The sequence below is a fragment of the Lonchura striata genome, chromosome 5 (genome assembly GCF_046129695.1).
Source record: "Lonchura striata isolate bLonStr1 chromosome 5, bLonStr1.mat, whole genome shotgun sequence".
In the NCBI taxonomy this organism is placed as follows: domain Eukaryota; kingdom Metazoa; phylum Chordata; class Aves; order Passeriformes; family Estrildidae; genus Lonchura; species Lonchura striata.
This window is the reverse complement of record NC_134607.1, coordinates 48,559,469-48,703,647: the sequence shown is the minus strand read 5'-3', so window position 1 is coordinate 48,703,647 and position 144,179 is coordinate 48,559,469. Positions and strand designations below refer to the sequence as shown.

At 37.1% G+C, this 144,179-nt stretch overlaps 1 protein-coding gene across 5 annotated transcripts; it reads left to right on the top strand.

The window, feature by feature from the left end:
• Positions 1–29,153: 29,153 nt before the first annotated feature.
• Positions 29,154–143,600, top strand: PPP1R12A (protein phosphatase 1 regulatory subunit 12A). 5 transcript variants are annotated; one of them, XM_021528061.3, is made up of 25 exons: positions 29,155–29,503; positions 74,899–75,029; positions 92,615–92,733; positions 98,770–98,929; positions 100,706–100,847; positions 102,961–103,035; positions 103,514–103,602; positions 103,730–103,887; positions 107,854–107,975; positions 110,452–110,667; positions 111,468–111,562; positions 112,547–112,669; positions 114,008–114,169; positions 114,612–114,788; positions 118,400–118,490; positions 119,939–120,136; positions 120,313–120,481; positions 122,634–122,752; positions 123,429–123,494; positions 126,683–126,699; positions 127,700–127,841; positions 128,504–128,608; positions 129,465–129,512; positions 134,004–134,054; positions 141,181–143,600. In XM_021528061.3, exons 1-25 carry the CDS (start codon positions 29,267–29,269, stop codon positions 141,265–141,267), a joined length of 3,099 nt encoding a protein of 1,032 aa, XP_021383736.2. In that variant the 5' UTR covers positions 29,155–29,266; the 3' UTR covers positions 141,268–143,600. The 5 variants fall into 5 exon arrangements, with proteins under 5 accessions (XP_021383738.2, XP_021383736.2, XP_021383735.2 ...); XM_021528060.3 differs by having other exon boundaries at positions 100,706–100,850; XM_031507838.2 differs by lacking the exon at positions 141,181–143,600 and adding an exon at positions 135,648–137,993 and having other exon boundaries at positions 100,706–100,850.
• The last annotated feature ends 579 nt before the right edge of the window (positions 143,601–144,179 follow it).

Sequence of the window (144,179 nt, the reverse complement as noted above, 5' to 3'; positions counted from 1 at the left end):
GTTTATGCCTTCTGAACATATGTTCATGAGGGGTTTATATTTCTAACCAGACAAGCATCTTAAACTTAGGTAGATTTGTGTAGATTTTATGGTCCAGGCAAACTACCCTGGTGGCATACAAATCAAGGTGATTCTGTTCGCCTTCACAGGCCTTGCTCTGCAGACACAAAGCAGTCACTATCACAATACTAAGGAAGCATGTCCATAGTCTGTCTAAAGGATATGGATCTCTAAAATGCATTCAATTTAGATATCTACCTGTATTCACAAGTATGCTTTTTACTTCTTTGCCAGTACTTTTGTCTTGTGATCATGCTGACAAACCAAACCCTTTTAGATTATTGCACGTTATCAAAAAAATAAAATAGGTAATATTTTTCTCATTTAAACATATCACAATTCTCATGCAATTCTCAAGCATCTAGGCATTAAGCAACATACATAATAACCTACACTTCTTACTGTGTTACGATGACATCAGAAAAGTAACCCAATTTTTTCCACAGCCTCTGTATTACTTAGCAAAACTATTTACTCCTACCTATTTCACATTTATAGAGTGAAAGAGGCAAAAAAAATAAGAACTCTATTGTTGTAAGAGAGATCTTCAGTGACTATCATCAGAGGCACATTACACTTGTAATTAGTTTAAGGAGATATGAAGCTGCTATAAGATATAATTTAACTGAGATAATTGTAGACTGGATTGTATTCCAGTTATTTGTTGTGTTTGGCAAAGATGACTATGTATTCTTAATTTCTATATTTTGTATACATCTGTTTGATTTTAATGTTGTCTGTAATTGACTACATACGTTGCTCTTTATTTAGTGCTTTTGTTGTATGGCTATAAGCCAAACTACATAAATAAGTAAACAAATGAGCCCAGAGGGTTGTGTGAATATATGTTATCTGACAGTCCTCAGGGACAGTCCTCCATGCTCCAAAAGGGATGTGGGGTTTTTTATTTTGTTTTGTTTTGTCTTGGTGAATAGTGTTACCAGGTTTCTTGATTTTGAACAGACCCACCCTCTTTGAAGAAAATTATATGCATAATTTGGGTTATTTTTTAATGTTTATCCAATGTTTCAACTTTGAGAAAGTTAATGGGGAATGATAAGGAGCTAGTTTTAAGTGTATTACTTCCTTAAAGTGGTACCAAATAGTTTTTAGAGAAGGTTTTAGATAAGGTTTGCTCCTATCTCTTTCTGTGCTAAACTTCACCCAGAATCTATGGTCTATTTCTGATTTTTGTGTGTGACACTTTCAGCCAAGTGATCAGAAAAACCTTACTGCTAGGGAACTAAAGAGATTAAGGACTAATTCTCATCTGCATTTCCTTCCATCCATGATTAGGTCTCCATCACCATGTGGCCTTTTCCTTTAAATAAACTGTTCAATGCCAAAAACTTGAAACATGTCAAAGTTCTAGCAAGACTCTTTCTACATTACAATATTAAAATTTTCTATTCTGATTAAACTTTGTGTGTACTTATGTATCTTGATTTTTTAATATGGGCTAAAACCAGCTATTCCATAACTCTCTGGGTTTGGTTTGTACTCAGGAAAACTGGAAAAAACAAATGGAGCTGGTGCATGCTGTGAGGGACACTCTCACACGTGCAGCGCAATGCAATGCTCCAGGAGTGCCAGACACTGGATCCAGTGAGAGACCTGTCTGTGAGGAATGGTCAGCACCCAGACAATATAAAGCAATAACAATCAAAAAATCATTTGTGCACATTTGTGAATGCTGTTTTGCTCATATACATTAGGTACATGTCCCTTTACAGCAAAGGAAAGCTACTGTTTAAAATTATTCCTGTGTACCATGGAAGACAGAACCAAATCAGACAATGAGGAAAATCCTTTTCCAGAGAGCATGGCCACAGGACCCTTGACAAGGATCCTCCTTGTTGCAAGAGCACTAGTCCAGGGTATATATTACATCACAGAAGAAATTCTCTAACTTCAACTCAGCCAGTTCAAACAGAAATAAGTCAGGGTACTGTGCAGCAATAATTGCTAGCCGAGGCACTAATTGGAACAAATTGCCCTTATGGGGGGAAATAAAAAACAAAGGAATAAGCTTCCCATGATCTTTGCACTGCTGTATCCATTTACAGCAGCAAAACAGTGGGCAGGAGCAGCAGTGGGCTCAGAATCAGCTATGAAATCTAAAGGGTCACAGCAGGAGCCATGAGGCCACTCTAGGAGGGAGAGAATGAAACTGGCTTAAAGGCTTGTGTTGTTCTAGGATTAAATGCCTGAAGAAAAAATATTAAACCTTTAAGTTTCTCATTCAATATAGAGATGATAAACAACCTGCAGTAATAAAAGGACCTTTCCTGTGAAAGGAACATACTCTAGTAAAGCAAGAAACATTGTTTGGTTTCTTATGTTCCCTGGAGCAACTTGTAAAAAAAATTTTGGCATCTTCTACTCATATAATTTCCCACTTCCAAAATTATTAACTGAGCCCAAGAAATTGCATCTTCTTCTGACACAGTCCTAAAACTCAGAAGTATGCACGGTATGACTTGTGGGGCTAAAATGTACTCTGGGAACTTTAGGCACAGTCTGCCTGCTACATTTCCATTTTGCTAATTTTCAAAATCTATTTAAATAATGTCACTGGATGATTCTAGTCCACTGGATTGCCCATGGACAATACATTCTATTTTTCTGGGAATAAGATTCTTTTTTTTCTTATTTTCTGGGTTCTGTCTTGAATACATGCAAGTTTGTAATGACACTACATAGATAACTTAGCCTATGCTGAGTTCCTGTATGTATGCAGTGATAGTTCCCATCTTTGTTTATTTACCCTGAACAACAAAGAGTCAGCTACTAAAGTCAGTGTGATAATGTCTGAAAGACAGAGTTGACTTTTGATTTTTTTTTTTTCCATTCTGAAGTCTGTTATCCCAGAGGTGCTATCACTGCTGCTCTTGGGGTCAGCCTTGGCCAGCAGTGGTTCTGCTGTATATTATATATGTATATTATGTATATTATATACATATTATATATGTATATTATATATATATATATATATATATATATATATATATATATATATATATATATATATATATATGTCTATATATATATGTCTTGGAGCTGTCTGGAATTGGCTCTGTGAGACATGGGAGAAGCTTCTGGCAGCTTCTGACAGAATCCATCCAGTAGCCTCCCTGCTACCAAAATCTTGCCATGCAAACCTAATCCAAGGCTATACTGAGGACATATCTCTATGCATTTGCCCTGGTTTTACAGCCTTACATAAACAACTATTATGGCCATGACAGAGACAGGATACTGGACTGATTGGACTCTTTGGTCTGACCCAAACTCATTATTCCTCTTCTCCTACATTCTTCTGATGACTTGATTTTCTGTTTCATTGACTCAATCTCCAGTCTGCAAGGCCCATTACATTCTTATAAAGGAAATTAGATAGACAAATTATTCTTGACAACTCCTCAAGGGCTGCTGCTCCTTACTCCTTGCTTTGTTATTCTCTCAGAATGCATAGAGACCTCTTATTTGCATTTGCTTTTGATGGATACTCATTTTTTCCTATGAAAAAAGCCAGTAGACTTTTCTATGCAATAATTCTTATTTAGCTTATTAGATAAAAAGTGCTAAATTATTGCTTGAATAATTGCTAAATTCTGTAAAGATAGATCTGAGGCCTCGGCATTTAGTGACCTGTTCAGGTTGTTTATCTGAAAATGATGGTGTATGAGTTACACTGGAACACCTAAATTTTACAGCGGACATGTGAACAGTGTCTTTGATCATGATGTATCAGAGAAGACTGTAATGTTTGCTTCAGAAGAGAAAGTTACTAAGGTTGCTACCGTCTTCCAACCCATCCTTGGACCTCCATTTCACAGTTAGTTGCAGCATTCTAAAAAATACTGCATTCATCCACTTTCCTAATTGTTGCAGAAGAGGCAAATCAAGAATCATAAGACATACACAGTACAGCAATCATGGATTTAGTTTTGATTGAAGGGTCAGAACATTTAGTTCTGACTGTATGGAGATGCCAAATCCCACACTGCAAGTGCCAGTGATACAACAAATTACTCCATTCATTGGTTACTGCTGACATGGCCTTCTTGCAACTCAGTCATGTTCCTAGCTCAAATATATTTCTCATTCAAAGACAATATTAGGTCTTCAAATTCCCCCTATTGACTGTTGTTTAGAGAACTACAAGATTTTTAGACATTTCTTGCCGCTGTTTTAAATAAGCCATCAGTAACATTTTTTTATTGTCTGTGTATAACCTAACCTGCTAGTTTTATTTCTCTTAATATAGTAATTATACAGCTTCTAAGAACACCTTGAGAGAAAAGGAATTTCAAAGAAGTCATGATCAATGGGGGTTTATTTTAAATTTTTAAATAGGTTTTAATTCTCTGAAACTTTAGCTAGATCTGTGCAGCTTTCTTACATATTTTTACCAGGTCTGTATGTGGATAAGTATATGGCTCGACAAAATACAGATGAAATTAATGAAATCATGGTGAAAACATGGTTTTATTCAACATCATTAAATTCTTTAAGTGTACTGTATTCCTAAGACTAGGCCCACGAGAAAAATCTTAAGGTGCTTCTTCCAAGAATCACAAATTGAGGTGATTAACATCCCTTGCCATTTTTTTCTTTCATTATCATTTTTTTCCTATTCTTATCTTGCAGAGTTAAATGGAGAGCATGTTTATATAAATGTTGTTACTAATAGCTTGATGGTGCCATGTAGTGTATTATCATGACATAACTTAGAAATTGCAATACAAGTAGTAAGAAAATTATGTAATTCATCAGAATATCCCATATTCTGAACTGATCATGTTTCATTGTGTAGCTTTCATGAGATTGAAAAGTTTAAATCTTTTCATTCAAAAGCAAAAATTGGCTGAAGGGGAAAATAATACATTTTTGTTCTGTAAGTTAATGATTTAATTCAAAAGATTGAATTATAAAGTTATATATCCTTAGAATAACTTAATGAATATCAGATACTTTTTAAATTAAAAAACAAAATAAAACCAAAAACACAAACCAACTTCTGGACTGACTCAGAGTCCCGGTATCAATTAATTGTTGGGAGTTTGATTAGCCAGTTCATTTAAACTTATTTGTTGTTTTAGTTTTATTCAGTTTACCTGAAAGTAAAAGTATATAATACAAAAAGCAGAACTGTCACTCTGTTTCTCTTTTGTTTGCATCTGTTTTCTTTGTTGCTAGACAACATGTTATTTTTTTAGTTGATTTCTCATAATTAAAAAATACCACTATAGCAGATAATATGAGAGAAAGTAAAACAACATACTGTCTCTTTTGTCCTAATAATGGGAAGGTATTTGTCTGGATAAGGTCACTGTTGCTTCTTAGTATAAATTACTTAATTGTTTTCAGTAGGGCTGTTGTGTGAGCCCCAGGACTAGGCAGTCTAATCTGAAGCAGAACTCTCAGTCTTCGAAAAAATGTTTCTGGGGATGATCTTTGCAGGACAGACTAATAGGTCTGCACCAAGGACTGGGCATATTTTGTTTTATTAGTACTTTTTGTTTTGTCTTAGAAGAAAATGCAGATTATAAACATCATTTTACAGACATTGTTTTCTATGTTTCTCTATACTTTTGATTATTTGTATTTTTAAGCAGAGAAAAGGCCACTGCCAAAAAAAAGATAGTCTTCATAATAGCTGAATACAGTAGTTGTATCAGAGTTAGTGAGATTTTTAATTATAGCCTAGTTTTTTTAGTGACAAAAAAGATTTTATATTATCAATGTAATCCATGCAGTGGTAAATGCCAGTAAGTTTTTTTTATGGGTACATTTCAGTGGTGCCTTTTCAATGGAAAAGGGGGAGAGTGTCCCCCATTAGTACCATCTGATGCAGCTGGAGCCATGTTGTTTTGTTCTCACAGGGCAGTTCCATCCTCCTGGATAAAAATAAATTTCATTCCATCTAAGTTTGTATATGGATAGACAAGCCTGTGTGCATGGTTTTGCAAAGAGCTCTCCCTCTGCATAAACATTCTCTCAAAGCCAAAGTTGGAGGCCAGTTCAGTCAAGATATATACTGGTTTAACAACAAATTGTACTTAAGCTGTTGTTTTAATTGACGTATCTGTGAAGAGTGAAACCCCTACTTTAATATGGATTGTATCAACCAATAAACTCACAACTTTTGTGGGAAAACAAACCCTGGCCCTACCCAAATCTTGTTCCTCTGCACAGAGTTTATAGAAAACTATGCAGCAGGCTGCATTAGTTACAGTGCAATCAAGGATTCGCTGGGAGGGGAGAAAAGGACTTGTCCTTGTGTGAACTCTGCATAAGATGCCTGTAATTCCTTGTGGGGGATTTCAAGGTAACATAAGCTGAGGTTATTTGGAGATGAAGGTAGAATTATAACGTAAATTTATGTAAGTTTAAGGAGTACCTTTTAAATTCTTAATTAATTATTTTTTAAATATCGCTATTAGCCAAATGCTTGCAACAGTCCAAAGATGAGCAAATGCCAGTACAGCAAGAGTAAATTTAGCATCCACCACAATGCTAAAAAAAGTTATCCAAAACATAAAGCCCAAGGAAGGATGATTTCAGGGTTGTTTTGTTGTTATGGGTATTTTTTTCAGATTTTCCTCTGGAAAGATAGAATGATCCTCTTGGGAAAAAAAGAAGGCTCACTTAGAAGCTTTTTCCAGGGCAAGCCATACACATATACAAATCTACACATCCAAACACAGAGAGATATACACCCTATGCTGCTCAGAGCCATGACATCTGGCTCCAGCAGAAGAAGGCCTGTCAAAAGAGTCTTTCACTGGACACGAAGGGAAAGAAGGAGCAGAAAAAAATATTTGAATAAATGTTCAAAGCCACACTTCCTAGCACTGATTTTGAAGTAGCTTACTTCCAAATGCTTATCGCATGTTTGCATTACGAAGTTGTACTTTCTTTTCTCATCTCTGTCTTGAATCATATTCTGTCTTTTCCCCTTTGCCTCCACTTTTTTGGTTCTTATACCCCTCCAGCTTTTCTTGTAAACACCATAGTAAATCTTAATGTGGGAGCACCTATGACTTCACTTTATTAAGCTTTTGGTGCTCAGCAATACTAACATAAACATTTCTGGTTTTACATTTTTCTCTCAATTGTTTAATCTGCTGTCTGTTTAAACTAGACATCAGCAGGGTTGCAGTCCTTAGCAGGCAATCCCATTCCTCCACTGAGGATGCCTATTTTGTATGAAGCATGTGATGTTAGAAAGGTTTGTTAGTGTATACCACAATGAGACAGCTAGGATGCCATCTATGGTTTTTCTTGGAGCCTATTATCTTACACAGTAGCTACAACCTGATAAGTGTCATTTAAATGCCTCAAAATTCTTCTTTAGTGTCGTGCAAGATATTTTTATATGTGCAACTCCTGTTATTATCAGTAAGATGCACATCTACTCTGTGCCCAACTCCTGGCATGACACATTAACAAGAAATTTATAGCTGCACTCTAAAAGAGCAAGAATTTCTGTATTAGTACTGCTGAATATATACTAATATATCTTGATTTTACCATGTACCAGGGAAGAAAAGTTTGGCAAGTTTGCATGCCTTGATGTACAGCTTCAAGTGCAACAAAACAAAATAATGTATAGCTGAAATGTCTCACCATAAGTGAAAGGCTCTGAAAAGCTGCAGCAGCACATAAATTAAGAGCCACCCACCACTCTGTGCCAACTACGACTTAGTTGGGAAACTATGCAATGATTAAACAATGAAATTAAGCACATAAGACCTGGTATATTTAAATATTTAAATGCCACTTTTCATAACAAATCATATTAATGCATAACAGTGAGTCTGACCTTGCTTTAGGATGGCCTATGAGATTGCAAGCAAGACAAATAACTTCGTGCATTCCTCTGCATCTTGTTATGATCTGTGTTCTCCCATAAAGGTAGGGCTACCTACATGAGATATTCACTATGAAATTTCTTTGGTTTTATAAATTTATCTAGGATATGACAGTAGTTTTTAAGTGAAAAGTATCTGCTTTCATACAAGCATAAATTTCAAGTGAATCCATTGACCCCAGAATGCTACAGGAAAACACAAGTTTGGCTCCTTGAAGGCTGCTACTTAAAAGTTTCTTCTTAATATTTTAACTACTACTCACATTATTTTATTGGACAACTCCATGGCTTTTTTCAGTGGAATTATTTCCCCACTTTATTTGCAATTCAGGTAAACATAGCAGTAGAAAGTTCACTCAAATGTCCTTAGGAAAGAGAGATTATAGGCAGGAGAAAACCTCCCGCAGAAGGAAACCTTTGAGCCAGCTGTGTAAAAAAGAAAAATACTGCTATGCATTTCCAACAGAAGTCTATACTTCAAAATGGGAAATTCAGTAGGAGTCTATTCAGAGGCATACAGAATGGGAGTTCTCAATCTTTTAGTGATTTTTTGTGTCAGCAAAGAGCTGGTTATAAGATGTTGGCCCCACCTTGTATCCATGTCAAAACTGTATTAAAATATGCATGTAAATACATTAAGTGCTTTTGTAAAATTAATTTCCCTTGAAAGCCATTGCACTACTGCAGCAGCATTGTGCAGTCATAGAGTAACTTGCTACCATCTGTTTACGACATATCTACAGGGGAATTGGTAACAGCTAAGCTCACTTAACTAAGAGGTTAAAACAGCAAAAAAAATGAGGTAACTTGGGGTCTAACTCTGGATAATAGCGCGAGTCCAGATCAGCATTTTCCACAAATCTCAACTCCAGGTGCCAAGCAGAGCTAAACCAGACTTGTGCTGTCACTGTCTTAGCCAAGGTTTTGTGTAGCAGGAGGGGGTGGGAAAAAGCTCAGGCTGGGACTATGCTGCTCTAAAGGTCACTCTCTCTTGCAGAGGGAGCCTGCAGCAATGTGAATTCCTGAGTCAAGATTGTCAGGAAATGTTTCTTAGCTGAAACTACCTTTGAAATCATGTTAAAGAAAAAGAAAAAAAAAAAAACAGTGAAAATGGATCATTCTCACAGAAGTCCTTTATCACGGGGCATTTTCTCTTGGAGGAAATTAATCTTGATGCAAGTTTCTTTAATCAGATTTAATCCTAAAAACATAGAATTCGTGAAACATGCAATAGCCCTTGGGGACTATTATTGTAGCCCCACCCTGACACCTGCACACCTTCTGTTTATTCAGATATTGCCCCAGGGAAAACATTTGCCCCAGCATGCATGCCTAAGAGTTTATGAGGATTTTCTATCACGCCTGATGTGTCTCACGAGTCCAACTTTTCTTTAAAATCTGTGTAAGTGTATATTAAGTGTGTGGTAAGTCTACTGACACATCCAACATCATCTTCATCCTTCATTATTTTTCAGTTATTCTTGTGGGGTGTTTTTATGTATGTGCATATGTGTATGTGAATCCATCCATCCATCCGTTTGTCCCTCCCTCCCTCCCTCCCACTGGGACTGTTGGGCAGCAAGGGTAGTGGGGACATGTGTCAGTGTGGCTCAGACTGTGGCCCTCTCACTCTGAGGCTGAGAGGTCATGTTCAAATCTCATTTCCTGATGCTGTGGACAGAAGTCTAAACAGTTAGTGGCTTCATCTCTCAAACAAGATATTGACCTGGGGCTTTTGGATGGCAAAGATTTCAGGGAATATTTTAGAAAGAAAGGGGAATAACCCCAATGCCTTGCCAACATCCCAGTTTTCAGCAGAACTAGCATCAAAACAGAGTGTGATTATTGTTAAGTACATAATGGCTGCCACATTAGCCTTTGCAAGAAGGTCTCTTGCGAATAAGATTTTTATTCTTTCTTTCTGATTCCAGGTAAAAATCAAAAATTTCCTTTAACTACAGGACAAGCATTGTAAAATATGTTGGTGCTCTAGTGTTTTACAAAGATTATCCTGACTTATGAATATGTTTTCACTGCCAATTTTAAATTCATATAATTTAAATGATTTCAGACTTCCATTCCTCTTAAATAGCACCACACGCTGTGGCCTGAACTTTCTTCAAACGCAACACCACTGCTCTGATAATCTCTGTAAAGACAGAATGGTACTTACTGTTCAAAGATGGCATTTTGAGTGTAATAATAGGCTTTTCTCATTCCTATTGCTCTTGAAATTTGATGTAGCTAATGCTGGAGAAACTAAAGTGACCAAGTTTAGTTTTATTTTCAGAATTATACTCTCTCCCAAACTATGTGTTTAGAAAATCACTATGTTTTTGCTAGCAAGCACATAGGAACTCAAACTGAGGTTCAGACAGTTCCCACACTGATCACATGCACTTCATAATTAGTACAGAGAGAAACTCCATTAGAAGCAAATGTTACCATAAAAATGTATCTTAAGCCACACAAAAAATTAATTTTTACAGGTGGTGACATTAGACTGTGGGAGCCATTTGGGGCAGTCAGCAGCAGCTGACAGCTCCTGGATGGGGAAAGGAACGCTTTCTGAGATCATAGAATATCCTACATTGGAAGGGAGCCAAAAGGATCATCAAGTCAAACTCCTGGCCATGAATAGGACCACCCCAAGGGGTTCACACCATGTCCCTGAGAGACTTGTCCAAATGCTTCTTGGATTTTGACAGGCTTAAGATCAGTGCCTGCCCCTCTGCTTGCCCTCATAACAAAGCTGTAGACTTCTAGGAAGTTTCCTCTCAATCTCCTCTTCTCCAAGCTGAAAAATACCCACTAGCTTTGTCCTTGCAGGAATTGAGTTTCTAAAGAGTGGGAAATGAATAAATTAAATGGCAGAAACTTGCTCTCCAAAACTGTAGGAAGTACAGAGGGGAAATATATCCACTTCTGAGATGTAGCCTTAGCTCTGCCCTGATGCCAGCTTGGCCAGCTCTACATGCAAGACCAAGCTGCATTTCCATCTTGGAGAGAAACCATATGACCATTGCAGTAAAATACTTGCTGTAACACCTTCTCTTTGTTATGGCAGAGCTCAGCTCCTCAGACACAGTGAGCAGGATACACTTATAGCTGGCTGATCTTCAAGTACTCAGGGTGCAGCATGAGGTCATTTTCCCCTGCAATTACTTCTCTCATTGCAGCTTGGCTAGACCAGGTGAACAGGCAGTGCTTCCCCAGGATGAGAGGCCCCAGAGTTCTGCACTACAATGCCTGTGTAGCACTGCACCAGGGGCTGTCAGTCCAAAATACCTTTTGTGTGGTTTGTGGTGGGACTCATGGGGAAAATTCTTACATATCTACTTACACTTCCTATTATCTTCTCTTATATTTTGCATTTTCTCTGTAAAGTCCGTAATGCTTTTTATGCCACATTTCATTCTCTTCATTAATTTTTATAGAAATACAGGTGATATACAGGTCAACAGCTGTTTTGGTGTCAGTGGCATATAACATCCAGGGGTTGTGTTGTATTGGGTTTTCTTATTATTTGCATCATTTCAACAGGAAAATTGTTGAATTTTCCTCCGCATGACCAGGAGTTGGACTTGATGATGATGATGGGTTCCTTCCAACTCATCATATTCTGTGATTCTATGAAAGCACAGAGAATAACTGCAGTGGACAACAAATTTGTTTCTGAATGTTACTAGCATTTAACTAACACCTACACTTGGTAAGGCAAAGCTACAGGGATGGTGAGACAAGTTGTGAGAAGTGAGGCTGAACATTCACATAAGTCTTGACAGTCACCAGAGAAAAGGGGTTATGAGAGACAACTCTTGTGGAGTTCAGCACCAGCTTCCAACTTCACATCCACTGAATGATGAGTGCTTTGATCAAGATGAAAGAGATGACACTGATGAAGGCTGTTATTACCTGGCTTTTCAGTAACTATGTGGAAGCTGGAAGACCGAAGGCATTTCTTCTAAGACTGCAAAGCTACAAAGTCTGCATGTTGTGACCATGGGGCAATACAGGGTAAGTAACAGAGGAGCACAATGAAATTGCTTCCTTTTCCCTCCCTGTGATTTAGAAGAAAATAATATCACAACTTTTCCAGCCAGAGCCCCCTCCCTACCCTACCAATGGTAGAGAAAGAGCTAATTTTCCAGGGTTCAGAAAGTCTTAGAAGGAGCACTTTCCTAGAATGGCACATACACATTGGTGTTGTTGCCAGACTAACAGCTATTTGAGGTACCACCTATTTTTCCTGTTCTTTCTGGAGCCACTGGGATGCAAAGGCAGATGTGAGCACAGCTTGAAGGTTTTGCACTGCCTTGCAAAGTGACTGTTTAATGTGTATTTGTAGACTGACGCTGAAAACACTTCATAATTAGTGTGTCTAAGCCAAAATATTTTTGTTGTGATATTTGAATGTTTCATTTTACAGACGATTTGTAAAACAAAAAGGAAAATGTTACCAGGAAAGAGGGTAAGGACAAAAATATCTCTGCTGATTTTGAACTGCCAGACATAAAGGCAATTACCAGAGCAGACTGTGGAGATGTGCACCCAAAAGAGGCCTTAAGGGCATGCTTTGATACTATTTCAGAATCAGAGGAATGTCTGCTTTGTGCTAATTTGTGTCAGCGTAGTTGGCTTGCATATAGACTTTAAATAAACTGCTGATTTTAAATAAACATGCCAGTTTTGAAAGCTTGAGTAAATCGTCATCTACATAAGAAGTCGTAACAAACACAGATATTTCTATGAAGATTTTATCCACAAAGAAAATTCAATGTGTTGGCCATTCTTACATAAATCACAGATTGGACTATGATTACCTTTAGTGTACAATGTGGTCAGTATGCTGTGAGTACAAAGTGTACACACAAGCGAGAATATCTAGTTTGGCCATAAGATGTTATCATGTGGCATAAGATGGCTGTAACCTAGATACATAAAAGCATCCATACAGTACAGTAGAGCCTGGCCAAGTAAGTTTTAGGTCCTTCTATGTCCTTACACTTAATAATACAGTCTTTTGGTATTTGAAGGCTGTAAATATCTTGTATGCTTCCTGAATCCGCTTCTAGTCCTTCTGCCCTCTTTTGAAAAGTTACTGCCTTCACTTTTTAGCTCTGCACACTCTTGACCAAGTTCGAGGTTGTCCTCCTTATTTCCTTTCTCTTTCATCCAGTTAAGTTTCTATACTTGCTTTTCAAGCATAGCACAGGAAGGCCACTGAGAAATATCTGATGAGCAAGAAGAAAATTGTAAATGAGAAAACTCTTTAAAGTTTTTCTATAAGGATATAATTAGAAGTATTTAATTTACTTTAGATGGCTCATTCAGGACAGTTCAGCAAATCCCAGTATTATGAACGCATGAAGGACATGACCAAAGGACTGACGGATGTCAACAGTGATGAGATAACTGCCTATACTTGTGATTCTGACTGATATTTGGCTTGTCAGGGTGCCAAAGGATAAGTGGAATAAATTGAAATGGATCAAGGACCTGTGGAATTGGATATTTCAGAGTGGTAATACTGCCAGGGTTTCATCATTATTCCTGGGGTTGTTTTGCAGCCAAGCTTATTGCTGATTCTTCACCACATGGACTGAAAAAGTTCTCGGCTTCTTTACTGAGAAAGTCAAGGAGCAAGTCTTCAAACGGGTTTTGGGAACAAAGCATTTTTAAAACACTGGGAATTTTAATGAAAGAAAAGTAGGGCTTTGAGATGTAATTGCTGTGACTTTGGGCCATAGAGTTCAAGTCAATAACATGAACAGTCCTAGTTATAGGAACATAGGCATAGTGTGTGAAGGATGAATCACTGATAATTAATGTAACATCGCAACATGCACCAAAGGAAAAGGATTAAAAGGTAATTCATCAGCTATTTTTATTAAATCAGAAAAAAGTTGAGATTTTACCACCCAGATTTCAGATTGCAACATGGAAGCAAATGCCAAACCAGGGGTAGTTATACTGCCAAAATAAGTGTGGTTAGACCTTATCAACCTCTACGTAACAGCAGCCAAATTAGGTTTCCTAAATGTTAGCAGTCTTCATTGTTACTTTGACAATACCTTTCAAAATACGCCCATCTTTACTACTCACCACCATACCATAGAAACTATAGTTATGCGTGCAAACAGCCAGCTGACAGTCAAATTGACAAGAAATCTCTCTGCTTCTACTGTTTGTGCCCTACAATCCACAGACTCTGATACATTAATTCCCTTATCAAAAAACCTGTCTTCATATCTCAGTTTATATAGATGCTGCTCACACTCAGGCTACAGCTCTCCTTCAACAGTGCTAATCAGAGAGAATTTTTTTCCTGACTTTCTCTAGGACTGAACACCTGGGTGCCAAAGAGGTGGCTGGATGAAGCTATTTTAAATGAGATGAAAAAAAAATTCTTTCATAGTCAGACTGAAAAGTTTCACCTTGGGACAGCAGCGAATTATTCTGAAACACTATGAATATAAGAATATTAAGGGTGATTTATTAGAAGCATATTTAATGAAATACAAGGTTTTCAGATTATTATGATCCAGTCTTCACGGTAACTTCTTATTTGCTTCAAAAAAAATTAAAGCAAGCATCTACTTCAGTTCTTTAAAAGTGAATTCTTCCTGAATGTAAGACCTAGGATATCTGTATATATTATACACACTGCAGACAAATTAATGTCACATAGCAAAGTAAAGGGAAATACTGAAATTCTCCAACTGCTTTTCATCATTCTAAATGCCAGCATTAGCAGAGCTGAGATAGTTATTTAGCTCATGGCAGATGAGCAGTAGATGAGCAGTAGATGTAGATATGCAGTAATATTACATGCATTTTAAATAAAGGCAGTTGTCCTCATCCTGCTGAAGATTTGGTCACTGATGTACCGTGGAGCAGGAACAGTCTCAGCAGGCAATCTTTGGTATCTAGGAGCCGCATCTCCAGCTGGGTTTTTATTCAGAAAATACTGAAGCTTTGAAGTCCTTGCTCTGATCATCCTCACTCACTCTGCATTGGCTTGGTTTGCAGAGTGGGTTTGGTGTATACATAGGCTATTCTTTCTGAGAGAAATGGAACTTTAACTTTCACTCCAAAAGTATACCAGGTGCACTACCACCATAATTAGAGCAGAAGGATTCTGAACCACATGTATGGTAGGCACCACCCACAATATAAATCTAGAAATAGTTCAACCATCACAGTAAATCTGATCTAAGGTAACATGCACATATGTATATATCCCAGGGAAGTGATTGAGTCACTGTAGAAGTGGCACTTCGGGACATGGTTTAGTGATAGCATTGGCTATGCTGGGTTATAGTAAATGATCTTAGAAGTCTTTTGCAACCTAAATTATTCTATGGTTCTATGGTTCTTTAAATGGAGGAATCAGTACCAGCCATTTCCAGCTGATGATCTGCTCCTATTGCATTGAACAGTTGATGCAGATGTGCCCAACATACAGTAGCATGCAGCTGACTACGGAATATCGAACTGGGAGTCAGATGCTCTAACAACACATCTTTCCAAAACAGATCTATAAAGCATGTGACTAGCAGTGAAAGCTGTGGAAATACAAGGGCTGTAGCTAAAGCTGTGAATAATAATAATTTATTTCAGGTGCTTCTTTGCAAGGTGAGTCTCTAGATTCTGCTTCCTTTACTCATAACAGTTGCAGGCTGAACATGTAATTGAAAGAGTTTGATTCACTGTCCAGCCATGTACAGGCATGCATAGAAAATGTAATGGGAATGTTTAAAATAATCCCACCAGAAGCCAAGACCCTTCATTCCACTTTGCACTTGCATTTTGTTGATTTAAATGAGTGTGAAGTAGGGGATATAAATGCTGCCTGACTTCAGGCACCCATCCTAGGGGAAGCAGTCTCCTTGGACTCTATGGTCACTGGAAAAGAAAGACCTTTCTGGAATGCTTCTGAACATCTGCCTTTGCTGACTGAACTCACACTGTGTAAACACTTTCCAACACAGAGCAACTGAGAATAAAGCCTAATGTCAGTAGAATTAGGATATCTAGGATGTAAAGGCTCATTAAAAGAGAGAATTAATTCATTAGTTTAATGAATTTAATGCATTAAAATGATGGAAAATCAATTATTTTTGTGCAGCATGAGATAGAAAATAAATATGGCTATTTCATGAGAAACCATGTGATTCTTAAATCTGATGTGATAATCCTAAAGCTTCATGATTATTTTCTTTTTAATCTACTTGATAAAAAGCAAGCAGGAGAGTCCATGCTTTAAAAAGAAAAGACCTGGCAAAGCTTCCAGCTAGAGCAAGGATAAGACATGATTACAATCTGTTTACTGGAACATAATAAAGTCATCTGAAAAAACAAAAAGCACTGGAAACCTCACATTTGCTTTGGATACATATCCTAAACACGCTGTAAGATATGACATTACCTTTTTCATTTCCCTATTTAATGGGAAACAAATACGAAAATGATTTTAAATTATTGTGTTTACTTTTTTGTTTTTTCTTGGGATAAACAAAAATCACTGTCAATAAAGTCAGAACATGTTACTGTGAGTGCATTTTACCAACTTATATATGTTGATGAAAGAAAAACAAATTGTTTGAAGAAGGTATCTGACGGAAACAAGCAAATAGCGATAATTTAGCAGGCAGGCTAATTCCCTTTATTTAGACTTTCCTATGTATATTTATAATTATATAAGAACATCCCATCCTGAAAAACCCATCTCACTACCGAAAATAACTAGCCTTACTAATAGTTTGTAAGTCTAAAGGAAAGCTGGGGATGAACTTGTCACTGCCTAAATGACAAAGGCTTTGGTTTTGAAAAGCCAAAAGCTGGCAGAGGATCAAATGGCACTTTGGCAGAAGTCCAGCTTCTGTCATACATACACACACACACAAACACACACACACACGTGTGTATGTGTGTATATATATATATATATATATATATACACACATTTTCAGCCAGAAGCAGATATGTCAAGGGAAAAAGACTTGCACTTCACTAGAGCAAAGAGCAATGGGTGCTACAGACAGAATTGTAGTTATATACACTTGATTGCATTAATAAAAATATAATAATTAATCTCCCAGAAGTCATTTCACAGGCAGTGTGCAAATATGTACAAAACTGCAGGAAAAGATTTTATTCTAATGACTGATATGCATGCCAGAGAGCTAACCCATCTTCTTGCACCACCTTCAGCCCTACAGGTACTATATGCTCAATTCCAGTTTATTACATCTTTTCATCCCCCTAAAAATTAAGGTTCCTGCTTACATTGAAGTAGAGGCCTTCATAAGTATACACTTATTTAATGAGTGTACATGTAGTCATATGCATACCTACTAGCTCTTAGAGGTTTCAATGGGAGCATTATATGATTGTACCTCATTATACTGATTAATATTGTGTGAAAACAAATGTCCCACAGATTTCTTTACAGTCCTCCTCTAACTTCACTAAAGTTAATTAATGCATTTTCTTCTAGGTATGGCTATGCAGTGACTAGCCAAGGAAGATTACTTTTGCCTTACACAGCCAGCCATTGGGTACTGTGCCCTTGGGAAGTGGACCCAGCTCCCAAAACACATTACAGCCAGCAGACAGAGATCACTAGTTATTGGCAGATACAGTGTATACAAAAGATGTCCTAGGAACAAGCATAGTGGCTTGAACTCTGTTCTCTGCCTTGCCTTGGGGTCTCTGTTATTGTCTTTGGCTTCACTGTTCAGGACCTGGCTGGCATTCACCACCCGTTCATTTGTAGTTTTGTCCCAAGCCATCTCTCCTTGCTATTGCTCTGTCTGCTCCTTCTCCTGGACTCACCCCATGAGTTACACTCCCTGGTTTTCTGGCTCCATCTGAAGTTCAGCTATGCTCTTATCAAAGTGAATGAATGCTTCCTGGTGCTAAATCCTACCTCCAACCATAGGCCTACCTTACTCTCTGAGGCTAATGACCATTATATGTCTCTGGTCCTTGATTGCAGACTGCCTTAATTATATCACCTGGCTCCTGCCTCCGCCCAGACTCAAACCCCAGGGCTTCACTGTAAGTCTTGTAACTCCCATGTCCTGTCATAACAGTCTTCACAGACAGGTGCAGACAGACAGCAGCTTGTTTTGCTGGTGCTCCAAGCTGGGCAGAAATGAGCCATCTTTGGTCTTGAAGCTGTACTCCTACATTACCTGAAAGGGAGAGCTCTTTTATAACCAGACAAGATATGCAGCAGTTTGGATCACAGACAAGCTGTATCCACCTCTGTCTATACTTGCTCACTTAGACATACTCTGCAAACCTGTACTAACTTTCAGGGTACAGATTAAATTTAGATACCAAGTAGACACACACTGTTCACATGTCTCAAATGTTTGCCCAGATGTTGAGCAGTATCCTCTGTGCCACATAGGTAGACAAAAATTTACTGTGCAGGTTGGAGAGGACCAAGGCAGAGAGATTTCTACTAAACTTTCTTAAAACTGGTTGTAGTTTATCTGTTAATGCTGTGTTGACCATGCCATTCAGATGAAGCATAGCAATTGCATTTCATTAATTTGGGTATCAAGCAAATTCTAGTCTGAAGCATACTTTTTGATTGTGGTGGGTTGACCTTGGCTGGATACCAAGCTTGTTTATCACTCTCCCTTCTCAGCTGGACAGGGGAGAGAAAATAAGATGAAAAATTACTCATAGGTAAGAGATAGGTTGAGATAAGGCAGTTTACTAAAGTAAAAGAGAAACTTTGTGTGTGTGCGAGCAGGAGGGGAAAACATAATGCTATTCTCCACTTCCCACTGCCAAGTGATGTACTGGGAAGCAGAGCTTCAGCATGCATAGTGGCTGCTCCAAAAGGTAAATGTTGTAAATAATGAATGCTCTCCTCATCCTCCTTCTTATTTCCTTAACTTGTGTATCTGAGCTGACATCATGTGGTATGGAAGATCCCTTTGGACAATTTAGGTCAGCTGGCCTAGTTGTGTCCCCTCACAGCCTCTTGTGCACTCCAGCCTACTTAGGGAGGGCAGTGTTAGAGAAAGCAGCCCTGATGCTGTGCCAGCCCTGCTCAGCAGTAGCCAAAACAGTGGGGTGTTATCAAGGCCTTTCTGGCTGCCAATGCAAAGCTCAGCACTGTGAGGGGTGCTATGGGAAAATGAACTCCGCCTCAGGCAGACCCAATACAGTGAATTAGGTGTGTCTTTGTCTCAGTAGTTAGCCTAAACTTCCTCAAATCTGTGTAAGTGGAAGACAAATCTCATTTCCACAGTACTAGAATTTGAAGTTTAAGCCTTTATCCAGGGTAGTTACAGTAATTTTACACCAGCTGATGATTTCATGCCATGTAATTTCCACACCAGCAGATGAAACATCAGTAGATACAGAAGGTGCCAGAAAGATGTGCTTAGGCAACCTTAAAGCTAACTAGTTTGGCTACTGGTAGTAATATAAGCAGAGTTCAAGTGTAAACTAAGTTAGGCTAGATTTAATTTAGATGACTGAAATTTTCTAACTTAAGCTGAGCTCTGTGCTTGCATAACTTGTATCCAACCCAGGCAACACAAACCTAACAAAGCCACTGTACACTGGAATCATTAAAGCAAATATTGAATATAAAGACTGCCTATTTTATGGCAGCTTTAAAAGCAAATCAAGTATTCTTTAACTTCTAAATTGTTCTTAATACCTGAGTACCTGAATGGGTCTGCTCATAAATACTGTATGATGTGAGCAGGTGCACAGTGGCAGGATCTGGCCATAAATGCTTTCAGGCATGTGACAGACAGAGATTTTTGTGCTTTTGTTTCTAGGTAACTGCCTGGTTTTGTTTAATTATGTTTTGATTATGGCATGGACTTCATTAAACACTGTATGGGCAAATAGCATGCTTTATATTATATTTAGCTTTATCTCTCTACTCATGAGGACTGCGTGGGGTAATTGCTTGTTTGAGGGCTGATTCTCATCTCTTTATTAAAGCTAAAGTGTGAATCTGTGGGAACATTATATAACAGGGGAATGACATTCAAGCTCTTCTATAATATGTTTAACCTGAATAAATAGTCAGGCTGGAAATTGTGTGTTGTGTTGTATAACCCCTTCATAAGTTAATGCATAATTAAATTACAGATTTGGGAACTTATATTGGAAATCATTTACTTGCATAAGAAACTTCAGTGGGATTCCACGGGATGTTATTGGGAGCTGATACAAAGTCACTAAAACAAGAGTCTTGACTGCTTTAAGTGAAAACAAATTAATACATCTACACATTCTCTAGACAGAGCAAAAGTCTAATGTGACCTGTATGTATTACCTACACAATTGCTATACTTCTAGAGGAAATACTCATAAAAACCACTGCACACATTTGGGGTATAAAACAACACAATATATATTTTCCTTTGTGCTTACTGCTGTTGCAGAGAAGCGTGAGTGTTATACAATGGTGATTGTACACAGGATACAGTTGCAGGATATTTCTATTTTTTGTGGGGAACTGCATGGCATCTTTTTGAAAGTAAGAATCTTTGGAAATATGCAATGTAGAAAAGCAGTGACATAAATTTTGAAATTTAATTATGGATTAGCTTTTTTACAAAAAGAAGACAATTGTTCTTTAAGCCATTATTTTTTACACTGTTTGCTTTTCTGTAGTAGTTAGACTTTCTTTACAATCTTACCTAAATACAAGTCATGAGGGAGTAGGACCAGATCCTTCTCCTTTTGAAGTAATTATTTGCCGTTTATTTTACTGGGAGTAACACGGTGATTTTATAAAGAGTATAAGATTTAGTATCTTACAGATATTAAGATACAAATTTAAAAATTGGTACAAATTCAAAATTATGCAAACTCTGCCTTTTTTAAATATGGGATCTCACAGCATTGTAGCACAGACATTTAGCAGAGAAATTACTTTTGAGTTAGTGCAGGAATGTTAGGGTTTTTTTCTAGATCAATCAAAATTCCCACTGCAAAAGAAGATGCAGCATTGGGTGCTGTATCCCTAGTAGACTATTATATCTTTATTAAGGCTTTAATTTAAATATTTCAGATATTAAATTGTGAACAGTGGGAGTGGGCAGATTCTAATTAATGTGATCAAAATTCTTTATTCAGCTTCTGAGGTTAAAATAGAAATTTAAGTCAGAAATGTAAAATTAAGAATTTTAAGGTATTTATCCCATGTAAAATCAAGATTCAGTTGCACAGCCAGGAATGCTACAAATTCCTATTATTTATTCTGCTTATCAGCCCAGAGTCCTAAATTAGCAATCAAAATGTAAATAACAAAAATAATTAAAGCAGTTACATTTTAAAATTTTATCTTAGAACCATAATTGTATACACATGTAGTTAATTTTACTGTTATTAATCTAGTTGAAATAAGGTAATTTTTATCTATCTGTCTATCTATCCACCCATCTGCCTTAAAATGAGTATAATGTAGAACTTTTCTAGGGCCAGCCTTTACTTTCTTGAGCCAGAGGGAGAAAGCAACTAAATGCACATAACTAAAAATCAAAGAATTGTTAATAAAACCAAGCCAAATGTCTGATCTCAGCAAAATGTGGTTTAGATCTCAGTGCTTGAAGTAAAAGTATACCATAGCTGTTTCAGTCACTAAGAAGTATAATAGTACATACACTATACCTGTGTAATATATACACTGTACCAGTGCTGTAACAGGGAAGTGTTCACAACCCAAACACACCTGGGAGGAAGAGGCAGGGGGGCATGGGGGATGAAGAACAGCATTGCCTGGCTGTGCTGGGGAGTGAGTTTCTGCTGGGTTCCTGGCTCACTTTGTGCCACTGTTGCTGTACATTCAGGACTGAGTGTATGCTACCTGTGTCCCCTCAAGACTGTCAGTTTTTAAAATTAAGACTGCCAACAATGAGAAAATTGCTCTTATGACTTAACATGAAAATGATCTAGCCCTCCACTCACTGCCATGTTTGCACAGAATCCCATTTTCTGGCTGGCAGGTGGAAGCAAAGAGAAAGTCATGTGAAACATCTGTTACATACATACATTACCTCCGCAGAGAAGACAAAGACAGTGCTCGCTTGCCTTACTCAAATTTGCAGATTTATTTTCCACATGCCAGAATCCAGGTCCAAAGGACACCAAACCATTAATAAAAAAATAATGGTTTACTGGTCACAGCTAGAACTACAGGTGAGATTTATTGTGATGGTTCAGCCTACATAACGTATTCCTGCTTCTGAAGTAATTCTGTCTTCCTCAGGCCTGATCACATTCTCCCAACTCTTTCAGAAGCCTCCAGTCACCTTTTGATACATTTGTTCTGTTTGCTAGACCAGCAGAAAACTAGCTGAGCCAAGGAGTAAATTGTCTGCTAGTGTAGCCAGCTCATTCAGGTGTCAAATGAACACCAAAGGGAAATGATTGGTAAGGGCATGTGTGCATCCAAAGGTAGGGAATGGGATGTATAAAAAAAAAAAAAAGAGGACTGGACTATTTTGTGTAAGTAACCTGCCTGAATGTCTTCATTATGTAGTGAAACTTTAGTCTAGGTCTCCAAGAAAATGCTGGAAGACATGTCTTTCTCTCAGGCAAAGAGAAGGCTGAGTCATATATCCAAATTATTTAGGGAAATCTTAAAAATTGGCTAAAATCTAGAGGTTACAGCCTTTTCCTCATCTTACACTAAGTGGCTAAATAATGTTTTGGTGGAAAGAAGATAGTTTTGAGTTACATAAGCATCTACTAAAAGGAAACTTAATTTTTCACGTCCCTTTTAAGATGTTTTGAGTTACTGGGATGAATGGGAGAGTTGCAGGCCACCACACCAACACTGAAATGGTTAGGAAATGTAATTTCATCAGATAGGGGTTGAAAGTCACAAACCTATCAAGACAGAAGTAATTTAAGAATATTTTAAAGCATACATCTCTGCATTTAGAATATAGATGTTGAAGCTTCTGGAGTACCTTAGTGTTACATTAGTGGCTGCTGTAATTTTGCCTCAGATTCTTGTCTCAGTTAAGTAACACTTCTTTTGAACTTACAAGATGAAGCAATTCAATTTCTTTATGGCCTTGTGATAGGGAAAAATAGGAGGTCACCAAAGAAGTCACTTGATGGTTTGGGATGAAGTCTGATCAGTTGAGCTGTAGAGTGAGAAGTTACCTACAAAAATAGCTTTCCACAGCAAACAAAGGGCTTGTAACAAATACAGGGGAGAGAAAAACAGTAGAAGTGTTTATTAGGTCAATGAATTGCTAGAAGTGATTTCTGACCAAGAAAACTGCTTTCAGTTGCTTGTTTCTATTGTATTCAGAGACACAAGTCATTCTGAATATTCTTATAAATAAGCATTGCTGTATGCTAACAGTCAGTCCCCTGTCCTAAAAAACTCATTTAAGTAGCTGTCTGAATAGACTAAAGGATGATATTATTTTTGCAGTGATATAGGCGTGTCACTTCTGTTACTACATGGCTAAGACTAATCATGGTGTGAGTGTGCAGTTATGTCACATGCTCACATAAATAGAACCTGTAGGCACCATGAGCAGCAAGGCATACTCCTAGATGCCCAAAATCCAACCCAAGCCAATTGTTCAGCTACATATAGATCTTAGTATTTTTAATTTAGAGAAATGACATTCATATACCAAAACAAATATTTAAAAGGAAATTCATATACCTTCTAGGACCAGAAAGGCAGAAAAGTGTCATGGATGTCAATAACCCTTGAGTGTTTGTACATTTGCATTGTGAGTGAGAAGCTAGAATAGGATGTTTTTAATTTCTATTTGTCCAAAACATTCTCTTGCAGCTCTGAAGTATGTTTCCCAGCTGTGATATGTTCAGAATGCAGTTCACAGGGAACAACTTGAAAGCATTTCAGAGGGACAGGTCATTCCACTCCCTCTCAGTATTTGAATTGTATGTTTCAGCAGTATGCTCCTTGAATCAAACTACACACATGAGTGGGAAAGAAACACTTCACCTTCAGAAAGTTGAATGGAGGTTCATAACACCTACTATAAGATTATGTGGCCTTTAAGACAGCAAAATAAATCAAATATAGTTGTTCTCAATATCAAGAGGATAAGAAGGACTACTGTCACAGCAGTGCCTAACACTATGTCTGCATCCATACATACGCGGTATTCCTAGGACTGCAAAGATTGGATGGAAACAGAGCATCTATATTTCTATTACACAGCATATGACTCAGTTCTTTTTTTTCATTACATGACTAGACAAAAATTTAATTGAAAGTAAGAATGCTTTTATAAAGTCAAATTTGTAAATAAGTATATTTTCCTATTTCTAAAGGACATAGTGTTACCTTTTACTAGCCAAGACAACTATTTTTAGCTTAATCCATGCACTGTTGAAATTGTCTGTAGAACAAACGCTAGTTTAACAGATGGGTACACATAAAAATATGGGAAGGCATCTCTATGTGAATGTTAGCTTGCATTGCCATTCGGGAATACAGAGACACCAGTCTGTGTAAAGCTCATGGAAGATGCTGGGAAAATACACCATTGCAAATCCAATTCAGAACTGCATAGTTTATAAATCTGTGCTCTGGTTGCTATGGTAGTATTAGTTTTGTTTGGGGTGACTCAGGATTATGCAGCATCAAAAAGTAACCCACCTTGAAATATGGGGTTTCAGTATAAAGACTGCTTCTTATGTAGTTTACCTGAAAATTTTAATAACAATTTGTGCATAGTCCTCTTATCTCTTTTTTTCTGGATAAGGACTGTACACTGTTACATATGTGGGTGTGTCACACAACCAGGGTAGAGAATACACCAGATTTAAAGATAGAAATGACTATGACTATCAAGTAAAGCAATGAAAGAAATGCCTTTTTTCTTATGATAAGTATCTCTGTCATGGTGTTTTCATGTGAAAAGATACTTTTATATTTTGTTATCCTTTCTCTCATTTTACCATCCAAGATTCTTTATAACAATCTATTTAATTTATTAGAAAGTTTTTTGTCAATATATATATTCAATATTTGTCACTATCCTTCAAATTACCCTTTTTTTTTCCCAGAGCTGGAATTGATGACATTAACTTTGATCTATTAGTTTTCCTTCAATCAGGGGAGAAAATCTTAAGGCAAAATTTTTAGAAGCCACACTGTGTGTAATGCTGTACAAAATGAGAGACACGGCAGCAATTATCCACTTGGAGGTCAGAACAAAATTCTACATCCCAAAAGATGATGATCTTGGGTAGTCAAAAGCTTAATCTGTGAACATTTGTTGTCTAGAAGCCTGTGCGAAATAGCTTTGAACAATGGTTGTAGTGCTTTTAAGAAAGGATGGAAAACCAGAAAACACACTGATAGCAATCTCATTGCTAAATCATTGTATTGATCACTTGAAGCCTGTCATTAAATTTACTGGAAACATGTATACACATAGATGCTATCTCTGTGAAATGTTTACATCATCACCTCTACAGAAAAACAGCTGTACTGAATTCAGTGCTAGTATTTGTATGTGGAAAATTACATACTTAATCACCTTTGGGATTGTGTATATACATGCAAACAAAGGATTTAACAGCACACCTAGTGTGTTGGGTAGTCTGGTAGCAATACACCGAAAAAGCCTGATAAAACTAGATCTAACGTAGGACACATCCTTAAGTTGCACTCATAATGTAGCTCAAATGGTTAAGTGCCTCTTATTAGCAACTATGATTATTGTAAACATGCATACTTATGCAGTTATCTAATTCACTCTTGTGATACTCTCTTGCAGTAGTGACTCTTTTAGAACTAATTTGATACTCACTTTTAACATGGTCTTCAAAAACAGCTTTAATATATGTTTGCTCTAACCCTTTACACAAATGAATTTAACACTCCAGGCTTAGGCAAATAATGGGAAAATAATTTCATATTTGTACCAAAATTATTATTGGTATTTATATATGTTTAGCTCAATTTGTATGGAATTAGAAGCTCTAGACCGTCTCATCTCTCAGCTACACTGATTTTCCAATGACATGGGATGACATTAGACATGGGGTAGAATGGCACTGTGATGGGGTAAAGAATATGACCCAATATGCCTTTGCTATTTAAATTGCAAACATTTATTAGAGATATGAGGTAGGAAAAAATTAGAAATTAAAAATATTATTATTAGTATTATTATTCCCTTCTTGAAGTGTGAACACTTGCAGAGATTAACTAGTTTACAGAAATTACAACTCTACTTTTTGCTTAAGGAAGACCATATGCTTTGCTAGATTTAAGAACTACATATAATTTCCAGCAGAGCACATAGCTATCTCCAAAGGACATTCATACTCAATATATATGGAATATCTGAGTTTCAGCTGACTGTACAAATGAATTATATCTTGCCTGTAGTGTCTGCAAAACCCCTCAAACATAACTCCCTACCATGATGTGCAATCCAAAAAAATTAAAAAGTCAAGGAAAATAATGTCAAGAATTTGGAGCATACAAATAGCTGCAGTGAATGGAAAAATATTTGCTGAAGTTCTCTGAAAAGCTGGAGCTGAATCAGTGAAAAAACTTTCCTGGAAAGAAGAATAAAAGGAAAATATGAAATCTGGGTTTTAAGAATAAAAAAATATTTTATTTAAGAATAAAATTGAGCTGTAGAACTTCTGCATTTCACTAACGAGACAAGAAGAGCAAGTTGGAGTTAAAAGAGGATCCCTGACCAGAAAGAAAAAGCTGAACTGGAAAATTGAAATCAAGCAGAGGGGACTGGAACTCTAATGAAAACTTAGAAACTTGCTCCGTGACATTGAAATTCCTGAGAAAGTGCATGTTGAACATATGCCTATCTATTTGCCTAGAATTACTTTCTTGCTAATAAAGCACTATATTTAAATATTGTTTGCTGAAATCAAACATTCTTCAGATATGAGGTTTCTTGAAGAGTCAAATTTTCAGACAGCCAACTGAGAGAGAAGCATGATGGGGAGGTGACTTGTAAAATATCTGAGACATCTGGGGCAGGGGAAAGAAGCTTTTGTCTTGCATTGCCTTTTTCCAGGGTATAGTTTTCAAGTCCTTAGGAAATGGCACTGTGTTGAGTCTGCCCTGGGAGAGTTTGCCCACAAGGACAAGACTACAGCAGGAGGCTGGAACCTGCACAAATTCCCTCCTTAGACATGAGTCAGGTGCTGCAGCCAAGCTCCCAGCTGGTAACTGTCCATGCCATGCTGGGTGGTACCAGTGCTATGCCAAAGCACAGCCAAATCACTCGTGTGAGTAATAAACACTGCAAAGACTGGTCTTGAATTGTGCTTTGCAGTCAGCCATATTTTCAAATCCAGGAACCTAAAATGTACCCCTGGATAGACACAGGCTGCCAAAGGGAAGGTATAAATTAGGTGCCAGGTAATCTTTCATCCACCTACTTAGACTGCAAATCTTTTTCTGGCAAATCTTTCTTCTTGACTACCAGATGTTGTCTTTTGTTCTCAATCACATTACGCCTGCAAACTGTCAGTGCATGTAGCTCATGCACTGCTGTATAAGTAAGTCTGATGGATATTATGCAAATATCTCCAGATGAAAATCTCTTCTGAAAGACATTAAGAACAGCACATTGCTGCAGGTATCTTGCAACTACTACTTCTTGTGAAATGTCACGGACATCTTTATCAATATAAATGGAAATAAGAGTCCTAGTCAGCTGCACAATTGCCCACCGTAAGAAGGAGACATTGTAATTAGAAAAGCACAAATTATGCAAAATTTGAAGTGTATGAGGTTTGGTGACTCTCTCAAACTATACTTGGTTTCCTGTAATTAGTTGAAAATAAAACTTATTTTCCAGTAAGTTCAAAACCACATTTTATCCCAGAGATTATTCCATTTAAAGCCAAATACATATTGCTTAGCTAAAGAAAGCATGCTGTGCATAGAAAAAAAAACTTTATTATCTGTTATAGCTTGGTTCCTAGAAGTTGCAAATCTGAAGAAAAACATTTTAGTCTTTGTATCTTCAAATCCTGTGTGGTTTGTTAACTACTTGTTTTCTCCCAAGAGAAAGGATGACTGTGCTACTCCCCAGTTTTGACATCATGGAAGTGAACTGTAAGTGAAAAGGACAACAATCACAGGGCTTTGTCCACTGCCATGCAGAATGATAGAATCACAGAATGTGATGGGGTTGAAATGGATTTTGAAAATCAACTAATCCAAATCCCCTGCCATGGGCAGCAGCACCTCCCTCTACACCAGGCTGGTCAAGGCCTTATCCAAAGTGGCTTTAATCACTGCCAGGCTGGGGCATCCACAACCTCTCTGGGCAACCTGTTCCAGTGTCTCACCGCACTCACAATGAAGAATTTTTTACAAAAACATCTAGCGTAATTTGTGCCCATTACTCCTGGTTCTATCATTACAGTTCCTGAAAAGGAGTCTCTCCTCAGCTTCCCTAGAGGCCCCCTGAAGTGTAGAGGCAAAGGGGGTGCTTTTGTAGATCAAACTGTGCTGAGGTAGTCCTATCTAACCTCCCAAAACAAATGACCCTCAACCATGTTGCTCCATTTATTTTCTCTTTTCCAGTCAAGTGGTTCCATATGCCTCGTTTGCCAACGCAGGCAGAAACACCCACCTGTTGCCGCAGGTGACAGAAGTCACCGTCGGGAATGGGCAGCACCTTTAGAAAGGGCCCGACGGAGGCGGGGCTGGACTTACTCCCCACTGCTCTCTGCCCACTCCACGCCCCTCTGCCCACTGCCCTCTGCCCACTCCCACTCCCCTCTGCCCTCTGCTCACTCCCCACTGCTCTCTGCCCACTCCCCACTGCTCTCTGCCCACTCCCCACTGCTCTCTGCCCACTCCCCACTGCCCTCTGCCCACTCCCCACTGCTCCCTGCCCACTCCCCACTGCTCTCTGCCCACTCCCCACTGCCCTCTGCTCACTCCCCACTGCTCTCTGCCCACTCCCCACTGCCCTCTGCCCTCTGCCCACTGCTCTCTGCCCTCTGCCCACTCCCCACTGCCCTCTGCCCACTCCCCTCTGCCCACTCCCCACTGCCCTCTGCCCACGCCCACTCCCACTCCCCTCTGCCCTCTGCCCACTCGGCCCGCGCGGCCCCGCCCCGCTCGCGCGCGGCCTCCCGCCGCACTGCCCCCCCGCGATCTCGCGGGATTATGCTAACGAGGCCGCCGCCGCCCCGCCTCTCCGCTCCCCGCCCGCCCCGCGCCCTCCCTGGGCGGGTGAGCGCGCGCGGCCGCGGTGCGCTGTGGGATAGTGGCGGTATAAAGTGTACGCTCGGCGCGGCCGTGGCTGAGGGGGCCGGCGCGAGCGGGGCATGAAGATGGCGGACGCCAAGCAGAAGCGGAACGAGCAGCTGAAGCGCTGGATCGGCTCCGAGACCGACCTGGAGCCGCCCGTGGTCAAGCGCAAGAAGACCAAGGTGAAGTTTGACGACGGCGCCGTCTTCTTGGCCGCCTGCTCCAGCGGAGACACCGAGGAGGTGCTGCGACTGCTGGAGCGGGGCGCCGACATCAACTACGCCAATGTGGACGGGCTCACCGCTCTCCACCAGGTCGGTGCTGGGCCGAGGAGGGACCCCAGCCGGACTGGGGCGGAGGGGGCGAGGCCGGCCGGCTGCCCCCCCTCCCCCCCCCCTTCCTCCGCTCCGGAGGAGGAGGTGGAGGAGGAAGGGGCCGGAGGCGGCTGCGCTCCCTCCGCTGGGGGGTGTCGGGGCGGGGAGGTGGCGGCAGGGTCAGCCTGGGACCGGCCGGGGCCGCGGGCCGAGCCCCGGGCCGGCGGGGCCGCAGGGGCGGGAGGCTGCACCCCCTCCCCGCGAGCTGGGCGTCGGAATGGGCGGATGGGCCTCTCCTCCGGCGGGAAGGAGGTGCCGCTCACCTTCTTTCGTTTTCCCCTTTTGGCAGCGCTTCCCTTGGAGGGCTGGGGGTGCGGGCCCGGCCCAGCATGGGCTGAGGGGGCCGGAGGTAGATGCCCCCCGGCGAGGGAGGGTGGCTGCAGGTGAGAAGAAGCGGGCCGCCCTCGGGGGGCGCTTCTGCCGCTGCCCCTTGCCTGGAATCCGGGTAGTAGCTCCCTGCTTCCCTCGTCTCCCCGGTTCCGCAGTAGTTGAGCCGATTAAAGCCCGCTCGTGTGTGCGGGCGGCCCTGTTGAGAGACAGATCATCTATTTTTCTCCGGTTTCTAGGGGAAGCCAGTGTTTTGTTCATTATATAGAAACGCGTATCAGTAAGGGGTTGTTTTCGTTACGATGGCTCCCGCCGCAGTGTGAAAGCTGAACTTCAAGCGGAACAGGGATCTTAAATTTTTTTTTCGTGCGTTGGAGAGCATTAAAAAACCCTATCCATATCGCTTTGTTCTGGTGTGGGTATGTGGGAGGGGTGTTGGTACCAAGGGAGGTAACTTTCACTTGGGTCAGGGGGGGAATGCACGGGAAACTGGCTGTGAAGTTTCCTCAAAATGGATGCTTTGTGCATGTTGAACTTCATAGCAGTCTGATTGGAATCTCAAAACGTTAGCCAAATAAGGAAAGGCTGTGGCAATCCGGAGATAATGCGGGTTTGCCTGAATAGTTTTTTTCTCTAGAAGGCCAAAAGTTTCCACGCAATATTAGATTCACTGAATATCTATAAAGCAATAAAATACCTTTGACAGGCTAGCTTCTTGTTCTTAAGTTTGTAAGTTGTTCAGTAGTTTCAAAAAATATCTTAATGTTTATGTGTTGTAGGTTGATCAAGTAGAAATTTTCCCAAAATGGTTAGGTGAGGTGGTTTCTTACATTAAAAAAAAATGAGATGGTGAATTTGTTTTCTCCATCCTATATAGGTTTTTCAAGGCTATGAGGCTCTAGAAATACATAAACTGCCTTGCAGAACTGGATAGAATCCCCTCTTGAATATGGGTTATAAAATTCTATGACTATTTGCTCTGTTTGCTGTGGCTGAGTTGTCACTTGCTGTTGTCACCCTGTAAAGAGTGTTGGTTTAATTTCAGTTGTGAACTGAACTGGAAGAATGAGTGTGTGTTGCGGTTAAGCCTGTCAGCGTGTTACTGCAGCGCAGTTACCTGAGTGCAGGCTAGCCTGTCACTTCATTGGAAGGTTTTCTGTATTTATCCTCCACTAATCAAGTTTTGGTAGCTTCATGCTTCCAGGGAGCTCTCTATGAGAAGCCATACCTTAATTGGCAGATCCTTGGATCTGCAAGTTGCTGTACTCCAGTCATTGGTAGGGAAGGATGATGTTTAGTTTAACTCTATTGTTAGAATAAGAGATGGTGTTCTTTCTTTCTGATGTCCAGAAGGCATTTTCAAAATGTCTTTGATACAGTATACAAAAAAGCTTTCCTCAGGGTAATTCTGAGCATATTCTCCCCCCTTTTTTGTATGTTGTAGTCAGCTTGCAATTTGAAAGGGCAAAGTCTAAGGGAACAGAGGTGAAGATTTACATCACTGCTAAAATCCTTGCTCATGCTCCTCCTGTCCCCTCCCCTCCTTTAGTGATACCAAAAGACCTTTTCTGATTCTATGATACTGGAAGCAAATAAGATCAGTTGTGAAGTTATAATCCTCTTGAGGCAGTACAGTAAGTTACCTGTTGCTGTGAAAAAAACATACAATGAATCCCTGCCTGTGACAACTCTGAATGGTTTCACTTCATTATTAACACAAAATCTTATTTTCTTCCAATATGCCATATAAAAGGTGCAAATCACACATGTAGTCTGTAGCATGAATTAATTTAATCCAATTTGGCTGCAGTGTGAAAAATTCTGTATCTGTTTTCAAAAGAAGCTCTTCAAAAACTTGTCATTCTTCCTGACACTTTTGACTGACTAATGGTAATTGTGTTCAAGTCGATGTTGTTATGTTTAAGATTGTCATGGAGTGCTGTTGCATTGTGGTTCTTTGGTTGGGTTCTTTTCTGTTTTGTGTCATCTGTTAGATCCCGTGTAGAAGACATTGCTCTTCAGAGAAGTAAATTTATCTCAGCAAAGGTAAAATTACTGTACTTTTTTTGGGTGTGTCTTTTGTCTTCTATCAGTTTATTTTTTCTAGTTATTGAGAACAAATACATATGCCTGGAATAGCAATAGAATTAAATGTTTAATGTAATATTTAGCCTTTGATTTTCCTGCTACATATGGCAGTTATAGGAAGAGCCTTCAGCTTTGTTTTATTTTTCACAGCTCAGGCAGTTGGAAGTGCTAAGGGGAATGTACCATTAATCCTGAAATTCTGGTGAACTTTAGGTCTGGTCTTTAATGGAGCATCAAGCTTTGTTGTTGAAGCCGTTAGCTAAGCTTTTCCTCTGATTGGGGTAGAGTGCCATCACCATCAGAGAGCTGCATGTAGAATTGTTTCTCTTCATGCATACTGGAAAGAAAACAATTACTTGACTTGGTAGCTGATAGGAGGAAAGCAGAGAGGATATATATAGGTACTTACTTCAGCTCTTGACAGTGCCAGTGAGCAGATTTTGTTTTATATCTGCATGTGCACAAATGAGTGGACTTGAGTGCGTCACATCTGAGGACAGATCAATTCAATTCTTTGGTATCGTGCAGAAGAGGAAAAATTGTCATTAGGTTATTATTGGTTATTATTCTTCTATGGAATTTTGAGTTCAGATCTCACTTTAAGAACGTGTTCTGCACAAGTCCTTAGAGTAGGCCTTCAGCACAAAGGACGATACTGTTATGTACTGTTTTCCTGTCTATGAGATATATATGCAATATAGGATATTGCAGCAGGATAGTGTGTATTGTGCTGCGTGATCTGCATTGTATACATACTGTGTACAGTGTACGTGTCTGTAAGACCAGAAGACTTTTAAATGAGAACTTAAATTTAAAATCAGATGTCAGTGGCATTACTCCAGTGGAGGTGGAAGTTTTGAGTGTTGCACTGTCAGATAGCTGTTATGCAGGATGAGATCTAACTTGAAGTGCAGCTTTTCTAATCTGCCTTAACAATGGAATGTAAGGAGAATTTGAGAAAAGAAAGAAGCTCAAAGGTGAACTGTGACCTTGCAGATTATTGGGGGGGGGCGGGGGGGGTAGAAGCGGCATATTCTGAAATAATATTAAAAAGCTATATAATATTTTCAGTAAAACCTGATCTTTTCTTAGACATATTTCTTCAGAGTGGGATTCAGGTCTCTTGTCCTGAAAGCTTAGCGCCTATCATTCCCCAGAGTTTGGACTCTCTTGTGCTTTCCTTGGCTTTCATTAAATAGAATTTAGTTCACTAGCTCTGACTGGAATTTATTGCTTAAATGGCTGCAAGTAGTTTGTCTAGAAGTTACACAGAGCTTTGTACAGGAAAGTGGAGCCCACCGTTTTTGGACAGCACCATGGAAAGACTGCATGTAGTGGGGAGGGACCATGATGTGGCCAGTTTCCTGGAAAGCTGGGTTCCCTGTACACATTGCTCTCCTGGGAATATTGAATATGCAGTGTGGAGTACCTGCACACACCTCAGCACTGGCTGAGATTAGGCTGTGGTTGGGTATCACAATTTATGCAACCTGCTTTTTGACTGCCCTTTTTCTTTGAGGCTGCTCAGGACTAGGGGATGGTAACCTTGTTTTTGGCCTCATTCTCGCTGGGTGAGGAGGGCGAGTGCTGCAGCCTGATTCCACCACACAGCATGGAAAGAGCATGTCCTGCTGTGCTGATCTTACCTGCTCTGGGGAGGGCACTGCTTTTGAGGTAGGATAAGGGAAATTGTCTTGGCTGGCTGTGCGTGGGGATCATTACACACCCACAGGGGATATTGTTGGTTAAGCCCCTGCTCCTTGTTGAAGAATTGGTGTCATCTTTTTTGTCTGTGAGAACTACAGTTTAATTAAGCAAAATTCCTCGATGGCTATCTCTCTGTATCAGTGTTTTTCTGCAACTCTTTAGGTGGTCAATTGAATGTGAATGTGAGACTATTTTAGCAATGTTATAGTTACATCCTAGTTTGCATATAGTACAGTATACAGTGGTAAATAGAAATTTCAATTTGCTGCCACTGTTGTAGGACTCTGATGTGTTTATCCCTGAATACTAATCAAGATTGTGTGTTTCAGAGAATGTTTGCTTGCTCTTTCTGAGTAAGGACAGTTACTTCTGTTATTTCCTTTGGGTTCTATGACATTTATGTCTTAGATAAGTACCTTCCTTTGCAGGAGTTTGTGCAACCGTTTATGTGAAAAGTTCTGCCAGGGCTCCTGGTGGCATATTCTTAGTACCTGATATGGTAACGAGTATGGATACCTTTGGCACCAACTGTGTTCTTGTTGCAACACCCTTTCAAACTGCAGCCAGTGATGCAAAAGGAATATAAAATCTACCAGCACTGGATCCCTTTGCCGCAGAATTTGATAGAGGGCATTATGGCTGCACTGTCTGTATTCCTTCTGATGAATGGTAACGTAAGTCATGTATTTGAGCTGGGGCTGCAGCCCATCAAGCTCTAAAAGCAAAGGTCAGGTTGCCAGAGTCTTAAATCTCTAGAGTGTTTGCATCATAGCAGCCACACTCACCAGCCAACAGTAAGGAAGGTATGGAAGTAGCTCAAAGCTGTCCTAGTAACCTCCTGGCTATGACTTCTACCATTACTCTTTCAGAGAATGAAAATACTGGTGCGTGTGGTAAACTTGTTAACTTTTCAAAACTGTCAAGTAGGAGGACCTCATTTCATACCAAAATGTTTGTATGCAGTTACAAAACTGATGTTGAAGTCTCACTGTTTGGAGGGGAACAACCTACTAATCACCAAACCTAATGCTGTCATTGTGGATGTCTACCACTGAGAATTTTGGAGTAATTTGTTCAGCTTGTCTTATTATTCTTTTATCGTGGCTTCTTTTTTTTTTTTTTCCTATTTATCTATGCTACAAGATAGACAGAGGAAATTAGTCCAGAAATAAATGTAATGTTGACTTCATTCAATGATCAGACTACAGAGGCATATTTGTTTAAATTCTCTTTTGTAACTGGTTCTTGTGTGGGCCACAGATCCTTCTCTCTGTAGTTACAGTAGCTAGGTTCAGATGGTACAGTAAGTACTTGTTAACTTCCTACTGATGTTGTCATCTAAGATTTTTAATTTTTTTTTCACTCTTTGAATTGGAGGCAAGAAGAGGGGGAAAAAAAGGTGTGATTTTCCCATAAGATACTCTGAGTATAATAGTGGAAATTTAAATACTGTATTAAAAAAATTGTGTTCTCCTTGGTGTTTTATGAAAAAAATGAGTTACAATCTCTTCACCTTCTTAGGTTTATTTCTGTCAAGTCTGAACCTGGGATTTCTATGTGTTTTCAGTGCTGTGGATATTTCTTGTGCACAAACAGAATAACCCAAGTGAATTCTAGCATATAGAAATTACTTAGAGTATTTAAAACCAGTTTTCATGTTAGTGTAACTGACAGGTTTGTTAAACTTGCTAGTCATGGAGGAGGAGTTCTGCATTTTAGTGTAAGGATGAATTCAGCTGGTAGGGCTTTAGTATTTACTGAAGCCAATGTTCAGGGACAATTTCTGTTGGTCTCTAGATAGGAATTTCACTGTAGCATTAATGCTGCTTTTATAGTACAGCTTTGTGGTTTTCTATGTGTTCTAGTATATTTTTGGTATTATAACAATTTCTCATGATAAGTCATCAAAAAAAGTACCTTGTAAGAGTAGATGAGTTGTATGTATGTACAACTTTTGTATATATGAATAAAATTGATATGAACACACTTGATTTAAAGCCTTTATGATTTTGACATTGTAGTAGCAAGAATGCTGTTTTATCAAATTATAGAATTTCAATTGTTAGGTATATCTGAGGCTAGGAGACAGAAGCAGTCAGTATAAATCACTAGTACATTTACCACTCTGGAGAGATCTGTATTCCTGGCTTAACAATATATGCTACACTTTAGTTGGAACAGATGGTTTCACAGGCTCTTGTGCAGTTCTGCATTTGTTTATCCCTTTGCTTATGCTCTCAGTTGCTCCCTTTCTCTAAGTTATTACTTAGGCTAGTAAGACAGTACAATCCTCTCAAAAACTGAGAGCCCAGCAAACAGGTAGTCTCCTTCAGTGTAATTGTGTTTCCTAAGGCTGGACTCATACCATGTGAAATTGTGGAGCATGACCTGTTCTTGCAAATACTGAAATTTTATCTAAGGACATATCCAGATGGGTTAGACTTAGATGAACTAATATCTCTGAAAGCAATATGGAGGTAGTTTTGAACAACTGTAGCATGATCACACCACCTTTCTGGGATTCTTGCAGCCAAGAAACTATAAATTGCATCTTATTACTGCTGTATTGTAGTATAAATATAGATCATACCAAGTAAGACATGTAGCATATGAGGACATTTGCCTAACAAATGTTTTGTTGGTGCCGAATAGTGTATTTTTCTTCATTGATCTTGACAACCGTAAAATGCAAACTGGAATGCAGCTGTAAGGCAGTGAAGCCATCCCTAAGCTGGTCGGCCTCTGATGCTGCTGGATGGGTGGAGACATTCCAAGCTCCTTTACTTTCCCGTGTGCATTCCTGACATGACAGTCAATGGAAAGCGTGGCATAAGAGTAGCAGCATTCCTCAGTTGTTTCCTTTCTAGTAATTCCAAGTCTGTAAGATAGAATACAAGAAGGCAAGAGATGATCACAGTACTTGGTGGGGGAGGGAAGCACTGTTGAATAATATATTTTTTAATGCATTGTTTTGACAAGACCTGGTACCCAGCTCTTGTGTTTCAGTTATTGAGTACACTGAATCAGCCACTGTGCTGATCGTGGACACACTGAATCTTTGCCGGCTCATTGACAAAACCAAAATTAGAGCAATATGATGAAGTCCTTGAACAAGACTGTTTCCCATTTATGCCTGAGTGGTGTTAGCACTCACCCCATTAACAATATATTTGTTAGGCTAGTGGCTTCTAAAGGTCTGTTTAAACAGAGTGAAGTGTGGAGTTGGCTTTAAAAAGAGGATGAAGCCCCTAAGAATGAAATAGCCTCATTTTGGGCCTACACACAGAAGTAGGTTTATCTTCAAGATGGCAAATAAATAGTTGTTATACTACTGTAGTTTCTGAATGCTTAAATTTGGCCTGCAACTAGCACATGACCATTGATTCTAATACTAAATTATCTGTAAGCTATTGTTTAGCCCTAAAATATTCAAAAGGGCCAAGTCTCACTGATTTTTTAAAAATCATTTTTAGTTCAGTCTAAAATAAGCTTTGATTGATTTTCCCATGTTATGATTGTAGTTCAGGGTCTTGAGTTGGAATTATGACAGCTTGCTTTGATGTGATCAGTTAGCCAGCCAGTGGTGGCTATTATGCAAGTTTTAGTTCTGGGATGATTATTTAGTTTTGGAGTTTGTTTTACCACCCTGACTAGAAGAGTGTATCTGTATACAGTGTACCTGTATGGATACATTTCTTGAGTATTTCAGGTTTCTTTTATATCAGGGAATTACTTGCAAATGTTTGCTTTGTGTTGTAGATCTGATATATAGATAGATAGATCTCTTGTTTTTTCAATTTCCTAAGGTTTTCTTTTTTTTGTTCTTTCACAGAAGGACTGAGGTGAATGTTAACATGAAACCTGTTTGTTAGTAATTTTAACAAATCTCCAATCTTATAGTATGAACTTACCTGACTAGTTTCTCTTAAAATTTCACACTTGAAGCAAGTATTTGTCTAAGGCAAAATAATAATATCTTCATCTGGTAACCAAGGTGAACACATCTGACAAACATGTACACTGTATGTGTGTGGTCAGTGCTGCCTTCTGAAACAGTTAACTTAGATGAAGCTTTCACTGAGGAGCTGCATTCCTCTGTCAAACCCGGATCCTTGTGGGCCCCTTTTCAAACTGGAATAGCATCTCAGACCTACTTTGAAACTTTCAGCTTACAAATATCCTGAAATTTGCTTTAGTGCTCTTGACTGGAAACCTACTTTTTGCTTACTGAAGTGTAAAAGTTGTTATTTTAAGACTGTAAAGTATGTTGTCCCAAATTTTAACAAAAGTGTTGTTGATTGCAGTGTGTTTGCAAATAGATGCAATTATACTTGAATAAATAAGCTTAATTAAGTTAATGCACTTTTAGAGAATCTATTTATGTTTATAAAGTTATCTCCCCATCCCAGAGATGAAACAATCTGAAACTACTTATTTCCTCAATCAGTGTGACTACTAGTCCTATATTCTAGAAAATATAAATAACCCTGCTTATTGTCATTTTAGCATTAAGTTACTTTTTATTTATATTTTTCTGAGAAGTCAATGCTCTAACTTGTTTTGCCAATCTGTTATTTGGAAATGTTTTAAACATGGTGCTTTAACCTGTTGAAAATTTGGGCAAAATGAATTACCTTAGGTTTTATCCAAAATGAAGACTGAAAATTTGGGTGCCAGCATTGTATCTGTGGGCTAAATGTGGACTCCTGATAAGTAATAATATCTTTTCTATACAGTCATATAAAACAATGTCTTTATAAAGCTTGCCAAACTTCACAATTTCCCACCACTTTTATTTTATTCAGCTACTGTAGCAAATTGAATTATTTTAGTTCCTATTTTTTTTTATGAGGAGCCTGCACTTCATCTCCTCAGTAGAAAATAAAAGTTTAGTGCTTACCTCTGAAGAAAGAATTTTTGTGTATGTAATGACAGTTTCTTGGTTTCTGATTATAACAGAGGAGAGGGGGTGAGTTGTGCTAGCATTGGGACTGTCAGTGTGTCTTTGTTCATGAGCCTCTCTGGACATGGCTTTTTGATCATTCATTGTCTACTTCCTTGTAGACAGCCTAGCCAAATGCTTGGCACTTGTCTCTCTATAGCTGTGTTTGTATGTGTTTAGCTAATGCTTGAATGTCACAGTGCTTATCAGGTATTTGTACACTTAGGAAGAGAAACAGCTTTCCTGCATCTCTGCAGAGCAGTAACTGAACAGGTCTAGTGTCTCTTGTACTTAACACTTCTAATAGACTTATTAAATATTGAAGGTGGGCTTTGGCAGGATCTATGACTCCTAAGAAGGCTCATGAAATTACTGTAGAGACAAGTCTTATCTATAGCTCTAGGTAAATACAGCGGTGGCGATTTTAAAACTTACTAGTTTCAAGGAAAACAGGGAAAAACTTGGTACAAATGACAGAAGATACATTATATATTTTGTGAAGTGTTTTTTCACTTACCCATGTAAGATCTGGGGGTGGGAGAGCTCTTTCTCAGCTGTTTCCTCAGCAATTGGAGTTTGCTGTACACTGTAACAGTAAAAAACATGTTATTTGTAATTATAGCAAATAGCGTGTGCAAGCTCAAGTAGCTGTTAAGATGCGACTGCTGGAGATGAGCACTATTAGAATTTTTTGCTGCAAGAGGCCTAATTTTGTGAGAATTGCTGTACCTGTGAACAGTGCCATAACTTTCTGGATTCTAGTCATTAGAAGGCTCTATGACACAAGGAACATGGAAACAAGAATTTTTCTGGATGTGTACGGAGCAGTTCCCAAGGGAAGACAATGGCTTCAGATTGACTTAGGAAGACTTTGCAAAAGCTAGAAAAGCCTACAAAAACAAAATGTGTGATGATTAAGATGGTGGGTTTCAAATGCTGTTGCTGCAATTATGGTTTGGCATCCTTTTTTAGGATAAGACACCTGCCATGTCAGGTGCATATGCTGGATTAAAACATAAAACAAAGAAAGCTCTGGCATAGAAAAGCTTGCATCATAGTAGTCCTATTGAAACTACTTTTCCTTTTAAGTTTGTTTTTAGGATTTTTGTTACTGTTTCTTGTGTGTGTGGTGGATTTTTTTTTAATTTTTTTTTTAGTTTCCAAAACACAGCATATAAATAAAAGCATCACTGAAAGCTGAAGGCAGGACTGTGGGGATTCAAATAAAAGACCAAATAGCACTTAAAAGTAACTTTCTGTTAAGAAACCTTGGTATCAGAACCATCTTCTTCAGTGACATATTGATCATCAACTACACAGAAATGTGACTGAAGTGTTTGTCTTAAGAGCTGATGCGTAATTTCCCCCATTTGGGAGATCCTCCAAGGGCTTTGTATCGCAATAGCTTCTTACCTGCACATATTTTAACAAGTACTTTATCTTTTCAAGACAAACTCTCATGACAGCATTTGACTTTGTTCTTTCATTTCTTGTAGGAGTTTGGGCCCTTTTAATTCCTTCTCTGTAATTATCTAATTTTATTTTATATTGCCAAGTTAACTCTCCCATATTGAAGTCATTTAACTTGGTGCTTTTTTCCCCTGTTGATTTTGCTTTGTCGTGTTTCACTGCTGATAATGTATTTGATAACATGCTTTGAATTCTATTGCTACTTGAAGGGTGCTTATGCAGAATTTAAACAATTAACAGCCTAAGTCAACTGATTTGGACTGCTGCATTGCAGCTTAAACTGCAAATATTACTTGGGTTTTAAATTTTAAGTCAGAACCCTAACTTTTTAAAACAAAAATGGTTTAAAATCTGGCTTCAGCTGTTCTGCAGTTGAGCTCATAGTAGGCTGTAAAGATGAGGAGTGTCACTTAATGAGGAGTGACATCACTAACTTTTTATCAATACTTCTGTACTTTTGATAGCTGTGATTCACGAGACCCATATTACTACATACAGTTGCATAAGTTTATCTTTTTAAGAAGTTCTGTGACCTAGATGAAAGTGGGCATTGGGAAACACAAGCTAAGAAACAATCTTCTGATCCTAAGAACAGTGATAAAGGTAGGATTTTTTTTAAATCTAGGTAAATTGCTCCCCTTTCTCTTTTTCTGTCCTCCTGTCACCTTGGTCTATTCGTGTTACAGAAACTGGATTTTTGACAATCAAATCTATCTGCCTTGTAGCTTTTAATAAATAAGCAGCTTTGGTTGGTTATTGGTGCTTTTAGAATTATAAAAGCAGTCTCCAAGTTCAAGTCTTAATCTATAGAGACCTTAACAAGGTGCTGGTATTTACAGAAATCCAGCATATGCCCTGCTTTGATTTCTTTCTCCAGGAATGGTCTGATGAGGGTTGGTTCCTTTAGTACTATCAGCAACCATTGAGGCACATGATATTTAGATGTCTGCTTTTCTTCCTCCTTGTTAGGATACCTAAGATGACTCTCCATACCCCCAAACCCATGAGTGTACTATAAATTTCTCTCTGGAATGTTTTAACTTTACTTAATTGCAGAATACAAGGAATTGTTCCTGTAAAGCCCAGTATGTAAATCAAAGATTACCATATACTTCAGCTTTTGTCAACCTCAGAGTGTAGATTGTGAAATGCTTCTGGCACTTTTGATGACTCTTGATTCACTGAGAATATTATGACTCTGTTAAGGTATTTATCTCCTTAATCCCAATTATTTTTCATGTAATCATAGAATATTAAGGGTTGGAAGGGACCTTAAAGATCATCTAATCCCAAAAAAATCCCTGCCATGGGCAGTGACACCTCCTGCTAGATCAGATTGGTCAAAACCTTACCAGAACTGTTTTTGAATACTGTCAGGGCTGGGTCATCCACAACCTCCCTGGCCAGCCTGTTCCAGTGTCTCACCGCACTCACAGTAAAAAAATTCCTTTAAACATCTAGTCTAAATTTAATATTGTTCTATTTGTACCCATTGCTCCTATTTCTATCACTACAGTTTGTGACAAAATGTCATTTTTCAGCTTCCCAGTAGGCCCCCTTCAGGTACTGGAAGATTGCTATGAGGTCTCCATGCAGCCTTTTCTTCTCTGGGCTTAACAGCCCTGATTCTCTCAACCTGGTCTGCCAGGGATGTGCTCCAGTTCTCTTACCAACTTTGTGGTCCTCCTCTGGGCTTGCTCCAACAGTTTCATGACCTTATGTTGAGAGCATCAGAACTATACACACCACTCCAGATGGGGTCTCACAAGAGCAGAGGAGAGGGGGAGAATCTCCTCACTTGACCTGCTGACCACACTCCTTTTGGACACAGCCCAGGGTATGGCTTGCTTTCTGGGCTGTAATGGTGTGCTGACAACTCATGCAGAATTTTTCATCAAACATCACCTCAATTCCTTTTCCACAGAGCTGCTTGCAATCATATCTTTGCCCAGCCTTGTAGGTGTGTCAGGATGAAGTCCAGTTTTAGTAATGCTCTGGCTTTAGAAGTTGCATACAAGAATCTTTCTTAATCTTAGGTTAAGATGCAGGTAGTAAATCCTGTTTAGGCACAGTGTGATAGTGAGGGGTTCTGCAGTCTTCTTGCTTTGTATGTATGTATGCTTTAAGTCCTGCATGTAGGACTTAAAATTCTAGACAGTGCAGTCTAGGCTTGAATTTTAACAATTGGTGGAACCTGACTTTATGATAACAAATGTTTGGAAAGAAGTCATTAACCACTGTGGTCAATACTGCAGAAAGCTGTCAATTTCTTAGAGGATAAACATGATACCCTCCTTGCCCGAAGCACTATATGCATACAACAGCAATACTGTTGCCAGTTTAGGAAAGAATAAGGAGTGAAGGGAAGTTCTTCCTAATATATTGGAAAAGACCTTTGAGGTCCAGTCCAACCTATGAACTTAAACCACCTTTTTCAGCTAGGTTGTGGCACTAAGTGCCACATCCAGTCTTTCCTTAAACACCTCCAGAGATGGTGACTCCACCAGCTTCCTGGGCAGCCCATTCCAATGCCCAGTGACCCTTTCTGAGGAATTTCTTCTTGATGTCCAACCTAAATCCCCACTGGTGCAGCTTGGGTCTGTGTGCTCTTGTCCTGTCCCTGGTTGCCTGGGAGAAGAGACCGACCCTCACCTGGCTACAGCCTCCGTTCATGGAAATGTAGAGAGTGATTGGGTCTCCCCTGAGCCTTTTCTCCAGGTTAAACATTCCCAGCTCCTTCAGCCACTACTCACTGGACTGGTGTTCCACACCCTTCACCAGCCTTGTTGCCCTTCTCTGGACATGCTCCAGCATCTCAACATCCTTCCTAAACTGAGGAGTCCAGCACTGGACACGGCACTCAAGGTGCAGCCTCGCCAGTGCTGAGTACCAGGGAACAGTCACTGCCCTGGTCCTGGTGGTCACGCTATTCCTGATAGAGGCCAGGATGCCACTGGCCACCTGGGCACACTGCTGGCTCATGTTCAGCTGCTGTGAATCAGTACCCTTTATATATAATATAATAATATATGTATATATAAAATACAGGTCCTTTTCTGCCTGGCTGATGTCCAGCCACCCTGTCCCCAGCCTGTAGTGCTGCGTGGGATTGTTGTGGCCAAAGTACAGAACATGGTACTTGGTCTTGCTGAACCTGGAATAATTGGATTCCTTCCATGGATCCAGCCTGTCCAGGGCCTTCTGCAGAGCCTTCCTACCCTCCAGCAGATCAACACACACACCCAGCTCGGTGTTGTCTGTGAATTTCCTAATGGTAGACTCAATCCCCTCATCCCAGTCATCAGTAAAGATATTAAACAGGACAACAGGACTGTGCCCAAAGCTGATCAGGGGGGATGCCACCAGGGAGCATCCACCATCTGGATGCAGCACCATTCATCACTACTCATTGGGCACAGCCATCCAGCCAGTTCTTAACCCAGTAAAGGGTGCACTTGTCCAAGCCATGGGCTGCCAGATTTTCCAGGAGTATGCTGTGGGAGGCTGAGTAGCAGAGTGATGGAGTCTTCTGGAACAACTAGGGAAAGGTAATGTCTGCTCCATTCTCAGCAAGGGGGCTGGAGGAAATGAAAGTAGCTTTTAGACTGAAAATTTCAGTGGGCACAGTGTCTGAACTGAAAAATACAGCAGGGCTGTAATGTACTGGCTGAATGGACTGGTGTGTCATGATAAGAGAATCCTCCCTTTAACCAGCAAGGGGTGAGTTTCTGCAACTGAGTCAGCGCAGCTGCTTTGTTGTCTTGAATTTCCATGTGTTCTCTGAGGCTTGTTAAACGTGAGGCTTTTGACTTGCCATCAAGTGTATCCCTTTGTCTCTGTCACAGGTAATGTCCAGAAAAGCAAGAATCAAGGGGAAGTGCTGCATCTCATCAAAATAGTGCAAAAGGTCTGATTGACCGGGTTATGGTAAAGGCTGTAGGACTTGCAGTATTGAGGAAAGCTTACTGGAAACCTCTTGCTGAAGATGCTATAGTTACAAGCAGCTGTGGTCAAGAAAAGTTGCATTTTTGCAACAGGAATGAGTATCTTCCATAGGCAAGTATCAAAAGGTTATAGATTAGAGCAAACTCATAATGGTTTTGTTAGTCTACTTAGCTTTAGAAGTATTTGGAGATCTCTGACTTTCTGATCTATTTCACTTAAACATCTTTTCATTTCTACCCCAAGGAGTGGTAGCCTGTCTTAAAAACAGGCTGCTGTATGGCTGTTGCCTAAGTCGATATACTTTTCTCCCCTCCCACTTCAAGTGTAATTTATATTTTATGGTTAATAAATCTTAACATTGAGTGGCTTTTCTTTGCAACTGTTAAGAGGTGTTTTGATGTCATATAGTTTCTATTGACTCTTGTGATGTCCTCTGTGTTTGGGGTTGAATAGGCAGGTGTGCTCTAGAGCCTTATGATGTATAGTAGTTATGTAATTAATCTACAATATCACCATGTCTTCTTACTTTTTTTACTAGAGTTTACAGTTACTGCATGGGTAGAACAGGTGCTTAGGTGATAGTGCTCTTCAGCCATAGAACAACAAGCTATAATTTTGGCTTTAAATCTCTGAATTGTTGATGCAATAAACCTTTGCAGCATTCTTTTTCAGCTTGGGAATTGAAGCCAATGTCAGTAATTTTTTTCTTTTTTTTTAGAAGAATGTTAAAATTGACAAGCTTTAACTTTCCAGTCTCTACTTTAGTGTTAGTGTTGGGTTTGACCTGTGATTTCAATGTAAGTGTCACATACAGTTAAATAATTCTGAATTTTCTGTATTGCCATAATTCTTTCCTACATTTTGCCAGTAGTCATAATAACTTGTATTCCACTAAGCACCATAAATCACTAATCCCTTTTTTCCCCTGATTTCTTGCAAAGGACTGCGGGGAAGGAGAAGAATGGATGTTCTGCTTTTGCTAATTGGTAAATATATGAGTTGTACATGCTACTGAATTTGGAGATGAAGAGCTCTTTGAATGCATGAAGCCAAAATCCTGGCTCTCCATCACTGTACTATGGGATTGTTTAGTTTGTAATTTCATCCAGCGTTTGAGCTAAAACTTCTAGAAATAGATACTAAATTCTCCAGTAGCACTTGAATCTCAGGAGTAAAGTTCAGGGTAACTTTTACCTCAGTTGATGAAGTCAAATTAAGCTTGCTTTGATGAACTTAGATTTTATTTTGTGCAGGTACTGGCACAAGCAGCTCCTTCAGCTTGTAACCAACTATGATGTGTAATCAAGTATAGCCAGATTGCTCTGACCTCCTGCAAGCCAGTCTCCTAAAATGGAAATTATCCATTTTGCAGATGGAAATTGGAGCCAAGCAGCTGTGAATTCCAGGAGACAAATACTGAAGCAAACTCATAACTTTATTCTTCTGTTCAAAAACCAAATGACAGTTGAGCCTTGCATTTGCCACTTGCTTTCAATCTGTGATTTTTTTTTTTCCAAGAAGTTGGGAAGTATTTTTATGAAGGCACTGCTTACTATCCAAAGTGTTTTGTTCCTTTTTTCACATAAGTCTTTTCTTTATAATTCTTACTTTCCCTAACTTCCTCTCCTAAAACAACAAACTCTTGCTACTCCCCAACCTCTGCTTCCATGGCTGCTGTTTTAGGGAGTTAGTGTTTATTTGCACTGAATCAGCTTTTACTGATTGAGTGGCAGGAAACCAGGATGTACAAATATGTACACTTTCATGCAGCAATGATGCCAATCACCTGCAGTTATAGAGGTTGTTGTGGAATTGCTGAGCTAAAAAAGCCTGTTGAATGTAAAAGTGACAAATTATATACTTAAAAGGACACTTCTATTAATATGTGGCTCAGAAATAAATGTACTGACTAGATGAAAGATCTACTGTTTTATCCTTAGTTTAGCTTTGGAAATTGAAGACAAAAACTGGGTGAAATTGTATTAGTTGCTAGTGTTCTCTGCTGTTCCCAGGGGACTACTTATTTAAACTTAATAAAACCATCATTTAACTATTGTACAAATTTTTAGTTTGTGTGAAAGTTTGCTGTGTATTTTAGGTTTTCATGGAGGCTTGCAACTGGCACTACTTTAGGTTTAGTTTTTGACAAAAATGTGACTTGTAGGCAGAAGCAAAGCTGGCAATATATGCAGGCAACCACCAAGCTGTTCTGCTAACATGTTCCCAAGGATCCTACATAAACTGGAAAAAAAATTTTGCAGCCTTCTTAATCTCCATTCCTGGTAGCCATCCTGAAACTTTGCCTTTAAAGTAAAAAGGTTTTTGTGGTTGTGCCTAAGGCTGCAAAAACCACCCAACTAATGAAACTTTCACCCAGTGAAAGGTGCAAAATAGTAAGGATCTTTCCCAATAGCCAGATCACACTAAGAATTCTTTTTGGTGGAAAGTGCTTTTTGGGTGACCATTAGAATGTGAAAGTCAAAATAGAGCTGTGATTTGCTAAAAAATTATATAAAAGAGAAAAAACCCAAAACACAACCAAAAAACTTCTGCTCGTCCTTGAAGACAGAAAACCTGCTGTTGCTCCAGTTTTACAACCTTTCTGATTTAGTTCTCAAGTGGTAGACACAGTGAGCATGGTACTACTTTCTCTTGTGAGGTGGGGTGTATTTAAAATACCTTAAGATGCTGGCTTTTGAGTGTCTGGTGGAAGGGGTTGCTACTTCTGCCACTGAATTATCTGGAGGATATTTGCTTAGCCTTTGTCTGCTTACTTTTAGGTGAAATAAAAAGGATGGATTTTCTTCTACTTTAAAAGACTTTTTTTTTTATCTGAGTTTTGAGACTTTTGATTTTTAGGGCCTAAGGAATTCTGACTTCCGCAAATCCTCAGCCATGGAAAGCACATACATAGCTAGAGATGGCATGTTTACTATAGTTATCTACCAAACAATCTTCTGTTTCTTGCTGTATTCTGGTGTGTGGGAACTCAAAATGTCTCTCAGACATTTTTAGAGGTTCCAGGCCTTGGTCAGAAGCATTCTAGACCCTGGCAGACAGCTGAAAAACAACTGTGATTTTGAGTTTGAGCCATGGAATGAATTACCAACTTTGGAGGTGGAACAAGCAATCACAAAAGGTTAGATAGTATAGTATAAGTAGTCACAAAGTAGAGGGGAAATTTTTTTAGTATTGTACAGGGGGGTTTTAGCACATGTACAGGGGGGTTTTCACTTTGTACATGGGGGTCAGAAGTTCTAAGATGGAGGAAAGTGGGCTGATCCCATCCTTCTTCCTTCTTCTTCCTTACCTCCATGTTCTTGGTGATGTTGGCACTCATAGATTGGTTTAGAGTAGAAAAACACTTGGCAACGTAGGTAGTAGGTATTGGGGAATAATTGTAAACATGTTATACGTAATATATCTTATAAAAGATAGCAGCAACCCTGGGCGGAGGGAGAGACGAAGAAGACAGCAGATAGAGAGGATGTCAGGGTGTGTGTGCCTCTACCCAGGCCACTGATCAAATAGCTGCAGTCCAAGAACATAATCTGTTAGATAACTAGCAATAAACTGCCTTGAGACCGAACAGCTAAGCCTGCGGAGTTTTTCTTTGGAAGCACGGGTTGGAGGAGGAATTTCACCACCACATGTGGCCCCAAAACAAGGCTGGGGTTCCCACACTGGTGCCTTATTTTTTTTCTGTTCCCAAGGTTACCAGAAGGAATAGAATTATTTTTGCTTTACACATAATTTTCCTATGTGTGGTTAGCCAGCAGTTTCAGAATACTGTTTGATACTACGTTGACCTCGATAGCATGTAGTGTGATCTTTCCTATTTCAATCAGTTCGAGCAAGGAGTTTCCCTCCAGTCTAAATGCAAGAATACAGGCTTCAATCTGCTGATCACGGATGTCTTTGCTCAATCTATTCCTGGATCCTTAGAGCTTACTTTTTTTGGCAGGTAGGTAGGCATGTGTTGTAATCTTGCCACCTACTGCAAAGTTAGTGTGGACAGAAGTGTGGTCTTACTTCCTGAAAAGCATGGCATAGGAAGCAGAGAAATGAGTGGAAGGGAGGAATTGTAGCATACCAAGCAGAAAAGGTTTGTTACAAAAAGAGAGTAACAAGGTTTTTTAATAGCAGAGCATGCTTTGTTCCACAAAGCAGAAATGTTAAATGCATTTGTCAACTTTAGTGCTGTGTAAGTAAGCAAATGTTTCTTTAATACATGGGTTTTCTTATGTTCTTAGAGTTTGCAGCAATTTTGCCTTACATTGTCTTTTGACTTCCTTTTTTTAAATGACATGTGAACAGGTGACTGAGAGGTGCCAGGGGACACTGGCTTGATGAGAAATGAGTTTCAACAGAAGGTATTTTTTTTTGTGGTTTTTTTTTTAAATGAAAATATGATATAGATTGTCTGCGTTGAATAGTTATTTTTTGAATTGGTTACAGAAATACAGATGCCCAATATAGTTCTTCAGGAGTATTATTTGGGGAGATCAGGACTTTTGCTGGTATGCCAACTAATGCTTGTCTGTCTGGTTTTCTTGTTTTGTTTTTAGGTTTTTTTTTCCTTTTTGTAGACACTGCTGGCTTTTTCTGCACTCCAGTAGCTTTTTGGCTACTGAAGCAGAAATCTCTTCCAGAAAACTCTTCCTGAATTATTCCACAGATATGGATATAGATATTTCTGAAGTTCCAGGTCTGGTGTTTAGAGCTCTTGTTGTTACAGTATTTTTACAGTAATATGGGAATTTATGTAGTAACTGCTGTATTCAGTGGCTTTTCTCTCATGGGCCTGACACAGAGACACAGCAGAAACTCCTAATGAAACAGTGGCTTCACTTGTGCTAGGCATTGTGTAGACCTCTGAAGACATCGTTCCTGCTCTACAGTGCATCACAGTGGAAGATGTGTATGAAGTTTGGGGAGGAAGAACACCATCAAATACATGAAATATGCTTGTTGCAGTTTAATATTTGATTATTTTTTAATTAATTTTTTTACTTATTATACCATTCTGTCAAACATAGATTGTACTATATTTGTATGTGTAATTGGGAATTGAGGAGCACTATGGTAGTACCAGAGGGTGGAAATTGTTGACAGTTCCTGAGCTGTTTGGTGTTTGCTTTGTGGTGTTTTGGTTGTTTTTTTTTTTGTTTTTTTTTTTAACTTACCTGATTAATTTGGGTAGTTGGATAGACATAATTATTCAACTTCCTTAGGGTAATTTTACTCCAACCTGTAAACATTTTGGTATTTTTTTTGGAAACAGGAATGCTGTTTGTAATTATCTGATCTTGCAAAATGTAGTTTGTTTTTGTTTTTTTTTTTTGTAATAGTGTCTTCACACACTTGATGTAATAGCTATTAAAGGAAAGAAATGCTGTCTTGCTTTCAAAGACATTATTTCTAATGTGACAGAGGATCTTTCAACAGTCTCTGATTTTTATTAAGTTTTCATTTCTAGAAATCCAAGATCCTAAAGTAATAAATTAAAATTACACAGTTGATTACCTTCTTAAATATGAGATGGTATAAGTTAAGATATTTACTGGTAAAAAGATCTAAAAGTTGGGTCTCTAAAATTGATCCAAGAGGTAATAAAGCTGTTGCTATGTGTTACTTGAGGGCAAAGAAGGAATGTGATAAATTTGGTATGCTGATATTAAAGTATTTGAAAGATTTTAATTTTTTAATAGATGGCCTGTAACTCTTGCACCAATCTCATTTGAATTGCAAATTTCAGCAAATTTTGTCTTGCTTTAACTGTAGTTCTGTAGTTGTGATGTTCTGAACATGCTTAGCCTTAAAGCATCCAACAAAAACATAGTAGCTTGCTTGCAGTAATGGAAAAAATGACTCAGTCCAAGTTGAGAACAGAAATTAGCTAAAAGGCAAACAGTAATTCTTAAAACAGAAGCTAAGTTTAAGCACTTCATAAACGAGGTTGAAGATCATCCTGTACTTCTGGTTTTCCAGTTCCATAAGTGCTTCAGTTGTAGTGCTCATGTGTAAATTTTAGTAAAATTTCCCAGTTTCGCTAAAAAGGTTTCACACTTTGTGCTAGGATGGGTTTACTACTACCTTACTTCAAGAACCATAAAACAGCACAGTACAGTCATCTGAGATTAAGATGCAGTTTAACTGAGGAGACTCATGCTGCCTGCTTATAAATGACACCTGAAGAATAAGGGTGGTGCCAGTTTGCTTGTCTTCTGCCAACAGCTGTGTGCTCCTTTGCAGTCATGAGGAGGTTGCTGTCGACACAAGGGCCATCAACTATTCAGCTTCTCTCATACTAGTCTGCATGCCAGAGTTCTGAGATGTAAATTTGCAAATGAAAGAAATAAGCCATTTCTTTATGAGCAAGATTAATAATGTATTGCAGTTCCACATTTAACCTTCATTTAAACCTCATATCTTCAGTTCAAGACCTTAAGTACAGGGTAATTTTGAATATTAAGCATTAATAGGGAAGATTGCTGTAATTAGAGAGTCATTACTTCATAGTTGAATGAAGCTAGCTCATAGATGTTTCATATAAAGAATGATATTAATTGAATCAACAATAAGATGCTTCTTTCCTTGGATTCTTGTTTAATTCAAGCTCTTCTAGCTATACATTTGCCCAAGCTAAAACTAGTAAGAATGTTTCTTCTAAACTACGTAGTTGTATTCTGCAGTATTACATTCTTGCTAGGCCTGTAGTTGGACATGTCGAGGTACCTACAAAAGCAGTACTTGGAACTTGTGTTGTAATGCGCATTGCAATTAGGTAGACATTTATTTTATAGATACTTTTGTTACCTCAGTGCTCTCCAAATCTGTTTATGAATAACATAGCAGGAACTAACTCCTGATTTTATGACATCCAAATGAGCTCTAAATTGCAGAAAACTGGCTTTGTCGTCAAGTTTCTCAAGAGGAAGTGAAAATTAAACACAGAATCACATTTTTTTCAAGGTGATGATTGAGTTTTTCTTTTTTTACCTTCCCACATCCAGTCTTTGATGCTGGCTCCTGCATTAATGCTGTCTTCATTATGCAGATGGCTTAAGGCACAAGCATGCGTAGACTTCTTCCCTAGATAGCATTAGCTTCCCAAATAAGAATAGGGAAGGTCTGGAGCAAGGGTTTTGGTGTACCTTTATAGGTACTGGCCATATTTCAGTCCAGCGGTTTTCTAATCTCATTGTAAGACTCCACAAACACCTGAAGACAGTAATTTAAAGAATAGGAAAAATGAATGCAGTGAACCCCTTTTTGTTATTTGTGATAGCATCAGTTCATGTTATGCTTGATAACTTCTTCACCAACTATTTTTGATCACTTTTAAGAACATTACAAATCAGTGCCTGACACCTTAATCTGAAAACCTCAATTTTCAATGCTTGTGTAAGAAACAATAATTAATTTTTTTATATGGCTCTACCATAGAAGTAGTGAGAAAAAGACTCAAGAATTGGATCTTACTTCTGGAAACACTTAAGCTTCTGTAGATACCACAACTTCAGTAGAATTGTCTGTAAGGCATACAGATTTGTGACCAACTCTACAGCCCTTCATATACTTGGAGCATCCTTTTTCAGTACTCAAGTTTAAAATGGTATATTTAGGTTCTCCAGAGCTATAGCTGTAACTTCAACACATCTTTCTTAACAATAAACAACTCATATCCAAGCACAGGGTTTGCAACTGTTTTAGTTAAATAAGTTGCTTAGTAAAAGAAACTATTATGGTAATATCTAAACCTGTTTTACAGCAGTACTTATCAAAGTACTTTTTCTGGTCTGTTAGATAATTATATGTTCTGCTTTTGGAATAGTGTGGTTAAATGCAAATCCCAGAGCAGCAAGTTTTTTAACAAGCAGTAAGTATTTTGTGTCACCATTGTTTTTGTTTGCTATCTTTGTGTGGGACAGCTCAACTCTGTTTTATTCAGCTTGGTTAATGACTTTATCCATTCATAAATGTGTGGATGTCCCATTGCTTTTCATTAAGGCTGCAGGAATTGATTCTCATAACCATCTTAAATCTTTTTCTTCTGAAACTTGATATGTACATTGATTTTAGTGCAGATATGTACATATTTTATTGACGAGTATATCAATAAAACTATATTGTATGAGGATACAAAGAACAGTTGTAAAGTTACTAGAAGTTTCTTGACTAGAAAGTGACTTGATTTGTATTCACGTAGTCTGGATCTGAACTTCTTCATTTTGAGCTCAGAAAGTGAGTGCTGCATTCTGCCAAATATCTTCTTTCACAACTGTCCCCTGCAGTTGAGATGCAATTTTGTGACTAAAATTAGGATGACCACTGCCCTAACATATGTTCAAGGTCAGCTGTTTGTAGGTTTTCGAAGAATGCTTTACCTTTGTGATCTTACCAGGCTTAAAACTTCAAAATCATGTATTAAAGCTTTTAATTTTCCCTGACCTGAATTTACATTCTTTTCCTAAATGGTTGTGAAGACTGGTGGGCTGAATTTTGTTGATAATCAAGTTACCATCTCTTCTCACTATTCCTGGGCAGCAGGAGTGGAATGAGGAAAGGGGAAGATATTAAGTGATTCTAAAATTTTTAGCTTATGGCTGCTAAGAATTTTTAGCTTATGACTGGATAAGAAGGCCCAGAGTGACTGTGCAGCCTCAACTCCTGTTTGTGTAGAGCCCCACATCTTGTGCACTGCAGCTTAAGATGTTTAATTGCAAAGTATGTGACCCTTTTAGCAACCTCTTCTGTCTCAGACATTAGTTATTTCCATGGGAAGAAAATAAACTGTAGCCCAGACTAACGGGGAAAGGCAAAAACTCACCTGCCATCTCATTTCCTACTCCCTCTTGCTCCCTAGTGTGCTGCAGAGGAGTGCTTGTGATATTCATATGTCTGTGTAATCTTTTGCCTAACCTAATTCAATCTAATAAGTCCTCAGCAGAGTGGTAGTAAGTAGGTATTTTCTGTGCCATTCCTGAAGCCAGGAGTGTTAATGCTATATTTATTGCTTCAGTGCAGGACTGATAAGGAGTGAATATGAATCTAGACTTGTATTGATACAGTGCTTTCAAACAAAAGCTCAGTATCCCAGCTGAGGCATCCCACAGAGGCAGTCTCTGCTGTTAAAGATTTCTTCTAAGGAGAGCCCATATATGTGGCTTTTTGAGTCTAAGACCTTGTAAAATGTGCTTTTAGCAAGTTGATACCCTGCAGAGCAAAGAATATAGTTGTAGCTACTCTGAAGTTACCATTATACCAAGCTACTTCAGATACATATTTCTGAACTAAGAAGGCATTTACTTTAGATGGGGGTATAGATACTGTGAACTATGGTGCTGTTATTGTAGACTAAATACCTACTTAAGCACAAGTAGGCAGCTCCTGTGCATTCCCATATCCTGTTGACAGCTCCTGTACATTCCCATGCCCATTCACTCTTTCCTAGGAGAGTTTAATTTGTTCATTTGGCAAGTCATGTGGTAGATGAGCTTGCAGTTGGAGAGCAGTAACTTCTAAAATACTAATATAACCAATTGAACAGTCAGTTAAATTGCTACTTAGGTCCACCCTGTGACACGATCCTGAGAACTAGTCTTAATTGTCCTCTGTGGATAAAATTACATAAATCTACAGCTTCTTAAGGATTTTTTTTTTTAATTTGGGGGAATGTTAGCCAAATGAATTCCAAACTTGAGTAGAGATGACTCCTGATTCACAGTGTTGTGTATAGGTTTCAAATGTGTTTGGCCTCAGGGTCAAATTTAATATCAGACTAAAGTTTCACCTTTTACACAAAGGTAGCTGTCATTTTTTTGTATTTTTACCATGGTCACATAAGTACTCAATTTCTGTAATAATAAAACTGGTTCTGGGTCTTGTTTGGCTACACACTGCATGGTTTTTCTGCTTTGTTTTTTTGTTAGTGTCTTTGTTAGATGGAGTACATTTGCTGAGGTGGAAAAAGGCAGCTAGGTCTGGCAGCAGGTAACATTTATTGGAAAGAATAGTTCTGTTCAGATTGTGTTAATCTACAGGCACAATTTTTTATCCTTAGGAGTCAATCGGCTATGTGTTGATTGAAGAATTACATTCTAGTCCTACCTAAAGTAGGTGCAAAATGTCCTATTTAATTCAACAGATCTGGTAGTCTGATTTAGAGGATACTGTGAGGTTTGGATATCTGTTTGGAGAGGAAACCCAGTGTGGACTAAACTATGCATTTTATTGGCAAAATTGACCTTTCATAAAGGTCAATTGTGAAATTCTTATCTAAAAATTAATGCAAATATTAAGTGGATGTAGTATATAAAAGTATGGCAGAGTTCTCTAGGAGTTTTGATACTGTGTTATAAAGTGTTGCTTCCCAATGTTTAAGTGCTTGTTTCCTTCTGAAAAATAAACCCTAGAGCTAAGAAGACACTGTTGTCATGCTGGCACATACCTATAATTGCAGCTTTTTGTATTCCTGTATTTATATGTGTAATCCTGAAGTTCATACTTATTTTTTTCTAGCCCCATCTTCTAGACTGATATTTCCTTCCATTGTCTTGAAAGCTCCCTTGCCCTTCTCAAGTGGAAGCTCTGCAGTCCTCTCTATTTTACACCCCCATCTGCTGAAGAATGTTGCTTTCTTCAGTTCTCTCTGTCCTTTCTCTGTAGACTGTGCATTACCATCTCCTTATAAGCACTTGCTCGTTAGAGTTATTCTTGTTGGAATCTAGGCTACAAATAATCTTTCCATGCAGTAAGTTGCTGCCTCTGATAAATGCAGGCTGCAGCCAGTGGCTGACAGTGAGATTCATTTGCTGTCAGACCTCTGAATTAGGCTTTTCTGGTACTTCTCGTTTGCACCAAAATCAAGGATGTTGTGTTTATGAATGCTACCTGCAGTTTTGAAATTGATCTGGTCTTAATATTATGTAAAGAAATGCATTCAGTTGAATGTCAGGCTGTAGATTCTTCTGGAAGGCTGTTTGCATGAGCTCAGTTAAGACAAAAGTAATGCAATATGTGTAAGATTTAATTCTAAAGTGTCCTAAAAATGTACTGCAAATGTTCATCTTAAATGTGATATATAAACGAAATAGACTTCATGGCTAGGTTTGTGTAAGCATTTTCCATGGGAATCCCAGTGCCTTATATGGTCAACTTGCTTTGTAGTGTTCCAGTGAAATGAAGGCAGCCATCCAAAAAGAGGGGAAAAAAAAACACCAGCCCAGCTGTCTTTAGCTTTGTCTGCAATACTGTCTTTCTTGGCCTCCTTCAGTAGCACAGTAGCTAATTATTAAAACTGGGAATGTGGCAAGACCCTGAGTAGCTAGTAGAAGAAATTTCTTTTGTGGCAATGACTTCATACTAAAGATTTAATTAATTTAATGAAGGGCAGTAGCATATTGATACTACTGCTTTATTGCATAATGCACATATGCTATCATGTAAGCTGTTGTGCCACTACCCAAGCATGTTGTAAACTGGTTATCATTCAAGTAGCTGTTACAGCCAGAGTAGGATAGAGGGGGAGAATTCCTTGCCCTTGGTCTGCTGACCATGCTCCTTTTGGTGCAGCCCAGGTTTGCCTTTCTGGGCTGTGAACACAGACTGATGGCTCATGTCAAGTTTTCATCAACCATCACCCCAAGTTCTTCACAGGGCTGCTCTCAATCCCTTTTTTGCCCACTCCGTGAGGTGTGCCTGGGATTGCCGTGACCCAGGTGTAGGACCTAGCACTTTGCTTTGTTGAACTTCATGAGGTTTGCATTGTCCCATTTCTCATGCATGTCCAGGTCTCCTGGGTGGCGTTGCATCGCATCACATGGCATGGTGTCGTCAGTGAACATGCTGAGGGGTCTTCTTGGTGCCATTGTCAGTGTTGCTGACAAAGATGTTGAGCAATATCTGCCCCAATTGCTGAGGGACTCCACTTGTCACTAGTCTCCATGTGGACAATGAGGCATCGACCACAACTCTTACATGCAGTCATTCAGTCATTTCTTTATCCACCAAGTGATACATTCATCAAATCCATGTCTTTCCAGTTTATAGGGAAGGATATTGTGCAGGATAGTGTCAAACCATTTGCATAAGGTGGATGGTGTTAGTTGCTCTGCCCCATTTGCCAATACTGTAGCCCCACCATATGCCAAGAATTTAAATAAGTGCCTTTTGAGGCTTGCATATTAAGGGATTGCTTCAGAGGGATCTGGTTCATGTTCCTCTGGGAAGAGCATCTGGGTATAGTAGCACCAGTGAGGTGAACTACCCTGTACTTACTCTCAAATATAGGATGCACAGAAGCTTTACTGTAATTCTCTGTGTGGTAATTTATATACCTATACTTTTAAAAACCCTCCTGAATAGAGGCTAGATTGTTAAACTTAGTCAGATCTCTTTATTAATATACACAGAATCTTGTCAAATGCAAGAACATCATTACCTTTACTTGTAGTCCTAATAAAAAAAACACAACATATTTTCTATTGCAGAAAAGAGAAAAAACCCAAAGCACTTAATCTCTTACCTACTGTGAGAAATATCAGTAAAAATGCTACAGGATTAATTTGAATTGCAGTTAAGAGGTTTTTTCCTCTATATAGCTCTCTGAGACCTTTGTCTGATTTGTGTGAAAAGGAGAGACCTAGAGTCTACTGAGACCAGTGATAAGTCGTCTTTGCTTTTGCTGATACATAGCATTCCAATCTGTTCTCAGAAAAGCAGCTTTTGTTTTTTTATGTCTTTTAGTTGCAGATTCTACTAGCTTCATGTAATGACTTGAACTCATTCTTTTAGCAGAAATGGTGAACAGATTTCTCTTATTACTGATTTTTAGTCTTGTGATATGGTTATCAGTGCCATTTTGTTCTAGGCTGAAGAGTTCTGCCTATTGAGTTCTTTTTCTGGGAGATAGTCCATCCCTTTGACTAAGACTCTGGATCTCTACAAAGTCTGTTCTCTTACTGTTTTCAGGTATGAAGCTGTAAAGGAGGATGGATTTTTTTTTTAATGCTGAATTAGATTGCCAGAAGCAAAATCTCCTTGGATGGATCTGTGTTTTAATCTTCATGTTTACCAGAAGAGTGCTACAGGGAAAAGCTGATATCCAACAGAATATACCAAGACCTAAAAAAACTGACAGTACCATACAGTGATATATCTGTGTTAATTTTGAGTATGATTATTCAGAACACAGAAGCTGTACAGATGTCAGGGTGCTATGGACCTGTAAAATTCATCTAGACTTAGGATGATACTATCTGTGCTGTGACCTCTTTGCCTCCACTAGCACAGAGGAGGAAGCTGTAAGATTCAAAAATAGAGTAGGGACGTAGGAGTGAGTCAGAAGAGTGGAGGCAAAAGCAAGATGTCAGATGTGGGCTGGCTGTCAGGATGAAACTGAGAGTTAGGAAAATTAAGTGATAGTGTGGAAAAGAAAGACTGATGATATTGGGAATACTGAAATAAAGGAACTAGGTTGTTGTTATGTTAGATATTAGGTAATTAATATGAAATCTGTACTTGGACTTAACATGCATTAACCTTTTAATACTGTATTATGTCATCATACCTAGATTATAGGGCCTCATAGAGGATTTGCTCTTGGGATAGTTCAGCACATCTGATAAAAGCTACTGTTGTTCATTGGACTTTTGCTTTATCAGTGAGGTGGAAAAGAAGAGAATGGTCTATGGGGTAGGAGGGAGACCTGCAGGAAAATCTGTATGCGCTTGTGATTTTAAGTGTAATGAAAGGAAGCTTTCCTTTAGGTGTATGAAGTAGTGGATATCATAAAACCTCAATTCCATGGTATTTCAAATTGTATGGTTAAGTCAGGGTGTATGGCTTATGATGACCTTTTTGTTTGTTTTGTTTGTTTTATGATCTGTAAAGCAATAACTTTTGGGGTGGAGGTTTTATGAATTCTGCTTATGTACCTAAATGGTCGTCAAGCAGTGAGTAAGAGCCCATGAGAGAGTGAGCTCTGTTTGGAGCAAGATTTAAGTAGTACACGCTGAACACTGAACTGAAAAGAAAAATCCATAATTTTAAATAGCCACACATTATGGAAGTACTGATCATCTCACAGATTGAATGAAAAAATTCCTTCAGCCACAGGGAAGTAGAGATCATGTAGGACTGTACACAGGTTAGAGCTTTGTTGGGCCAATTGCTTTGGGTTAGGCAGTGTTAATTAAAGTGTCTCCTAGGCCTGGAATATTTGGCTGTTCAGCCTTACTATTGCTTATATATAGGTGCATAAATGAATATTTAGAGTCCTTAGAGAAGCATAAAGCTCTACCATTTTTTACCTAGTTTAATAGTGAAAATTAGGCTGGCAGAACAGCTTTCCCCTCCTGAAGTTTTTTTGTAGAAAACTGTAGAGGAGGAAAAGCAAGCTCAAGGCATCAAAAGGAATGTCAGGGAGTGGGTTTCTCTTTTCTTTACAACATAGAGCCAGTTTCTCACCAACTACTCTGAGGTATCTGGAGTATAGCCCCTAGCCTGATGGGTAGAGGTTTTGTGAAAATAGAGAACCAGTTTTCAAAACAGTTTGCATTGCAGGAGCTTTCCACTTACAGCATGAGCAGTGGATGATTGAACAGTAGAGAAAGTCACACGGGCCTTTGTTCATTTGTCTTAAATGTAAAAACTTGGAATTCTTCCCTGTCAAACCCTGTCCTTGTTATTGCTCCTCCCCTTCCAGGGACACTGAATGGTTACCCACCAAAACTCTGCAGACTTTCCCCATGCTCAGGCAGTGTGTGTGTGCTTTCTCCATGAAGTCAAAGCAATTTCATTTTTGTGGGTTTTTTTTTTGTTTGTTTGTTTTTTGTTTTTTTTCACTTCTTTAGCATTTGTTCATAGATATTTGTGGGCGAAAGGCAGTCCGTAAAGCCAGTGTGCATGTGTATGTCTGACCTTGAAGCCAATGTGGTTTTCAGCCAGGCTTTCATTTTTATGCTCGTTAGTAATAATCATCTTTAACTAGAAGTCTGATGTACAAGAAGCAAACTTTAGAACATTTGTGATTCTGTGATGACATGCATACTGCTAAGGTCAGGTAAGCAACAGACTTCTGGGCTTTTGCTATTTCTTTCAAGCTAATAGAGTCCTGATAAAGAGAATGTTAGTGTGTTTTCTGCCCTGATGCAATTCAAAGATGTCAGCAGCCTCTCAGAAGTTAGAAGTCAATACAAATTAGTTACTACATAATTAGCAATTTAGGCTTTTGTCCTTTCCTCTATAATCCTTTTTAGACTGAAACTCTGAAGTGGCTGCAGCTCCAGGTGCAACTGAGGCAGTACCCTACTTCCCTGCCTTGAAAGGGTGTGCTCTTCCTCCCACCATGCTGGTTTTTTTCCCTCCTCCTTTTTTGTTTGTTTCAGTGGGTGGAGAGGAAGAAAAGGTTGTTTCTGCCTTGCTGGTTAGTGAATTGGCTAATGGAGAGTCTGACAAATGCTTTTGGGAGTGTTCAGTTGAGAATGAGGAGGGAGACTGGGACCTCCCTGTTTGTCAACAGTGAGCTCGTGTAGAATCATGCCCTGAGTGATTATGATTAGTGTATGTTAGCTCAAAGGAATTAGGGTTTTCTGGTTTTATAACACTACCTCCTGCAGGGAACAGATTATTGCTTAAAACTCATCTTGAAACATAGATTATTGGATAGGGATGGTGTTTATAAGTACTTTGAAACGTTTTCATCGTCTGAATATCATAGATTCTAAAGCAAAATAAAGCAAGCTGAGGGTCTAATTGCTATCAGCTAGGAAATGGTTTTTTTGTGTAACTGCCTAAAATCAAGTACAACAGGAAAAAAAATATCATAAAAGCTCACTGTAAATACTTTCCTAAAGTGTCTGTTTTTATCAGCATTCAACTACAAGAACGTTTACCAAAGGTATATTTGCCATTATCTCTTAAAAATGGTATTGTGTACAGCTAAAGGCAGTGAAAAAATACATCATTAGCAAGTTTCTTTATTGCCTTTTCTCCTTGGAACTCATTTCTGAGCTTCCAAAATTCAGCATGCAGGACTGAGAAGTTAGTGGTGAACTGCTGCAGCATGTGTATGAAGGTCTAAATTCCTTGTTCTTTGGGAAAAGTGCAGAGGACACCATGATTTTGCCACGCTGATTTTGGTATGTGTGCTGTGGGTGACAGTTGCTCATCTAGATACAGTATTTTTCTCTTGCTTGCTTACATGGATTAAATTGCTCTTAAGAAGGTTAGCAAGAGCTAGAAAATCCAGCGTTTACTAGTTTGCAGGTTTGCCTTTACACACAGAGATAACTTGATTTGTGAGGATCAAAGGCTCTGTAGAGGACGGGGAATATACACTTATATCCTTGCCCTGTCTATAAGCTCTTCCCTAGAAATTTGTAGAGACTTAGGAGATAGCAGGCATGACCTCTTGATGCAGTGCAAGTTGTGCCACACAGAAGAGATGTGACCAGAGCTGTGACTTGGAGAGCCATAAAGTCACACAAGCCTATAATGTCTTGCCATGTGAAATGCTGCAGATCTGCTGTCTTATGTATTTGGTGGCAGTGGTGAAGGTGGTAGAGCCTGAACCAGAGCATACAAACAAATCCACCAGAATGAGGCTTGAGATGAAGTTGGTACTGGAGCACACACAGCAGTTTGAAGAAAAAGAAGCTGCTTTTGTAATATACTGACAAAAAGTATAACATTTTTAGTATACCAATGCTTCTGATATAGTGATGAAAAGTCAACATGTATAATTCTTGACCTCTGTATCAGAGTAAATATCGGAGACTGTTTCAAGAGTCTGGTTTGCTTTTTTATGCCTTGAAGAAAGCAGCAGTAACACTGGTTGCAGATGCAGTCTAGAGAATTGCTTCTCAAAAATACTCAGTTTGTGCTGGGTTTTCATGCATTGTGTGCCAAAACAGCAGAGTTAGTTTGATACTTCATAAGGTGAGCGTATACTATGACCAAAAAAAAGAGAAATCTGTTGTTACTCAGGACTGGGGAGACATACTTCAAGGTGTCCTCTCCTGAGGAAGCCTCTTCAGGTTCTGCACCGAAGGTGTCTCTGCTAGTAAGCTTTCATGAACATCTATGAACAGTTGTTTTGAGTGGAGTAAGCTTTTGTCTGGCAAGGCTGCAAGCTTAAAAAGCCTTGGACCCATGTTGTTTCAAAACTGTTTGCTAGTGCTCCAGATCATAGGAGTGAGTGTCAGCTGCATTCTGTGTCAATCAGGTCTGGCTCCGTGGTGCAGAAAAAGCAGTGGTGCTGTTGGTGAAGCTAAGCAAAACTTTTGGGACAGTGTATCTGTGCTGGCATGCTGTTGCCTTCCTGCTCATAAGCCTAATGAACCTCTGCTATCTTAGAATCTTTGACACGGATTATTTTTTATTTGTTTGTTATTTTTTTATTTATTTTATCCAGTATGGCTGACAAGCTAACACATTCAGGCATTTCTGTTGCTGCTTTGCAGTGCTGGTACAGTGTTATCAGTCCTTTGCTGTTTTCCAGGTATTTCACAATCTCTTTAGAAGACAAGCATTGGCAAACTTGAGGCTACATTAGTTCTTTAATAGTGGCTAGGGAGCTACCCAAGCACACTTGTGACTTGTATTACCAAGATCTACTAAGTTAATACAGTGATCCATGGAGTTTTAATATTCTTTCTTATTACTAGTAGAATAGAAGGTATATCAGCCTCAAGACAAAACTTCCTGACTACTTCAAAACACAAATTAGAATTATTAGTTGACCTATTTTCTATATTTATTTAATTGTGCCCTATATACTGTTTGTGGGGTTTTTTCCATTCCTAACATATCTAAAAAAATGCTTTCATATTCCTGCCCCTGACAGCTGCTTTTTCATTGATGTTTCTAACTTTTCTTTCTAAATCTCTACTCTGTTACTGTAATATACTATTTATACCCATTTTTACTTCAGATTTTATCTTGATTGTCTTAATTTTATTTGTTAAAAATTACTTTTAATTGCTGCCATAATTTTGTTTTATTTCTTTGCTACTCTAACTTCCTAATAAAATTGCCTTTTAGAATAATGGTTGTGGTCCATGTGGTACCCATTCAGAGGATAAAAAGAAGACTTGAAAATTATCTCTTTTAAAATGCCATGTATTGTGTATATATAGTGATACATGCTGTTGTGGATGGGTCTAAATAAACTCAGATTATTTTACTTGTTGGCTGTTGTCTTCCTGACCAGTTTTCGCTGTAACTGGGATGTAAGTGGTTTCTTAGGAACTTGTGATTACTTGCAGTTTCTTTGTTAATCTGTCATAATGAATTTCTAATGGGACAACTGTACCAAAGAATTTCCTGTTTGTATAGACCAGAGGGAATCTGTTGTCAAAGCTGGTACTTCAGTCGTGCTCTTTTGGGAGAGAGAGGGTTCCAAAGTAGATGTTGTTAATTTTGTGGCTCGAGAGAAATCTTAGATGGCTGTCCCTGTTAATAAGTACTTGCGGCTGTTTTCTTGTGCTAGTGAAAGATTTGGATACAATCAAAAGACAGTTGTTGGAAGTGGGACTGGTGTTGCTGCTGGGGCAAAGGAAGCATCCACATGGGAGTGCATCTTCCCTTCAACCAGTGAGGGTTTGCTCAGTAAGTTCAATGCTGAGGGTTTGCTCAGCAATGTAGCGAGCCTATTGAAGAGGGTGTTAAGTTACACTGTGGCAAAAATGCCTTTTTTAGAAGTTGCAAACTATGGGCAGATTAACAGCTGCGTAGCTGGTCTCTGAGAGAGGGAGTTTGGTCTTGAATATTTCTTTTTATTCTTTATAATTGACAGAGGCTTGTGGTGTGTTTGATTATTATCTTTACTTGTTTGAACAAACAGTTTTGTTAACTATTCTGAAGCAAGCATGCAAATTATTTTAAAATATTTTTTAGCAAAGGAACACTGTGAAAACACTCTTTGTTTTAATTTGCAAAGGTTTATTTAAGTGTCTTGGATGACTTGAATTTTGGCTTTAGGTATATCCTGATATCATCTTATACTTGCTGAGAATATGAGCTTTGGTGACCTTTGTCTGTTGCAAGCACCTTACCTTTTGGAGACCACAGGGACATTTTTTGTGCAGATTAAATGAGAAGAAAGGCTTTGGACAGGTTCTTCCAAATTGTTCTCTGTATGTTCCTACAGTGTGGAATGTACATGGAAATTACCTTACCCCAAATTTTTTAGCATGTACCTTATGCTAAAAAATACCTTATGCACTCCCCTGAGTAATTCCTTCAAACTTACAACAGAACAGAAAGCAAACCAGGTCCCAATTTCTTCTGGTTTTGTTCTGAATGTATTTCTGAAAGCAGAAATTAATTGAGTGATTGTAAATATATGTGTTCCACAGCCATTGGAGAAAATTGGAGAGCTCTTCCTAGATTTGGGGGGTTTTGGTTGAAAAATAAAGTTAAAATGCATAGACATCATTCTATGTGTAAAACACAATGTGCTACAAGAATTATTCTGAAGGTTTCTCAACAGGTTTGTGTGTTGGCCTGCCTCAGAGCAAGGCCTGTCCTGAGGAGCATTGAGGTGTTGCTGCTGATACACCTGGCAAAAGTGTTGTCTGACACATGCAGGGTAGCAGGGAGAGGAAGCTGCAGGTTTCTCACCGTATTACCATCTGAATAGACAAAATCTATTTTAAAAATAGAGTTTTGAGAAAAAGCAGCTGTTTGATACTTACTGTAACAAGTCTGGCTGATTTGCTTTTGGCTAATTTCACTTAAACTCTGTTTAATTGGAGTTTTTTAGAGAAACCTTGGTTTTCTGCTAAAGTTTTGGTCAGCCTGTCAGAATAGTTTACTTTCATCCTGAACCTGCTGATTTGGAACCTAAGTCAGCTTCAAGACTTAGTAGCATTTTTGAAAAGCTGGAAATTATTTCCAATTTATCTAGTAAATTCAATGAATCATAAGTTTGATCACAAATTGGAGAAGTTTCTGGGATTTACATGCAAGAAGAATAGCTTTTCTTTTCTCAGTCTAGGAACAGCAAGTAGCAGGGGCAAGATAGTCTTTCCTTAAAAATGGAAAATTGTTAAACAATTAGTTTCCTTATGTATGTGTAGTCCTACCTTTTTAAAGTGGCTTTGGATACTTGCTGAGAATATGAGCTTTGGTGACCTTTGTCTGTTGCAAGCACCTTACCTTTTGGAGACCACAGGGACATTTTTTGTGCAGATTAAATAAGAAAAAATAATGCAGTTTTGATAAACAAATATATTTATCATATTTAAGATTATCTGATTAATGTTTAAGCAATTTGAAATACCAGTGTTACTTCTCTGTCACAGGGACAGTCCCTGTGACCCTTCTCATTTTATTCTTGGTTCCATCCATGTACGAGGGTTGGTTTTTTTCATTCCATTTGATTATATTCAAATATAAATTTATATTAATGCAAAAAGCATATAAATCCAACAGATGTGTTATTCATACACCATGTGTACTTTTTTATTCTATGTTAAATTGAGTTATACAAATTAGTCATTTATTTGCTTAGATTGCCCTACTTAGAGAGTAAAAGAGCCCTGGCTGATACCAGCCTTTTCAGCTTACTATATCTGCTTTTGCCACTAATATACTGTATAATGCTAAGGATAAAACCACACATGGCAAGTGCTAATTGAATGAGTGCCTTATTGCTTTTTTATACCTGTAATCTTGTTTTTTTCTCTTAAAGGTCCTTTTTCTTGTCAGCAGTAATGTGTAGTGGGAAAGTGAGCACATGAAAAGTCTGTCTTGATTACTCTGGGATGCTCTATCAGCATCTAAATTTTCCCCCTTGATGGTGTGAAGGGTTATCATTGTTTGTCCTAAATTCTATGTTATTGCTTTTATTCTACTCAGTTCTGCCACTTCACTTAGCTAAAATTAGAAAGGAGGGAACACTTCCCCTAGATCCTGCTAATAGAGAAGATTAAATGTCAGCTGATGACTAGAATACAAACATAGCCTATGAGTTCACAGAGGAGGGCTGATAGATGTGGTTTAAATTTAATAGAAGGAACATAGAAATAAACAAACCTATTTGTTTATATAAACAGGTTCCCCTGCAAAGTTTTCTTGATGTTTTTTTGTTTTGTTAGATTATGTTGGCTAAGAAAGTGTGTTAGGGAATGTCAGGAAGTTAGGTATTTTAAACAAATTGAAAAGCTACTTGATTAGCCACCCATATGCTAAAAGCAGGTTATGTTTACTCATTTAAAAAAAAAAAAAAAAACAAAACCCTATTTAAAATGCAATTGCTACTGTTTAATTTGACTGGGACAAAAATGCATAAATGTCACATAGGACAAATGTCCTATGTGACATTGCTTTCTCCTTCTCAAATGCAATATCGACACATTGTGTGGCCATGTAAACTAATAGCTATCTGCCAAAGTTGTAGCAATAAATGCTTAATGAAAGCATAACTTTATGATAGCACTATATTTTTACAGTATGCCAATTTTGTTTATTCCTGAACCTTGTTTCTTTTCCACACTTGTCATGTGGAGGGTTATATTGTCTTTGCCTCACTGAGCATGGTGCATTAACCACAGGGCCTGTTCAGCCTTGAGAAAAGACAACTGAGAGGGGACCTCATCACTGTCTGTTAGTATCTGGAGGGAGTGTGTCAGAGGATGTTTCTAGACTCTTCTTGGTGGTACCAAACAATAGGACAAGAGGCAATAGGCAGAAACTGATGTGCAGGAAGTTCCACTGGAGTATGACAAAGAGCTTCTTTACCATACCCTGGAAAAGATTGTCCAGAGAGGCTGTGGAGTCTCTCTCACTGGAGATGCTTGAGAACTGTCTGGACACAATCCTGTGCCATGTGCTCTTAGGATGACCCTACTTGAGCAGGGGGTTTAGGCCGGATGATCCACTGTGGTCTTTTCCCATATGAGCCGTTCTGTGATTCTCTGATCTGTTGAAATTGGCTCATAAGGCAAGTTGCAAAGGCAGAGGCCAGAAAAAAGAGAAAGCCATTTGTGAAACAAATGAGCTTGAAATTCCGTTCTGAATGCAATTCCCAAATTTACTGATTTTTGATAGGTTTCAAAAATATGTAGCTAAAATGAAGATCTGTCGTATGTAATTTATACATGCTTACCTGCCTAAGCCTTCAGGGTTCAAGACCTATGAATTTGCACATTGTATAGTTATAATACCGTGGTGCTTGTCAGATCTTCATTTCTCCGTTTTGACTGGAAAACTCCTGTTCTTTCACTTGGCATATGGTTAAAAAGCTGCCTAAGAAACCTGAAAGTACATTCATAAGCAAGTTCCACAAAAATACTAGTATTCTTTTTAAATTAAAAGAAGTCAGAAAGGAAAATAGAAGTTTTCTCAGGCACTTAATACCACAAGTTTAAGAAAAAGCCTCATTTGTGTGAACTTCAGACAAGAGATTGCTTCATAGAGTCCAGTCTCTTCACCAACTTTGTCAATATGTTGAGCCAGTAGAAAAAAGGCCACTGAGGCAAATATAGCTGCACCAGCATCAGTAACTTAGTCTTTCAATGCCATTTGGTTTGATCTCTTCTGTAATATTTTTTTCTATGACATCTCATTTTCCAAGGATTGTTTGAGGGGTTTAGGCAGATATTTTTGGCAGGTTGTCTTGAGATTTTCCTTTATTAAAGGAAAATTTTAAAGTTTAATACTACATATTTAGTATGGTGGTTTTAATTAAGAGATAACTTCTGGTGTCGGAATTTCAAGGGTTCCTGAAAATAGATTTTTATAGAGCCAAAAATGAAAACAAGTATTTATTTTGAAGCACATTTGTATGTAATACTAAGTAGCCTGGAACAGTTGGGATTATTTCAGCAATAACAGGAGCAGGCATTAGACTGGGTTGTTTTGTCCATATAACGTCTGTCAGAATGAGTCTTGATCCATTACTGGGATTGGACACTAAGGGTAGCATCTCTGGTTAGAGTAAGTAACATTGCAGCAGCCAACTTTCCTCTTCTCCTTATTTATCTTGGCAGGAGGTTATAGGGCAAGAATAATTCTCTCTCTACTTGAAACACTCTGAAACCACTTAAATATATGTATCCTATTGCAGTCCTGATTAAGATCTATGATTAAGCATTCATTAGGATTTAAATAGTGGAAAATCCCTATGAGATCAATTTTTTAACATGTAGATTATATCAGTCTCAGCAGCAATAGATTTTAGTATTTTTCATAAATTGTGCCCATAATTAAACTTGCATATTTAACTATAAATTACAAACTAGCAAAGCTTAAGGGCATGTAATTAAATTAGTAACTCAGTGTAGCAAAGAAAACAAGATAAAATTGTAGGATGAAAATTACATTATGCTCCTACTGCATCTTTGAGTTAAACATTTACTGATTTCATGTAGCTCCTCGTTTTATCTTGGAGCTGAAAAAAAATCTTAAATTAACTGTTGTTGAGATATATTTATATATATCTTAGAAAGCTTCGGCAAGTTGTTTACATGAAGTGGAAATAATAGCTAGAGAAGTTTGAGTTCTGGAATGATTTGTCTACTTTTGTCAATGTTTGACAGTTCTGCAGGATTTGAATCAAGTAATGATAGTTAATGGGTGCTCAGTTTCAATAGCCTCTGCATGCCTTCCCCATGAGACTTGAATGGACATGAAATATTACATCATCTTCAAGTAGTGGTTTTTCCTTAGGAGAAAGTGTCTTTCTCACCTTCTTCTGCAGATGTCTAAAATGATTCTCATTTTCTGCACTTAAATGAAGTGTTTCCAAGAAATTTCTCTGGAGAAGAGTTTGCTGTAACTTGCAGAAGCCATGAGATACTCTTGAAATACTTCAATAGTTTGAATTATTTGATATAGTAATAATAATTTAGCTACTTTTTATGGGCCAGTTCTCCAGGATTTTAAATAGTAGGCCATTTTTACAAAAAAATAGCACAAGTGTATCATACACATAATATTTACAGGCAGCTAAACAAAGTAACACTAGACTAGCAAAAGGGTAATATTACTAGTTTAGCAAGGATGTTTGCATTGTAAACCATATCATTTTTACTAGAAAGCATACTTTAATGAAGTAAAATATTCAGTCCTAAAACTAGATTTTGTCAGTAGGCAAAGTGTCTGGTATTACCCCAGCTCAGTGAAAAATAGAAGCTGTGACTTGTGGGTTGGCTAAATGAACACTTAATTTCATAATTGAGCAACATTTGTCATCTGTAATACTAGGTTATTACCTGAAGTTCTGTTACAACACCAAAACTCTTCTGTTTCTTAACGTAAACATGAACATCAACAGCAGCCTCTCCACCTGTATGTACTGCATTAAACAGAATACTTGGCAAATGCAAAATACTTGCTTTTATAGTGATTGCTTGAATAGTAAATAAATATAGTAATCACTGATATTTAATAACCTTATTTATTGGTCATTCTTATTAACCTTCATCCTGAAAGTGTTCCAGAATATTCAGTGAATCTTAGGACACAGTTATTACAAATATTAGAACCTTAAGATGTTATACTTCATATGAAAACATTGAATTAATAGCGGAGAAAGAAATGAGGTGCAAAAAAATATTCCTCCTTTGTTCTAGTGGCAGGAACTCCCAGATGGCTTTGACTCTGTAGCTTGAAAGTTAGAAAAGGCTCATGTTTCATTTCATACACCTTACTGCGGCACTATTTGTTGGTGCTTCATTGTTAATTAATGTGCAGCCTAAGTTACTGAAAAGTGGAAAGCATTGCTCAAACCTGGTTTGGTTCTTTTGACCAAATTTCTTTTTAGACCTTCTCCATTAAGTGATTAATTGACTGAAGAACATCTCTAAGAACTGCAATGTGTAACCTTTTTTTTCACAGTGTCAGTGAAGATGAACAGAAGATGTGATTAGTGAACTGTAATATGCTCTCTCCTAAGGAAACCTTTCCTCCTAAGGAAACCTTTCCTCATGAGGGTAAAAATCATTGCAGAGTGAGACCAGCATTCAAACTGGGGAATTATTTCATGGAGGTCAGCACAAGGACTTGGATAGGAGGAGTAATTGCTGAGTTCACACTCTGAAGTACTCTGTGGCGCCATTATTTCAGAGGATTCATGGTTAACCACCTTTTCATGACAACTGATAAATTTAATTCTCTTCAGCCTCTTGTTCCTGCCTGTTTCAGTTGAAACTGCTCTGCAAGGGAGGGAGAGAGGGAGGACAGTGAGGTAGACAGAGCGAGTAATGTGATTTCTGTAGGAAGGCTGTACAAGGCCAGGTTGGATGGGGCTCTCAGCAACCTGATGTTCCTGCCCAGAACAGGCATTTGGAACTACATGAGTTTCTTCCAACTCAAAATCATAGAAATCATAGAATCATAAAACAAGAAACTAGGCTTAAATATGTTGTGTATTTAAAAGTACAAGTGGTAGAAGCAGTTGCTAATTTAGAAATGTGTCTTTCAAAAAGTGTAATTTTGAAACAAGAAGCTTTAACACAGGCTTTATAATACGTGAAAATTTAGAGTGAAACTAAATTTTATTTCTTTGATAGTGGAATTAGGATATGAAAATGAATTTTGGAACAATGCTGCTTCTCTGAATACAAAACCCATTTTAATATAATCAAAGCAAATCATTCTGCTTTAACCAGATAAAGATAAGAGTATTTTTCTTTCTTATTTATTTCATTTTAAATTCTAATTACCTTTCTGTTCCAGTTTAGATTCAGTTTAGCACAATGTGTCAGCATAATTGTAAGGGAGTGTTGTATGTGATGGCAGAGGAACAAGCAACCCAAGGCGAACAGAATAGGAACCACTTTTAACCAGCTCTGCTGCTTTAATTTGATTCTCGGATACAGTAGCACAGATGTTCATGTCCTGTTAATCCCTGTTGGACCCACTGGAATTACTTCACTCAAAAAATTGGAAGAGGGGACAAACTATACTCCAGACCCACTGTGTGCAGTCTTCTTCCTGTTTCCAGTACTCGCATGGCAATTCAGGATGGCTGTTGGGACTTGTTTTATCCCCTTAATATATTCTTCTGTGTTCATATTTTTGACTCTTTTCTGTACCAAGAGTAAAAAAGGAAAAAATAAATGTGGTGGTCAGGGGTGTCAAACAAAAAATATGTTTGTTTTCCTAATAGATGCAAAATAATTTATGGAATAGATCAGAATACTAATATAATCAGTGAAAGGGTAGGTTTTATTCTCACTGTGGAGAATGGAGACAAATTTTACCAAAACTTCTTAATGTCTGAATGCCTGAATTAGATGGCATTACCTCTTTAGATGTTAATGTAATGAAAATCAGTAAAAATTGTAGCCCCATGTAAGGTGTATGGTGTATGGTTCTGCTTCATGTATGGGAGAGTGGTCTAACAGACTGATTGCTTCTTTCCCTACAAGATTCCTGATTTTTTCAAAATAATTACAGGCTTGTTTTTCCTATCTTTTTGGGAAAAGTGCTGTCTGCTGAATTTTTTAGGTGGTTACTCACTGAAGAACCAAGCACTTCTGATGTTCCTTTTAAAATTACCTCTTTTTAGGGCTACTGACTAAATTATATTTCTCCATTACCTGTGTTCTTAACATGTAGTATGAACAGCCAGCTGTATCACTTGCCACTTGCATTAGAATACAAAGTCATGGCAAACAGTTTAAAGTCTAGCATGTTCAACAGGTGTCTGGTTATCCTCTTTTTAATATTTATGGGAAAAGGTTAAAATGTTTCCAACACAAGCCAGACCTATGAGTGGTCTGTGTGGGAGCTAGGTGCTGTTGATCTTTGCTGGTCTTTGCAGTCCAAGTTTCAGGTTGTTGTACAAATAGAAAGTGGTTTTCTTTTCTGGACTTCAGTGTACTTCCTTTTTCTTATCAGAAAAGGTAACCAGACTTTGTATTCTCAACTTTGCTTTGACTTTATGACTGGTTAGCCTAATTTCTAAATTGGTTCTCAAAGGAAACTAGGTTTATATGATTGCACTGGCAACTGCCGTTCTGTTTGAGGCCCGTTTGCTAACTTAGGTCAAATTTGGCAGGGTAATGAGTGCTTCATGCAGAAATGCCTTTCTGCCACTTGGTGAGGCTTGGGTTGAGGGAGAGAAACCAGTTCATAGGATGAAGGGTATCATATGTGTGATCCCATGTTCTGCTTGCCTTAGAAGCTGACTGGTGTATGTGCTCTACAGATGTGTTATGCAGGCACTTGGAAAGAGCTTTAGGATGACGTGGTTTCACTAGGTGGTAACTGATGCTCTAGGTGGGAACTGTGGGCCCTGAAGGGAGAGACTGGGGATAAGGGCAGATGACTGCGAAGAACTGAGATGGATCTTTGAAAGGGATCTCTGTGAGAGATGTGGAAAAGGAAAACCTGCAGCTGTCTGCGTCCTCTGTTCAGATTCTGGGGCAGAAAGAATGGTGAGCATCAGTGGAACTCTAGTTATTTGCATCTTGCATGTACATTACTTTTTCCTTTGTAATAACTTGCAGGCTGAGGTCTAGAAGGGCAGTCTTTTCAGAGGCTACTGCTTTAAGTTTATCATGCTGCTCTGACAAGCTTTCCTTTTGTGGTTGAGATGTCAGTCTTTAACAACAGAGGCACTTCTGACACTTGATAAATATTGCTTTTAGAAGTGAGTAGTGCAGTAGAAATGGAAAAGCATTTAGATAAAATTTATTTTATAACATTTGCTTCTTGGCTTTCTGTCTCAAGGTACCTGATGATAGTGAGAAGTGCCTTTCCTATGGAAAGTGCTGAGAGTGATAGGATCTATCCAACACCTGCCTGTAGTTCTCTTAGGAAGAAGAAGAGGACATGGAGACATGGAATGTAATAGATTAATGTTTTTCAGCAATAGAATAAATTGCAATTTGTTGTATTAGATTTAAGATAGGTATTACCTTTTTGGAGACAGCGAGTTTTTTATGAAATATTTTTGGTTGTTATGAATGTGCAGTTTCTGATAATACCTGATAAGTATATTTGAGCTCTCCTGATTCTTGCCATGTATGCCACAATAAACAGCCCAAATTTGGTCAAATATTTTTAGCCACTTAGTCATATGTCTTTTAATGTGCTGCATATGTAAGCTTTTGATTCACTTAGCAACAGCACTTTTATGAGTATGTCTTGCCAGGTTTTCTCATGTGTATTTGAAAAATAGGCAAGGATTGTTGGGTTATGTCACAACCAGATGGCTGGGTTTTTGTTTTTTGGGTTTTTTTTTTTTTTTTTGGTTGGTTGGTTGGTTTTAGGGTTGTTTTATTAATAGTGCTAATCAGTTTTAACATAGCTTTTTTTCACAGATGCTGAATTTTTGGGAATTTTAAGATAAGCATGCAGCATATTAAAATTAAATATTCAAATACCTATATTTGAAAAATATTTCTGATAAAAATTTATTTTTTCTTATAATTAGGTAGTGAATATTATTATAGATGTAGAAGATCAGTGGTTGGACAAATTGAATATCCTGAAAAACTGGATATATGTATATAGTTGATATTTCTCTTAAGTGTAAACATCTGAATTTCTTGAATTTGTTTTCCTCCTAAACTGATTAATTGTGTCTTGCATTTGGATTCTTTTTAAATAAGTTTCAAAATGTCTTACAGAAAAAAGCGATTCCCTTTTTTCAGAGCTTGTTATAAGTGTATAATCATTGTACACTGTTGTTAAGTGGGAGAAATTGAAGACAAATATGTTTGACAAACTTGTAGTCTTTATTGTTGGAGTATGTTAAGAAATTATTTTATTAGGGATGGATATGACTAAAAAGTTTTCAAGTCCGTTTTCAAGAATACCTGAAAAGGTAGGGAGGATTTCATTCAACAATGGGATTTTGTTTTTAATTGAAAAGCAAATAATGCAAGCAGTGTATTGCAGTCTAGCTGTATTGGAACTCAAAATGTCTCTCAGACATTTTTAGAGGTCCCAGGCCTTGGTCAGAAGCATTTTAGACCCTGGCAGGCAGCTGGAAACAGCTGTGATTTTGAGTTTGAGCCATGGAATGAGTTACCAGCTTTGAAGGTGGAACAAGCAGTCACAAAAGGTTAGACAGTATAGTAAAAGTAGTTACAAAACAGAGGGGAAAATTTTTTAGTATTGTACAGGGGGGTTTTAGCACTTGTACAGGGGGGTTTTTACTTTGTACATGGGGGTCAGAAGTTCTAAGATGGAGGAAAGTGGGCTGATCCTGTTCCTCCTTCTTCTTCCTTGCCTCCATGTTCTTGGTGATGCTGGCACTCACAGAGTGGTTTAGAGTAGAAAAGCACCTTGTAACATAGGTAGTAGGTATTGGGGAAAAACTGTAAACATGTAATACGTAATATATCATATAAAAGATAGCAGCAGCCCTGGGCAGGGAGAGAGAAGAAGAAGACAGCAGACAGAGAGGATGTCAGGGTGTGTGTGTGCCTCTGCCCAGGCTGCTGACCAAGCAGCCGCAGCCTGAGAAGACAATCTTTTAGATAACCAACAATAAACTGCCTTGAGACTGAACAACAAGAGGCTGCGGAGTTTTTCTTTGGAAGCACGGGTTGGAGGAGAGACTTTACCACCACACGAGACCCCTGACCAAGCCCAGGGTTCTCACATACCTGTACCTAACTAAAGCAAATGTAGTTAAGGAAGGATAATTTGTGTCTGGTTTTGTTTGTCTGGTTATACTGGCAGCAACATCCTCCTCTTGGTGTAGCTGTTGCCTCAGCATTGCAGAATGAGGAAAACTGAAGGATTCATCTTTCAGCATGCAATTGCTTAAATAGTGATATCCAAGTTGCTTTCTTTCTATAGTAAACTATTATGTAATTTGGGGTATTCTTCAGAAGTATTCTGAAAATTAAAATTTATACCTTAGTTGCATTTTATTAGAGGTGTAATTCCCTAGTAGGATTTAGAAGCCCAAGAGTAGAGGTTCTCATTTCAGCCATGTGGCTATGTAGTATTGTTGATTTATTAAGCTGAAAAATTTAAATCAGTCTTGTGGGGTCTAGCTGCTTGGAGTTCTTGCTGCCCTGAAATGCAGAGGGACTTTTCTCTCAGTTGCTCTGCCCTTTTAAGGGCAGCAGGATAGAAGTTGGCAAGAAAACTCACCGAGCACCCTGTGAGAAAAATACTCGAACACAGAGAAGAAAGGCAAAACAGGAGTCAGTCAAGATGGAGGTCCGGAGAATGGCAGTAGCTCTGCATCTGAGCAATGCTCTTTGCTTGGTAATTAAGAGATGTGGGCAGATGATAATATTCTTGCAATTGCCAAAATGATACTCAAATAAGTTTATAAACAGGAGTGATTAATAGACTGTTAAAAGATTTATGCTGGTATAGAATATACTACAGTAGAAAACAGTAGGGGGATGTTGAAATACTATGTAGCATCCCCATCATACTCCATAGTTTCATCTATATTACAGGTAAAAATCACATTATGGTAGTGTTTTAAAAGTGCTTCCCTAGTTCTTAGTCACAATTCTACTTCATGGTGTAACTGTTCATTCAATTTTAATATCCACTCAAGTGGCTGAGCTGGGCCTGGGACAAAGTGAGGACCTGAGGAACAACTTTATACTGGATAATAAGAGTTCAGTGGGGATTGCAAAGGGCTTCTCAGAAAACAGAATGCATTTATCTAAGGAAATGATATTTTTTGACTTTTTTAAACTGTTTAAACTCATTTACTTTAAAAGTTTTATAAATATGGAACACCTGCTTATCTCTCGAATTCTTCCTGTCTTGCTCTCAGACCCCAACAAAGAAACCCTACTTCCTCATCAGAACTGCAAATACTTACATTTTATCCTGAAGATTTTGCATAAAGATTCTCAGTATTGTAGAACAGCTTTGATATGAACTTACTTCTTAACTCTTTCTTTCTTTTTAGGCTTGTATAGATGATAACGTAGATATGGTGAAATTTCTGGTGGAAAATGGAGCAAATATTAATCAACCAGATAATGAAGGCTGGATACCTCTACATGCAGCTGCTTCCTGTGGATATCTTGATATAGCAGAGTAAGACTTTTTCCTCTATTTTTAAAACCTATGTATTTTGCTAATACATTGCGAGAGAGACAGTAGAAGCAGATGGGATTCATAAATTGCCTCTGGTGTAATGAGGATAATGCTTTGATACTGTGTATTGATTATGAAATGTGCTACATCTGTAACTTTGTACGTTGAATTTTCTCTTTCTAGTTTTTTTACATTGCTTATTAGGTAGATACAAACATAAACATAAGACTGCTTATGACTGACAGATTTTTTTTTTTTTTTTTTTTTTTCTATAAAGGTTTTCTGGGGGAAGGCACAGGGAGAATATTCCAAACTACATTTATTAATAGTCTGAAACATTGTCCTGCGATAAGTCTTGTGTGTAGGAGATAAGTTCTACAGTTGTATTTGCAGTCTTGAAACTGTTTTTCAGCTATGGTAGCTATGGTATAGAGCAGTTGACTAGTTCTTTTGACTGTGGAGCAAAAGCCTACAGTAGAAGCTGGATGCTCGTTTCAGTATTAGTTAAAGCTTACTCACTACTGAATTCCAGGATTGGTTTTGTTATTTTTGAAGTCTGTTGAGGGACACTGAGGGTGTGCTAAAATCAAAATTTTTGAGAGGTTATCTGTTCAAGCATAAAATTATGATTCTTTTGAGAAAATGTGTGGCATATGTTATTCAGGACACTGTTGTTGCAGCTAAGCAGTTAATAAAGTATTTTTTAAAACCCTTTGGGTAAACACAAAATTCATTAATTTTACCAAACTCATTGTGACATCTGATCCAGTGTAAGATTTGGATAAAATACAAAGTCATTTTAGAAATAAATTTTATCATGTAGTTATATACTAACTGCAGTGGTGAAGAATGAAAACTGTGAGTTTGTTCTGTGAGTTTGAGAATTTTTTTGCTGCAGTCTAGAGAGAAGTGAAAAATTCTGGGAACTCTAGTATATTATTTTCCATGGAAATTTTTTTTATTTTTGAGGTGTTTACAGAGTGAGGTGCTTAGTATATCCTTGGTGTACCTGGGGCACTGTGTGACCAGTAACTTTGTAATCTGCCTTTCTACGCTGTACAGATGTTTGATGCGGTTATCCTCCTTGCATGAGTACTGGAGATGTTTACTTCTTTGCTATGCTATGACAAGAATTTCCCTGCAAATTGAGATAATATAAGCCTTTCTACAGTTTAGCGAAGGTAAAACACCTACTTTTATTCCACAATAGGAAAAAGTTTAGTGAAGTGATCTTGATTTGGCATTTCAGCCAAACATAGGCACTTGTTCAGGAATGAGAGAGCAATGTTCCTTGTCCACTGAATAGTTTTCCCTGTTGGCTTGAATATCTGAGATCCATCTGGTTCCTCTTCTCTCAGATTGGAGCAGAATCTCTGCATATTTTCTATAGCTAGCCTTCAGAGAAATGGGGTTATTGAACTGTAGTCCTTTGGGATGTGAGATGTCTAAGATGTTGGAAGAGCAGTGTTTCTAAGGTGCATGGAATTTTAAAGATCAGATGTTGAAGCTAATTTCCATATACAGCTGAGGAGAACCTGACATGAGTGGAGTAGTATTTATATCTGATGATGCCCATAGAGTTTAGATCTTCAGACTGCTTCTCCACAATCTCATCCTCAAATAATTTACAAAAATGAATTCTACAAACCACAGTTTGCAGCTGAAGCAAAATGGGGGGAAGGTGAAAGGATGATACAATAAACTACCAGAGATTAGAAATTTTATTTTAATTTAGTCCATAGTATGTGCTGGATCCAGCATCTGCTTTAGTGAGGATGCATTCCTGGGAAGCATGACAATGTGTATTTGTGCATGTCTGTGAGTGAGTCTGATGTATTTTACTTTTAGCACCTATTGTTTTGCAAGAGAAAAGACAGAGAATGAATTATGTTGTTTTCTAAGTTTGTTAATAAAGGGCTGAAAATAGTCTGACCTGTGCTTCTCTTTCTCATCCTCCTGTGGAATTGCCTGTTGCACAGATTTGTAGTGCTTCTCAAACTGGGGACTTGCCAATCTTGTTTCTGCTTCTTCTGCTTCCATCTTAAGTTTTCTTAGGACTTCCTTCTGCCCACCCACCCGCCCACCTTTTAGTTGGAACTTACTTATTGAGATAACACAACTCTTTAAAATCATACAGCTATGCAAAAGATTATTTCAGGCATGCATGTCTCAAAATATAAAACTATATTTAAGAAAGCAACTGAACTAGGAGATTTTAATTCTAATTCTAAGAATTACAGAGCGTTTGAGTTGGCAGGGACCTTTCATAGGTCAGCTAGTCCAACTCTGCTGCAATGAGCAGGGACATCTACAACTAGATCAGGTTATTCAGAGCCGTGTTCAACTTGGTCTTGAACAGTTCCAGGAATGGGACCTCTATGACTTCTCTGGGCAACCTGTTCTGATGTTTCACCGTAGAATAATTTGTGTTGGAAAACACTTCCAAGATCACCGAGTCCAGCCTTTGACTGAACACCACCAGGACAACTAAACCATAATGCTCTCATGTCCGGTTGTTTCTTGAATGCTTCCAGTGATGGTGACTCCACAGTCTCTCTGGATAGCCTGTTCCAATGCTTAACTACCCTTTTCAGTGAGAAAATTCTTCCTGATGTCCAACCTGAACCACCCTGGTTCAGCTTGAAGCCGTTTCCTTTTGTCCAGTCCCTTTTACCAGGGAGAAGAGACCAACCCCCACCTGGCTACAGCCTCCTTTCAGGGAATTGGAGAGAGGTCTCTCCTGAGCCTCCTTTTCTCCAGGCTAAACAACCCCAGCCACTCCTCACAGGACCTGTGCTCCAGACCCTTCCCCAGCCTTGTTGCCCTTCCCTGGGCATTGTCCAGCACCTCAATGTCTTTCTTGCAGGCTCAGAACCAGACCCAGGACACAGGACTCAAGGTGGGTCCTCACCAGTGCCAAGTACAGGGACACAATCCCTGCCCAGGTCCTGCTGGCCACACTATTGCTGATCCAGGCCAGGATGCCATTGAGCTTCTTGGCCACCTGGGCATGGGCTGGCTGGTGTTCAGCCACTGTCACCAGCATCCCCAGCTACTTTATCCTTTGGGCAGTTTCCAGCCACTCTGTCCCCAGCCTGTAGCACTGCACAGGATTGTTGGGACCCAAGTGTAGGACCCAGTTACTTGGCCTTACTGAACCTCATCCAGTTGGCCTTGGCCTACTGATCCAGCCTGTCCAGACTCCTCTGCAGAGCCTTCCTGCCCTCCAGCAGATCAACACTCCCGCTGAACTTGGTGTCATTGATCCCCTTGTCTAGATCATCCCTAAAGATAATAAGCAGGACTGGCCCCGGTGCAGAGCCATGGGAACACCAACCACCAGCTGGATGTAATTGTTCATCACCACTTTCTGGGTGCATCTATCGAGACAGTTTTTTATTCAGCGAAGAATGTGCCTGGCCAGGCCATGAGGAGCCAGTTTCTCCAGGAGACTGCTGAGAGTGTCAAAAGCTTTTCTGAAGTCCTAGTGGACAACCTTTACAGCCTTTCTCATCCGGTTGATGGGTCATCTGGTCATAGAAGGAAGATCAGATTGGTCAAGCAGAACCTGCCTTTCCTAAACTTATGCTGGGTGTGCCTGATCCCTTGGTTTCCCTGTAGATGACACTGTGAAGAGTTTCTTCTTAATATCTAATTAAAATCTTCCCTCTTTCAGTTTGAAGCCATTCCCCTTTTTCATGCTGCTGCATGCCCTTGTTAGAAGTTCCTCTTCAGCTCTCCTATAGTACCCTTTACGTACAAGAAGGCTGCTATAAGGTATATATGTGAGCTGTAATGTACACATTACCCTTAAGTAGTCTGCTGCTACTCAGATGTTCCTGAGTGAGTGCACTCATGTGCTGGATATCTATGAGAAGTACAGAATATGGAGATGGTAGGAAGCTTCTCTGAAAAAAACCCTGGGTATTTCAAGGAGCCACCACTTCAGCAATGTTTTTGCCTTGGTCCCATGCTAATTGATAGTGGGCTGAGTGAATTTGTGGCATGGCCTCCCACTTGTTGGGATTTTGCTCTGTACTGTCTGGTCAGGGGGTTTGTCTTTGCAAGTGTATTCCCTGTCCCTGTTATCCTCCACTGTATTCACCACTCCTGTGACAGCTTCTCCTAGCAGTATCTCCTGTGTCACTTCAGTTTCCTGCTCCTTCAGAATAGCCATCTTGTCTTGAATATGCTTCCTGTCTCTTCTAAAAAAATGCATCTTCCACTTTAAGAAATGTTTGTCTTACAGAAGGCCTCTTCAATCGAAATACAGCAAAGAACATAGTTTAGTGTGTAACAATGTGTCAGCTGCTTGCAAAGGGGGAGTTGTGCTGTAAAAGTAAAATTTCTGGCATGGAAGGCAACTGCTTCTGTTGTTTCTGGCATCTGTAAATACTGAGAGTGTTTTAGCTTACTAGAGATTCTTTGGATAATTTTGAGAATTGTCTATATGGAGTGCTATTCATATAATTTATAATTATGTAAATCACCTTACAAGTAATTGTAATATGAATATGTTTTAAATCAAAATTATTCAATTTCCATAACAGGTGGATTTTGTATAGTATGTTCTCTTCTCTGTTTTCCATTTTTTTCATACACAGAAAGCTTTATCCAAATGAGCTTTTTTCCCCACTAATGTGTCAGTGTAAATTAAGAAGTCACCATGAAATGCTTTGTAAAATTGTAGTTATGTGAAAAGAAACTTGAATGCAGGAGGACTTGAACAGATATTTTGTGTTCATTCTTTAAGATACTATTTAATGGTTAGGACCCTTAAATGTACGTTTACACGACTGTTTCATTGTGTATAATAAATTAGTTTATCTGATAGATCTCTTCTGTAGTTGAAAAGTTCATTTATTATTTCAGTATCAGGGAATAAACAACTTTTTTTGAATGCAAAAAAATAATGGGAGTGGGCAAAATAGTGCAAAGTGGCATTTAAGAAACAATTTTAAAATGCTTACTTTTTTATTTCTCTCTGATATGTATTGCACCAGATATCGAAAAATCTGAAATAGTAGACATTTCTCTTTTGTTCAGTAATTAAAGTTTGTGCTAAAAATTACTTTCTTGTGGGCTTTGTAGGTTGCCTAGTTGTGAGTGTGTATTTGATGTATTTTGAACCTTGTTTGCAACTGTTCAGAGGCTACTATACAGTTATCCTGCTTAAATAGGAATGTTTTTTCATTTTACCCAGAATGAAAGATGCATCTTCGAAGAAGTGTAAGAAAGTGTTTTTCAAAACTAACATAAAGTCAATGACAGTTACAGTTTGTTCCAAAAAAAACACTCAAACACTGAAAAGTGAGAGAGATGTCTGCTGAAGGAAGAATAGCGTTTTCATACCTTCATGCAGGAAGTATTACAAACAGTTTGACAAATGTTGCTCTAGATACTAAAATTCCTCATAGGTTCAAGGGATGAGAAATCATGGAGGGTGGATACATTAAAAAAATTTAAGGTCGAATACATACATACAAATGGAATCTGGTTGAGAAAGTCCATGAAAGTAGTTGGAAAGGTACTGTATGAAAAGAAGCATGTTATTTGCTCTAATTTTATTTCTTAATGTCTGGAGATGGGCTTGATATTAACTGGGTACTTGGACTAAGTCTGTATGGTAGCTTTTATGTTTGAGAAGCATGTTTGATACCTGTAGTTTGATACCCATACAAATCCTAAGACAGCACAATTCCAAAATACACCTTCTCTATTTAAGATGTTTTAAAGGCTGAAGCATATGATTACAGTCAGAAACAGAAAAACATCTCAAGTTCAGAGTCTCATCATTCTGTTTATTTCGGAAAAGAATAGTAGTTTGACCAACTCTGCTGCTGTAAAACACCCACTTTTCCTTTCTACCCAAAGTTTCCTATGTTATATATCCCCTCCTTCACCTAATATTTAAAGCAGACTTTAAAATGCTTGTGTGTAACCACAGGCTTGCTGCTGACGCCCATCTGTTCTCCCAGACCCAGACACCTGAAAGTGAACCCAGCCAAACTCGTTTGCTGAAGCCTTTGCAAACCATTGTCCCAGGATCTCCTTATTTTAGTAACAGTCCATTAAGACTAATTGAGTGATCCTTGTCTGATAGACAGAGGACTTCGAGACAATCCTGCAAACCTGTAGTTGGATAGCTAGATATTTAGTGATAAGTGGTTTTCTTACAGCTGTAAATTGCCTTGGGAAGACTGTTGTGGGTGCTGCCTGGTAGTGATTCCTGCCTGTGGTACAAGACCAGTGCTAATCTGGCAACAGGTAGTCAAGAGAATTCAGTGATTAGAGTAATCTAATTTGAGACTATTGCAGAAGCAGGCAGATACTCACTTCCTCCCTTGGTTTTGCCTCCTCCACCTTCCCTCTTGAGTTATCTAATCGTCACACAACAATGTGGGAACTATATGCATAAGAATAGCCTTCAGGGGCTTTGGAGGCTTTATTCTCTTTAGGATCACTGAGCTGACCTGGCCTTGACAGCAGCACTTGGCATAGATATGCAGGTAAAAAAAAATTCTAAGTTGCTTTTCAGACAGATCTTGTACTTCTAATCAGAAGCCTGGTTGAGTAGAGCAGTGGTGGAGTCCCATGCTTCACCTCCCACCTCATGAGCCTGAGCCACTTGATACTTACTCAGTGTTCTTTCACGATATCTGAAGGTATTGGTGCCAGAAACTATGTTTCAAAGCAGTTCTTTTAATCCATCTTCTCTGAAAGTTTTAATAACTTGATCATCTGAAGCTGTTTCTTACTTACTAGTGAGTGTTTAATCTAAACTGTTTTGCTGTAACCCATTTTAATCCTAAGGAGCAAAACATTACTTAGGCAAAGCACACTAATAAAAATGTCAGGGATGGCTCCTATCTCCTTCTGCTTGGTTACAAGTTATGGTTGTAATTAAGTGAATAGGAAGTGGTATTACTAGTGATACATTCAGAAATGGATCTTTGGAGAATAATCAGATATTTGGATTTTTGAACAACAAGGTAAAGCTTGTGGTCTGAGGTAAACCACATGCAAACTGATGATGCAAACTGGTATGGGGTTTGGTCTTACAGAGATGCTACAAGGTGAAGGGATGTTTTTGTCAGGATCCAAAATGTTTATTTAAATACTAGGAAATGTTAACTGGAGGTGTAGTATTAAAAGGAAAATAAAGCAAAGATGAAACATCATACAACCCACTCAAGAAAATGAGAAGAGGACTTCAGAAGGATATAACAAGCCATGTGACAAAACAAAAACAGAGGAAAAAATATATATTCCCAGCCAAGGAAAAGCATCTCTTCTAGAAGAATGACTGGCTCTTACAAGCTGATGTTGGTAAAGCTGCAGTGTTTGTTTTGAGAGCTGGGAAAAGGCCACTGCAGGCTTTAGAAGATTATTTCAGTTAATTTCCATTTGTTGCCTTCTTTCTGGAAAAACAGATTGGAAAAAAAAAAAACATGTCCCCTAGTCTCCTCTCCCCCAGTCAAAAAAGTGATGCTCTGTGCAACATAAAAGTTCCTCCTCCTCCAAACTTGCATTAGTTATCTGCGAGGATAAAGTTAAATTCTGTTAGATAAAATAGTGGACAGACGGGGAGAAGATCAGTGAGGTAGTATCAGTTGGCATTTTCTTTTATGAAGATGTACTGTGCAGTGTCCTGTTTCCAGCATGTTTTTGCTGCATATATGTATGTCCTAAGAAAAATTAAATGCTAATGAAATGTTAAGGTTGATGGTGAAGTTCCCTTTTTTGAAATCATGTGGTAGAGTTTAATCTTTTCTACTATGTAGCTGTGGTCTGATGTGTGGATAAAACCCAGCTGGCAGAAATACACAGTAAAATATGGCTGGTGGGTTAGAGGAAACTATAGGACTTAACTGGTTTTCATACATGTGTGTTCAAGTGAGGGAGTCAAGGAGAGCTGGTCACTGTAGAATGTACAAAGTGTGTGCTCGGTAGCTGCCTTCTTCCAGACTGGCTTACTGTGTGCATCTCTACTTGTGACTCCAAATATTTTTAGTTAGTGTATTAGTATTTAGTAAGTGTTCCTGTTCTTCTAAGGGTAAATGTAATAGAAATTAACTTCAGAGATATCTTCCTCCAGAACACGATTTCATGGGAAATATCTTTTTTCTTTTAATATAGTTTAGCAGTTCATTCAGTCTAATGAAAGGTCAAGGGACCAATGCCCATTGTAATGCTCAGTGTGCTCTTAATATTTGGCTGAAAAGGAATTTGAAAATGGAGCTGATGTCTGAAAAAAGCATGATTCTTTGAGAAGTGAAACAGGAGAGATCTTGCTTGTTTCTCACAAAACACTGATTTTAATGGTATTCTGAGAACAATTTAGAGTAGATGCCATACATCTTAATTCTGAAGTTGAAGGTGATACATATGGAAAAGAACACACACAGAAAGAGTGATAGATATGGAAACCTGAGAGCTTGTATAGACTCACAAGAAAAAACACTCAGGTCCTTCCTGGCTGATAGCTTGTAACTGCCCATTGCCACAAGTAAGTTCCTATATTCTAGGTAGGACTAGAACATGGGAGAACAGCTCTAGTTATATTGTATACATGAGCAACCAAGTTCTGAATTGCGCAAAGGCTTGGTGAGTATGGTGGACTTCATATGTAAGAGCCTCATCAACTAACTTAAAATTGCTATATGACAGAGGTGATGATAGATCCTCTGTATGGAGAATCTATGGAATTATTAGTGCTCTTGACCACTGAATATAGTATTTATTGAGTTATCTGATACAAAAATAATTTAACTCTTAACAAAGTTGGTTTTGAGGATTGTGTTCTAGGAGAAAACAAGGTTGTGATATAGATTGTCACTTCTCTGCATCTCAGTTTTGATTTTCTTTCAGCTTTTACTTGAGTGGTTTTCTCTGTTGTGAGTTTGACCCTATTCTGGCACATACAATAGATTTTCTAGTGACACTAAAACAATTTATGACCTACCTATCCTGTCTTAAAGCCATGTCTTTTGTTGGCTATCCTAAACTGTGTCATTTCAGTGCGAATTATCATAATCTGTGTGTATTTTTCTAGTCTTATCCCTGGCTGAGGCAGGATAAAAGAAGTTTGAGGTCTTCTAAAACGCATGTAGCTGTAGCCATGATGACTCTAGACACATAAGGGCTGCTGTGCATTGATGAAAGTGAGTTATTTGGGTACAATTCAGACACTTAAGATGCAGAAATGTGAAGGTTTTCTATAAGCAGTGGATTTGACAGGAAAAAAGTATAAGAAAGTAATTATTTGAAACTTCTTTATTACAAACAAGATACTGCTTATCAAATTTGAATGAAGAGTAGGACTTTCTTTCTGAAGAAGATTGATTTCAAGGAAATTCAAAGCAGACTGAACATGTTGACAATTGCTGTGAAGTGCAGATTGCTGGTATCTAAATGGGGGTCAGACTAAGTTCAGTACTACTGAGTGATGCTAGAAACTGCACTGTGATAGTAATGTTGATTTACAGAGAGTTCTTCTTACTATATTATTACATAATATAATTGCAAGTAAGATAAGTTCCGTGATGTAGTAATGTATGTAAGATCCGTTTAACACAGGAAAAGAATTGATCTTAGTTTAAATTTTTCTGATGTAAATGCAACCATGTGGCTGTTGGAGAAAAACAAGCCTGTTAAGTCCATACTCGTAACTTCTGCTGAAATAGAAATCAACAGGTAAAATCATTATTTTTGATGCTACCATACCCAAATACAGCAATGCTGCTTCTGGCATAAGGCAGCAGGAATGGTGAGCTGCTGGTGGGATCATCTCTTGTTAGCTGAGGGAAGTGGGAAGCAGCATGCTCTTCCTTCTCCCTCCTCTTCTGCCTCCATGCTGCTGTTACCTCTTCTCAACCACTGTAACACAATCCAAATTGTTCACCTTGATGGCAGTTGGGTAAATCACCACAAATGCTTGGAGACTTGCTATGGGAAAGCATTTCAAGCAGTGTTGTCAGCTGTAGTTACAGTATGACCTCTGCACTTGCAGCGAGACATTTTTCATACTCAGCCTTCACTTTTGCACAATATGCTGCAAGCTTCAAAATGAACGCTCGTTCATGAAGTGCATCGTGAAAATAACATTTGATACACAGTTTAAAAATACTCCTTGTTTTGCTTAATTTCATTCCTGCTGAAATTTTTGCCCTGTATTCCTCTTGGCAATGCCAGGCTTCACTTCAATTTTGTCTTGGGTTCTGCTACATTTGGAGTGGTTTTTTTTTGGTTGGTTGGTTGGTTTTTGGTTTGTTCTTTTGAAATAGGCCATATGTTTTTCTATATGGCTATATTCACATTTTTGGCTTTAGTTGCTTCACTCACTGTTTATTTTCACCTAAACTTGTTGCCCTGCCACCTCTCAAGTGTCTTTCCCCTCTATATGGATAAGGCAAAATATGAAGGCTTAGTTGCTTTTTAGATGCTGCAAGTCGGAATTTTTTCTGTGCCATCTTTGCACTGTTAAGTTTAGCTGGCCACCTATGTACAAATATTTCTAGAGCTGGCTTCTTTCAGAGGTTTCTTGGAGCACAAGAGGACTAAAACTAATCAGATACTGTTATCTACACTATTTCTTTTATGCTCCTGCATACCAAGAAGGAAGACAGATGAGATTCTACTTAGTGTGCTTCCTTGGGCACACAAGTAGCATTGGAGGCTTGGAACAGCAAAATTCAGTGGCGTGTTGGTATGTTATGGAATGTTGGCTTCCTAATAATAAATATATTTTTTCTATAGGTACAATATTTTGAAGTGATAGAAAGTGGTGTTTACATAGGAAGGTTTTTTTTTCTTTGACTACTTTGATAGCTTTGGGAGTATTTGACAATTTTGAAGCACAGATGTGTGTCAGTCCAAGATGCCTTTCATAAGAGCTTCACGGGAGAGAATCAGAAGCTGGATTTTATGCTATCTGCAAGAGCTATTGCATATTGAAGGCCATAAAAAACTCTTTGCAAACTGATTAATTATTTATAAAAAAAGATACATGCTTTAGTCTGGATTATCCTGATGAAAATTGAAAATAAATGTCTCCTTCTATTTGCTTAAAATCTTTTTGCCATTTGTTTCTCACCTATTTTTTGTTATTCTTTTTTTTTAAGCATCTCTAGCTATCAGAAATTCTTGGGGTTTGTATTCTGCAAGAGAAAATCATAAATTTACCTCAGGTCTCTTGTTGATAATAGCTGTCTTTAAATCACCACTCATGTATTTCAGAGTAAATAATTGTCTAGTTATGCCAAATAACCCTAATTGGTCTGATTTAACTTGGTGTTTTACATAGCTACTAGCCGATGATACTGCTTATGGGGGGAGCGTTCCTTTTTAGAAAATGCTGCAGCACTCTTGCTTCAAAAGAGGAAGATGTGAGTGAAAATCATCTGGATTTTGCAAAGCATCATAACCTTAAAAGTGCCTTGAGTTTTTCATTATTTGGTTTAAATTTAAATGCCATCACAGAAGCCTGTCTTTTTTGTGACAGTCTCTGTTCAGTTTTAAATGCTCAGAGGCAGAATGTTTAGGCACAGGAGTGACTGACAATGTGGGATGGCATTTTGCAGAGTGCCTGAATAAGACATCCCTGCGAGTTTGACTTTGTTTTTCAAGTAATTTGATTTATTCTCCTTTGGTCTTAAAATCATGCAGGAGAAAGAATTCTAGGCCCATGTGAATTTCTACAATTTTGGTTCCAGTGCTGTATTAGGAGCCTTCATTTTCTTTTATAAATCATAGATTCACTGTAGAGAACTGCAGTAGTACCTCAGCTGTGGAGGTTGAGGGAAGTTACCTGTTGGTTTTCTCTCTGGGGGGTGAGGAGAGTCCCTGGTGGTGCAGAGCAGGGGCTGTGTGAGGGGACCCTGCCCAGGCAGGCAGGGCTCCTCTGCATTTGGCGAGACCTGCTCTTGCCTGCCCCATGTTGCGCACATTTTAACACTCACCACCAAATGCTTCTAGGGATTACAACACAGGTTTCCAGAATGGTGAAGTTGTGATTTTTTGTCATTACATTTATCTGGGGTTTGAATTACATGTTCAGAAGTGAGTATAACATTGTGAGGGTGCATGAGGCAGTGATTGAGAGGTGGCTGTACACTGTTCGTACCTGTTCAGCCAACTGTATGTTTTCTGTGGGACTTGCCCACTGACACAGGGCACATTTATGCTGTGTACCATAACAGAATTTAGCATAATGTTACTCTAATGCTACTGGATTTGCTTCAGGTTTGTATTATTTTAAGACATTCAAGCAAAATAAAAAGACAAGGCCTTTCTTCAATATCTTATTTTGAGAAGCGCATCCTTTTAATTCAAGAATCACATAAAAGCTATAATCCTATCTCTCAATATGTTGTCCATACAGGTATGTACACTTTTGCTTATCTGGCCTTTAAGTTTATCTTTGCTGAAAGTTAAATACCAAATAAAACCCCAAACTGATAAAAGCAGACCAAAACAAAACTACATTTGGAAATTATAAGTAATCTTGAAGTAGTATTTCTACGTTGCCTGAGTTAATAACAGTATTGTTAGGAAATTAGAGTGGAACTATTTCATAGTTAGAAAATATTTTAAGAAATATTCCCAGACATTTAAAGCGGAGAAAAATCAGTTACAGTTTTGGTGTACTTCAACTTTTAAAAAATTTTGAAATAGTTATGTTAAAATTGTATATTTTTATTTGTTAAATGTTTTTTGAAGGTCTAATTGTTTGGACAGAGTTACTAAAAATGTATTCTTACCAGTAATATGAATGTTTTTCAAAGATATACTTTTACAAGTGCATTGATACTTTATATGTTAAAAAAATAAACAGTAAAACAATTCTGAAAGGCTTTTTATTTAAAATAAAATACATATTCCAAAATCATCAGTTTCTGTTTTTTTCCATCGTTTCTTCAAATGAGGGTTTACACAGCTGCATGAATACAGTGATACTTTTTCAGTCTCTGGCATCCTGTTATCATTCAGTTAAGATTCTCATGGAATTAATTTGAACTGCACCATGTATGGATTTTTTTTAAACCAGCTGGGTTTAGCTGAAATCTTAAATGTTAGCTAATTAGTTAAAAGTTCTTGGCAGACCAGTTGTACTGTTAGTTGGGCCCTCCACTGGCAATTAGGCCTTGTTTTCCAGGAGGGACTCTGAGCATGTTTATTTAAAATGTTATGTGTAACATTTTTTTAATCAGGTCCCTCTCATCACATTTTAGAAGTCAGGAACTTCTGTCCAGTCTTCTGAGCAGTCTGATGGGACCACTTGTTTGCACTAGTGCGTCTACAATGAGCTCAGTAAGCAGTTTGTAATGGCCACTTCTCTGCCCTTCCCTGGGCTTGCCATCCTTCTGGTGACCTTCAGGTTGAGCCAGTACTTCAAGTTAATTATATCTGTAATGACTTTGCAAATTTGTTTCCAGATACTGTGAACTGGGCCAAGGTTCGAATGTAAACATTTGCCCCTTTTTCTGGTGCTCAGATAAATAATATGAAAATGCTATCTGCAGTGTATGCTGTTATCCAAGTTTGAGCATCTTCCAGATTCTTAAGTTCTAAATTCCGAGATATGACTCAACTTTGTATACAAAGTGTCTTCAGAGAGAGGTGTTTTCCTCTCTTTTTGTCTACATATGCATTTTGTTAACAGATGTACTACACACATACAAAGTTCAGTTGTAAGGGTTTTTTTATTGGTTTGGGATTTTTGTAAATTCAGAATGTAGGCCACGTTGCTAGTTAATTTTTTTTTTTATTTCCAGTTCCTGGGATTGGTTTTGGTGTGGACTGTTTGGCTTTTGTACAGTAATCTCAGAGGGTTCATTCTTATTGTCTCAGATATAGTGAGATTCCAGCCCTTTATTCATGGTATGAAAATGTATTTTTCACTAAAGGATGGGAGAGTATCTGGGTTTCATAATAATTCTAGAAAAATTAATGTTTACTTTTTTTTTCAAAGTAGTTAATTTCACTTTTCAGTAGCTATTGAGGAGTATATAGCAATACTCCTAAAAAAAAAAAAAAAATCAGTTAGAAATATATTTGCCTTCATAAAACAATGGCATTGCAAAGCAAACTCCTTCTGCCAGTCTTATCCAGACTCCATAATACTTGTCATGGAAATATCAGGACAAAAGTATCAGGAATACTTTTATTTTCCTTTGCTGCTTTTGTCTCTCCAAGTATTCCTGGATTACTTACAGTTGTCTCTATATTTAGATTCCAAAAGTCTAAAAGGGGTACCTTTAGCTTCAATGTTAACACTTGAAAGCTTTAACTCAATAAAACAGGATGGTATGAATCAAACTACTGTTTCCTCATTGTCTATTTAGATTTAGAATTAACACCTTCCAATATATAGATTATCACTGGATTTCCTGAATTTTTTGTCTGACCATTTTTGAACAAGTGAATCTCAAAAGATACAGATTCAAGTGCTATACCAAGAAAGTTTAGTAGGTGATGGTGGAAATCTAACATGTTTTTACGTTTTCACTGCTTCCAAGTTTACATAAAGCACCTTTTTATAGACATGGTGTCAAAATGCATGGGTCTGGACTTTTTATTACACAGCTTCAATTTCATTTTCACTGTATACATGTAGCTGTGTAGATTAAATATCTATCAAAGAAATGAAGTTATATTATGTTTGCTTGCTTTAGAAAGATGAAATTTCAAGATGAAGGTACCATCTACTTTAAAAAGGTAAAATGCAAGCAATTGTTTGTATACATTGTTTGGGTTTTTTTCCAAAAACATGGAAGTCTTAATATATGTATACATACCTACACACAATAATACATAGTAACATGTGAAGGTTTTAGTATATGGTACCAGGGTAACTGAAATGTCAAATACACCCTTATTTGAAGTCATACTATATAAGTTTTAATTAACATTTAGTTTGAAATACAGTTCATTAGAGAACTATTTTTCTTATGTGAACAGCAAAATCTTCTCATTCTTGGGATTATTCTGGTGCTGTCTTCTGATCAGTTATGCCCTACGAAGTCAGGGCATGATTTGCTTGGTCTTGTTTACCAAATCTGTTTTCTTTGTGTATGCGATGCAGAGTCAAGTTATCAACACATGGAGAATTATTCCTCTCCTTTCCATTGATAGCACTAAGTTTCTAGTGAAACCGTTGATTCTGTAGGTAGCAGGTTGACTTTATGTACCGTGTGAACCCTGTCATTGCTTTGCTGAAAATAGCTGTACTGTATGTTTAAAAATGCATAATACACTTTTACAGGACTAGGTAATCTGAATGATATGGAAAAGAGGACAAATGTAGATTTCACTATCCGGTAAAAAAAGTTTGCACATTAAAAGGTGTCTTTAAAATAGTTGGAATTTGAGTTACTTGGTTTATCATAAATAATGTTCTTTAAACAGTTTTCGTAAGGGGATAACTTACTTTTTGAGGGGGATAGCAGCAGAGAGGCCTAGTTGGAGTGGCTGAAGGAAGGCTGGGAGAAGTGTGTTCTCACTTCTTTGGCAAGGAGTGTGCTGCCTTTTGTCTTTGTTGTGTTTCTTCTATCCCTTTAAATCCTGTGAACTTGGAGCAAGTTCACCTATGCTTGCTTTGCTGACCCAGGAAAACCAAAGCCCTGTAAGCACTTGCAAAAGGAAAATCACATAACTGTACTTCTTCAAGCCTACTAATCCCCTAACATTGCTGATCTGATTTTGATCTTTAAGCAGCTTCATTTTGAAGTCTGCTTTAAAGGATCAATTAATTGTGAAGTTGTCCATCTATAGCAATAATAACTCTTTAAAATGCTATGCTAGCCTTTTATTAATTCCCTACAATTTTAATGCATTCCTTTTTTTATCGTATCTGGAAATTGTTGACCCAGTTGACCAAATACAACTGCTTTAATGAGATATGTATTTTCCTTACAGAAGTGGTTTAATTTTCTGCTAGAGGTATTATGTGGAAATACATTAAATTTTTTTTCCTGTCTATATTAAAATGTAAACATTGAAAGAACATTTAACATTCGCTTGGATTTTTTAATAAAGATATATCTGTAAGTAGTTGACTTTATTTTGACTTTGTAAAAGAGTTCATTTCCGCAGTGCTGTTCTTGCCTGTTTAGCAAATGCCTGCATAGCAATTACCTGATCTGTGACCTGGGGAGCTGTTTCACTGTTAATACAACTAGTATTGTTGAGAAATACTGTTCCTCTGTATTAATTTTTCATTCCTGCAGAAGTTCAATCTCTTAAAAGGTGGGAGGTCAGAGTTAAAGCACTCTTTCAAGAACAACAGTATAAAACCAACATGATATACCAGCATCAAAGCTGTTAGTAGTAACTGATAATGTATATGTCAGGAGATAATAGTTGCATTTCTGGGAGCTAGTTTTCATTTTGTGGTCTACTAGTTCTTACCACTTCTTGATATAATTACAGGGATTTAATAACAAGTACTAGTTAAGTCATACATTAAAAAATACAGATATATTAGAGTATTTGATTCTGAGTTATTGGTTAAAGATTCCAGCTGTCTAGGATGATAATTAATTGGCAGAAGTTAAGGCAGCAATAAAGCATTTGTATTATTGTTGGATTTTGTGATTGTCTCCTGCATAATTAGTCATTCTGTAATAGTGAAGGTAGGAAAGCACTCTATTTTGTACACCTGTTACGACAGATGATTGATTCTTCAGTATGTCCTGATATTTTTTTTCCTCAAATATATGGAATATATTAATTAAGCTGTGCAAGACAGGAGGTGTGTTTGCAGCTTTTTGTTTGTCTTGACTCCTGTCATGGCTCAAAGTATTGCATTTTTTAGGTAAATGGAAATATTATGGTCAGAAGCTGCAAGACTCTATTGATCAATTTTAATTGTTCATTAACTGTAGCTTGTCAGTAACTTCTTAGGTTTATGGTTTCGTACTGTTAAATAATATAATACTTTAGTGACCTACTGTTGGAATTGATCCTTTGATGTAATTGGAAATTGAGAATTTGGGGTTCTTGGCTCCTGAGACAGTAACATAATAAATAAGAAAACATAATGGGATTGAAATGTGTAAAATACTGTTTTCTTTCTCCCTCTTGCTTCTTCCCCACCAAAACTGACCTTATGAGTACTTAGAAGGAGATGTAGTTTTGTTTTTATTGACTTTAAGAAGCTGCTGAAGAGATCGTGAGTCATCATTTTGGCAAATTGTACATGCCACTGACTTACAGGAAAAGTGGCTTAATAAGAGGAGGTCACAGGAATTAGTGGTTCCATCCCTGTTCACCGTGTCATCACTTTTGGTCATTATCTAGCCATTTTCCTCTTTCAGTTCTTTCAGGTATGAATGAACATGTCAGGAGTCTTTTTGGCAAGCTAGCACCAGAAGGCTATTTGTATCAATGGGTATTAGGATGAAGAGACATGGGTATTCACAGGTTGCAGTCACAAGGGTTTGTACTTAAATCAAATATCAATGTTTCTATTAATTCTGTGTCTGCATATTATATTTTAGTGGCTGATACATTAGTTTGTGGTTTTTTTTTAGCATCAGCTTTGCTGTGTTATTTACAGGCTTTCTTTCTTTGTCTATTGACAGGTATTTAATTAGTCAAGGAGCACATGTAGGAGCTGTAAATAGTGAAGGAGACACTCCATTAGATATTGCTGAAGAAGAGGCAATGGAAGAGCTGCTTCAGAATGAAGTAAATAGACAAGGTAATACAGAAGGGTGGTTGTATTTATGGACACTAAATGTATTTTTGAAAACTTGGGCTAAATTGTGGCTGTTGAAGTATATTTATTTTCTTAAGATAGTTGGTCAGTATAGAATGTAGAGTGTTTAAGTGTCTATCTCTTAAATCAGATTTACATAATTTAACAGTAAACTAGTAATTGTTTCAGGCTTTGCCCAGTTTTAATTTATATGCTTAAACTCATTTAATGCCCAAAGCAATTGGTGAAAAGAAACTGGAAGACAAGATCTGTAGGGAAATAAGAGATACCTGCTGATACACAGAAGTAGACAGTGGATTTGCAAAGGCTTTGATTCAGTTAATTGGTAGTGTTAACAGAAATTTGATTAGCACTTTTTATAGTTAACACACAATGAACATCAGATTAAGACAGTTGTGTGTATTTTTTGTCTGTATTACCATTTCTCTATTTTAATTAGTTGTTCTCTTTTTTAACAGTACTGTCAGTCTTGCTTGAGAGTTGCTTCTGGAATGCACCTCAGCCTAGATTTTTTAAGGTTGTTCTTGAAATACTTGGCTTTACTGATGTGTGATACTAAATGACCGCAGTAGCTCTTTATGAAATTGGAATTCTTTGGGGAATTAACTCCTCCAGAATCTCTCTTTTTTATGTTAGTGCTTTTTTAAAAAGAAATATTTTATTATATGGAATTTTACATACATTTTTATAATGCAGAGATTCAACATCACTAATTACAACACTAATTTTTATTCTTTTGGAAGTTTAGTTAAATTATTTTGAACAACCCAGTTGTAAAATTAGCATAATGCCACAGCACTGAAAATTTCAGTGAGGTTTACATATTTCACAATTGAAGCTTACTGTAAACTGTCTACAGTACTATCTTTATAAATGTGAGAAGAAGGTATGTGTTCCCACAATGTAGGTATTAGCTTCTAAGGTTATTTTAAAATACTAAAGTTGGTATGGACAACCTACTTTCCTTCCTCTTGCATTTTTATGGCAGTTGATTTGCTTGCTTGTTTCATGGAAGCAGGGAAGAAGCTATGCGTTATCCCTCCTTCTAAATTTGTGTTTGAAGACATAGGAACTAAGGGCTTTTATATGCAGAGATAAAATCAAAGGAAGTATTTCATGATTGAGGATGAGAATGGAATAGAAAGAATATGAGTCTGGATGGGAACTTACAGTGCATCTTACTAAATCATGAGATAGTCGTCTCAGCAATAATGTTTTAATTATGTACCTTTGATGGCATCCTGGCTTGCATGTAGATATTACATAAATTTGTATATTAATGTTACATTTAAAAGGGATTATTTAGTCATTATCAGAATCACTTAAAAAGTGTGTAATTGTGTGTGTTGTGGCTAGAGAAGTTACTAGCTCTAAAATAGGAACCTAATTGTTTCTCTTAATGTGCAGTTAACAGTGAGGCATTGTGACAGTTTTATGTTCGGCTATACATATAGCTGAATATAATTATCCCTCTAGCAGTAAGATAATTTGTATTTCTTCCATATGAAATATTCCTTCATATCAAATAAAGCATTGCCACAATTTTGATAATGCAAACTAACAGTGGGGTCTGTGGAATGATCAGCCCTGCCTCAGTGTTAAGGATAATGGAAGACCAGCCTATTTATTTTGAAAATAAACAAGCCTAGGTGACAAAATAGCCTATCTCTGTGTAGATAAAATATGCAGTGTGAAAATGAAGTAGGCATTTTCCATAACATTTTTGCCTCGAAACCCTTACATGTATTTATTCCTACATTCACTGTAGTTTCATTTTTGTGTTGCAGCGTTAATGCTGTAAATTTGGCTTCCTTCATAATTCGCAGTTGTCAGAGTTGTTTGGTAGCAAAAAATTGCTTGGAAAGATTGGTCAAGTTCATTGTAATTTAGATTTAAGTGATGATACTTGATGTTTGTTCCTGTTAGGAATCCAAGAAGAATCACTTGTTATGTTTCCTTTTTTGCAGCTTTTGCAGGCCTTATGTCTTTATAGGAAATGTCAAAACAGACTACTCAGCTACTCAGCATTCTGTTAATCATCAATTTGTGCTTATGCCCAATTTTTGGCAGCTATCATGCTGTATTTTAAGGACATGTCTTATTACAGGAGAAAATGTGGAAGTCTCTAGAGACACTAAATGCACAAAAAATAAATCATAGAATACAATGCAGGCTTAATAAAATGAAGTATCTACAATGCTTCCTCGTCCTATTTTAGTTTTCAGGCTCCAAGGTCTGATCTGACTAGTGAGGAGATGGTCACTGATCCAAAATAATCTTCTTGTTATTCAAGTTCTATTGTATTGAGTGTTGGCCGTTAAAGAATAAAGATTTCTAGTATTATTATCCAGTATCTGTTTTTCTTTAGTCATTCTGATCCCCACATGCTGCACCTCTAAATTGCACCAAGGGCCAGGTGCCTTTTCGTGTGTCCTCTTGTATCGTGCTGAGCAAATAGCTTGACTTGACATAATGGACTGTGCAGGAATTGTGAACTAAGAGAATAGGTATCCTGTAATTGAAGCTATACCACTGATAGGAAAATATTTTTCTACCCTAATCTTCAGTGGCGAATTATTGGCTTAATTATTTTTTAAACTTAAAACCTACCTTTGTTTTGTAATTTGTGAGTGGGTAAATTACATGCTCAAGTAAGGTATAAAGGTTTTTTGACCCAGTTACAAACACTTCACAGATAACAAAATCAGGTGTTTTATGGAAATTATCCAGACTAATGCTGAACAGCTGCTCTGTTTGCACTCTATATGGTTAAACTGTTTTGTGTGTTATAAAAAACCCTTTATCAAGGACTTGTTGCTCCTCCATATGACTAGTATCTTTTGCATTGGTCAGTCCCATGTATATCTGGGGGCCACTGCATTTCTTAGAATAATTTGGCTTCATCAAAAATACTGTTTAGTTTCTCATTGTGACCTGTCGTGTTTCTACTCTGCAGTGTTTCAACACTGAGTTGTGGAAGTTATTTTTTATCAGTAAAGTTTTCATTTGCACTGCTGAAAACCAGCAGACTTGAAAGAGATGTGGCTTTAGTCTTGGCCAGCCATGGCCATTTTTAAGCGTTTTCTCTCCTCAGGGCTTGAGTGGGGTTACGTATAATGGTTTGAAGTGACTTTTTTAGCTGTTGATCATCAGATGTCCTCTTAAAATTATTTTTAACTGCTTAAGCAGTTATTTTGAATTATGGGAAACATTCTCAGGAGGTGAGTTAGTGGAGAGAGGTAATGTGAGGTGAACCAGGGGTTTAGTGGGGTAGCTATTTCTTCAGTAACTACCAGAGTGGTCACTCCTCCTGTTCCAAGGAGAAACACATGTTCTTCATTCTTAATTATAGGTAACGTAAAAAGACTCTCCCAGATGTATTGCTTAACTCAGATTTGTTTATGTGGATAAAATGCGAACTATTACATTTGTATATAAACATTCACTTCATGAAGTAAAAAGTAGGTTGATCTTTCCTGCAGTATCTATAAAACATGCCTTTATATGGCTGAGTTGTCCTGAAACAATGATTCAGCAGTTAAATTTATGCTGAATTTTCATTAAATTCTCACTGAATGGTACACTGTTTTCAGACCTGTTTGGGGCTGTTGAGTAACACTTGTTGATCAGAAAAAAGTAGAAGCATTTAGCAACGAATTATTAATAAGTTGTTAGGCTGCCAGAAGTGTTAAGCGTACTGGTGGTGTGACCGAGTGCTCTGGCTGAGGCTGAGCAGGGAGGCAGCGCATTGCCATCTATGGGCCGTCGGGAGAAAGGGTTGCAAACAGATGATGTGCATTTTCTTTTCCACTGGTCTGGACAACAAAAGGAAAGAGATAGGCCCATACAAGGTATAATAAAGGCTGTTTACATTCCGTTTTCTGTAGTTAATAATGGGAATTGTATTTATTTTAGAGCACAGCTTTTTTCTGTGCCACAAAGTTTAATTCCCATTTTCACGCCAATTATTAATGTAGAATCTTTTATTTAGATTGGCAAGATTCTGGTACTTTCTTCTGTTGAAATACGATCTGAAATTTACGGTCTTGTAAAATAATGTATTGATACAGCCATTACTCCTCTGCAACCATTATATTTTGTTTGGGCTTCAGAAATGCAATAGTTTGTTACAGTAATGAAAGTCTATATTGAGTATTAGTATTAGCAATGCAAAAGCATTGCTATTATGAGATAATAACCTGGGTCCTTAGGCCTGTCAGGAAAGTAAGCTTAGATGTGACCCATTAGAAGCTCAAAAGATCAGGGTCTCTAATGAGTTTTTTCTCTGTTCTTCCTTTATACAAAAGTGCCTCAGAACAAACAGCTATGTAAATGACAGTTTTACACTGATAGGAATTTTTTCAGATTCTTCAGGTGGAGAAGGTTACTCATGCTGATAAGGGGATTCACAGTTGGACTTTGAGCATGCAAAAAGGGAATGGACATAAATGTGACGTAAGAGATGATCAAACATACACTATTTATTTATATAGTAGTATTTTGCAGGCAGCACTGATGTGTAAATGACTGTATTCTAGAATATTGCCCAAGGATCTGCTGATCACTGCTGTGTCATTCAGAAAGGTGAGCAGATGCTCAGGCCCATGAAGTTAGTAGTTCAGATATCAGTATGTAGGAGCTTCCTGAGGAATATGTGACTATCAGTGTATTATTGATTTAGAGTTCTTGGTCTTCACTCTTCATATTTGTCATACTTGGAAAGTTTTTCAGCTTTTTCCTCTGCTGAGTCCTTCAACAGCCTTGTATGTCTTCCTGCATCTTGGAGAGTCAACATCCAGATTATAGTTTTTCATCAGTTTCTGATAAAAAGTAATTCTATTCATTTTTTTACCTAAATTGTCAAGATTAGAATTGTTCTGCTGGGCAATTAATTGAATGAATCTACGAGTTCGTTCAAGTCCTCAGAACACTGACTGTTTAACTTGCTTCAATTACTTTATGGTACTTAGTGAAGTTTTATCTTTTGATTGTCTTTAGCATAAAGTTTTACAGTATATATCTCTCAAGTACCTGCGTACCAATGTGTAAGATTAGAGAAATCACATACATAAAAACATTTTGTTGATGGTTAGGCCACGATTTTCTGATAGAGGTCAACCAGGATACAGTTTGTGCTCTTGATGATCAGAGTTTCTAAATTGCTTTTCTTTATGAGTTGTCACCATTCAGCCATCACAGATAGAATTATGCTCATGCGCAGTTCTTTTCAAGATTTCTTTCCTGCTATGTTTTTAAGTAGTATTTACAAAAATGCTTGAAAATAATGTGTTTGTATTACCCATTCAGGGTCTAGAATTTATTCCCATTTGTTTAACCTGATGCATATACTTGTAGGTATTATGATGGTGAACTGTGTTTCTCCCTTTCCATCAGCATATAATTTTTTCGTGAGACATACTGCAAAAAGTTTTCAGTGTTCTGGATTTTTTTTTAGTAGAGCTATGAAGTGCAATATCCAAAGTGTTGTCTATTTGTGTATAAGGTTTGTGATTAATTCTTTAGACAGTATAAAAGGTATAGCTCCATCTTGTCATTAGTTTAAGAAGCAAGATTGTTTCTCTTCCCATACTTCAGCTGTTTTTTACTGTATACAGATACCTCAACACAAACTTATTTTTTGGTGCTTAGAAAATTAAAACAGAATTTTTCTCTTTTTTTTAACACATCACTTCAGTGGTTATTAGTGTGATGGTAGACATAGAAGAGTTTTAGTAGATTGATTATTATTATTATTTATATAGTACTTTGTCCACCTAGACCCTCCTTTCGTTATAAAAGGCATTATGCAAGTTGTCTTACAATATTGGATGTTTCTATAACCTTGGAATTCATCTTCAAAAAAATATTCATACCCAACTCTGAACATTATTCATATTTATATTTTTTTACCGTATCATATAAATGTGACATCAAATTTGTTATATAAATGAATTGTAGTATTTGAACTAAAATACTTTGTGTCTTCTCTTCCTTTCTCCCCCTCTCTGTCTGAATTAGGGGTTGATATAGAATCAGCTCGAAAAGAAGAAGAACGAATAATGCTAAGAGATGCAAGACAGTGGCTCAACAGTGGCCATATAAATGATGTCAGGCATGCAAAATCGGGTGGTACAGCACTTCATGTGGCTGCTGCCAAGGGCTATACAGAAGTCTTAAAGTAAGTGTGGTTTAACTTCTTTATATTTTATTGTCTTGATGTAATGCTGCTTGGAATTGGGCACTTCTAACTTTTAGAGAGTGTATCTTGAAAATCCCAGTCTCTCTAGAACAAGCTATTCTCAAAGCTTGATTTTATGTTTTCAAGCACTCATAAATCATGATGTGGTTAGCTTTCTATTCTAAGTCATTCAAAATATGAATACAGTATATTTGTCGAGCCTAAATACTTATTGTAAAAGAAGAAAGTTGATTAAAAACTTGCCCTGTTTCTAAAGGCAGCTATGTAAACAAGCTTAAGTTTTTATAATGCCAGTTAGCATCCTGGTTGGTGCATATTTTCAGGACACCATATACATTTCCGTAAATAAAGTAGAGTTTGTAATTCAGGCTAAACATTTTTACACTTGAAAACCAGATAATTTAACTTTGTGTTTTGATTATGTTTTTAAGTCATGACTCTTGAAATCTTCCCTGGAAAGCTTTAGGCTTCAGATGTCCCCTAATTCACAGCTTTTCATAATGTAATATCAATGCATATCGTAACATATTTAATTTCTTTTTCATCAAAGCTCCACTTTTATTGTAGTAAAGCATAGTTAGTAATACATTGCTTTAACGTGGTTGTAAATTTATTTGCCTGCTTTAGCAAAGCTAAGAGATCTTACAAACTGTAGCATGAGTGAAAATGAGCACACATCTTGACTGTGAGTATTGGTGCCTTTAAAGTCTGCAGAGCAATTTATTGAGTGGGAGTTCTGTTTCAAAAAACCCTGATGCTTCAACATGATGAAGACAAACTATTCCATTGAAAAAGAGGAATTTTTGTTTTAGAGTAGCAGGTGTCTATAAGAGAGTTGTATCTATAACTGTTTGGGTGTTTTTTTAGCTCCCTCAGTTATTGTAGTTTTTGTGGTCCAGTCTGTATATTGCTCCTAGGAGAGGCAAAACCTATGTGCAGTCAATTTTTATGATTACTTGAAATTATCAAAAATATGTGCTCTGTATTGGATGCAAGATTGCAAGATCTGCAGCTCAGCATGTGTGAAGGTTGACTCATTGGAGGATATTACTATAAGTAAGCTCTTTAGAAACGGAATTTTTTGAAAAGATTGTTCTTAATTGATTTTTAACAATTATGGACAGTGGTTCAGACAGCTCTTAGCTCTTTACATAATATTACTTGTTAGGTTAAGTGTCCTTTGTCACTGTGATGCTCCCTGAGAACCGTGATGAATGTGAGTGTTGAATGAAGGCAGAACAGTTGTCTCTTTAAGGAGCTCTGCTCCCTCTCAGAGAACAGTTGAAGCATGTAAACACTAGACTTTTTGCAAAAAGTTAACGACAGGAAGTGAAAGTTTCAATAAGCTAATTTTAGAATGGAAGGAGTTTTTAATAGTTTACTAATAAGAACACAGTATCTAACAATTTTTTACATTTTACTACTTTTCCTTAAAAAGCCTTTTGCCTATTACTGCATGTACAGAGAGAATATCTAACTGTAAAAGCAATGGTCTTTGGAGAGGAAGTGAATAGAGAAGAAAATGGAAAACACTGTTTTTTTGAATTTTCCTTAAGATATGTATACACACCTGCTAAACAATGAAAAGGCAGATGTTTCTGTGAGAAGTAAAATTAATCAATTGTCAGTAGCCCAACTAAAATATCTTTGAGAAAAGAGAAGAAAGTTATTACCATAGAGCAGTTCTAAAATTTTAATGAAAATTTATTTATGCATGTCAGCAGTGTCAAGATCTATTTATTTTAATTTCTTCAGGCTTTTAATACAGGCTCACTACGATGTAAATATTAAAGATTATGATGGCTGGACACCACTTCATGCTGCTGCACACTGGGGTAAAGAAGAAGCATGTCGCATTTTAGTGGAAAACCTATGTGATATGGAGGCTGTCAACAAAGTGGTAGGATTTTTATGTAATCCTTGTCAAGATACAAAGTTCTGGTCTCTAAAGTGACTTTAGAAGCCAGGGTAAGAAAAGTGATGATAAACTGCTGTTTACTGTACATGGAGCTTTATATAATGCATGTGTTGTCAAAACAGCATGGTTGTGTTCAGAACTAAATTCTCTGATTGTCTAAATTATTTTCCGGACCAACTTTATGCTTAGTTCTGTATTAAATGATCCATTCACTCTTTGACATGAAAATTCATAATTGAAAGAGTTTGTTGGCATTTCAGAAGTACAGAATTAGTGACTTGGTAGATTTAGGCTTTCATTTGATTGCTGAAGGTAATGATGATAGCTTTAGGTAGTGTTTTAAATCTTTGTGTTGGTATATTGAAGAGTTGTCACTATATTATGCTGATTTGGGTGTGGTGGAAGAAACTCTGGACCCCCTGGACATAACCGGAATGCTTTCTAAGCTCTATTTCTTTGACTTTTATGCAATGGCCTGTGTAGCTTGCTGATCTTGCTCCCAATAGACACAAATATGTTCATGAGTTCACATAGCCATCAAAAGGATCCAAACCTTTTCATTCAGCCATGTAAGTGCTCTCATTCTTCTCTTCATAGTGTGTTTTACAGATAGATTCTGGTCTGCTTCCAATTTATGTGTTAGATTTTTTTACTGGGGTTGTGAAAATGTAGACATTATACACTAGAGAGCACTCTCATAAAAGTACGTTCAAATCCACTGGACAAGAATAAGGAAAAAGGAGGCATAGAGACATATCAGGGTTTTGAGGTTTTTTTGTATATGGATTCGTCTCTGCAAGCTAGGAAAGATTGCCTGTTTTTAAGTAAAGTCTGTTTTTTGCTTTTGGAGAAACGAGAGTTGAAAACTCTGGACTCAGAGAACTCAGCCATTATTGTTTAGGCACATTACTTCAGCTATCAACTGTTGCAGAGTTGGGTTTGAGATGTAACCTTCCAACTGCAACAGTTTTCTGCAAAGTGGCGTTTTGTGGTCATAGTAGGTCTAACTACCAAGTACTAGCTACCTGAATAGAAGGCCATATTAAAAACTGTAGTTATAATGCAAATACAAATTTGTGACAGTCATTCACGTGGCAGAAGACCTCAAGCTGTTTTGGCTAATGCTTGTTGAAAGGTGCACATGCTTCTGTCGTATGATCAGAAATAGTGGTTTAAAGTTTCATCCTTTCTAACTAGATAAGATAGTCTTCACAGTGTAATTAGGAATAAGTTTGCCTTTAGTTAACATTTTGAGAAACTGAAATAAGCACAGACAAACTGGAACACCTTTCATTATTTTTATAAGCTGCTGTGGACACTTTTAAATGACAGCTCTGTTTTTATTACTGGTTATTGTACAGAAATATTTCCTAATTTGATCTTGTCATGGTCCCTCCAGCATCTCAGTAAGCCCACCCAGCATGTTGATGCAGCTTCATTTATGCCAGTAAATATACAACTTTGCCTAGATTCCAGCCTTCAAGTATATGTCCCATGGAAATCACCCTGAGGAGAAATAGCAAGTGGTTTTAGCAGATCTTTTATAAAATAGAATGTAAATTGTAAAATACAGTTTTGCTGTAAAATGTGAACGCATGACTGCTTAAATTTAGTGCAACTCCCTTAAATCATTAAAACTTCAAAAATCAAGCTATATGTGATAGTCTAAGATGGGCAGGATACTGAACTGTTCAGATCCATCCATTCAACTGTCATTGTGAACATTGTTTGGCACTAATACTGTGAGATTTTATTCATCAATCTACTTTTCATTCATGGTGTTCTTTTTTTCCTTTAAATGACAGTAAAATTTTGTCATGTCTTAATAACTTAAAAATGTGTTTACTCATCAGGTATAAATGTTTTTGTTTGAATTTCCCCCTGCCCCCCCACCCCAAAAAAAAGGAATATTGCAAAATTGTTTTCTAGTACTGACAGACTAACAGTTTGCAGTAGAGCTTGATTCATATTTTCCAATTTCTCTCTAAATGTTCTCCTTAACCTGCATCATCATGTGATGAGAAGACATTGTAGTCTGATACATTTAAAGTCTGTTGTACAATTATGGTGTTTTACTTATTCCCTTCTCCAGGGTCAGACAGCGTTTGATGTGGCAGATGAAGATATTCTAGGATATTTAGAAGAGTTACAAAAGAAGCAGAATCTGGTAGGCCTTGTGCATATATATATATGTATATATGTGTATATATATATATATATATATATATATATATATGTATGTATATGTATGTATGTTGCATTTTAATATACATATGATTATGGTATCCAGCTCAGGACAGGATATAAATTAAAAACAAAATTCTGAATTCAGGGCTTCAATTCAGGTGATGCCACAGTGATCTCCAAATGTCTTATATGCCCCTACTTGGCCACCTGTGGCCAAAAAAGCTTTGGAAGAAAAAGGCAATCTACAACTTGTCATGTCCAGTGGGCATTTTATGATCTGAGGTATCAACAATGAGCATCTTACTTGGAATAACAGTTTCTATGATTTTTAGAGCTTCATTCCTTGAAAGTTTTTATGCATTCTAGTGTTTGTAGTATTTAGAGATTCCCCTCCATTTGTTATTTTATCACACTGGTGCTATTCTAAGAATTAAACTGCATCATTCTCTGTTTTGAAGCTTCATAGTGAAAAACGTGAAAAGAAATCTCCCCTAATTGAATCCACAGCCAACATGGATAATAATCAGACACAGAAAACATTTAAAAAGTAAGTAAAAATAAAAAAAAAGATAAAGTCTTTAAAAAGATTACTTTACAAGCTGTCACGAAGTCTTACTTAACAGGCTTTATAAATTTTTCGGTACTTTAATAAATACTTCTCTTTACAAACACAGTAAGGAGACACTGATTATGGAGCAAGAAAAGAATGCCTCCAGTATAGAGTCTCTGGAGCAAGAGAAAGCAGATGAAGAAGAAGAAGGAAAGAAGGATGAATCCAGTTGTTCTAGTGAAGAGGAAGAAGATGATGACTCAGAATCTGAAGCAGAGACGGGTATATTTTTGGAGCATTCCATTTCATTAAATATTTACTTTATAAATGTACATGTTTAAGATCACATGATACAGAGTTAAGTATTTTACATTTCACTTATTCCTCTGTATTTTACTAAGTTTCCAGTTATTTTAAAGTAAGCTTATATATGTCTAAAGTTGAGTCATAACAGATATATCAAATGGATGTCTTTACTGGTTGCTACTTAGGTTAAAGCTATTAGCCAGCTTACTTGACTGGCTGCTTAACCAATAGATGTTGCTAATTAGATAGATAGAACAATATAAGCCTGAAGTAACATGTCAGAAATACTAAAAAATTCAGATGATCAAATTAGAGAGGAAAACTTTGAAGCAGTATTTGCTGGTGGAACTAGTACAGAGATTGTATCAGCAGAAGTGCAAATATTCTCATGTGTTCTTGAGAGAATGAAGTAATTACCAATTAATCTGGCTCAAGTATTTATAAAGTAGTAGTACATATAATTTCAGTGTGTACTGAAAAAAACTTTAAAATGTATTATTTTAATGTTGCCTGTTATTTCATATATAACTTCAAGAGAAAAGTTATTTGAAAAGTTTTGCATTGTATACACATTACTCTCTATTTTTCTCTTCAGAAATGGAATTAGTGGGTTGTTTTTTTCTTGAACAATTATCAGAGTAGCAAGTACTGATAAAAGAGCAACATCATGTATTTTCCTTTCAAACCAGAGAATAACTATCTGACAATAAGTGTTTAAAGAATAAGTTTAAAGAATATTAGAATTGCAATGCAGCAGTACAATACTTAGACATGGAATTCATTAGAAACAGCTTGTTAATATGTTATGCATAAACTTTTAAAAATAACTGGGTTTGGTGAGCTGTTGGTTTTCATTTTAATACATTCTAATTTCTTCACCTGAAAAGATAAGACTAAATATGTATTTTAGAGCTAATAATCTGCCGTAAGCATTTAATGTAGGTAGAAGTAAAAATAATTTGCAAAACCAAACTTTCTATTATGGTTTAATTTTTTATTTTTTTTTTTTGTAGTTTGAAATAATCTAGCATTTCAGTATTAAGCTGAAAAAGCGTCTGGCAGACTTTTTAATTACTTTTTTACCTTGGTGTACTTAAATCCATTATTTACTGAGCTTTGCTAAACTCAAACTACTTATAATATATAACATGTAGTAATTTCTCTGTCACTGAGCTGACTATAATGTCTGCTGAACTTTATGACTCTGGTAACTGTGTTCTCTTCATTGCCAGTAGTTTGTGCCAGGAAAATTTGACTGTGACACAAGAATTAATTTATGTAAACTTTGAGGGTTTTAATCTCAACAAGGCTTTATCATACTTTATTTGGCAAGATAGACTTGAAGCTTTTCCCTGTAGAGCTACATCTCTTAAGTTCTAAGATTTTACTTTCCGTTTTTTTTTACCATTATTCAGCTTAAGGTAGTGAAATATTTTTCTAGTGAAAAATATTATTGTTATAAGGATCGTTCTGGTTGTGAAATATTTTAACAGTGTTCAGTATTCTGAAATACTGGAAATGATGACTTTGAATCTTTCGGGATAATTAAAATGTTTTCCTATGTTTTTGTTTCATTGGTTGCATGAGAATATAGTTTAAATATAAATACACTTCTATCTGTGAGACCATGAAGGGAAACATGAATATGAAAGTAGCATATTGGAAAGGACAGGGAAACAAGATAAAAAATAAAATTTTCATCAGTTCATGTTTTGCAACTTACTTTTTTTGACATACTCTAATTTTCTTTTAATTAGTCCATATCGGCTCAGTCACGCATACAAGTGTGTTCTTGCTGCTCTAGAAAAAAATTCAGAAACCAGTTGTGAAAAATCCATTTTTCTCCTTCCATACTTTCACTCCTGATAACTTTTTCTGATGCCTTGAGATGTCACCTAGAGCAGAGGCTGGACAGTGTTACAGGAATAAAGTAGGTACTTATTAAAAGGCCTTCCAAGGATACACCTTGGGCAGTACAAGAGCCCAGCCAAGCCTACACCCAAGATGGACGACAGGTCACGAATTTTTAGACTTTTATAACTTTTGGTCCATTTACATATTCGTGTCAATTGTCCAATTACAGCTTCAGTTTATGAAGTCCCATCCACCCAGATTGCTCACCTCAATTCTCTGTTGTTTATAACTTTTGGGGCTGAAGCTGCAATGGTGTTCTTGGTTCTTAGGCTGGAAAAGGATTGTTTTGTCTGACTAAACTTTGAGGAGAAGGTGCTGATACTTTATATGAAGTTCAGAGTTATATCCTCATGCAGTACAGAACCTGGAAAACTGAAATCTAAAGCTTAAGGAATAATTTCTGTGTATTTTAAAGATATATTACTTACAAATTTTTATCAGATCTGCCTGTGTATCATCTCAAATCATACCGTCAGTCCACATTGCCTTGTTCAGCTTTTTGTCACCTAGAATTTCACCACCATTTTTTTTTTTCTCTTGTGTTTATAAAGAACTTCCCATACAGGGCTGTTGATCGTGTAAGCTATTTATATTTGTATTTATTTTGTATAATACCATGAGTTACACACTGCATGAAAACCTATACTTTCTAACTTAATTGCTCCTAGGCTGTATGGGTCACATAGATGGAAAGATGTGTCTATAGTAAGGCCAAAACCAGTGGGGATTGAACTCCATGTTGCTTCATATTGCACTAATAGATAGGAGGCAACATCCAAGCCCAAGCAATGTGCAGTTCGAATATATGAAAGAGAAGCAAGGTGTAACTTTATGAAGCTCAAGCAAAAGCAGTGACAGCAGTTGTTGTATCTCAATCATGACACTTTCTGTGTGTTTGTGTAAGAAGGGTTAAGGTTCATGAGCCATGGACAGAGGAAGGAATTTGGACAAAGCAGAAGAGATTAGGTAGGCAGACAGTGAAATGTAGGTAAGAAAAACAAGAGACAAAGAAGGATTTAAGCAAATAGAAAATTGGTGCTCTGGAAGGCAAGTCCCTGCCTCAGCTCATTCTGGTGACCAGAATTCCTGATTGGGTTCTCTGTACAGTTAATTATTTCTTTGAACTCAAACACGCATAGTTATCAGGGAATAAACGTTTCACTTTGAATTAGCACCTGCCTTCTGCAGTTTGAAATAGCTATTCCAGAATCACAGAATCAAAGGATAGTCAGGGTAGGAAGGGAGCTCTGGAAATCGTCAAGTCCAACTTCTCCTGCCGAGGCAGGGTGACCTAGAGCAGGTTGTGCACAAAAGCATCCAGGTGGGTTTTAAATGTCTCCAGAGAGGGAGATACCACAACTTCCCTGGGCAGCCTCTTCCAGTGCTCTGCCACCCTCAATGTTCTGCTTCATGTTGAAGTGGAGCTTCTTGTATTTTAGTTTATGGCTATTACTCTTCTTCCTGTCACTGGACAGCACCAAGAGGAGTCTGGCACCATCCTTGTCATCTGCCTTTGAGATATTTATATACATTAATGAGATTAGATGAAATGCTAACATATCTCTTACTGTTACAGTTTTTGTGGTCATTAGCCAGCTGCTAAAATACAGGCTGTGTGGGGAGACTGAAATCTCTGTCTCCAGAGGTTTCCAAGATGTGACTCATCAAAACCTTAAGCAACTGATTCATAGGCAGTATTGACCCTCCTTTGAGCAGAAGGGTGAATTAGGTAATCTCCTGAGTCACTTTGAACCTGAATGATTCTGTAGTTCTGTCTCTTCATCTCTGACTGGTAACACCTGATGAATACAAAAAAAATTGTTATATGCACAACCGTTTAGAAGAAAATGGTGGACCTAGCTAAGATGTAGATTGGGAGTGAGGGAGAAAATACTGAGGAATAAATAAAAAAATGCTGGTCATAAAGTTAACTGTCAAATTTAGTGGATAGAAATTCAGCTCAGTGTTGTAAAGGTGATGAAATTGTGAAAGAAAAATGAAAATTAAAAACTTGTAAATATTTTGCAGATAAGACCAAAACCTTGGCAGCTAATAATGCAAATACCACAAGTACACAATCAGCATCAGTAGCTGTGATGGCACCTTCAGTAGCTGGTGGCCAAGGGGCACCTACATCACCTGTTAAGAAGGTAAAAGAAAATACCTTTTTATTTGCTATTATCTTGTAATCTTATGATTTTCTCTTTCTTTTTTTTTCTGTGTAAGTATATCTTTTTGGATTCTAGTGTAAGTATTAGATTTGGTTAACCAGTGAATTGATAAAAATATGCACAGATTCTTAAAATACTTTGTGTTCTTCCCCAGAAACTGTTAATTATTTTTAAATTTTGAATGTCTTTAATTATGCACAGGGACCTAAAATACAGAACTATTAAATAGTTAAAAGTAAAATCCTTCTGAAAAAGAAAAATTCTGTTGCACAGTGAGTGGAGTTCTTGTAAATCTTTTGTGTGTCAAACTCCTCCAGAATTTATAGACGCTGCAGTTCTAGTGTCTCACTATGCCTGTAGTTCTGGTGCATTTCATTCCAGAGAGACAAGCATGACTATGTGACTTTTGGGAGTCCCTTGAAGTATTCACCTAGTGCTTTGGCACAGAAGTTGAAAATTATACCTGAAATAAGAAGTAAAAAATTGTGTGGTTTTAATGTGGTTAGGACCTCATGGAAGAGCTAGATAATAGGGACACATGATTTATTCAATGCATAGCTCAAGGCCACACCTAGCAAAGCCATATTGCTTGCTGAAAGCTTTTATGGCTTGTAACTTTACAGGAAAAGTTAATTTGGATGAACTTGAGTTTTACTTGGGATGGGGAAGATAGGTATGCCTGGGGAAAAAAATTACAGTAGATAAAAGTACATAGTCAGAAGTCAAACTTTTAGTGTATCGGAGCAAACTGGATAGTAAGCCATCAAATCTTCATTTGTCATTCATTACAATTTTTCTGTACACATCATCATCAAAGTGTAACCCCTGTACTGATGCATTTGAAAAGCATGTTCAGGAGAAGTGGTAACCATGATATACTGCAGCCACAGTAGAGAGAAAAGACATACTACTAGGAGATTCCTATAAAGTGTATTTTGCCTCTGGGAGCTTACTGGGGTTATACTTCCATATTCACAATAGAACCTAATAGTGATTCATCTTACAAAGTATACTTTATTGTAACAGGTGCAGGTATGTGATTTAATGATATGGGGGTGTTGTATTTTCATAAAAGAGGAAATAAGTTTGGTTTTAAGCTACATTATAGGCTTTTATAAATCATCTGTACATTTCTGATTCTGTTATGTAGAAAGTAATGGTTTATATTTTGGTCTAGGTAAAAAGTGCAGGCTGAAAATAAACTGTAGTTATCTTCCTATTACTATGTGAAAAGCTCAGGTCCTTCTGTAGCTACAAAATAAATGTACTTTATATCAAAATTATGATCTTGTAACATAGCAGGTACATGTGATCTAAAGGAGCAGTTACAGCTCCTATTGATAAACAAAAATGCTTTAAACTCTTTTCACCAATGAAGGTAATGCAGCACTCTGTGTGTGATCTTGCACCTGGCTTTTTGGGTCTGCACCATCTGATCTGCTGTAGCTGCACTTCTGCTTTTACATCATAGATGGCCAAACCAAGGGGTGCAGATGCACTATACTAAGCTAAAGTCAGGTTTCCTTCAGTCTGCATTGCTTTCAGTAATGCTGCTCTGTGACTGCAGGTACTGAAGGTAAGGCAAGTCTGGGAGGATAGCCATGCTAGTGTGGGACGTAATTTGGGGGATCTGAATGATACATGCTAAGAAGATAAGGAGTATATTAATGTGAATCTTCCAGTATTCTCAACAGTGTGAGGATTTAGGCCACGGACCTAGTAAGGTCACAGGCTTTGTTGTTCTTTTCTATGCAAGCTGTAATTCTGTCTCTGAATGAGTTAAACATCCTGTTACATTTAGTTGTAATCTGTTGCTATGGTTTTACATGTCTTACTGCTTTTTTGGTATTTTTGTGTTGTAATGAAGAGTTACCTAATACAAACCTAGGAACAAACTATATAGTGTTAAAACAACCTTCAGTTTCTATTTTCCTTCCTTTCAATCTTCATCTTTGTCTTGTCTTAATTGGCTTTAGTATGATTTCATTCCTCCTATCATGCCTGTCGTGGAGTCAGTAGATCCTGCATCATGGAGGCAGGGCTTGCGCAAAACTGGCATTGTTCTTGTGCCCAATAAGGGTGAAAAATCTATGGTGAGGTTCTTGTGTGCACAGGTTTATGTACAGGTTGCAAAATAACATATTTAATCAAAATGTTAATACCAGATTTGCATGTTTCTAAGTTTTTATCTCAAGTTCACAGCGTGTATTACAAAGTGTGTTTTTTTTGTAAGCTAACTTTTATAAGAGTGGTATTCCTTGACTGGTCTTACATTTCTGATTTCATTGACTAATTCAAGAGAAAAATGCATAGGTTGCTCCTCACTACAACTTCCCTACAAATTCAGCACTTACGATTATTAAAAACAGTTGTGTTCTTGAATCTTGGCAAGGAACTTGAATTACTACAGATAACATAAATTAATAACGTAAATTCATTTTCATGTGTTTTATAGTTTCCAGCATCTACAACCAAGGTTTCTCCCAAAGATGAAGAGAGGAAAGATGAATCTCCTGCTTCATGGAGGTTGGGTCTCAGAAAAACTGGTAGTTATGGTGCACTTGCAGAGATTACTGCTTCCAAAGAAGCTCAGAAAGAAAAGGACTCTGCGGGTGTTATGCGTTCTGCATCAAGTCCTAGACTTTCCTCTTCACTGGACAACAAAGAAAAGGTAATAATTTTCAGGATAAAACAACATTTTGAGAAATTAATATACCTTTCTTAGTATGGCTGTTAATCATGTATTATAGAAGTAAGATTTTAGTACACATCTGTTCTTTACTAGAATTCCAAAAAGTTAAATTACAGGGCTTCTTTATAGTATCTCTCAAAGTGTAATGTGTTCCTTCAGTATCTGGTGACCTGGTGCATAAGTCTGGCATTTCGTTCCTTTTTAGGACTTGCAAAGCTAATAGTCATTTTTACAATCTGGAGACATGAGAGATTTTATAGCATTTACATCACTTGGAGAATTATGCTAAAAGAATCTTACAAATGAAAGAAGTCTCTTTTGTATTAATTTTCATTTCGTAGTGATTTTTTATTTTCAAAAATTGGTTCTGTAACTAAACATGGATACACTAAAGCAAATGTTGTTCAGGTAGCTGAACAAAATAGAACTTGTGCTTCTCTTTAAAATACAAATGTTTCTATGATTTAAAGATTAAGAATAATAATGTACTGTACTATATAAAAATACTGAACCAGTTGCTTTCAAGAATCACTGTTGGAATTGTACTGCAGCAAAGCAGAAAAAAGAGAAATAAGTCATTAGCATCACTAGAATGGAAACATTTGCCGTTTCCTTTTCCTGTTGTAGTCTTTTATGATAGTTAACTAAAGCTTAAAACTCATTTGTATGATCAGGTCATTTGTATAAACAGTAAACTCGGCTGGAGTTGCCATAATGATGCTTTTCCACACAAGATAATCAATAATAGTAACAATTAATGAGAAACTAATGTCTTTCAGGAGAAAGATGGAAAAGGAACTCGACTTGCATATGTTGCACCTACAATACCAAGACGGCTGGCCAGTACCTCTGACATTGATGAAAAAGAGAACAGGTGACTATGAAAGAAAACAGGTTATATTTTTTTAATATAAAATTTAAGTAAGATTTTAGAATGACTGACAAACTTCCACGTTTTAAAACAATGCTAATTTATAGCATTGTCTGGATATATAGATTATGCAGAAAACCAACAGTTTCCAGCTACAGAAGTGCTAACCTACATTTTCATACAAAAAGAGGTACATTATGATGGCCAAAGGTATCAGACCATAGAATACATATTTTCAAAGTTTTGTTTTATTTTGCCTTGTGCACCTGATTGCCTTACATATAATTTTGTGAAAGACTTCCTGTTGTCTGAACTTCAGATCTTGAGCTGACATTTTTATTATAAATTCAGTTTTTGTGTATCAGTTTTTGGGATAGTTTTTCTAAGTAGATTTTTGCAAGGTCATTCCTTGCTGCTATAAACTGTAGGAACAGCCTGGAAATTCCTTATGACTGAAGTCATGTCAGCTAGTGATACATGTCAGACCCCTCAGGAACAGCTACTGCAAGCCTAGTTACACTGGTCTTAGAGTATCGTGAGTTCTAAGGCCTTGTCAGCTTTTAAACTTCTTATAACATCAAAGAATGAAAAATGTCATCAAATCAGCTATTTAAAAAGCCAAGTGGATTTCCTTTGCTGCACTGGATAATCTCAGGAGCAAACAGAAGAACGTCTTGTTCCTTTTTTGACAAAAACAAAGCTAGCAATGACCACAGATAAAAAGCAACAATTGATTTAATGTTGATTAAATCCTCTTTAGCAGTTTTCTTTTGATGCTGCTTTCTTCTTATGTTTCTAATTGTGTTAGTATGAATGTAGTATCTTTCCACAGAGGCTTGAAAATGGTTGTCCATAAGAGCAGTTTTATTCCTTATTCAGTTACGTTTAAGTGTGTTATCCAGGATTTTAATTTGAAGCTCCTGTTCAACTCACATCAAAACCAGCCTTCTTTAATGTGAGTTTGCTAAACTAAAATCTCCTTTACAGGGATTCATCTGCTAGTTCAATACGTGGTGGCAGTTCCTACACCAGAAGAAAATGGGAGGAAGATGTCAAGAAAAACAGTTTGAATGAAGGTCCTACATCATTAAACACAAGTTATCAAAGAAGGTGTGGGATTTTCTCTTTTTTTTATCAAAATAGGCTTAAAAGTTAACAAGTACTGAATAATTTTATAAGGACAGTTTAAAACTGAACGGTGACATATTGCCATGTTCATAATAATTGCAAAGTGTGTATTGCAGTGGTTGTGCTGGTTTTAAACGTGCATTTGTATGCTGATGAAATGGTTGTCCTGATTTTAAACTATGTAATTAAAGTTAGATGTTTTTTTTATCCTATGGGTTATTTCAGTTTGGAATTCATTGGATGCTTTCCAGATGAGTTCAGTAGTCAAAGATAATTATTTTAAATGTTGCAATGTTTCTGCTTGGTATATGAAAAGGGGGAAAACACTGTTTCTGTTGAATTCTGGTTATTGCACGACTGTCTTGGAGGTATTGGACTGCTGTCTTTAATTTTAAATTATCGCCAATACCTATGTTGAGTATCAGCATCATAGAATACATAGAATTCACTTAAATGCAAAGTAAATTACGGAAATAAGAGAATAATTCTCAGGTGTGCTGTTTCCTAACTTGCAGAATTTTCTCAGAAGGAATCATATGCTGCATATATAATACATAATTAACTTTGCTGCATTTTGTAGTTTCAATTTGAGACAAATTCTTCATTGTAATTAGTGGGGAAATAAATAGCTAAAATGAATAGATCAAAGAAAAGAGTCAAATAACAGCTGCATATTGGCACGTGCTACTGATGTACATGATACATACTTAGCATTTTTTTGAGTCTTGACATTGATGTTATCAGTAACCAGGCTGTCTCATGCAGCATAATGCTTATTTATTTCTTGTAAACCTTGAAGAGCAAGGGAAAAACCTGAGTGGGATGTTATTCCTCCTGGGAATGATTAAAGATTTTTTTTTTAATGGGGTAGTGTATTTAATTGTGTTCAAATTAAAAGAGGAGTGATATTTATGACATTTTCTTTCCTGACAAGCTGTGCAGTAAGGTTCTGCATTTTCTGAGGTGTTCAGTGTGGGTGAAGCAGCAGTTTAAAAATGAGACATTCGGGGCCCTGTATGAATGCTTTAGTAGATGTGATCAAGACGGTCTTACATAAATGAATGAGATTCCTTTCTATCCTGCTTGGTGAAGAAATGGTTGGGACTAAGGGACACTTCTGCTGCCCTCCAAAATCATAAATTAAAAGTCCTAGCCAAGGAAACAGTGGAAAAAATTTTTCTTTTGCACCAGAAGTTTCCAAGATTCAACTGAGGCACAGAATAAATGGGCAAAAATGTAATAGTTCATTCACAGCTTGGTGATATTTTAATGAGAAAATAAAAGTAATAAGTGCAGTCATTGTACATGTCTCTCCTTCAGTGGCTCCTTTGGTAGAAGACAAGATGATTTGATAAGTTCTAATGTTCCAAGTACTGCATCAACAGTTACCTCTTCTGCTGGTCCTCAGAAAACGCTGCCTGCCAGCACAAACACTACTACAAAGAGTACAACGGGTTCTACTTCAGCAGGCGTACAAAGCAGGTAATGGCACCAGGACATTTTGTTCCTTTCTTTTTGTCAGGTCTACTGTGTGCTTATGTATGTGCATGCGTTCTTGTTTAGTAGATCCTGGGGCTCTGGATTTTTTCACTTTACTGTTAAATTTGTTTTGATTTTATATAATTTGGCGCAAAAATTGTGAATGGCTTTCTATTGTAACATGAAAGCCATGTTGGTATAAAAGAATAAATCAAATGTTAGAAGGGTCTGAAGAATAAGAGTTCAATTATTGTGAACTGGTAATTCTTAATTTATTCAATTTAATAGCTCAAGCTGAGCTTTCATAGTAGAGACCTTTCTCAGTTTGCTTCTTAAAAAAAAATCCATCCCTCAATTTACATGTTACTAGTTGTTTAGTAAAGTGCTTTCATTGTTTAGCTGTTTCCTTTTCTCTTTTTTTGTGTTGCTGCTTGTTATGCTGTAGTACCTCAAATCGTTTGTGGGCTGAGGATAGTACTGAGAAAGAAAAGGACAGTGTTCCTACAGCAGTGACCGTTCCTGTTGCACCATCTGTTGTAAATGCTGCAGCCACTACCACAGCCATGACTACAGCTACTTCTGGCACTGTGTCCTCAACATCAGAGGTCAGGGAGAGACGGAGGTGTGTAAAGGTCCTAAGAGTAATGTTGCTCTTACACAAAAATTATACCTTTTTTTTTCATTATTTAAAGGAATGTGTTGGCTACCACAGATTTGAACAGTACAGTGGGTAAAGCAATGTTGTTTTCTTGCTGTGCATTGAAACAACTGGTACCGCAATTTACCTAAGAGCTTAGTACTAGTAGAGACTATTAACAAAATTTAAACTTTGATACTGTTATGTTTTTGACTGGCCTTGGGTTTTCATATGGTATATGGTATTTTCAGATTTATATTTCTCTTAACAGATTAAATGAGTCCTCTTAGAAATACCAGTAATGGAACTCTGTAAACGGAATGAAAAATAATTAAATTAGCAATTAATTAATTAATTGCTACAACTACATTGCTGCAGACTGAGGTTGTATGCCATTGGCAGTATGCTAATAAGTCACAGCATAGCATTTTTTCAATCATGTTGTATGCCTGCCATTACTGAGAAGAGAGTATTGAACCCAACACATTCTGTTTATTTCATTGCATGATTTAGGGTCTCTTCTACTTGAAACATAGTCATACAATTTTAAATTCAATGCTTTAAGAGCTATTCAGTATGAAGAATGAGTAAGAAGCTGATGTAAATCTTACTTTAAGAACATAGTGGTTTTTTCTGATTACAGTTATATGAAGGATGAGTTAAGATTGGTGCATATTTGTTTCCATAAAGAGTTGTTTCCTTCTGTTTATGGAAGCAAAAACAAGATTTCAAAAGATTGTTAATTCGTGTAAGCTTTCCCCTGTTCTTCTTTTCTGGGTACTTATAAATGTTTATCCTTTAACCCTCCTGCTGCAGTTCAGGTTTGTGTGTTGCTCTGTAGCAGGTTTGAAATGTACTTTCTGTATCAGTGCCAGATATGTATATCTCAATATGTTCACAGAGGTAATGAAGCTGCTCCTTACTACAGGAGAAAATTGTATTCTTTTTGTTCACTTAAGGCAGCAGCATTTAAAGATTCCTTATAGAGGCCTAATGAGGGTACTCTGTTTTTTGTAGTCTTCCTTCCTACCCAAAACTGAGATGAAAAAACTTACGTGATACGTGGATTATGTTTTTCTTATTCTCCACCATGATTCAGGAAGGGTCCACATGTGCTAACAATCCATTTCAATAACTACAGTAGTCAGAACCTGCATTTTCCATAGTGAAATTTGAACCAAATCCAACAAATGAAAAGCATAACCAACAAAATGTGCGTTTACTTGAAAATAATTCAGATTAGTTCAAATTCTAAAATTCAAATGCTACTTCAGTCTTATATGTGTTAGAAAGGCAAGGAACATTAGAATTAGGCTTTTGCTGTCTCGTTTGCTCTCCCTGGTTTGTGTATACTAATGTGCATATACTACATATGTTTTAGATACCTGCAGTTGGCCTGAAATGCCATGGTTTTCTGTGACTGGGCTGATGCATTCTTGATGGCATATTAGTATATCCATGAATCTTAGAAGTCAAAATTGGAAGAATTACTGCATTCATTTGAGAATGTAGTGCTCTAAAGATGAGCACATCTATCTGCATATATATATACATATATATAGATTTGTGTGTGTATCTACATATGTTTCTATGCACATGAAAAAAATATATATGAAATATTACATGCTATATATTTTCTTAAGTAATGAAGCTGGTTAATCTGTGTTTATCAACTGAAATTGATATTTAGAAAGTATGTTTGCAAGACCGTTCAAAGATAGTTGAAAAGTGAAGAAACACCAGTACATGCTTCCTTAATAAGGTACAAGTACTTTATTGATGAAGCACATAATGGTGTGTTCTTTTGTTACAGCTGAAGAAGCTATATTCTTTATTTGATTTTCAGGATTGGTAAAATCCTAAAAAAAAAACAAGGAAGAAACAGGGTAGGAAATTACAAACTTGAGTATTTAAGTTTTTGTATCATGAATAGTACATACAGCATGTGTGGCACATGCAAGAGATGCTAGGGAAGAGCACTTTCTACTTTTGACTGTAACTGCCGTGTACACCTGAAAAGTTGAGACTTTTCATTTTCTCTCAGTGCAATGAAAAATATTTCAGATTTAGTGGAAGGTAGGCATAGGTACAGTAGTTACTAAAAAGAAGGTTATGGGTAACAGTATTTAGCAATTTTAAGCCCTAAAGATAGCTAACACCTGCTCTGCAGTCAAGCCCTCCTAGCTAGGTGGTGGTTCAGGTCAAGTTAACTACAGCAACCTAATAGGAACTCTTTTCCTTGTGTTGATACAGCCTAGAGTTCTTGGGAAATGGAAAGTCAGTCAAAAATGCTGCTTGCAAGAGACCTGGATAAGGAAATCAAATTTACATAGTGTAGTTTTTTTAAGATGTGCCATAAGATGAAAGTAGTTTCAATATTTTTAAGTATAGCTGTTAGTTGTATTTTAATGAGGTAGAGCATAGGTTGTAATCTGTAGGTCTGTATAAATGAAGTTTTTTAACTCTTATTATTGTTTCAGAACTCTTTTTAGTATGTGCTAAGGCTACTAAATATATTATTAAGTGAGAAAACTGCTCTTTCCAAACATAAATTATTTAGGTGTTAATAACTGATGGCATAATCACTAGCAAATTACTGAATCCTTATCCAGTGACTCTTAACTAATGATATATAGAAACAGTCAGAAAATATTACAGAATATGATCTAAAGAAGCTCAGAGAGGTTTTAAACAGCCTTTTAGCAACCTTTTGATTTTGTTTTTTTCAATTTTTTTTTATTTTTTCTAATTTTTAGCCAATTAAAGTATTTTAAAACTGTGCGAAATTATAGCAGCTTCCCAGAATATTCTGCCATAGAAAATCAACAAATGCATTAAAATCTTTTCAGTCCTTTAATTATGGGTTTACACACATACAAATATATGCATTTGTGCATGTATCTATGTCCTGTTGGTTTTTTACCTGTTATCTGGATTAGAGAATTTCTTTAAAAGAGTCCAGACCTTGTACGTCTACTCTAGTAGCCTTTTATCTTTGATTACAATTACCTGCTTATTTTGCAGGACTTCTGTGGGTTTTATGAAGATTTATTTTAAGCTCATTTTTTAAAGGGTCTTGGGTTACTCAAAGCGTGATGATTCATGTGAAAATATGGTAACCACCTCCTCAGGGATTCTTAATTTCTGGTGAAATTGATGCTATAATTAGGTTTTCTGCATTAACAGTACATTTGGCTTTTTCTGAAAGCTTAAAAGTTAGTACACACACATATTTGATGTATAAATGTCTAACTGGCTCAATCTCTGAGGTCTTCTACCCCTGTGTTAGTAAACCAGTGATACATCAAAAGAGCTGAAGTTAAATTTATAGAAAATTGTAAAAAGAAATCTAAATTAAGTAGGAAAACTGTATTTTAATTGAGTTCTAAAGCTGCTGTCTTGATGAATAAGTAGATCAGTATGATGTGAATGAAATGTCTAAAATGTAATCTATCCTATATAGTTAAATATTTTCTTCTGACTGCCTTGGCTTTCTGTCTGAAGTGTTGGGGGGGGGGGGGGGGCGGGGTTTGACCGCTTAATAAATTTGTGCAAAAATTATCATATGCCAATTTTATTTGTTATTAACTGTTTAGATCATACCTCACTCCAGTACGGGATGAAGAGTCTGAGTCCCAAAGAAAAGCTAGATCCAGGCAAGCAAGACAGTCTAGAAGATCTACACAGGTAGAGTATTACTAAAGCTTCTGCATTTTTGAAAATATACCCATAACATCATTCCTGAGAAACAGGCATGCCATACTGCAATTGCATCCATTTCTAATTTTTTTTCTGTGCGTGTGCTATTGTAGATAATATGATTGAGCTGATCAACATATATATAGCTAATAGGATCATGACATAGGGAAGAATACTTTTAATCTAATTTCTCTGGAGAAGGAAAATACTAAAAGAGAGTGCTAATTATTATTGCATGCTAATAATCTAACTGCATATCTCTCTGCAGCATTTATCTCTCTTAGTTTACATACTGATATATTTGGAAGTTCTTCCCAGTTTTTATCCGTATCTGTCAGCAACTAGCACAATACTGTCACAGGGACCAATGTGGCAGGAGCAAAATAGAGTATCTCTAATGGTACTCAAATGCTCTTTGGGCAGTGGAGTAACTGCCAGTCACTGTCTGCTGGAAAACTGCGAATAATCATCAAATAGTCCCTGAGTAAAATAGCACAAATAAATACTCTAGCCATTTTCCTTACCTGTTTTTAGGCTGAGTCCACAGCTACATTGCTTACTGATGTTGCTTTCAAATCTTTCCAGTTTTAAACCCCTCAAATACTTCTGGATAGCTTTCCAAATGAGAGATCTGTGCTGCTTGATACTACTTCATTGTATGGGACTAATTTTTAATTCATAGTACTAATTCAGAGCCCTGAATGATGGTCAGACTACAGGCTAACTATTGCTGAATCCTTACAGTGAAGAAGCTACCAGGAATTACTGGATTAAACCTTGTCAACACTAAAAGCAATTTAAGTAATTCATAAGATGCAAAGTTGGCTTTGAAGAGGAGATTACAGAATGTTTTGAGCAATGTCTCACTAAGATACATTAGCTGAAAAGTACAGTAGAGAAAAGCTGTCTTAATAAAATTGTTTGATTTCTGAGCTTATTTCAAAACTAGTTTTTAGCCTAAAAATAGCAAGAGACTTTTTAGTGTTGCTGACCTAAAAATCCAATTGCAAGGAATTAATTTGTAAAGTATCAACATTTCTGAAAAGATGAGTATGACATTTCTAGGGTTCTTTCAGAAATGTTTAGTATGCTTACAATCCTATTAAAAGCATCTATTGGATTCTTAAATTATTTCTATAGGATCTTCTTTGCAATCTGTATCTACTAGTTCAGCTAAAAATTGGCTTGCTAGAGAGTCTGTGGTAGATAACATTACAGCAAATACGCAAATACTTGCCACGTACCAGAGGGATGTTTGGTTCCAACATACAAGAGGAAAGCTTATAGGTAGAATATATAGGTAAAATTTACTTCTTGATAGATAGATTTAATTTTCTTAAGTTGAATGTTTTCTTTAAAATATTTATGTGATGTGATCAGCTACATTAATGTTAATGTTATATTTAAATGGTGTTTTCTGACTGCTGTTTTCACAGGGCGTAACACTGACAGATCTTCAAGAAGCTGAAAAAACTATAGGACGAAGTCGTCCCACACGAACTAGAGAACAGGAAAATGAAGAAAAAGAAAAGGAGGAGAAAGAAAAGCAAGACAAAGAAAAACAAGAGGAAAAGAAAGAATCTGAAACTAAAGATGATGATTATAGACAAAGATATTCCCGAACTGTTGAGGAGGTATTTTCATGATGAGTCTCTTTAGGTAGAGAAATTACATGAATCTTTACTCCAACAATGTTATTTTAATTTTGGTACTACTGTAAGAATAACTTATATAGTTAAATGTTTTCATATCCCATGGTTTGTATTCGTTAATCTTGTTAAATTAATTCTGACATTTTTCTGTTGAATAGCCATATCATCGCTATAGATCAAGTTCAACTTCTACTTCTTCATCATCCACCTCTTCGCTGTCCACATCCACTAGTTCTCTATCAAGTTCAAGTCAGCTAAACAGACCGAACAGCCTTATAGGTATAACTTCTGCCTATTCTCGGAGTGGAGCAAAGGAAAGTGAGAGAGGTAGGAGTACTGTTTATGAAGGGTTGTTTGGTTTTTTGTATTTTTTTTGTTTTGTTTTGTTTTGTGTTTTTTTGGTTTGTTTTTGTTTTTTTTTTTTTTTTCTTTTAGTTAACAAAGAGTAGCTTACATTTCTAGAGGTATTTCAGAATGGGGTGAGATATGTAAGACCACTGGGCGTGTAACTTGCCCAAATCTTCTGTAAGAAATTTCAAAACTTTCATATAGAGAGGGGAAAAGATTTTCTGTATTTGGTGGTGTTTTGCAGCCATGTGTTTTTTTTTCCACTGTTGGGTCACAGAAATTTCAAATATATTCCCATAAATATCCACATAATGCTTTAATTTCTACTTTAACACAATAACTATAATAAAATACTCTATTTCAAGGTCTGAATACTTGCATGTATTAAAAAGGAATTTTGCTTGATGAAATAACTGCTAAATAACTAGGAGTTTTCTTCAGTCCTTCCACACTGAAGGACTGGAATGATGCTTTATTTCTTTAAGGATCTCTCAGGGTTGTATGAACAGCTGGAAAGGGTTTCCAGCTGCTCATACAGCCCTGAGAGGTCCTTAAAGGGGATGTTTCCCATTGCAGTTCAGATGTAACCATACTTCTGCATGCTTTAACTGGTTTATGTAATCTTAAACTGAGGATAAGATGCATGATTCAGAGATCACAAAATGTTCTTCTCTGATGTCACAGAGATTTTGCCCTCATTTCAAATGTGAGTTACCTGCTATAACTCTGAGATGCTGTGCCTGATTCTTTGCCTGTCAAGTGAGGAGCCTGTTAACATACAGTGTGATCTCCTATTCTTGGACTTGCCACTGTTGACTTGAGAGAAATACTTTAATTCAAGTTATTGATCAGTAACTTTAGTAGGGTTACTGATTGAAATTGGTAATTTTGTTCTACAGAGGGTCAGATAAAATGATCCACTGATGAAATCTCCATGAACTATATAGCAGTATTGCCATGTTCCCTAGAACAGTATTTTCTGAGGAAGTTACTGGGGTTAGGCTTTATGGATATGCTTTCTAATTTTTTTCACATTTTCTAAAATGAACTGAAATATGGATTACAATGATTTCATAATGCATGCTTACTCTAGGAAACTCACTCTAGATTGTTCTATGGAAAAGTTTTCATTTGGTGAATATTAGCTACCAGAGGTTCTTTTTTTTTCAAGTTATGACTTTTGGAAAAGAAATACAGTACCATCTGAAATCCCAGAGGTAAAACCCTAGTTTATTAAAATTAGGAAAGGTGTATGCTCACCATAAATGTATTTCTCCTCTTTCCTATTTAATTTTGCTTCACTCTAAATTGTTTATTTACCTCTGAAGACTAGTGATGATAGTTATTAATGATTAGTGATTCTTCTATCTGGACTCAATTTTGTGGTTTCTTTATTTAATAAAAGAACATCAAGCTGAACAAACTGCATGATATTAAGTAAGGAACTTTGGTTTGGGCAGGTTTGTTAAATTTTTTTTTTTTCTTTTTGCACATGTTATTTGTAAATATATAGGGTAGCAAACACAATCCTGAGTTGTTACATCTATTTCAAATTGCCATTGCATTTGTTTTAAAGGAAAGGGACATCTGTAATACAGTAATAATGTAATGTAGGAGGTCCAAATTTATTCTTCCTTAGAGCAAAAGTGGAGAGGACTGTGATGAAAAGGAGGACTCTATTTGTAAAAGCTGGGTTTTTTTTTAATACTGCATCCTTGATGTATGCAACAAAAAAGCTTGTTTGATGAAGAATTGTAAAGGATTACCTTCTCTTTTTTTTTTTTTTTTGTTGTTGTTGTTGTTGTTGTACCTTTATACATCTGCTGACACAGATGTTTCAATTATTACATGGCAGTTTTGAAAACTGAATTGTAAGTCCAAGTTGTATTGTATTACTGTTAAACTAAGACATTTTATTTAGGTGATTGAGGTGAAATTAATATTTACAGTATTTTAGAGCTGTGTGTTCTGGGAAGTGTATGTTACAGCAAACCCTGTATCTGGTAAGAAGCTCTTCAGATAATTTATTTCAGGTAAAAAGAATTTATTGTGACCATTTTAAAGACTGAGAAGTATTTCAGAAAATTAGATTGTGTCATAATTCAGTGAATGAGAAAGTTGTTATTAACAGAAGGAGGCAAAAAAGAAGAAGAAAAGGAAGAAGATAAGTCACAGCCTAAGTCTATAAGGGAAAGACGGAGACCAAGAGAAAAACGACGATCTACAGGAGTGTCTTTTTGGACTCAGGATGTAAGTAAACTTCACTTGTAACAAAGTGAAATGTGTATAGTGTACTCTTAAAATAGAGAATTGTTTACAGTAATACAATATGTAACTCATTGTTCTAGAAAAAATTATGCTTTTCAGTTTGAATATTCTTTGGTTTTGGTTTGATCTTTCAGGAGCAAAATCAAAATTAAGTTTTTTCAGTTGGTACTGCTAACCAGAATTCTAGAACACTGTAGTAACCATAACTTAATAGGAATTAATCATAATCTAAGGAAAATAAGTAAATTATTGAACAAATGTTTTCTATTGCATGTGTACCAAAGCAGTAAAAATGAGACTCTTTTATTTGGCACATTGCAAGTAGCTGTGTACTTAGCAACTTAAAGAACTGCTGTCAGATTAGAAAGGTTTTAGTTGATGTTTCAGACTATTCCTTTTCCCTTTTCTTTGTCATGGGATCCATATATAATGTAAAAGTCAGGTTTTCCTATGTCAAATGCAAAATTGTTTAATCTCCTGGTACTGAAAACATGTACCTGTTTGAGAATTTTCTTCCTATATCCTCTGTATTCTCTGTGATTCTCTGTGCAGTATTCTGCTTCTCTTATAGTTTCATGTTCAAAGTGTAGAATGTGTTAAAATCTTACTAAGCTTTAAAGAGTTTTAATTATTTTTCCTCTCCTGCCTCTTTCACCAGAGTGATGAAAATGAACAGGATCACCAATCTGATTCAGAAGAAGGAACAAATAAGAAAGAAACTCAGGTAATTTAAGAAAGATAATTTGTTCATTAACTTTTAAGAGATATATTTTGTTGTAAAATTTTTGTTACAGTTGAATTTACATATCAACAGTGGCCATAACTAACGGTTTTGATTTCCATTTTGTTTGTGTAGAATTAGCATCCAAAAAATGTAGATTCGATTTTTGACACACAGGTCAGGGACATGATGCAGCAGATTACTGGAACAAGCATTCAGTTTCTACCCAGCAAAATCTTTATTTCACCTACATTGTTATTTTCAGATAAATTATGGGCAATTACTTATGCACACTAATTAAAAGCTTTGAAAATTAAACCAAATGCTGTCATTATTATTATTTAAAAATAATATGAAAAGATCATTTGAGGAAACACAGAAAGTTGAAGAGCGCAATGTATGTAATTTTTTCAGTGAACAAAATGGTTTTATGGATATCCTAAATGAGTATTATTGGTCTGGATAAAAAGTCAGTGGAAAACTGTATAATAGGCTTGATTTGATGGGAAAAGTTCTTGAAAACAGAATGGTGTTTGACAGTGGGATGAAAAGGTATTAAAAGAGAATTACTTATATAAGCTGAGCTATACGAAGAATGTATTTCTTTTGACCTAAACCCTGGAGTAGTACAGTACAGAATCATGTTCATTATTTAGGAATAAAACTCTAGTGATATTTATTTCTTTTTTTTGTAAAAGCTTCCATTACATATATGTTAAATATTTTAATTAAGAGACTCATTCTGTACCTTTTTGATTTGCTGTATTTTTTATTTCTGTGCCACATTAACGTAACTGAATAGTCCTGTTTCCTCCCCTTCTAGTGGTACATATCTCTAGGTCTGTAATTACTTCATATTCTGTTCTGTAGACATTAATTTTGGTAGAACATGCTGTGTGGTACTTCTGATAAAATTAATAACATTACAGTGAAATAGTGCTAAATCAGCCCCAAAATTGTGAATATCATTAGAAAAGTGAGTGTGTTGGGCTTGAATGTTGGAGAAGTACAGATTTGACTGACCAGGAGTTCTTGGACAGGTACACTTTTTTGCTATGTGCCTGGGCCCAGAGAGTGGTGGTGAAGGGAATTCCATCCAGCTGACACCTGATCAGGAGTGGAATTCTCCAGGGTTCATTACTGGGGCCAGTCCTGTCCAATACTTTCATCTATAACCTGGCTGAGGGGGTCTAGGGCACCCTCATTCAGTTTGCAGGTAACACCAAGTTCAGCGGGAGTGTTGATCTGCTGGAGGGCAGGAAGGCTCTGCAGAGGAGTCTGGACAGGCTGGATCAGTAGGCCAAGGCCAACTGGATGAGGTTCAGTAAGGCCAAGTAACTGGGTCCTACACTTGGGTCCCAACAATCCTGTGCAGTGCTACAGGCTGGGGACAGAGTGGCTGCAAACTGCCCAAGGGATAAAGTAGCTGGGGATGCTGGTGACAGTGGCTGAACACCAGCCAGCCCATGCCCAGGTGGCCAAGAAGCTCAATGGCATCCTGGCCTGGATCAGCAATAGTGTGGCCAGCAGGACCTGGGCAGGGATTGTGTCCCTGTACTTGGCACTGGTGAGGACCCACCTTGAGTCCTGTGTCCTGGGTCTGGTTCTGAGCCTGCAAGAAAGACATTGAGGTGCTGGACAATGCCCAGGGAAGGGCAACAAGGCTGGGGAAGGGTCTGGAGCACAGGTCCTGTGAGGAGTGGCTGGGGTTGTTTAGCCTGGAGAAAAGGAGGCTCAGGAGAGACCTCTCTCCAATTCCCTGAAAGGAGGCTGTAGCCAGGTGGGGGTTGGTCTCCTCTCCCTAGTAAAAGGGACTGGACAAAAGGAAATGGCTTCAAGCTGAACCAGGGTGGTTCAGGTTGGACATCAGGAAGAATTTTCTCACTGAAAAGGGTAGTTAAGCATTGGAACAGGCTGTCCAGAGAGACTCTGGAGTCACCATCACTGGAAGCATTCAAGAAACAACCAGACATAAGAGCATTATGGTTTAGTTGTCCTGGTGGTGTTCAGTCAAAGGCTGGACTCGGTGATCTTGGAAGTGTTTTCCAACACAAATTATTCTACGGTGAAACATCAGAACAGGTTGCCCATTTTTCTACAAAACCTCTTAATTCCCATCATTATTCATCTCTTGACAGAAAATAATTATGTTTTATTAGGAGTTGTTAGTTTGTAGCATGTGCCTTTGATATCCTCTGTGCAGTAAATGCACTTTAAGGTCTCAATGGAGAAATTGGGTGTATTGTGGAGAATGTGGCTGTTTACCTGTGCACACTGAATAATACAGTTTCCTTCTATAAAAGGAAACCAAGCAAGCCACACCAGTCCCTCCAGAAAAATCACCTATGGGGATGGCTTCAGCCACTGCTAGGTGAATAACATTGGAGGATGTCCAGGTGATGATACGTCAGTAGAGTTTCTTCACTGAAATGTCTTCACTCAAGATTGGAATAATAATTGGAAAAAATTATGAATCTGTATTGACCACCCAGAGGGGCATAAGTTTTGTATGACTGATGTAAATACATAGAGGACACTCCCTCACTCTTAAGTCATCACTTTTAATTAAGTTTTGCTTCTCAACTAAAGACAGTTTAATTTTTTATATTACTGTCATTCATTCATTCATTCCAGGTGAATCCACAGGGACAAAATTTACTGTCATATAAATTAAGTCTAATAAGTACTTCCTTATGTTGTTGCTGTAGTAACTTCTTTTAAGTCATGCCATGTTGAAACAGTGATCCTGTATCTTAACATATTGTTTTGAGCTGAAGTCATTATGTTCAAAACATTGTAGCTGATGTTAAAGAAGAGAAAAAAGGAACAGTGAATTTGAGGAACACTGTTCAGATATCTTTGATAACAAGGAAGCAAACCCAGAATGTGCTAACTGCTGCAATAGCTGCTGCAGTGTTTAGGGCACTCCAGACTTCTAGAGCGTTATGTTAATGTCCTTGTAAATCACATTTTGTTGAGTGTATTCTAGCACATATTTCTTGTCTTTTCTTCTTTTCTATTTTGACATAAAAAAATTGAAGCTTGACACAGTTCAGATAATACATACTGCTGGATAGCATGTGCATCTGACATAACTGTTGAGTTGTATTTGTTCACAGATTGTTATATATTTTAATTAAAGTATTCATCAATCCATTCTTTTTCTCTCTTTTTACCTTTCCCCATCTCAGAGTGAGAGCCTTTCCAGGTATGTGCAATTTAAACAAAATAATTAGAATTGTTACACCTTCTGTCTGCATGTTGTCACTTCTAAGTTCTTTTTGTACAAATTCAACTTAAATCCAGTGGCTGGATTGAGTTTTCAAAGGCTATAATGATACTTATATTTTGTATGAAGTATGATAGTGAAGCTACAGTCCTGCCATATGTGAGTAGAATACTCCATGCAGGGGAATCTGTTGTACTCCATATTTGTAGTGCACTGAAGGCAGGCTGGGCATTTCACAGAACGTAGTGGAAACAGTACTATGCCCTACAGTTTTTCCAGCATGGACCCAGCTTTTACAAAGAAGATGAGGTTTTTGTTGTCTCTCTTTTAGAATATCCTACTGAAAATTTTCTATGTAACCTCAAGAAAAATACAGCCTCTGAAAATCACATTTCCTTAAGATTTTTTAAAGAAGTAAATGCTGAAATATTGTTAATTTTAAAAAATCATTTATTTTTGGACCATTAGCTTTAATTATAGAATTTAATTATATTCTGACTGGTGAAAATATGTTCAATAAAACTGCTCAAACACATGATTAGTGAAGAGTGAACAGTGTGAAATTGCTCTTAACTTTATTAATAAAAGATTTTATTGAGTTATTAGGATAAAAACTGCTAAAGATTTGTTTCATCAGCTGTTTCTGTTGAAGCGCTAGAAGTCACAACCAATAGTTTTGAAATCCTGGTTGCTGTAATAAAACTTAAAATTCATCTAGGCCATTCATCTAGTGTTTTTTAAAACACTTCAATTAAACTAATACACTTTTTTAAAAATTTATTTATAAATAAAGAATAATTAAGCTATCTAAGCCAGTTTTAAAGTATTTTAAGGCATGTAAATATTTGCTTGCATTAGATAATTTAATTACATTTAAAATATTTATCTGCATGCATTACTCTGCAGACTGAGCAATTTGAAAACATTTTCACCAAGAATCTTGGAGTACTAGAGAATGTAAAAAATTTTTGTTTTACAGATATGATACGGGATCGCTCAGCATGTCTGCAGGTGATCGTTACGATTCAGCGCAGGGGCGATCAGGGTCACAGAGTTATCTTGAAGATCGAAAACCATACTGCAGTAGACTAGAAAAAGATGATAGCCCTGATTTTAAGAAGGTATCTGATTCAATACATCTGCCGGAAAAATAGGGTTTCATTACTGCTTTTCTTAAATTGTGTGAAAGTAGTCTCACATTGCATCTGAAATACTGCTTAAAATAACTTAGCTGAATGGAGAAGGATAGCAACCACTACAGTGGGGAAAAATATACATTATGAAACAGCTTTTGACTTTTGTACTTTTCAAGGCAAGGGAGAAATGCAGAGGAGCTGAGATACAGTCAAATAAAAAAATAATATGATAGTATTTATCATAAGAAAAGTATCGTATCATTAAAACTGATGTATGCATATGTGAAGACTTTATTATGTGTTTGCCAGCTTACATACATATAAGGTAAAAATATGTTTAGATCTTATTTTAAAATAGAAGAGGAGTTTGTTGAAATGTTTACTGTGGTGGGGTAATCTGAGAAGTCTGAAGAAGAAAAGGTGGCTTTATTATGTGCAAGGTAAGTTGTGTGCTCCCTATACAAAGCTGTTTGTTTCTAGAAATATTTAGTAACAGTTCCTTACTGTGCTTGCTAATTTTAAACACCTTTATTTTATTTCTTAGGCTCTTAATGTATTTGTTAACTTTGTTGTGGTTCAGTCACATTTTTGAAGTTTTTTGGCTAATCTCACTATTGTCTGATTTTTAAACTAATATTTTCTCTTAGCTTTATGAACAGATTTTAGCTGAAAATGAAAAACTGAAAGCACAGTTACATGACACCAACATGGAACTTACAGATCTTAAGCTACAGTTGGAGAAGACCACTCAGGTTTGTATAAAACAGAAAAGCATGTACTTAACCAACAATGTAAATAATAAACCAGAAGCACCCCCAGCTGTGGGCTGCTCTTTACTAAGCATCGGCTTTGTTTTTTATCCAAAGATGGGAATGGAGAATTTCTCTCTTTCTAAAGAGAAAAGAGTGCAGGATTCTGGTCTTCAGCTGTGAGCAAAACATGTCTGCTTCCTGCCTACTTAAGTAGTAGTGGTTCTTGCCAGCGTGTATCTGCATGCAACTTTTTTGCAGGGTAGGAGTAAACACTTTCTGCACTGTTAAGCTTATATTTAAACTGACAATCGGGTGTGCTGGCAAATTGGCATAACCTGCCAGTTCTTCCTGGCTGGTTAGATAGCTTTATCTTGGAAATGAAGAGCAAATAATGCATTCCTGTTACCAATAACTGCTGTCAGATAACAGTGCTGCATACAGTTATACAAGACACATACACTGGAGTTAGATTTGTCTAAATTTGTCTACTCTTGCTGTAGAATGTTTCATATTGTCAGATCATATTTACCACAATTCACCTGTACTTAATTGTCTTTCATATGTACCCTGCAAATATTAGTGAAGAAAGATGCCTGTTTTGTAATGCTTTTAGATAGAAATACTGTGTTTTTCCTGTTAGCCAAAGGCTGGGTAGTGATTAAATAACAAAGATGGTCGCAGAAGTGCTTGATAAATCCAGCTCATTCTTTATTTCAGTGTTACTTCCCTGAACACACTCTAAAATGTTTTTGATTACATACTTCAGACAGAATACTAAAATATGTAATTGGTTTTTTCCTCAGTTCTGTGTTGTCTCAAAGCACATATCAATGTCTTCATCAATTTTGTGTTTCAGAGACAAGAAAGATTTGCTGACAGATCACTCTTGGAAATGGAGAAAAGGGTAAGTTTCTGCCAAAAAACTTTTAAATACTCCAGTTCAAGCTTTATTTTAGCTTGTTTTGCAATCCTTGGTTTGCATATATTTTAGTAGGAACAGAATCCTTTCTTATAATTCGCATTTTTTAGAAGATTTGGGGATTTTAGGTTTCAAAGTGGCAATGAATGCGAGATGGAAATTACTCTTAAGAATTGCCTTTAGTTTGCCTGCTCATTCATGATAACCAGTTTCTAAACTCTACTGCCCTCCAGGGATGTGCCACTTGTTTCATGTCATCCAAAACAATGCTGGCATTCCAGAGGGTTAAGCAGATTCATTGTGTCTTATTTTTTAACACATTTCCAAGATTCAGAGAAGTTAATTTCCTCAGAGCTTTTCAGAGGCACGAATTATTGTTGGTAATGAGATAGCTGTTTCTGCCTCACAGATATGGGACCTTAAACCTGCTAATGATTAAAATTATCTTTATCTGCCTCTTTCCTTGCACTGTAGCTTTTTCCAGAGGAATATGATAATGGGGTAGAGGGAGAAAGTGGAAGAATGAGTAAACAGTGCAGGAAGAGGGGCATCAGAGTCAGACACCCAAAATTGAATGGGAAAGAGTCATGCAGTGAATTCATATGTGAGATAGACTATTATTTCAGAAGTTGGACACATGATAATCTTAGGCTGTAATTTCATGCTAATTTAAAATCCAGCCCTGTAAAATTATAGTTTCACAGCAGTGTAAAGCAAACTACATTGTTTTTGAGGTTGTCTTGGCTTCCTTCATTGACTCTGAACACCATGTGTTCTTTTCTTCTCCCTTGATCCTGGAGTGACACATTAGAGACAAATTGGGCAAAAAAATCAGACTTCAACAGTAAGAAGTGATGTGGTAAACATTTACTAATCCCTGGTAAATTTCATATTCACTGGCCTTTTGTATTAATTTTCCAGTATTTTAGGTTTTATTTATACAAGTTTTAGTTACACAGTACTGTCCAGTATATAAACAGATTTTACAGGAGCACATGGAGATGTAGAAATACTCTCAGGCATTTCCTGAAGTTTCATTATATTTATAGTCTCTGCACTTAATTGCTGCTGTTTAGCGCGTATTTCTCTTTAATTTCTTTGGCATCCTAGTGTGGGCAGTGATTTCATCAGTAGAAAGGTTTCAGCAGCAGATAATTGGTTTCTTTCTTGCTAGCATGGCCACACAAGTGGGCATTTAATTATTTAATAAATGTAGCTGCATCCATTAATGTGTGGGTTTGTAGGTAATGCACAGAGTACTGCATAGATAGACATAATTTCAGTTTTAAATTGTTGCTTGGCTTTCTCCCAAAACAGGCCATTGCATTACAAAAACTGACTTTTTCAGAAATTCTTGCACTTTTTTTTTAAGACATTCAGTCCAACACTAAAATATCTTTCAGAAATATTATTTTCCTAAACATATTAGTATTAAATCTAGTGGATAAATAGTTAACTTAGTGATGTATGTATGTAACTTAGGTGCTATATGGCTGAAATAGGATTTACCCAAAATCTGTACATCTGAATCTTGTTTATAATTACATACTTTTTTTAAGATAGGAATTTAAATGAGGAATACATTTATGATTGTTATTTTTTGTTGTTTAAATCTGAGGCTTCACTTTGGATGTGACTGAAGCAGGATTCTCAGCTGCTAGTCATCAACAGCTGATCTCTAGAAATAAGTTTATTGAATTTAGCATTTAAAAATAATTTTAAAGATAACTTTTTAATGTGTAATGTAACAATAAAAATGCAAAAATCAAAAGAAATTGTAGAGCTTTTCTAAATATACTTCTCCAAGTATGTGACTTCACTAAAATAAAATATAAACCTAAATATTTTAATATAAATTACATAGAGAAGAGGAGAGGGAAAAAGTAAAGTAGTGAGGAAAAATGGTAAGAAATAAAAGGCCAACAGAGAAAGAGCCGAAGGCATCTTTGGACTATTACATTTTCCAGCTGAAAGCTACCTTTTCAGTGAAGAAGATGAGAATATGTATTAAGCCTAGATTTGCACGGTAGTAAAATTCAGAAAATACTGGCTTTGAATTTTATGTAAATTCACTTTTCAGAAGTGGGCTTCCTTTATATGACTGGGTGATACATTGTGAATATTGTTCATTTGAAGCAAGAAAGGGATTTTTACCCCCATTCCTTTGGGATGGGGGTAGAGATCAGGGCACATGTGCAAGGTCCTAGCAATACATGGGCAGAAATATGGGTTTCTTTAACAGCCTGTCACTCTGCCAAATATGCTAATAGCCCTTTGCAGAATTTTATATGACATGGTAATAAAATTTCAAACCAAAACTTAAATGTATGGGTTTCAGTTTGGATTAAAATTCAGAAAAATCTAGGTACCTTTAAACTTTATTTTTTTCTCACAAATTTGGAATTCTTCATCTGGGAATTTGAATTGTGGAGAGGTGTATTTCTTTGTGTTATTGAATATACAAATATATGTAGGCATATACATCTGGTTTTACTTCTCTAAAATTGTATAGCTCTGTGGGGGTCTGTTTTTCATATGTGAGTACCTGTGTACCTCAGTCTGACTGCACAATCCTGTGGCTCCTAGGTGCTTTGATACAAATACAAATGAGCTATTGTATTTTATAAGATGAGAGATTAGCATGTATTTTTTTCTTTTTCTTGTGAGTTACAAATGTTTCTTGATAGACCTTACAGAGTTGAGGAAGTATATCATAAAATTTTAGACCTCATAGATTGCAAATACTTTCTTTGAGTCCAGGAAATAATCAAGTAATACTGGCAAATCTTCTCAGTGAAACTACAGTGCATTATTTCATTGGCATCCCTCAAACTGGTTCCTAGAAGTAAGCAGTTCAAGAAAAAGAAGAGTATAGCTTCAAATAATAGGAACAAAACAGTTTTACAAAGTGTATTATACCTAGACCAGTCGATCTATTTCTTTTGTATAATGCGAAGTATAAAAGTCAGTTAAAGATTTTACTGAATTGATTTTTATTGCTAATAGACAAGCTCAACATGCTAGTTAAGCAAATACTTAAAAAGGATTAAGAATTTCTAGACACCTGAAATTTTGAGATTTGTTTGATTATTCATCTCTTGGTAATAGAAAAAATTGTTGAATATTGCTTCATATAAGAACACATCATATATGGTATTCTGTAAGACTAGTAGGTAACAGATAAAATTCTAAGTATTGTAAGACATAGTGGGATTTTTGTTAGTTACTTGCATCCCGTTAACTCACTGGTACTTAGGTTCATTACAGTCATTATAAAAAGAAGTCTTAATTTGAAGGAGTTAAGTACATTAAGTAGTAACAACTGCAGTAATATATGTATTACTCTGATAAAAATTAAAGTTGTTTGCTATAATGGGAAAATGTTGGGGTATAACTGCACTGTGATTAAACTAAATTCAAATGATTTATATCTGAAAGGTGTCCGGCAAGAGTCAGTATCTACTGGGCGGTATGATCTAACCAAAGTTTTACACACCTCAGTCAATGCTGCTTGCTGTTTGCATAACACTGTTGTATGCAGATGCATATGGCCACTTCGCAATAATCTGTTGCTTTTGCCTCTCACCCTCTGGAAAAAAACTGAATGTAGAGTATGATACCTGCAGCTGCTTTTAAATGAGATACACTGCATCATATGACACAGGAAAGCAAGCAATCAAGCTATAAACCCTGAAGTCTATTGCATTAGCTGCTCATCTGTCAGATGTGTTGAAAAATAGGTTTAAACAAAATAAAAATGTATCTGCACTGCAGACTGCAGTGTAGTATAGAAAACCCTAAACTAACTTTCCATAAGCTGGCTTGGTTATATAATCAGTGCAATCAAGTTCATATACAAAGCATAATTTCTCCTGCTTCTCAGGTAAAAAGGGAAATAAAAGGAAAATTAAACTATACAAGAAATGCAGAAAATATTCAAGAAACATTTTCTCAAGAAGCAGTTGATCTCATGTAACTAGATTTCTGATCTAAATCCTGTAATGTCAGTTTCATCAACTGTTGAAGTTTGGAGTGTGGACAGATCCCACTGAGCTGAGACAGATGTTTCAGCTACCTTTGTCTGTGAAAGCTTATGCTTTTGTGCTTGTATCTTCTAATATTCTTGGTTTCTGATAATTTTCTGCATTTCTTGGATATTAAGGTCTTACAAAAGCCTAGCTCATGAAAAATAAATCCAAACAAGTTGTACTTAAAACCTTTCTAAATTAGTGAAAAGGAAGGGGTATGTTTTGTAGGGCTTTATATGAATTTCTGTATCTCTTCCTCTTTGGATATTAAAATTCCATATTGACCAAATTTCTGTGTATCACTGCCATCACAAGTTTTCTGTCCACACTATGCTTTTGGTTGTATGATCTTTGAAACTTGAAGTATTTCACTGTTACCACAGTATTTACAAGCTGTAATTTTTAAAACATTGTATTGTTCAGCATTAACACACATGTTTTGATTTAGGAAAGAAGAGCGCTAGAAAGAAGGATATCTGAAATGGAAGAGGAACTGAAAGTAAGTAAATTAGTACACTATTAATAACAAAGTGTATTATTATGTCAGTGAGACGTAGTCTGGCAGTATTACTGGTCTCTGTAATTTCACTAGAAAATAACTAAGTTACAGCTGGATGTCAGAGTCACTCCTGTCACACAGCTTGTAGCAAAGCTGTGGTGCTGGCATAAGCAGTCATAGATGTACAATTGTGAAGAAGGTGCTGAGTTCTAGGATTCTATAACGTGGCTAACAAGAAACATTCAGAGGTGGTTAGAGTGAAACATATCTTGAGCTAATCAAGATGGAATTGCAGTCTACAATTTTGATGTGATACTCATAAGTTTTATTTATTAATTACTATTATTAAAATCCATTGTTATTAAATAGTGGTTGCATATAATTGTATAGATATTTAAGCATTAAATGTTGTTGCAATCTTTATCTCATGCTCTTTATTAAGTAGATTGCATGTTACAATATCAAAAGAAAATCTTCTGTCTGTATAGTGTGAATCAGGTTTTATGTAACAAAATGCAGTAGGTAGAGTCGAGCTGTTGACAAATGAGTAACATGTACCATATTGATTTCTGCTTTTTTTCAGCTATGTATAAAATGAATCTCTGAGGCAATATTCTTTTTTAAATAAATTTAATTTCTGTTTGTTTGGGTTTTTTAACCAGTCCTTATTACTGTTAAACTCTCTGATATGATTAAGGGTGAGAATTTGGGTGGGTTTATTTTCTGTTATGTCCTTTCATATAAACATTGGACATGGCCAACAAAACTCATAGAGTTTAAGTGGAATGTGAAAGTACCATTATTTTGACATTTGATATTTGTCACTGATTAACAAGAAGTTTCCTTTTGAGCTCCCCCTGGTGCTTGGAAATGGCATTAATTTAATAAGTATTAAATTAATACTTTTCATTAAAATACATGCACCAAGTTCTGTTAAAGTAATTGAAGCTGACAGGCAAAAGAGTAACTGTGATGCCTCTGGCTCCCTTGGATTCAGAACAAGATAGTCTGCTGTAAGGGAGGACACATCTGTGATTCCTTGAGGGGTCTTCAGAAGAGAAATACAGAAAAAACAAATTATGATAGAGGAAAATAATTGTCTGCCTAAGAGTAGAAGACAGGATGTGAGCTTCTAGGGAAAGCTAGGCTTCTGATAAAAATTGAGAATACAAATACATTGCTTTTTCCAAAAGTTTTGTTTCAATAAGCAAGAAGTGAAAGTTTTTAATTAAAGATTAAATATTCTTCACATAGTTTGTTGCACAGTTGTTTAAAATTATATGTTAAATGTGTCATTATGTACAGGGTTTTGAATAGGAGACTCAGTCTGTGCAATTAGGATGTTAAGTGAAGAATTCCAGGAATAGCTCTCATTGTTAATGCATCCTGAACTGTTTTGGAAAGCTGTGACTAATCACTACTGGTACTTAGATTGCTTTTCAAGAATGTGCCACTTGTTTGATACTTTCCTTTCACAGCAGCTTATTTACTTTAAACAGGACTGTCTCTTCTAATTTTTCTTTCAGTTCTGCTCATCTAATATACATGTGAGTTTTTTTCTCATTTTCACTCCTATTTCTTTGATTCCTGCAGAACCTGCAACAAATAAAGCAGATTCAATCTTTGAAACACATAAATGAGCGACTGGTGACTGAGAATAGGGCCTTGACTCGAGTGCTTGCCAAGTTGTCAGGGTCCTGTAGGCAACTGCGCTCTGTGGACTTGTAATTTCTTCCTTCTCCTTTGTTTAGCCAGGCAGGTGTTGACATTCAATTTGTGCTTGGGCAGAATTTTACTATTAACACTTGTGTGTCAGAAACTGACTCAGTGCTGCTCGGTTCTGGAGGTGTGGCTAAAGATGAAGCATGGTGCCCAGTGTACAAGCTAGAGGTGTTGCAGATGTTCTGGTATGGTGTGGTATTGCCCCTGCTAGCACTGAAGCTTGGCCTTGAAGATAAATTGGCAAGGATCCAGGAGACCTTTGACATGTTAAAATCTTGGCAACAACTGAAGGGATTTGGATTTGCATGAGGATATACTAAAGTCAGTCTCTTGTTTTGATGTTTGTGTAAATGCTCAAATAGATTTGCCTCTAGTTTTCTAACAAATTGAAATTGAGATTTGAGCTTTCTTTCTGCAGTTTGGTTTAAGTGCATAGAGTTTAAAAAAGTTTACTCGTAACAAAAAAAATAGTGTTTGAGAACTGGTTTCATACTGTGCATTCCTGAATAGCTGCATTAGCAACTGTTTTGCTTACATTTTTGTATTTTGGTGTTTCAAAGGGAACCAAAGTATTGTTTTTTCAGAAATGTATTTGAATTTCAAGCTGATTACTGTTTCCAAGTATTAAGATCCCATTTGAGTCTTGCCAATCCTTATTTTTACACAGACAATTTAAAACATGCAGTTCTAGCACATAGTTAAGAGTGTTGATTTATATTGCTATATATAGAGGCATCCCAGCATGGATGAGAGTCCTACAATGCATGAACTGTAAAATCACAGAGAAAACCAAATGCTGCCTAATGTGTCAGATTGGTTCAGACCCCTTCTGATAAAAGTATGAACTGTTTTGAGTTTCATCTTGGAAAACAATGCTAATCTGTTGTTCTTAGTGTTATTGCAGGGATGTTTCAGAAACCCATGGAAGTTTCAAAACTTACATGAGGATAAAATGTGGTTTAATTTTACACCAAATCTATATGCTTTTTTTCCTCTTAAATATAACAACTGTCTAGGCTGGAGTTTACAGTGAGCTTTTAAGATGTGTAGTTAAAAAAAATAAACCAGCCTTCTGCACAGTGACTCTTGCTAAACTGCTTCCTTTCATCTACCCCCCTTCCCACTTAGAAAGGAAGGTGATGAGTGTGCATTCTGCTCAGAATCTGATCTCGGGTTTTCCCCACTAAGAGGCCTGAAATGAAAAGGTTTATCCTTTTAATTGGTTTCTTTCTGGAATTGGACTAACATTAGGATGTGGTGTTCCTGATCTCAGGCCTGCATTCTGCAATGCTCCCTTGTGTTAACCTTTACTAAGGAAGTGAAGTCAGCTCACTGACCTGGCTGAAAACAAATCCCTTTATTCGTAATAGTACTTGATCCAGCTCACCCCAGTATTGTTGCATCATTAAATTAGATGTGCAGAAAGCAGCAGGAGCACACTGCTGCATGAGGAAGGAGAGCAGTCCCTTTAGGGCTATTTATCTTACATCAGCCTCAGCAAACAATGTGATTTTTCAACACAGCTGAGCTAATCTAATGATTGCTGTCCACATCTGCACATCCATACTGTCTTTTTTTGCTAGCACTGGCATTCATTTAACTGTGGTGCACTGTGAGAACTCAAAATGTCTCTCAGACATTTTTAGAGGTTCCAGGCCTTGGTCAGAAGCATTTTAGACCCTGGCAGGCAGCTGAAAAACAGCTGTGATTTTGAGTTTGAGCCATGGAATGAGTTACCAACTTTGGAGGTGGAACAAGCAGTCACAAAAGGTTAGATAGTATAGTATAAGTAATTACAAAGTAGAGGGGAATTTTTTTTAGTATTGTACAGGGGGGTTTTAGCACATGTACAGGGGGATTTTTACTTTGTACATGGGGGTCAGAAGTTCTAAGATGGAGGAAAGTGGGCTGATCCTGTTCCTCCTTCTTCTTCCTTGCCTCCATGTTCTTGGTGATGCTGGCACTCACAGATTGGTTTAGAGTAGAAAAACACTTGGCAACGTAGGTAGTAGGTATTGGGGAATAATTGTAAACATGTAATACGTAATATATCATATAAAAGATAGCAGCAGCCCTGGGTGGAGGGAGAGACGAAGAAGACAGCAGATAGAGAGGATGTCAGGGTGTGTGTGCCTCTGCCCAGGCCGCTGATCAAATAGCTGCAGTCCAAGAACATAATCTGTTAGATAACTAGCAATAAACTGCCTTGAGACTGAACAGCTAAAGCCTGCGGAGTTTTTCTTTGGAAGCACAGGTTGGAGGAGGAATTTCACCACCACATGAGATCCCAGAGCAAGGCCGGGGTTCTCACAGTACACCATTTAGGGTGTTAACCACAGAAAACCATTCAGTATTCCTGTCCATAGCAAGAGTTTTCAGTACCAGGTCATTGTGGAGCTTGAGTTAGTCTGACCAGTAAAAGAGAAGCAATGGAAACACAGCAGGGAGCCTTGGCAGTATGATGGTAGGTTAACAACAGCAGTGTGAACAGGTACTTCAGCAGTTCGTAAGCTTTTTTAATCTTTATTAATCAAGTTGTTTTGTATGTACAAACATAAATCCTCCAGCAAGCACAGACATGATTGTTACTTTACAGATCTGAGATGGCTCCACATATGTCAGATGATTATCGAATCATTGTTTGCTAAATGATAACACTGCAAAGTTACTAGCTAATCATGCTACAGACAGAAAAAGAGTGCATTTTTATTTGAATTGTATCACAGGAAGATACTTTGCTATTTTAGTGAGAAGCAAATTGGAATTCAAAGTGCAGTATGTTACTGTAATTTTACTGAATTTACTACAAAGGCATTTTTTTCCTCCCTGTTGTCATGAAAAGTGTATGGTGTCACCTTATGAGAAGTTTCAGTACCCATAGAAATGCACTGCCCCAAGATATTAAATAATAATTTGTTTAAATTATGTGGGGATTAGTATAAATGAGAAGTGTAAGTATTTTAGGTTACATGTGCTTATCCTTCCTGATAAATCTCCTGCTATTCACAGAACCATATTATTTAGATTGGAAAAGACCTCTAAAATGGTCAAATCCAACCAGTACCCCAGCACAACCACCCCTAAACCATGCCCTGCATGCCATATCTACGCATCTTTTAAATGCTGTCAGGGATAGTGACTCTACCACCCCCCTGAGCAGTTTTGCTTGACAACCATCTTGGTGAAGAAATTTTTCCTACTATGCAATATAAACCTCTCCTAGTGCAAGTCAATACCATTTTATCTTGTCATATAATCCTTTTGTCTCTTACAAATCTTCTCCTGTGCTCTAGCAGACTCAAAACAAAAGAGAAAATATTTTCTTAAGACCTATTCTACCTATTAATTGAATCAGGATTAAAATATACCTACAGAGATTTGGAGCTATATAATGGTACTGGCTTATGTTAAAACTCTAATTTTGAACAGTGGATTTTGTTAAAGTAGTTCACTAGAAAATCTACCTCTCTTTGGGTCTGTCTCTATGTAATTAACCATTACGGGCTGCAGCTCCCTCCCTACTCAGTAAGGTGAAAGAGGACTGTGACATTCCTGGATTTATTTTGAGATTTCATTGGAATGCACACACAACACTACTGAAGGTATCTATTTCACCAGTACAAAAACTTACTTCCTTGGTTCCCTCTGCATGGCTAGATGAGGGTTGTTGTGGTTTCACCCAGTACCTTTGGTATGAAATCTGTAGCAGAATGGAAAGGAGGAAGAAAAGCCTTTGTTTGGTTTGCCTGAACAAATGGCTGTTCTGTTGTTTGCAGACACATGCATATTATCTGGATATGACCCGTATCTTGGACAACAGTAATTTTTTACAGCTTAGACTTAAACAATAATGCTTGACAGTTGCAAAAAGATTCCTCATGTTGCCCAATTTCAAACATATTTACATAGTTTTTGAAAGTAATCAGCATTTTACATCTCTTTTTGTTCAGAGCACAGCTCTCGCTTGGACGCTTCCCTGTGACTCTAAAGAGCTCAGCTTGGGTGGCTTTCCCTAGGCTCATCCATAAAACAGTTGGAATCAAGGATAGCTGAATGATTTTTGACTACTCTAATTGTAGAGACCACCTTTCTTCTTCTTACGATCTCCTGTCGACTTCCTTTCACATAATTTGATATTTGCAGGGAAATAAACTAGAGATCTACAACTTCAGTCATTTTCTGTTCACCATCCCATTGTGATTCACTGTGAAAGAGTCTGCAGTTCAGTGAAGTGAGTGTGGACAGGAGATGTAGAAATGAAACCTCTAGCGCACAGTTAATTCACCCTGCATTTTTAAACTTCCTAGTTCTTTCTATTCCATTCATTCCATAATGTCCTGAATATAATGGGATTGAAAGTATAATTTTGCTTAAATAAAATGAAAATAATCTAGTACCAAGAAAATAATGAAGAATAGGGTAACAGGTGTTACCTAGGTTGGTAGCTGAACTTCCTGCATACACTTGCATTTGAGGTTACTGAGTGACCACTGTGCAGGAATAGGCTGTTGCCTCCTGTGGGAAACCCCTGCTAGAATCCATAAGTGTAATTTAGCTGTGAGTGTGATAGGTCCTTTGTTATCAGTGTGTGAATGTAGGTACAGAGAACTGCTGAGATATTTTCTGGTTTCTCTGGAAACTGAATTCTTCCAGTACCAACTTCTATGCCCTGACTTGTCCTCCTTTCCTGTCTGATCCAGTCCTCTCACCTCATTTGGCTTCTGCCTTGCAGCTTTTGTGCTTGTGTGTCGCCTATCTCCTTTGGCAGCTGTATCTTGCCATTCCCTAACCTGTCTGCCTGAGTGTGTAGCCTGGTGTTGCTGTGATCTGTTTCAGTGATCTGATCTTGTGTGAACTATGCTATTCAGGGACATAATCTCAAATTACAGGATGTGTGCTTCAACATGACTTTGGAAGTGGTTGGAGGATTAATGCTATGAGCTAACAAGCTGAATCACACTGTATCTGATGAGGATGAAATCATCCAAGGGCACAGTGGTTGAGATGCTTAGCCACAGCATGTTTTTTTGAGACTCTGCAAGTGCAGTATAGAAAAGCCTCTTTAAATTGTTGGTAGTTAATTTCCCCCTGCCCCCTTCCTTCCCCCAGGAATTTGAAGTATTTCATTACTTTCCTCATTCTACTATAAATGCTTTTGTCAGAGGCTGGTCATCTGCATCACTGAGTTTTAGTGCATCTAGTCCAAGCAAATGAAAACTTCTAATCTCTAACCCTTAAATGTATCATGCTAAAAGGGGAGATTTTTCTGAACTGCTGATATGAAGTGTGAGAACTGCCAAGATACTTAAGCTGAATAAAGATTTTGACTCACAGTCCTTGTCTAGTCTTGCTGCTTTTACTTTGGGTGTAACAGCAAATAACCACCATGTTTCATTTTTCATAGATGCTACCAGACCTGAAGGCAGACAACCAGAGGCTAAAAGATGAAAATGGGGCCTTGATCAGAGTTATAAGCAAACTTTCCAAATAAAAGGTTTACTACAGCAGCAAGTTACAGTATTGCACATCATGAGTAACTCCAGTGGACCATGGTATGGCAGTCACTGGAAGTGTGGGAAGATCCTTCGGAGACTGTCATTTTCAGATATCCTGCCAAACACCCTCTTACCTGTGTGTTTTTTTGTATCAAGATCATTGTTTCTGTTAAAATGCAGCTGCTGAGAAGATAAAATGACTGAGAAATCTTGTTTACAGCGACAGCATAATAAGGAAAGTATTCAAGGCCAGATACGCCTCAGATATTTAACCAGTAAGCCTTAGTTGTACATAAACACTTTACATCAACAAAAGCTTTCAGCTCTCACAGATGACAGTTACTCAATAATGTTTTTGTTGTGCCACAATTCCCATTTTTTTTCCTAATACTAGTTTTTCTTAAAGATTTAAGTTTGGATTTTTTTCCCTTCTAATTTTTTGTGTACCAGATTTTCTTGTACAGTGTTTTCACAGCTTTACCATTTGCAGAGACCACACACCCTTTTAAATTACATAATATGTGTATCTAACTAGAGTTGTATTGTCCAACCACCTGGAACAGAGATGTTTGGTGGAACATTTGCTTTCACTGTTTGTGCAATATGCATTTACTTCCTATACAAAATGCTTTAAAAGCCAGTTGAAACTAGAAATATTTTAAGAGTCCTGTTTTCTGCCTCTATTGGTCACTTTAAAAAAAAAAGAAAAAAAAAGAAGTTTGTAGTGAAAGACGTTAGATCCTGTAATTGTCACATTCATTTGAGCAGGTACTGAGTGATGCTGTATATATAAATGTGTACTGGTTTGATTTTTTCAGACCACCACGTGGCATGCTTGAATATATTTCCCTATTGCAAATGTCTGTTAATGCAAATTAGGCTATCCAGAATAGTGTGTTTAACAAAGTTTGTTAATTTTTATGGTATAAAGAATTTAGACATTGTACATTGTATGGAGCCCTATCTTTACAAAAGGTCTAAACTATATAAAAACTTTATTATCTTTTTGTCCCATTTTTTTTCATTTGATAGTGTTCACCATAATAAAAAATGCATAAATATAACTGCTTCACTACATTTCACATACCTGTATTTATCTGAGTGCTGTCCAAAACTGTTGTGCTAGCCAAAGTAATGTACTAAATCATTTGAAAAGCATAACTCATTACACTCACAATAATGTTTATATGCACTGTTGTTGCCATGTGAGAAGGCATCCAATTTGATAACACCATGTCAGACCATTTTATACATTTCAGTGGCCTTTAAAAACAAAAAAGTACTTAAGATCATTTTTGTTAGGAACAGCTTTTATATTTTCACTAAACCATTCAAAATATGACATCCTATTGGCACATAGTTTATTGCCTAAAACCACTGAACAGATCAGCCATTAATACAAATTGTACATTGTAAAGCTTGTAGTAGCTATTGTATTATTGATTATATTGTATACTATATTAAATGTGAATTTGTACCCCTTCATTTAAAAAGGTTGTGTCCTACTGCCTATTTGGGGGAGAGGGAGGGTTAGCTTTACAGGGGTGGGATATGTTTTGGTAAGGAAGACATGATGTCCTCTCTCTGTTGATTGGTTTTTTGAAGATGTAAGGTAATGCTCTTACTACCAAGCTCAGGATTTTTGATTTTAAAGGTACACGGATAGTTTGAGATATCTTATTGTAATTGATCTGTATGAGAGGTGGGTCTGAACCATAGGGACTTCCATTGTCTTATGCTAACATAAAGAATTGAATGGCTGCAACATATTGAGTTCTGTTACAAGACAGTTAGACATATTCTGGATTATATTTGGTAAAGTTTGGGTGCCTGTGAATGATTAAATACGTGTTTCTAATATTTTAGTGTTTTATATTTAGGTTATTTATTCTTTATATCTAAAAAATGAATGGCTACTGTGCTATATTGATTTTATTGGTAGTACTGAGCAGACCTTGTATCTGCATGAAACGAGTTGCAAAACCCACTATTTTGGAAAAAAAAATGTATTTTGACATATACAAATAAAATGAATACAAAATATTTTAAATGTGTGAAAGTTTTACTGATAAGACATTGAAATTTGTTATGAATTTAAACCATGTTATAAGTTTGCTATTTAAATTCTTTGGTGGGCATTTTTCATTCATTGAGTTACTTGGATGCAAGGTTCAAGTACCTTTCAAAGATTGTAATCAGATTGTGATTATTTGCACATCATTGTACATGCACATCTGTAAATGCAACGGTAAAAATGCCATATTTATGCAATCTGTAACAACTTGGACAAATGTTTATATATTTTACATAAACCTTTCTGTGTGCAGAATCTGAGAACCATTTTTTACATGATATTAACCTAATCTCACAAAGCAGTTGCTAAACTTGTGTCATTGTCTTATTGTTCCTGATTGTGTTGAAGATCCATTACATCCCCAGAAAATCCATCTACAACAAAGAGAAAAATGGGTTGTGGAAGACTATCATTTGGGAGACTGTCTGCATATAAGAAGTATATTATTGCTGGCTGGTGACTCTGACAAGCTTCCTTAAATGACTAATGCCTTAAATGGTAATTTAAACCAACAACTTAGATTTTCAGGGGACTTGTCACAATGTGGAAAGGGATCTCTCTGTCCAGAACTAACATCAAATACAGAGGCATGAAAATAGCTGGTGTGGAGAGTGAAGAGGCAAATGGGCTGCTCAGAACCAGCTCCAGCCGTGGAGGGAGCCATAACCTGGGGAGGAGGAAGGAGCGCAGTACGCTCAAGTGGGAGGAGAGTGCAGGAAGCATGGCTGTATAAGGACTGCCTGACCTTTGTGGCTCCAAACAATAGCAGTTACCTAGAAGAAAAAACTCGGGAGCTGGAATTTCATTTCTTATCCACGTTGTCTCCCATATAAA

Bases quoted from the DNA above. Each gene is read 5' to 3' on its own strand.
- PPP1R12A (XM_031507838.2), top strand. From the start codon at position 29,267: ATGAAGATGGCGGACGCCAAGCAGAAGCGGAACGAGCAGCTGAAGCGC. The intron at 29,504-74,898 runs GTCGGTGCTGGG...CTTTCTTTTTAG, and splicing joins GGCTCACCGCTCTCCACCAG to GCTTGTATAGATGATAACGT. The intron at 98,930-100,705 runs GTAAGTGTGGTT...TAATTTCTTCAG, and splicing joins GGCTATACAGAAGTCTTAAA to GCTTTTAATACAGGCTCACT.